The sequence below is a fragment of the Choloepus didactylus genome, chromosome 1, assembly GCF_015220235.1.
Source record: "Choloepus didactylus isolate mChoDid1 chromosome 1, mChoDid1.pri, whole genome shotgun sequence".
Taxonomy (NCBI): domain Eukaryota; kingdom Metazoa; phylum Chordata; class Mammalia; order Pilosa; family Megalonychidae; genus Choloepus; species Choloepus didactylus.
Window position 1 is genome coordinate 89,704,400 of NC_051307.1, and position 144,179 is coordinate 89,848,578.

The window sequence follows — 144,179 nt, forward strand, 5'->3', positions numbered from 1 at the left end:
CCTTTTCACTTATGACTGATGAACAGTACACCTTCGAATAAAAGGGACATTGTAAGAGCTAAGTTAGTATTTTATATTTTCTTGAACATTTATTCACACTTTGTAGGAGAAATGTTTTCATGAACTTTTTTTAACCACTTTATTGAGTTATACATGATGTTCAATAAGCTGCATATATTTAAAATGTACAATCTGATGTTTTGTACACACCCATGCAGCCATCACAACCATCAATATAGTAAACAACTTATCACCCCTTTACTATCCCTCCCCCATCCATATCCCATCCCCAGCAATTGCTGTCTGCCTTCTGTCTCTATAGATCAGTTTTCATTTTCTAGAATTGTATATAAATGTACAGTATGTACTCTTCTTTTTTTCCAATCACTTTGATAATTTTTTTAATGATAAACAGGATATTCATATTCACCTCACATGGAAGCTCAATACACTTGTCCGACTCAGACAACAGATGTGCAAATGGAAATGCAAAACAATCCCTGGAGGTGCGTGTCCCCTGGTCTCCCACAATATGTGTTTGTTCCTCTGGCTGTGACGTGGTTCATGCCCTCATAGCTCACGCAGTTCTGCAAGTGACTGATTCTGTTTCAAAACATAGTTTTGTTCCCTTGGCTACTGATTGTGTATCACGTAGGTCCCTTTGTGATTCTGCATCTGCAGAGGTGTAAGCTTTGATAAGGATAAGATACAGATTAATTTTTTTTAAAAAAGTTTACAAATAAACAGGAAAGCATAATGACTGGAAGGGAAACCCGTACTTTTCTTAGTGTGGGAGGTAAAATTAAACAAAACCTTTAGATTCTGTTATAGATTGTTTCTTGCTGCATCTTGCAAAAAATGCACAAATCAGGCCAGTTTAAGGCAAGTTCCCAAAGAGGGGAGCTGTTTCCTTTCTGGTATAATTTTAAGCTCTGTGCCAAGGTTTGTTCCTATTTTATCACTTGGGGCATGGGTAGAGAAACAAACAGAAGTGAAATCCAAAAATCAAACCAGCTTTTGTCATTTGGGATATTCCTCTCTGCGTCAGTGTTTTCAAAACCTGTCTCCTACTGTCACCTGTAATCAAAGCACAAAGAGTTGCCTCCTCATTATTATAGCCAACTTCTATATATTTTTGTTCATTCCTAACAGACATTGTGGATTCTTCTGTAAATAATACACTTAACAGCAATCATTAATACATGCTTTGCAAATACTGAAATTACTAGTGTCCTAACACTGTTTCTTTTTTTCCCACTGTTAATTTTCTCTTAATTTTTCTCCTTCTACTAACAAATAACATTCATCCTAAACCCCCACTCTCTGAAATTGTGCTTTATATTTAATAATTGTCAAAATTAAAATATCTCTATAATGTTTTATATTCATAATAATCATAATTATATTTCAATCCCAAATAAAATTTTAAAACTTAGATTTTATGGTCACAGGGACTTCTAAAAAATTAGAATTACAATTCATACATGTAATTCAGTTGCAGAGAAAAATGACAGAAGACTTTCAAGCTCTTGTATGGATCATCTCACTGAATCTTTATGACAACTCTATGAAGTGGGCACAATTACTATCATCCTCATTTTACTGACAAGAAAGTGACACAGATCAAAAGTGGTGGGTTCTCTACCTGATGTGCTCAAATGACCAATTCCTGAGACACTGGAGTTTCAAAGAGAGAAAGAGTTTATTGCTGACAGCGAAGCAGAAGAGCAGATGACCTATGGACCCAAAGATCCATTTCCCCAAACTGTAGTAAGTCTGATAGTTTTATGGTATCAAAAGATGGGCAGGTTTTAGGATAATAAGCACAACAGTAAGATGACAAGATTAGAGATAATCTAATTGTGGAACAGGCACAGATTGATTACATGCTTAGTTACAGAACATATGTAAAAAAATGGTGGCCTTAATATAATGATGGGTGTGATTTTTATATTATAATGAGGTATAGGTCACTTGTGGGTTAAAGTTTAAGCTGCTGTGCATGTCAGGTGGGCCCATTTTGGTTAGATACAACTCTGTCTAGCAAGATAGTTTTGGAATTAGGGTGCGCTAGTTCTGGGCTGACTCAAGGCCCTTCATTAATAAATATTAGGGGCTATCTTTAGTGATCATAAGACTCTAAAGTTGAAAAACAGGATAAGGGGGTACAAGTAGGGGTCAATCACAAGGTTTTTAAAATCACAAGATACAGGCTATATAATTACACAATCATTATCAGAGATCACGGCAGCTGAATTACAGTTCAGAAATTTCAGGTATTTCCCTTTGGCTAATCTAATATACTAGAAAGTAAAAAGAATTATCTATAAAATAATTCAGTAATCATAATCATTTCATTTCTTTTTTTTTTTTTTTGCTTATGAGCTAGTTTATTGTCCTTTTTTTAAACATTAATAAACATCCACTTTTATTTATGATTTACATTCCTTCAGCAAATTGAGTACCAATTATATGGCAGACACATAACTGTATAACTAAGTTATTTTCCAAAACAAAATGGATTATACTTCTTTGTAACAGAGAAACATATATGGACACTGAGATTTTTCATATTTGTAAAAATGTGACATAATTTTAATTTATAGGAATAGTTATATGACACCAAATAATTATACAATAAGTGTCTTTATTTTCAGCAGTGAGTGGTAAAGGAACAACACACCAAGAACCATGAGAAGTGCCTTGGAAACCAATAGAGAAATAGATCTTAACTTCATAAACATATTCCCTTGTGAACAAGAGATTTATTTTTGCAGACACTTTTCCATAATTTCTTTGAGTTTTGTGTACTGTTGACAGTTTGCATATATAAGTCTATACATTAGGATATCTTACAGTAATACCACACTTTATTTTAGAAAAAGGTAACACTCCACACTTGATGTATCATTTTACAAATGACACTTTTTCCTGACTAGTTGAAAACTAGTGTATGACTAGTTGAAACATACATGGTTTAGAAACATACACAGAAACTGAAACTATATTTTCATATAGCTTATGGCATGATTTGGCATTTTTAAAAGTAAATTTCCATATATTATTTGAAATTGCATGAAAGAAAAATAAAGAAAACATCAGTCATATTTTGGAGTCAGCAGAGTGTAAATCTGAATAACCATGTCAAAGCTAATTTCATTTGTTCTTTGTATAATAAGTGTAGAATGGCATTCCAGCTATTGTACAATATGTAAATACTATAAATAAAAACAATAACTGAATTGTTTGTTATAATTAATTGTCTTCAAGGTGATTCTTTACTTCCTCTGTAGTAAGTTCATTGTTGGGAATCCCTGATCTACAAATCAACTGAGATCATCACACTAACAGAATGTTACAGAATATATAAGGTATAAATAATGAAATTTAAAAGGCTAAAAATTCCTGTAAGGGACAATTAAATTAGTTTTTTTTTTTAACAGTAGAGGCTGTTGCATAGCAGTGACAAGATTTCTTAAGATAGGCTCAGATAGGACCTGATCTGGTAGTGAATATTCCAAATAAGCTTGCATCCTTAAATTTCCCTTGATTTTGTAATTACGAAAACACAAAACTAAGAGACCACAAAACTTCTAAGTGGTCCCATATTTTCACAGGTAGATATATTTTAAACTCATCTGACTGGATCCAATTTTAAAAGGTTAACTTGAATTCAGCAAAGCAATGAGTTTCTATGGTCATATGATTTTTTTTTTTTCTTCCCCCATTTTTCTACTCATCCATCCATAAACCAGACATAGGGGAGTGTGGTCCATATGGCTTTCCCAATCACATTCATAATCATTTCTTAAATCTTGACCTCTTGGTTACAAAAGTGAAGTACAGAGAAGCTAAGTTACTTGTCCAAGATAATGCAACCAAGAGATAGTAGACTGGCCCATGCTCTTAATTATTATGTTATTCTTGCCCTAGTAGCCAAAAACATGCCAACAGATCCCAGAAGTTATGGCCCTAATCTAGCAAAGAAAAATTTCAATGTAAAATTTTTATTTAATGTAAAAAATTTTAATTTAATGAGGTTAAATGAAAGCTTCCATATTAAAATTTTTTTAAATCACAAGTTAAAAAAAGAACAAAAGACTTCCAAGTGAAAAAATAAATTACATTAGGATAAGATTCTGTGGGGGAAGTGGAATAATATACAAGTTCAAGCGGTAAAAGGAACTATGTAAATTTTTCAATTGTTAAAGAAGAGTTGTTCCTGTATTTTTGTAAAAGCTTTGCTTTGTGAGATTCTATTGGCTTCATTTAAAAGAAGTTTTATTTTTAAATGGCAGTATTTACAATATGCCAGAAATTATATCCTCTGCAGCTCTTTAAAACTAGGATGAAAAATTTTAGATGTTAACATAAAAAAAAAAAAAAATTGGGAACGGGTGCCTAAATTTTTCAAAATTCTTTCAGAAAGTATGTGGTGATATGTAATTATAATAATTATAATAATACCACTGCTCTCTACCACATTACCTCACACTAAAGAACTAGCAGGTCCACACATGGCACTTCCTGGGTTCTGGGCCCGCTCCTCCGATGAGGGAGGTAGGATGCTCAGCGAACTGGATTTGCCTCAGCACACGCACTACTTCATCCTGGATGTGGCCCCATCAGGCCAACACAGACTTCTTGTACTAGTCTTTTCCCTGAAGGAGAATGTAAAGGTAAAGATCATAAGCCAAGCCAATTTAAAATCTCCTCGGCAGGGTATCTGGTAGAGGGAGAAGTTTGAAAGGAACATGGGCCAGGAGAGTGAGTTCTAAACCATGCCCATGGATGTCCGTGAAATTTGTGCTCAGTGGTTACGAGTCACTTCCAGCCACCTTGAGAAGTCAGTGATATGTACTGGGTATGTGGGCTGGAGCCCAGAGAGTGGCCAGCTATTATTTCTAAGTCTATTTCTCTATCTCGCAATCTCTCTCTACCCACCCCCCACCCCCACTCTCTCTCAGTCAGCCCTCTCCCTCTCCCTCTCTCCTCCTCGTTCTCTCTTTGCCTCTAAGTTTTTCTTCATTCTCCAGCCCAAATCCCACAGGGAGCTGGTCTGATTGGCTTAGCTGATTACTCTCTGGGCCTTTGGGCAGAGCACTTTAAGTCAGTGTTAAAACAAAGAAAAATAGAGCTGCTATACCTAAGAGATTTGAAACAAGTTGGGAGGTCATTCTGGAAGTTACTCTTATGCAAATCTCAACCAGATATCACAAACTGCTACAGTATACAAAGCCTCAACCCACAACATTCTCAAAACCCTAAGGACCTCTGGACACCAGAAGTAATCCACAACAAAAAGGACTCAGTAAACTAGTCTGAAAAACAATTAGAATACCCCAAATATCCACTAATCACAAACAACTTGTGTAACTTTGCCAGGAAATGCCAAGATGGGACAGAATGTGGACTGCTACCTCAACCTGTGCTCCCTGAATTGCAGTTCTAAGACCCCAAATAAATACCTTTTTGGCCTTGCAGCTTAGTTTATTTTTTGTTGACATCAAGCAATCCAGCCTCAGGCAGCCAAACAGTGGCCATTCTTGTGCAGACACGAAACATTACATGTCTAGTGGGAGGGATTTGGTCCTGGGAGGAGGGTCTGTGCCAGAGATTCCTTAATATTGGCCTTGACGGGTCCTGGTGAGAGTACATATGGTTCTATGGGATTAAGATGGAAGTTGGATTTTCCCAATACTTGTTTGTCCCAGCCCCCCTCCACAAACCAAGTAGAAATAAAGGCCTTTATATCACCATTTAGGATCATATTCCCATAAGGACATTAAAGTGAAGATCAAGGAAACAAGGAACATTTTAAGTCCAAAAAGACACCCTAAGCTGCAAGAAGGACTCTGCTCTTTACTAGATTAAAAGTGTTAAAAATGGAGGGTCAGAAGGGAGCCAGGGAGGAATTCCAGGAACCTAGAGCCTTTTCCAAACTCCTGAAATAAGGTGTCAACCGAGAAATAACGAACTAAGCTGCAGGGCAACAAAGGTGTTTGTTTGGGGTCTTAGAATTGCAATTTGCAAAGCACAGATTCAGGTAGCAAACATTATGACCCTTCTTGGCACGTCCAGGCAAGGATTTTTAAAGAAAAAGAAAAAGAAAAAGATTAAATTGGTTTTGATTGGTGGATATTCTAGTTGCTCCAAATGTCCCTCATAGGTTACCAAGATCCTTATCTCATGGCTTGTTTATGGTGTCTGGATGTCTTTAGGATTTTGAGGAGCATTGTTGCTTGAGGCTTTGCACACTGTGGCAGTTTGTGATGTCTGGCTGAGATTTGCATAAGAGTCACCTCCAGAATGACCTCCCAACTCCATTTTAAATCTCTCAGCCATAGTAACCCTATCTTCTTTTATTTCTTTTTACAAAGGAAAGGATGGGAGGAAGGGGGGATCGTAATGTCCCAGGCAGCTGTCTGCTTCATTTGATGTAGAGGACTTTGGGAATATCATTGCCCAAGATGTCTGTCCCGCCTGCCACTTATAGTGGCTGAAATCCCCAGCTTCTCTTAGTTCTTTGAGACTAGTCCTCAAAAGCCTTTATTATTGCAACTGAGAAATTAAGAATTAACAAATGATTATGAATACTGAATCACTATATAGATATTTGCTTTCTATATTGTAGAATAAAAAGAAGGTAATACCTGAAATTATTGAAACTCAACTAGTCTCAACCCTGTTGATACTTTCGTGATGGTTATTCTATCCTAGCCTCACCCTTGTTTATACTTAATATTGTGATGGTTGTTATAGCCTAATCTCAGCCCTGTTTACAGTTACTATTGTAATGGGCTGTTATAGCCTAGTCTCAACCTTGTGTATACTTACTGTTGTAATGGTAACAACTCCATCTCCCCTCGTTTGAATTCATAAAAACCCTGAACTCCTTAGACTCAGGGAGACAGACTTTTGGGCCAATAGACCATCTGAGCTCCTGCTTCCCACTTAGCAATAAACTCCTTCTGTCTTTGAAACCCTGGTGTCATAGATCAGCTGTTAGGCACATAAGGCAGAGAACCCACCCCTTTCATTCAGTATCAATTTGGTGATCCCAGAAGGGACAAATAATCCTAAGAAGCAAAGAGTCTGACTGCCCAAAGTACTGAAGCCCCAGGAGGACAAGTAAATGTGGTAATTGATCTTTTTTGACTGCTGGACTCTTGTAGTATAGAGGCTCAGCAACCAGGTTTTTCTCTGCTCTGCTGGCACTCCAGACCACTGGCACCTTAAAAAGCTTCAAAGAGAGAAACAGTTTGCAATTCCAAGTCCATACATCTGACTGGATGAATGCATTGTCAAGGTAGAAGTGGATCGGGAAGTTAGTACTATGGTTCAAGTCCCCTGGACCTGGATTTGAGGCCCTGGGTCCCCCTTCTAGAATGATCCCCCTTTCCTCTGACCTCAACACCTGTCTGTTTTCTAGGTACCATTCTGCATGGGGGTCAAGACCCTGACCTGTTTGTCTGTACAGGTTCGTGATCTTGGCCTGTGTTTATTCAGGGTTCGAAACCCGGAACTGAGTTTGTCTGTTGAGTATACTCCTGGAAAATAAGTAATCCAACAATTAATTGGCATTTAATGAAATTAAGTGTATGATGCCTGTTTAACTGTTAATTGGTATGTTACTTAGATATAGTGTTTAATGCCTGTTTAATCATTGGTGTGTTCAGTCTAGTTATTAATTGGCATGTTACTTAAATGTATAGTAATTGTTAATTATCTGTTTAAATTTTTTAGTTGGTGTGTTACTACATTTTATTGTTCAGGTGTTCCTAATTGGTAACAGATTATGGAAATTCTTTAAAATGGGAAAATCTAATTCTAATAGTGTTCCTAAAGATAGACCTTTTGGCTATATTTTGAAAAATTGGGAAAATTTTAATTATGAGTCATAAAAAAATATTTTACTTCTGTAATACAGTTGGGCCTCAATATGATTTAGAATCAAGAGATAAATGGCCTGAGAATGACTCTGTAGAGAAGAGCACTGTGTGAAAGTTAGAGTTGCTCTACAAGAGAGAGCAGAAATGGGATGAGATAATGTATAAGTCCTTTAATTGTCTCTCCTAGTAATCAATGTTGATGAGCAAATGTAAAATTTTACCTGTAAAGATTAGTGAAGAAAAGAAAACCATCCTCCCTGATTTAAATCGGGAGGATCTAATAGAAACTTTACTAACTCTGTCATCAGCTCCACCTGCACCCTATAGCCGAGGGGCCAATAGATCAGGAAAGAAGGAAGTTCCCCAAGCTCCTCCTGATCCTCCTTAGTATCCCTCTTTATCGGTGGTAAAGGACCCTGGGATGGAAATGGTCTCCCCCTCCAGGGTACTCCCACCAGAGTACTCGATTTGACGAGGGCTGCTCCCTAAAACCAGCAGCAGAGCCACTGGCAAAACTTCCACCCCCCTGACAAGTGCCTGTAGGAGGAGACAAACCAGGAGGCCTGAGAGGATTTGTTTATATGCATATCCCATTCTCCACATTGGATTTAGATAATGGGAAAATAATACCCCACTCTATAGCAAAGGCCCAGAGAAAATAGAAAGTTTAGTTCAGACTGTAACCCAAATTGGGCTAATATTCAAGCATACCAGAAAAGGATGAAAAAGTAGGGTTCAAATTAGTGAGTTTTATGTTTTTATGTTTCGGGGTATTTGGGGGTTTCAAACTTTCTATTTGTGTCTATGCAATGTATTTTTTCCTACCTCCAGATGGCAATACCAAATTGGCAAATGAAAATTCTTAAAAGAGCTCTATTTGAATTGCTTAAGGATAAATAAGTGCATATATATGCTCCTGGAGTCCCCCCTCTTCCCCCCCAAAAAAAGAAAGAAAGAAAAAATCCTCTAGGCACCAGGTTTCAAAGCCGTAGTACCTGTAATTACTATAAACAAACCTGGAAATTAGAAAGAAATCATCTTCTGAAATTTCCCAATTTAGGTGAAATAGATCTAATAATTGGAGGCAATTAAAAGAGGGCATAGGCACTCCCATCAATACAAAGACCTCCTTAGCGGTCTTAAATGCCACCACCCTCATTTAAAACTTTTAAAACCAGGCCTCATTCTCTGTCTCACCTATCACTGCATCCAGGTACAAACCAGCCAAGGCAGCTATTGGGGAAGGGTTGGGTGTGGAAAGAAGGGGGAGGGGTGGAATGTGCCCCTTTGAATGTATTCTGTCCCCCAGAAAAGGCCATATTCTTTGATGCAGTCTTGTGGGGCAGATATATTGGTGGGGATTAGGTTCAAACATTTGGATTAGGGTATTTCCATGAAGATGCACCCCACCCAGCTGTGGGTGATGACTCTGATTGGATAACTTCCATGGAGGTGTTACCCCGCCCATTCAGGGTGGGTCTAAATTTAATCACTGGAGCCATACAAATGAGCTGACAAACAGAAGGAACTCAGTGCAGCTGAGAGTGACATTTTGAAGAGGAGCTACAGCCAAGAGGGACACTTTGAAGAATGCACAGGAGCTGAGAGAGTAGCTGCAGATGACAGACAGTTTGAAGACAGCTGTTGAAAGCAGACTTTTGCTCCAGAGAAGCTAAGAGATGACAAACACCCCAAAAGCAACTGAGACTGTCATTTTTGAGGAACTGCAGCCTAGAGAACAACATCCTGGGAGAAAGCCATTTAGAAACCAGAACTTTGGAGCAGACACCAACCACATGACTTCCCAGCCAACAGAGGTTTTCTGGACACCTTTGGCCATCCTCCAGTGAAGGTACCCCATTGCTGATGTGTTACCTCAGACACTTTTATGGCTTTAAGACTGTAACTGTGTAACCAAATAAACCCCCTTTTATAAAAGCCAATCCAACTCTGGTGTTTTGCATTCTGGCAGCATTAGCAAACTAGAACACTTGGCTTAGAATTTTTCTACTGGGCCTGGAGATTGGAAATGGTAGGCACAGAGAAAATTTGTGAAATAGGCCATGTTTGTTTTGAGAGAATTCCCCAATTAAAAATTTTTCCAGTAATACCTTTGCAACACTAATCACAATAAACAAATCATTATTGAAATATAAATAGTCTTGGGATGGGATAATTGAGTGAGATATAATTGCCAAATATCAGTAAGAGAAAATGTCCTTGAGAGTTATGGAAAAGTTTTCCTGGATTTGTGTTTGGGACAAATAAAACAATTACTGTATGTTTTCCAGAGTTTGATGCTTTTGAGGTTGTTTATAATTTTAGGATATTAAGAAATCAAAGAGATTTTTTTTAACCTCCTATAGAAAAAAGAGCATAATATCTATTAGATCTTTAAGACGGTGAAAAAAGTATAAGTTTGTGTTTAATGAAATTAAATTATTACTTTGGCAAACTATTTTAAAAATAAATATGCTTTGTAGGAGGTGTAAAGACAGTACTGAAGATCTTTTTGGTAACTTAAGTTATGTGGATATGTAAAGTCTACAGGATGTGCTTTGTTAGAGAGAGGAGTACAGTTTATTCTTGAGAATGTATAGGACAAAGCCTGGGTGAATATGATAAGTTGTGGAAGTTTGTGGAAGTAAATTTCATTTGTTGTAGTCAACACTGACTAAAATTCAATAAGCTTGTCATGCTGGTTTGAATCTGTTATGTACCCCATAAAAGACAATGTTCTTTTAATCCACTCTTGTGGGGGCAGACTTAATGTGGGTGGAATCCTTTGATTAGGTTGTTTCCATGGAGATGTGACCATACCCATTCAAGGTGGGTCTTTTTAGTTTACTGGAGTCCTTAAGAAAGCTTAGGGAGAGAGAAAAAGAGCTCAGAGCTGACATAGACCCAGACACTTGGAAATGCATACAGAAAGACATTTGGAGATGCTAAGAGATGAAATCCAGACTTTTGCCCCAGGAGAAGCTAAGAGAGAATCTGAGAGAGACAATTTGCTGAGAAGCTGTTCCACTTTGCTAATGCTGCCATTATGCAAAATACCAGAAATGGATTGGTTTTTATAAAGGAGATTTATTGGGTTACAAGTCTATAGTTCTAAGGCTATAAAAGTGTCCAAACTAAGGCTTCAACAAGAGGATACCTTCAAAGAAGAAAGGCCGATGCCATCCAGAAAACCTCTGTTAACTGGGAAGGCACATGGCTGGCGTCTGCTGATTCTTCACTTCTGGGTTCTGGTTTCAAGTGGCTTTCTCAAAAATGTCTCCAGGCTTGTCTTTCTTAGCTTCTTCAGCTCCAGTGCATCTAAAGTGTCTTGGGGCGGGGGTTGGGGGGTCCTCTCTTAGCTTTTCTTCAGCTCCTGTGCATTCTTGCTTGTTCTCCCAGGGCATTTCTCTCTAAGCTTCAGGGGGTCCTCTTTTAGTTTCTGCAGAGCAAACTCTGGGCTAGCATCTCCAAATGTTGCCAAGCATGTCTAAGCATCAGCAAGCATCAGCATCGGCTCTGGAGCTCTCTTAAGTAGTCCAGCGAACTAATCAAGACCCACTCTGAATGGACGGGGTCCACACCTCCATGGGAATAATTCAGTCAGAGCTTCCACCTTAATCAACAGACTAATCAGTCTGCTCCAACAAGATTGCATTAAAGAATATGGCTTTTCTGGGGGACATAACATATTCAAACTGGCACAGAAACTAAGATTTGTAATCCAAAGTTTGCCCCCAGGAGAAGCTAAGACAGAAGCCCAGAGACACTTAGAGACAGAAGGGCAGAGACATTTTGTAGAAAGTCATGGAAACCAGAAGCTAAACCTGGGAGAGGACCAGCAGACATCACCATATGACTTCCATGTGACAGAGGAGCCCCAAATGCCAGCAGCCTTTCCTCAGAGAAGGTACATTACTCTGGATACCTTAATTTGGACATTTTCATGGCCTTAGAACTGTAAATTTGCAACCTAATAAATCCCCATTGAAAAAATCCAGCCGTGTCTGGTATATTGCATTTTGGCAGCTTTAGCAAACTGCAACACTTGTCTAAGGGAGTGTAGTCTTGTAAATGGCTAGTTTTAATATCTAAGACAAGACCTGAATGGATATGGAAAATTGTAGAGGGGTTGTGAAAGTGAATTCTGTTTGTCATAGTCAATGCTGACCAAAAATTTGATAGTTTGTTTATAATATTTTGTAAGAGATTCTGTGTCAAACTGTGTATTCATACAAAATTGAAGTTTAGTTTTATCTCTGTTAAAACAAAGCAGATTTTGGTCTGGTCTTAATTAAAGGTTATAAAAAGTTTTTCTTAACCATCTAAGTGTTCTTTGTAAAAGAAAAAGATTTTATGTCGTATCAGTATAATATCCTTAGTGATGTTTATATTGATCTTTTCATCCTTTATTTTAGAAGACTTTTTGTTGTTACTTTGGTTAAATAAGAAATAAAATATTGTTTCACAGTAACCAATTTTCCTGCTTAGCATAGTGTTCAAGCCTAACAACTTTTGACATTTTGTCCCCCAAAAATCAAACCCTAAAGGATGTCTTTTATTTCAAACTGTTGCAAAGGCTTTGTTCTTTTACTTTGTACATGGGAAGTGTTTAGGAAGTATTACAGTAAGTAAAAGGGATTTCCTATCCTTCTGTTAGCTAAATTTGTATGGGTGAAATGTTATTCATATATTTAGAGACTGTATAAAATTCTTAAAGACTTGACAATGTTCTCACCGTCCATGTTATATCCTGATACTGATGCAGATCATAGAAACAACCAAATTCACTTGTCAGTTACACTACCTTGCTCTAATGCTTCTCTAAAAGTACATGTGGTCAACAAAAAGGGACTTTAAAAGAGAAGCAAGGCAAGTTTGTAAATTATGTTTTACCTGTTAATTAACATAACCCTGGTAATGTGTAAAGGTGAGACAGGACAAAACATCTGCTATGGTTTGTGGTTAATGATCCCAATAAAAGTCAATTGTCAAATGTTTTTATTTCTGGAAATAGCTTTATTTAGAAAATGCTTATAAGAAAATTAGGGCCTACCTCCCCCCTACATGGGACCCGACTCCCAGGGGTGTAAATCTCCCTGGCAACACAGGATATGACTCCCAGGGATGAATCTGGACCCAGCATCGTGGGATTGAGAATATCTTCTTGACCAAAAGGGGGATGCAAAATGAGACAAAATAGTTTCAGTGGCTGAGAGATTTCCAATGGAGTCAAGAGGTCACTCTGGTGGACATTCTTATGCACTATATAGATAACACCTCTTAGGTTTTAATGTATTGGAATAGCTAGAAGTAAATACCTGAAACTATGAAACTCCAACCCAGTAGTCTGGACTCCTGAAGACAACTGTATAATACTGTAGGTTACAAGGGGTGACAGTGTGATTGTGAAAACCTTGTGGATCACACTCCCTTTATCTAGTGTATGGATGGATGAGTAGAAAAATGGGGACAAAAACTAAGTGAAAAATAGGGTGGGATGGGGGGGGATGATTTGGGTGTTCTTTTTTACTTTTATTTTTTATTCTTATTCTGATTCTTTCTGATGTAAGGAAAATGTTCAGAAATAGATTGTGGTGATGAATGCTTAACTGTATGATCGTACTGTGAACAGTTGATTGTATACCATGGATGATTGTATGATATGTGAATATATTTCAATAAAACTGAATTTAATTAAAAAAATTAGGGCCTAGATTGTGAGATCTTACAGCAGTCACACTTATTCCTGTGCTGTAACTGTTATTTCTAAATTCTGAGATGCTTTGTTGTTTGTATATAACCTGGTAGCTCCCCGGAATTTTGGTTCTCTGTGTGATACCTGAGACTCAGATTCAGAGTTCTCTAGCTCTAAAAGTACTGAAGAAGAAACATTACCCCATACATCAACTGTTAAAGAAGCTGAAAAGGATTAGACTTCAGTTAGGGTTGTTAATGAGGCTGATGTGTTTGGGACTAAAGTAAATCAGAATACAGGGTAAAAGATGATATTATCTGCATTTTAAAACTTTAATTTCTGTGTGAGACCACAGGAGGAGAAATTTATTTTGTCCAAAATTTGCATTTTCTGTGGCACACTATATAATTTAACCTGTCTGACCAATTTATTTAAGCAACCTAATTCGGCTTTATGTGGCATGGAACCCAGAATAGGTAATGAGATCTTAGTATTCTGTACAAGTTGATGTCATATCCTGATGTATTTCAGAGTGTTTGGCATAAAATGAGAAAGTATTTGCAAGGTCCCTTGAGAGACTGGGAAAAGAAAGCATGGGACAATTAAACTTCCCCACCTGGGGAATTCAAGCAATGGGGGCTCCTAATTTACTCTAAAATATATGAGCCCTGCTTGATATGACATAATACCTAAGTGTCACTCCCCCAAAATCTCCATGTTGCTCAAATGTGGAGCCTTTCTCCCTCTCTCTCCTTCTTTCTGTCTCTCTCTCTGTCTCCCCCAAACCCTGCAAATAAACTCACTACCTTCCCCCCTATGTGGGACATGACTTCCAGGGATAAATTTCCCTGACACTTTGGGATTAGCAATGGATTTGTGATCTAAAGGGGGAAAAGAAATAAATTTCAATGGTTATGAGATTTCAAACAGAGTCAGGAAATCATTCTGGAGGTTACTCATACATGTCTCAGCCAGATATTCCCCAACACTATTCTTGAAAACCCTAAGGAACACCCTGGGTTCTACCTAGAATCTATAAAAAGTTATTTTCCCAATGTAACATGGCTATAAATCTCCTAATTATAATCCTTCTACTCCTTTTATTTAAATCTATAATTCCAATTTACTTATTAAGTTTATTTATCAGAGACTTAAAGTCTCCAGATTGTTCCTAAGCCAGTTAAGCCCTGAAACCCAGAGGTACCAGTCTCTCCAAGAATGACAACCAGTTCATTCCTCTACCCCATAATGTTGACAGCCCCTTTCAGCATGAAGAATTTAGAACTGTCATCACCCAGATATCCCCCAAGATTGAGGAGTGAACAAAAACAAAAGGGAAGAATTGTAACTGAGAAATTAAGAATTAACAAATGATTGTGATTACTGAATCATTACATAGATGTTTTCTTTCTATATTGTAGAATAGGTAGAAGGTAGTACCTGAAATTACTGGAACTCAACTAGTCTCAGCCCTGTTGATACTCTAGCCTAGTCTCATATTTGTTTATACTTACTATTGTAATGGTTGTTATAGCCTAGTCTCAACCTTGTGTACACTTACCGTTGTAATGTAAATCAACTCCATCCCCCTTGTTTGAATCCATAAAAACCCTGAATTCCTTAGACTTGGGGAGACATATTTTGGGGCCAATAGGCCATCTGAGCTCCTGCTTCAGGGTGCACAGTATTAAATCCTTTCTCTCTTTGAAACCCCAGTGTCATAGATTGGCTGTTCTGTGCATCGGCAGAGACCCCACCCCTTTTGTTCAGTATCATTATAACACACTGTCAGCCAGTCACATTTAAGCTAGAATTGGCTTATCAATACAGTATTTTAGAGAACAGGAATCCAGGTAACCCAGGATATCAGGACAGACTAGGTTTCATGACCAATGAAGAACAGATGTGGTGGGACCTTCAAGGAGGATCCGAGCGATGGTCATGAGGGTAAGAAAGGAGCTCCTCGGAGGCAGAGGGACACTGATGTCACCTTGGCTGACTTGCCTGTTTCCTCCAGAGTGAGCCCTGCCACTAAAACTGGAGAATCACCTCTGAAAGAGAGAGACAGATGAACTAGAAGGTGTAATATGATAAAATACATTGGACAAGCTGTCAACATTTTAAATGTATACACTCTGGGTAATTCTGCTTTTACAAATTCATTCAGCACATATAGTTGCACACATACGCACAGATGGATAAGGATAGTCTTTGCAACATTTTAATAAAAGATTGAAAACATCCTAAAAGTCCGTCATTAGGGGTCTGGTTAAATAAACTATGGTGCAACCATTAGAAAAAACAAAAGACAGATATGGAACACTTTCTGGGATATATGACATGTATGTTAAGTGAAAAAAGCTGGGGCAGAACAGCATGTATAGATGGGTTTATATGTTACACAGAATACACACTTGGGCAAATATTAAAATCAATATTCAGTTAAAATTGAGGCCAAAGCTGAATAACCCCATCACAGAATGAAACTTCTGGATGCAAGAATAAATCTGAAATTTTATTCCAAAGAATGTAATTATTATTATAATTTTATAAATAAAATTGTTAATGGTCAAGTTTTTAGTTTGATATTATAATGCAAGAATGGTCATTTCTCAGCACGGTAGGCTGGAAGATGTTTCCTGCGGTCGTTTCACTGCAGTTTTGTGACATTGAACAGATGCTCACTTTCAACTGAGAAATAGTAGAGAAGCCAGATATTTTTTGGAGCATTTTCCAGCACTTTCTTCTTTTCTCCACTCTCTTTATATTCTTTATTATGCTTGGATTAAGGTGATTTATTGTGGATATTGTACATGATTTGGTACTTTTTTTCTGCTTGTGAAATGTTGAAGTGGAAAAGCTGACTTTTTAAAAATTCATTTTCATAGGATGTCATTTCCCAAATAGAATTTATTCTTGAAAGACTCATAAACTAAATGAAATTAAATACCAAAAATTAAGCATAATTCTTAAAGTTTATTTTGTGTAAAATAATGAGTGCTAGATAGACACCAAAGCAGTTGTCAAAGATTAGAATTATGATGTAATCAAACCTCTATTATTCTGCCTTGTATTATTTGAAGTTATTTAACATTTGTTGACTCACAAAGAAGACGATGTTCTTTCTAAAGTAACCTAGCTAACATCCTCTCTCAATATTCTTTTTAATGCTCAGTCTTTTTTCATATTTATTTACTATTTGAAAATTTTGTGTTTTTTTACATAAAATTATCCGCTTTTACAATCATCATTTATTATTGTGGCATTTTACTCTTTCAATATTTAATATACATTATATTTCAACTGACTGATAAAATTTTAACATATAATGCATAAAAGATTTTTTCTTCAAGATTCATCTAGGTATTCGACAGCGAGGATCACATATTAACAACAGACATTCCTTATATACATTATTAATGTTGATGTGCTGATTAGATATAACAGTAACTGCTGCAGCCTCATGCCCTTGTACCAGACACAAGGTCAGGTATTATAATTGAAGCTGAAGCAGGCATTCAGTTATTTAGACTTCCAAAAGCTGAGGCTGAAGGCCAGTTCGCATATTTCCGACTGAATATCAGGGCCAAAGCCACACTTCAGTGTGTTTTATATACATGCGTAACTATACACAGATGGGTGTGTATCTGCTCTCTACCTCTCTCTGCCTCAGGGAAGGGCAACTCAGGACCTAACGACCAGGAATGGGAGACTCACCTTTCGCTGTATATCCTTTTATAACGTTTGATTTTTTTTTATCCCATGCATATATTCCTTTTAAATATCTGCTATGCTCATTAAAGAGATTAATTAAAATACTATATATTGAACAAAAGTGAACTCACATTCAGAGAAGGAAATACTGCAGTCAAGGCTGCATTGGGCTGAGAGATCCGTGAGCCATGAGCAGATGCTTACAGTCAGTGCCCCTGGGAATCCAGTAAGGGAGCTTGACCTGGGTGGTGGCAGTGGGTCCTCTGTGCTTGAGAATGCTCAACACTGGCAGAGCTGATTAGGAATGTCCCAAGTATGGTGGTGATCTGTGTCCCTCAAGCCCCTGGATATTGGGTGCAGTGCTAGGGAAAACATCTCCCTTTTGGGGTATTTGGGAAGACCTTACAGTGCAGGCTTGAGCCCCATTGCAATCACATGCAGTCAACACAGCCACTTGATTAGAGGCACAGCCTCCCAACGACCCAGTGAGTGTCCTGTTAGCAGCCCAGGAAGAGGAGAGAAGCTTTGCTGGGGTTGGCCTGCAGGGGTTCTCTAGTGAATCATCAGCAGTGACCAACTAGGGGCTGCAGAGTGGCCGGAGCACAGGGCCAGGCTGGGACAGAAGCAACTGTGCCCTCTGAGGAGCCCCAGGGATGCAAGGAGCCCAGGGCAGGTTGACCTCCACCTGAGACTGCTTCCCGGGGACTGTACCAGATCTCAGGAATTCGTGGCCCTCTGGACCAAGGCAAGTGTCTCATTGTTTGGCATTCATGGTTGGTCATCTCCTGTCTTCCAGAAGCCCCCCTTTTGGAATGTTGCAGTTTGGGGAGACGATGCTTGTCCAGTTGGGGATCCAAAGAAGATGTTTTCCCAGTTTCCTGGGTGAGGATGGTGGGTTCAGGATGTCTAACTGCCCCCAAAGATGACCCAGCCCTGAGATGTCATAAGTGGCAGAGAAAGGCCCAGGCCAGAACAACACCAGAGCTCTTGGCTCCAAGGGCAGTCAAAGAGGGAGACATGCCAGGTATGAATTGTCTCCTAAAAATCAGGGGATCACAGAACTTAGACCGATCCACCGGAGCTGGCAGGGATTCCAGGCCTACCCCTGTCTTTACACAGCCCAGAAAACTGAAACCCAAAGAGGGGAATGGAATTTGCCTGAGGTCACATGGCTGGTGAGTGGGAAAAGCCTGGGCTAGACTCTGGCCTCCTGACTGTCCAGTATCCATTCTCCCACACAATAAACATTCAGAACAGGTACTATAGGAATAAATGCCTGTCCACTGCCAACTGCCAATGCAAGTTTTGGCTACTATCCCCTGTCACAAAAGGAAACATAAAAGTCACATAAATTTTTAACTTTGAGAAATGAGGACTTGAATTGTGCCTTATGATTTTGGAACAGGAACAGGACTTCGGAAGCCAGTTTCCATACAGAGAGGTCCTGGTCCCCCACTCCCATGTGTACCACCTCCCCAGCCATGTGGGGAGGTGATCTCTTTGCATCATCAATGGGCTCTGTGCTGGTTTGAAACTATTATGTACCCCACAAAAGCCATATTCTTTTAAACAAATCTTGTGGGTGCAGACTTAATGTGGGTGGAATCTTGTGATTATGTTGTTTCCATGGAGATGTGACCCTGTCCATTCAAGGTGAGTCTTGATTAGTTTACTGGTGTCCTCTATGAGAAGACTAAGAGGCAGAGACATTTTGAAGAGAGCTTAGAGACACTTAGAGAGAAAACACCCAGAGACATTTTGGAGACAGCTGTTGAAACCTGAACCAGGAGAGAAGCTAAGAGATGAAAGTTTGCCCCAGAGAAGCTAAGAGGAAACCCCCAGATGCTAAGAGAGAAATGCCCTGGGAGAAACAAGCAAGGACACACAGGCCGTGTGAGAGACAAGCTAAGACAGAAACCCAGAGACATTTTGGAGTAAGCAACAGAAACTGGAAATTAACCCTGGGAGAGGACCAGCAGACCCCAGCCATGTGCCTGCCCATGTGACAGGGGAACCCCAGATGCCATTGGCCTTTTCTTCAGGGAAGGTATCCTCTTGTTGATGCCTTAGTTTGGACATTTTCATGGCCTTAGAACTGTAAGTTCGTGAACTATTAAACCCCCGTTGTAAAAGCCAATCCGTTTCTGGTATTTTTCATAAAGGCAGTTCAGCAAACCGGAACAGGCTCTTACCCTTGATATTTGGGACTCTGGTTTCCCCAGCTGTGAGTCAAGGGCACCCTGTATGCTGGAGTCAATTAACTGTCCATCACCAGGGCCTGTCTCTGGCTCCAGAAAGAGGAGCCCTGTCTTTTATTTCTCCTCTATACCTCACTTGCCCTGACAGGAAGAAGGGGACCCGTTGATATTTCCTTCTCCTGCAGAAAGAGCCTCTCAATCCACACCCTGTTCTTTTTCTCACTCTTGGGCATCCTCCTTCCTCCAGAGAGTACAAAGACGTGAGTCCCCATAAGTCAAATCCCAGTCTGACAAGCCCCAGCCTGGACCTGCCTTTACTTGTTTGGGGTAACAATAAGCAGAAGAAAAGAAACTGTCCCTCAAAATTTCCACCCCTGAGGTTACGGTGGACAGAGAGAAGCCTCATTACCACATGATCACTCATCAAAAGCAGGACAATTTTCATTAAACAAACAAACAATAGATCTGACTATGTAAAAAATTCGAACATCTGCATACTAACACAGACATAGGATCGATTATGAAAATATTTGTCTCTTTGACCAAGGGTTAATATCTTTTGTATACAAGAGCTCCTGTAAAGCTATATAGAAAAGATAAGAGACCCTAAGAGAAAAGATGCAGAATATCCTCTTAAAAAGAAGAAAGGCAAATGGCCAATATGTATATGGGGAAAGTGATTGTTTACTATTTAAACGTGAAAATTTGAACAATTTCATATTTAAAAAAAAAACTGTCACATTGTTAAGAAGCATATAGAGTACCTGGGTTGAAATTTTAGCTTTCTCACTAACTATGTGACCTTCAGAGAGTTATTTAAATTCCCCAAACCTCAGTTTTCTCATTCATAAACTGGGCATGCTAATAATACCTTCCTCTTACAGTTGTTCAGAGAACAGAATAAGATAATCAATACTTAGCACTGGCATGAGTGCTTGTGGGTAATAAGTATTCATCAGCGTTGGCTATTAAGGTTAGTAATAATATGAGAATATTATTGAGCCATAATAATAGCTCAGATAATAATATGAGAATAATATGAGAAGACTGCTGGTTGGAGTGTAAACTGATATCAGTCTCTTAAGGCCAAAATGTTAAAAAAGCCCTCACTTTTGGAAATTTATCCTAAGGCTATATGTAGTCAGAGATAGATATTAAGAGGTCCATACTAGTATTCTTTGGAAAGGAAAATTTTAAAACAAATGATAATGACTTAAATAAATTACGATAACTTTACATAATATAATGAGAAATTTACAGACTAGAAAAAATGTTTGTGATAGAATAAACTTATGTAACATAAATAGAATTTATACAATAGAATGTTTTATGTCAGGATTGTCCATGTTCTTGCAAACTTTTCCAAAGTAAATCTTCCTGAGTGGTAGAAACAAATGAAATATATAAAAAACTGGACTTTCTGTGTTTAGGGGGCTACAGGGGGCAATGTTACCAGACGCTCTGGGCCAACAGGACCTCTCCCCTCCCCGACCCACTTCTTGGACAACCGCTGAAAGGGTCCTGAGGCTCACTGAAGAGTTTTTAACAATGTGGGAAAATAATGATATCATGTTAAGTGTTAAAATAAGAATTAAGCCCATACACATAGTATGTGTTGATTTTATAAAACGCTCTCACACACAGCCATAGAAAAATGCCTGGAAGAAGACGTACTAAAATGATGGTGGTTGCCCCCTAGTTGGACTTGAGGACATTTGAATTTTCTTTTCTACTTTTCCAAAATTTCTTTAATGAACATGCATCATGGCTATAATTAGGAAAAAATTACTTAAAAGAGGTTTTTATTCTTTTCTCTTCCAATATTCACCCCAATATTCAGTTGTCACTAAAAGCTCATGCCTTGAATCTCTGGTGATGTCTCTCCCATGATTAACAAAAAAAAAACCACGTCTATATTAAAAGTTATGACCAAATCCATTACAGTTTTAAAATTATTATGATGATAAAAATATGCTCATGGTTGAAACAAGTGGCAAGCAATGATTGCATTTTCTTTCTTGTATGCTTTTTTTGATTTCCTGGTGTTAAATTACCTCATTCTGGGAGGGAAGGGGCTGCGTCAGAGACGAGGCATAGACCCTTCTGGGGCGGCTGACAAAACTCTATTTTTTTATTTGGGCGGTTGTTACAATGTTGCCTGCCCTATATTCACTAAGCTACACTTTTGTGTGTATAGTTTTTCTGTATCTATGTGTTTTCTTCTTATAAAAGTTTTTTAAATTATGCAATAAGTAGAAGAAAATATCTGAAACTGTTGAACTGCAATCCAGTAGCCTTGATTCTTGAAGACAATTGTATGACTATATAGCTTACACAGTGTGACTATGTAATTGTGAAAGCCTTGTGGCTCACACTCCCTTTAGCCAGTGTATGGACAGATGGGTAGAAAAAGGACAAAAATTAAATGAATAATAGGGAGGCATGGGGGGATGGGATGTTTTGATTGTTTTTTTCACTTTTATTTTTATTCTTATATTTATCAATTATTTTTTGAGTAATGAATGTGTTCAAGGGCTGATTGTGGTGATGAATGCACAATTAACTATATGATGATACTGTGGACAATTGATTGTACATGGTGGATGACTGGTATATGAATATATCGCAATAAAATTGCAAGGGGAAAAAGCCTCAAAAAAAAAGATGATCTTCCTTGACATCTTTTTTAACCCTATGTGCCAGTTTGAATATATTGTGTCCCCCAAACGCCATTATCTTTGATGTAATCTTGTGTGGGCAGATGTTATCAGTGTTAATTAGATTGGAATTCTTTGAGTGTTTCCATGGAGATGTGCCCCACCCAACTGTGGGTGATAACTATGATTGCATATTTCCATGGAGGTGGCCCCACTCAGGGTGGGCCTCGATCAGTGGAGCCATATAAATGAGCTGCTGGGCAGGGGGAACTCAGTGCAGCTGTGAGTGATGTTTTGAAGAGGAGCTACAGCCAAGAGGGACACTTTGAAGAAAGCACAGGAGCTGCAGATGAGAGACAGTTTGAAAATGGCCGTTGAAAGCAGACTCTTGCTCCGGAGAAGCTGAGAGAGGACAAATATTCCAAGTGCAACTAAGAGTGACATTTTTGAGGAACTGCAGCCTAGAGAGGAACGTCCTGGGAGAAAGCCATTTTGAAACCAGAACTTTGGAGCAGATGCCAGCCACGTGCCTTCCCAGCTAACAGAGGTTTTCCAGACACCATTGGCCATCCTCCAGTGAAGGTACCTGACTGCTGATGTGTTACCTTGGACACTTTATGGCCTTAAGGATGTAACTGTGTAACCAAATAAACCCCCTTTTATAAAAGCCAATCCATTTCTGGTGTTTTGCATTCCAGCAGCATTAGCAAACTAGAATTCACAATTAAACATTATATTAACTTCAGAATTTTGAGGACATATTCCCATTGTACCCTAGTTTCAAATCTTGTTGTAAGAGATTTGATGCCATTCATAGTCCTCATTTTTTTTCTGTTGTTGGAGTATTCAAGTCTTGTATTTTGAAATGCCACAACTATGTGCCACAGTGTAGATATTTTTCATGCATGGTGCTAGATATTAGGTGGACCCTTTTATCCGAAGACCCAGTCTTTTTGTTTTGGCAAATGTTCCAGTATTCTTTTTTCTTTGATTATTTTCTCCTCTGAGTTTATTAATGAGCTATTGGACCCCCTGGATTAATCCTTAATTTGCGTATTTTTTTCTCTCATTTTCCATCTCTTCGTCCTATTGTTCAATTTTCTGGAAAATCTCCTTGACTTTATCTTTTGATGATTCTACTAATGTTTTATGTTGTCATATTTTTAATTTTTTTTTAAGAAATTGTCCTTTTTTATTGCATTCTGTTCTTATTTCAGGAATGCAACATCTTCACCTATCTCTGAAGAATGGTGGTGTCTTTGAAGTGTTCTTCTCTTTATATTACCTCTGTTGTCAGTGAGTTCCTCTTTATCTGTTGATTTGTTTTGTCTCTCTTTTATGCTGGACCTCCCACTCACCCATCCCATGTCTGTAACCCTTGGCTTTTTCCATTCATATTTTAGAGTGAATCACTAAACAACTGATTGCATGCTCTATGCACATAGGTGGTTAGTGAGCATGCTTCACTGCGGGACTTGTCCATGGGTGGCCAGCTGGCTTATTCTTTCAGAATCCAAAGTTCTTTTTCCTGGGTTGTTTTTGTTACTTTGAAGAATCATCTTCCAGTATCTTGCCTGGAGGAGTCGAAGCCTGGTTGCTAGGCTCTTGGAATTAGCTGGAAAAGGCAACTGGTGAATCCCACTGCTAATCATATAGATTAGCCTCTCACCACACACTTTCCTTAGTGTCCAGTATCCTGAAGTCCAAGGTCTCTCTGGTCCAGTGTCTCAAAGGAATATACTTATTGCCCAATGTGGGGGTGGAGGAAGGGATGCCTGGCTATAAGGGTTGAGACTGAAGAGGACTTTAGGTCTTAGCTGAAGTTTATACACAACTGTTTTTTTTCCTCTTCTTTTCAGCCCCTGCCTTAATCTCACTTTCCCTGACCCCTGATTCCTCCAATTTCCTATTCTTTCTGAAGTTGCTTTTAGCAGTTGTGCCCTAGGGGGGTGCTTAGGTGTGACTCACATCCACTCCACTGTTCTTAATGCATTGTAGCTTGAGATTACAGATACATCCTAGTTTTATTGAAAATTGTGATAAAGCTTTCACTTTTTGTTGTTTTTGCTTTTGGAGTGATTTTGAGGGAAGGGAACAGAAGTGTCTTCATGCCATCATTTTAAAACCAGAAATCTCTGCCTTGGCTTTTAAAATAACTTTGATTCTATTTTTGGTCTCCTGTATCATCTAAATTTCTGAAATGAACCTGTATTACTTTAATAATAAATTTCACACACCATACACATACACAAACACAATAAAAGTTATTTAAAAACAAGGGGCCCTAGAAGGCCTGGAGCAGCCCAACCCTGTATCTCCCTCCCTCTCTCACTGAGCTAGCTGGGCTCACAAAGACGCTCCCTCACCCTTCCTTCCTTGGCTCCCTGATAACACGCACCATCCACGGAGCCCCAAGCACATGCCAGACAACACCACGGCCTCCTCATCAGGGAGGTTCATTCCTGAGTTCCTCATTTCCAAGCCAGGGATGGTTATCAAGTAGCTTTTGCCAACTATGCCAGCTCATCTCTATGCGGTATGGATCCCCTCACGCCATTCCAAATGACCCCGCCGCCACAGGTTTTTATGAGAATTCAGGGCGTGTGTGTGTGTGTGTGTGTGTGTGTGTGTGTGTGTGTGTGTCTGCTGCAGTGTGCAAAGGGTTTCCATTCCCACAGCCAACATTCCAGTTACTACGAGGTGGCCATTATCTGGGAAACCTCCATGACTATTTCCTACAGACATGTCCAGCCCCTCCACTTGGACATTCATGAGTGTCCCTTCTGAAGCAGGCATCCTGGGCTCTGGAACTTTTTGAACTTCATAGGCTCTACCAGATCCACGGGAATCTGAGACCCCAGGATCTAACATGTCCCCACAACCCCACAAGCTCCCAACTAGTAGGGCTGACAGTTACCCAGTCAGGAATCCCAAAGCTGCAGAAATGCATGTATGCTTCCTGAGCCTGAGTATCTGAGCCCTTTTTGATTGGGCTCCAACTTAGCCTAAGGACACCGTTTCAGTTGTCCTGGGTGAGCACCAAGGATTCCAGCACTTGGAATCCAGAAATGTTTTCTTCCTCCTCCCTTTCATGCACCTTCAAGCTCCGAGCACTCACTCCTCTTCCACTGCCCAAGATTTTTTGCCTTGTCTATCACTAGGGTTGCTGGCTTTTACAGGCTGACTACAATTAGATTTTGCTGGAAATCCTATGAGAGTTGATCCAGCCAATTAAGTCAGGAAATTGCTCTCTAAATTTAACACGTCCATCAATTCCATCCAAAATGGTAGCATTGATCAGATGGCCTGAGTCTTTGAGATTGTTTTTTTTTTAAATCCAGAATAAACCACATCGGGCTTCCCCCCACCTAACAGGCTTATTCATTTCTCTGTCGATTTTGTTTTTATTAACTTAGTATTGTAAATATCTCATAGAATAACTCTCACTGATACTCCCCTGCTAGACTCACACATGGACTGTTTCCACTCTGGAATGGGAGCTGTTACCTGGAAGGGCTGCTAAAGGCACAGGCAGAAATCTCTCCTGTTGCACTGCTTTCTGTGCATCTTGTGTCTCTACTTGTAAATTTGTATATCCCAAACTCTTCCAAAAAAGGGTATAGGGCAATGTGTGTGTGTGTGTGTACATACACCCACAAAGGGACAGGCAGCCTCTATTAAAGTCGAACTCTACTTGGGTCATTTCCTCCACCCCAGCAAAACCATCTGCTACTCCCGTGCGCTGCTCTGATTGAATACACCATGCCAAGAGGAGCCTACACTCACATGCACAAAGACAAAGTTACATTTGGAGAATGGATATCATCTTTAATTAATAATGCCACAGCCCAGCTCCTTTTTTGTGCTGTAGCAGATTCTGACTGTGTGTGTGTATGTTCCTGAACAGATGAGGGGCCAGCAGAGACTCCCAAGCATGTCTCAGCCAACAACTGTGTAGAGCAGCAACTGGAAGGCAGTCTCCAGAGAAGCATGGATACCGGACTCCTGCCTCCTAGAGTTTTGAGCTTCCCTTTCTCCTGGGCCATCTTTCGTGCATTCTGAAGAGGGTAAGACTGATGCTGATGTGAGCCCAGATTAAAGACCTTCTCAGCAGAGATCAGCTGCCAGTGCTCATTCCCTCTGACTGGAGGGATGTCCCTGGGCAAAGTGCAGACTGCTTGGCAGGAGTGGACAACCTGGGGCCGACCTTGATCCCCGACGTCACACTGGGGCAGCACCACAATGGCCCAGCCCTGGGCAGAGAATCCAGAGCAACTGGGACCATTTGATTGGTTCCCTTCACAGAGATAATCAGGATGTAGCCCAGGCCCTTCCTGGGGCCAGCCAGAAAGCTGCGGACTTGGCTTGTGGTGGCCACAGGAAGTCATTTCCAACTCCAACCTCAAGAGCCTGCCCTCCTGCCAGCTCCACTCTCCAATTCCCCACATGCCTAGGAGGTGTGCAGCCCAGACATGGCAGGGGAGTAGGTTTGCATGATGGTGGGTCACAGGAGGCCATGAGAGACCTGGGCTGAGCTGGAGCTGCAACTTGGTGCCAGCCTGGAGCCAGCCCTCTCCCCCATGGTCACCACCAGCTGGGGCTCTTTGAAGCCAGATGGGACCCCCATAAGGTAAGGCAGCAAGTTTTTGGCCTAGTGCGGAGGGAAAAAAAACCAAACTGGCTCCACTGTCCCATCTCCAACTGCTCTGTGCCTTGGGAAGGCAATGAGCTCAAGTCCCCAGGATGGTGGTATCAGCTGTTGGGGAAACACCGTTGTCCAGGTGAGGGCTCGGGCCGGAAGCTGTGTTTGTTCAGTGGGCTGGGGTAGTAGGTGGTCGTGTACACGTTGGTCTGCTGCAGTGGGTAGAAGCTGGCTCTGTCATCGGGGATCAGGTTATTCTTGTTCAGGGTCTGTGGGAGAAGGAAGGAACCAGAGAGGAAGGAGTGAGGGAAGTGATGGGGGAAAGGGACAGGTCAGGGCAAGGAGTCCAGCAGCCAGTCAGCAAAGAACATTCTGACAGCTGATTCAGTGCTCCGCTCACACCACCCCTGCTCCCTTCCAAATGCCCAACTATGCCCAACTTAGGGCCAGAAGCATTGTCCGCTTCGCCCTGCCCTTCTGCCCACCCTTTGCTTCTAGGCCAGAAGAGGGCTCCCACCTTAAACTCCATGGGTGTGTACTTCTCGTTCTTGGGGGTGCCCCCGCCCTTATAGAGCAGGTGGTTGGGGGTTGCAGGATGGACGAGTGTGGACTCCTGGGACTGGCGCTGGCAGTGCTGGCAGGATAGGTACACCACCAAGGTCAGGAGCCCAGAGCCCAGGAAGCAGGAGACACCCGTGGCCACCAGGTGGATGATAGTGAACCCTGGGAGATGGAGAGGCAGGGGGTGAGAAAAGGGTCCCTGCAGGGAGGTGCTCCCTGGGGGCTTTCAGGACAGAAGAAGCAAGAACAATAGGAGCCTCTGAGACATAAGGGAAAAGGCTTTGAAGCCAGAACCAAAGGAAATAAGGAGGCTGGGTAGCCTGTCATGGGGCAGAGGCTCTCTCACAGGACAGTCCATAGCTCAAGCCAGAGGAGGAAACCTGAGGGTCTAGAGTCAGATGACTTCCTTGGATTGGGGGGCATGGATGGAACTGCCTAGACCCCCGACATCCTCAGCCTCAAAGCAGTGGGGGGATCCCCACAAGGCTTGGCTGCCTAGAGCAGGATGTGGGAAGAATCCAGATTTCAGGGTGGGGAGGTGTAACAGTTAGGTTCATGCATCAACATGGCCAGGTGATGGTGTCCAGGTGTCCGGTCAAGCAAGCACTGGCCTGACCATTACTGCAAGGACATTTGTGGCTGGTTAGTAAACCGGAAGGCTGGTTTATTAAATCATCAGTCAATTGGCTGCACCTGTGATTGAGTACATCATCAAAGGGTGTGTCTTCTGCAATGAGAGAATTCAATCAGCTGGACTTAACCCAATCAGTTGAAGACTTTTAAGGGAGAAAGAGAGAGGACCTTCACTTCTTCAGCTAGCCAGCGAAGCATTTCCTGAGTTCACTGAACACCTTCATCGGAGTTGCCAGTTCGCTGCCTACCCTATGGAATTTGGACTCGTGTATCCCACAGTTGCGTGAGGCACTTTTATAAAATCTTATATTTGCAGATATCTCTTCTTAGTTCTGTTCCCCTAGAGAGCCCTAACCAATACAGGAGGGTATCCTCCCTGAGTAGGAGAGGTAGAAGGAAGGTGTGACAAGGCAGGGTCCGGTTCCTTTTACCTCCACAGGTAGTGGCATCCTCCATGCTGGAGGCAGGCAGGATCACTGCAAGAAGACAAGCCAGGAGGGGTTAAGGCGAGAGGAGAGGAGAGGGGTCCCTTCAGGCCTCTGGGAGGACCCCTGCATCAGCACTGAGCTGTAGGACTGGACCTGGGGCTTTCATTTCCCTTTCTCTCTACCCGAACCCCACCTCTAGAAACGGTTAACCCCTCTACTTGAAGAGGAGTTGCAGAGGCCCAAGTGTGTGTGGTGAGGCGAGGCGGGGAGTTCTCTCCTGGAGACTCCTGCCCTGGTGTTTCATCCTGCCCGCCAACCCCCGGATATGTGTTTCAGCAGGGAAGGGACGATGGGGGCTCAGGGTGCGAAGGGTTGCTGGCAGGAGGACCTACCCGGAATCTCACTGTAGGGGCAGGCGCGGCTCTGGCTGCTGTTTCCCAGACAGGAGCTGGGCCCTGGGACGAGCTCCTCACAGTGCCGGCTGCGGCTCTGGGCTCCGTCCTCGGTGCACACACTCCACTCAGACCATGGCGACCAGCCTTCTGTGGGTTGTGGGGTGGGAAGAGATTAACTACCCTGGGACTCCATCAGAGGGCTTCACGGTGCTCCCGGGCCCGTCCCCAGTGGAATGCACTCATTACCTGGGCAGGCGTGGGTGGCGCACAGAGCCTCCTCCGTGTGCAGCCCCAGGCAGATGTCCTCGCCAGGGGAGGGTGCCGGGCTGGTGCAGGAGCGTGTGCGTTGATAGTGGCCCCCACCACAGGACGCAGAGCACAGGGACCATGGGGTCCAGCAGGACCAAGCACCGCGCACTGCAAGGGGGTGGGCTGTGTGCGTGGGGTGCAGGCAGGGCCCACGACAGTCTTCTACCTCAACCCAGGGCAGGCCACTCTGCTGTGGGCCACAATGACCTCAACACCCTCCCCCTCCCCCACTGTTAGGGAGTGTACCCCACCCTCGGGGCAGCAGGGGAAATGCAAGCAGCAACCCAGGTCCCAGGAGGTAAGAAGTCAACTCCACCTAAAAGTCAAGTTCTTTATCTGGCTAACCCATTAAAGGAGGAAAAAAAAAAATGAGAACATAAGGCAAGTCCCTATTCTAAAGGAACAGCCACCTGTGCCCACGGTTGGGGCAGAAAATTGAGGCGAGGCCCCATCTGTAGAGCTGGCGGGGAGAAAAGGCCAACTGGGCAAGGGGGTTCCCTGGGCTGAGAGTGGCCTGCGGAGGCCTGGGGGTCTCCTAGATGGGTTTTTCCTGGGCTGGGGTTTCCCTGGACCAAGCATTCCTTAACCCAACAGGTTACCTGGGCAAGTCTGGGGGTTGCAGTCCTGGTACTCGGCGACGTCGCCCACGCAGGGCAGGCCCCCATTGCGGGGCTCCGGGTTCGTGCAGGTTCTCTTGCGGACACGGAAGCCCAGCTCGCAGTCCCGAGAGCAGGACGACCACGGGCCCCAGGCGGCCCAGCCCCCGCTCACTGTGTGCGGGGAGGCGCTCCCGCTGCGCAGGAGATCCTCCACCAGGCCTGGGGAGGGGAGCGGCCTCAGCCACCACTGCGCCCGGAGCCCAACTGCTCCGCCCCCCAGGACGGGCGCGATCTTCCAAATCACGAGTTTCCCGCCCCTCCCGAGTCCCCGCTCCCGGCCAACCTCACCTCCGGAGCCTGGGAGGGTGGAGGGCGGGGAGGTTGCGGGGCTGTACCATCGGTATCGCAGGCTCCTGAGCCGTCCGCGGGGCAGGTTCTCGTCTCCGACCTCCTCCTGCCAAACTGCAGGCCGTGGGGGTCGGGCAGGGGCGCGCGGCAGGTGAATCGGAAGCGCTGCTCCTGCCGAGCCCCGCCCTGCGTCACGTTCACGGGCAGCCACGGGGTCCACGGCGTGTTGCGCCGCACTTCGGGGCAGCTGTCGGGGTTGCACGTCTTGAACTCCTTCGGGGTGGAAGTAGGTGGTACTTTAGAAGCTCCGCAGGCACCAGACCCACGCTGCGCCCCGCCCCGCCTCTGTCAGCCCTGCACTTGGCCCAGGGTCCGAGTCCCACCCGCGCTCCCCACGCCCTAGGGGATCCTCACCACGCCGCAGCCCGGGCAGGAGTTGCCGTTCTCGCAGGCCCGACGCCGCGATTGCACGCCGCCCCCACAGTTGTTGCTGCATTTGCTCCAGGAGCCCCAGGATGCCCAGAAGATGGGCACTGGGCAAGGAGTGTTTTCGTTGCAGAACCTGAAGGGGATGATAGGGGGATAGTGGGTACCCCCTTCCCTAACTGGAGTCCACTAACTTCCCTAACTCCAGTTCACTGGAGATGGGAAGGACGAGTCCAGTGGATCACCTGGAGAATCCGCGATCTCAGGACGAGCCTGTCCTCGGCAACCCCCTGGGGCCACGCCCTAGCTTACCGCTCCTCGCGGCTCTTGCCCACGCAGATGCGGCCCCCGTGGCGGGGAGCAGGGTTGCTGCAACTTCGCTGGCGGACCTGGAAGCCGATCCCACAGGACGTGCTGCACAGGGCCCACGACGACCACGGGGTCCATGCCCCGTTTCTGGTGGGGTCGAGGAAGGGACAGACAGGTGACCTTCTGAGCCCTAGCCTCTTAGATCTAGTCTAGTTGTGGGCAGATGGGTTTTGTTTTGTCGAAAGTGCCAGACAGTGACACAGAAAATACTGGTTTCTAACGGTACCATCTTAGGCTAACCCATTCATTCGTTTGTTTTTTCATTCATTCCTCAAACATGTAGTGAGAGGCTTCCATATATCAAGCTATGCTCAGTGCCAAGGGCACAGGGATAGGACACGGCCACCCATCACAGGGGGCAAAAGGACACATTCTCTAGAGAAGAAGGTTCCCAGTCACCTGATCAATCTCAACTGGACCAATCCTTGCACCCCAAACCCGCACTTCTCTCCCCTGCTCTACCACTGCACCTACTCTCCTCCAACCTCAGACACTACTCCTTCTTGTCTGCTTTGACCCCAGTTTCAAATTGTAGCTCTACCAGTTACTGGCTGAATAACCCTGAAAAAGTCAGAGAAACCTTCTGTGCCTCACAGTACATTCACCTGCAAAGTGGGGATAGTGATTGTATTCCTACTTCCCATGATGTGGTTGCGAGGATTAAATTAATAAGTATACATCAAAAAGGTTATATAAGCGTTAGTTGCACTATAACCACTGTTTATTGAGATCATGTGTTCCAGGGAGTGTGCACACACTTTACATACATCATCTTATTTAACCCTGCAAGGAACCTTCTCAGGTAAGTACTATTACTCTCACTTAGAGAGACTCAGAGTGGTTGGTTGCCTTGGCTAGGGTTGAGCCTTCAGACAGGAGCAAGCCAGGACTGGCAACAGGTCCCATGCTATTTGGAGGACAGCAAGGCTTATTGCGACTGAGGTCTGTCTGGGAGTTGATTCCCATGCCTGCCCAGCCTTCCTCTTTGCATTAAGAGCTCCCACAGGGCAGAAACTTCTCTCTTCCCACTAGAGTGGAAACTTACCCAGGACTCATGTTTCTTGCCTCACACATTAGCTACCTGCCCAATCCCCTTCCAGGCCCTGAAGTGTTTTCCAATTCTCAGTGCAAACACCTGGGGATGTCCCATTTCCCCAACCCCCATCTGAAGCAGCCGCTGTGCAAGCCCTGTATCCTTGCATACCTGGAGCAGTTGGCGATGTGGATGGCTGGTCCCAGGCAGTCGCGGCCCCCACAGCGGGGTTGGGGGGAGTCACAGGCTCGAGCCCGACACAGGCAAGAGCCTGAGTTGTCCCCATCTAAGTGCTCACATGGTTGCCATGGTGACCATGGGCCAAACCCTCCATCTCGTGTCATATTCCGTACCTGCAGACATGCATGGAGGGCAGGACCCCCATCACAGAAGGGCCAGAGGACTCTGAGGATCAGCTGATGGGGAGTCACAGCCTGAATTGGGGGTGGAGGCTGAGGGGAGAGGCAAGAAAGGGTTCTCACAGGACACACTGTGATGTTCTGGGTCCAGAGGCTCATGTTGGAGCTGTCCTCGAGCGTGCTGCAACGTTGCTGCTTCCCATCCCAGCCGCAGTAGGGGTCCCGTGCCCCCAGGCATGCCCTGCCAGATAGAGGTCCTGAGGTCCAAGCCCACCAGCCTCCCAGCCTCCCCTGCATCCCAAGAACACACTGGCCACTCCCCTTTGGATGCCTCTATCCCCATCCACATGCCCTCAATAATAGTAATAACTAAGTAAATCGAGCACCTACTGTATGCCAGGCATCATTTTAAGCACTTTACAAGCATGAGTTAATACAACAACCCAACGAAGCGGCTATGGTTATCATCGCCATGTTATACATGAAGAAACTCAGAGAACTGACAATGGATTCAAACTCTCACCCTCCAGAGCCTACACACTTAACCAAGAGAGTGTCCTGCCTTCCCCAAATCTGGGTACCCCCACTCCTCTAGGGTCACAGAAGCTGATACAGTTAATGGAAACCCACATGGGGGAATGCCTTCCTGTCAGTCATAAAATGTCAGACACGGAAAAGACCTTGAAGATCATCTGTCCCAGCAGTTTTCAACCCTAGCTGCGTGTTAGAAATCACCCAAGGAGCTTCTTAAAAATACTGGTACTTGGGCCCACCCAGGCAAGGATCTCTGGGGGGTGGTGAATGGCTTTCAGAAGCTCCCTGGGTGATTCTAATGGGAACCGGATTGAGAATCTCTGGGATCCTCCGTAACATTGCACAACAGAGGAAAGAAAGAGGAGAAAAAAGAGGTTTCCCCAAGATCACACAAATGGTATAAGGCAGAGCTGGGGCCAGACTCTAGGATTCCCTACACCCAGAAAGGGCTTTTGCCCTCACACACCTGCCACCCAGGAGGCTGGCTCTGGCTTTACACGCTGAGCAAATGGGGGCCCATCCCTAAAAACACAGGTGCCAGGTCGGGGCCACCTGGTCAGTCACCTGGTTCATCCACACGGCTTGTGCTGCTCAGTGGCAGGAACTGCAGCCCAGAGATTTAGCATCATGAGAATGAGCTCAGGCTGAGGGGGTCATATCCCAAGTTTCATTTCCTCAGCTCTCAGGGCTGGTCCCTCTGCAATGACCCAGAAAGGGTGACAGTTCACACAGTAATGCATGTCCCAGTGCCTTCACCTCTCATGTTCTAGTTCCTCTCTTCCCTTTTTCTTTCTGATTTATTCATTGTATCCTTTACTTTTTTTTTTTTAACACAAATTTAAATCTCTACTAATTGGACTTCAAGGGAGAGAAGTAGCATCTACTGGAAATTATCTAATCAGGATTTGCTGTCCAAAGCTAAGTAAAGAGAGCATCAGATCCTAGGGCCTGAAGGAGGGCTCCTTTAGCACCCAAAGAGTCCATTGCCAGTCCTAGGGGTTGCCCTGGATCCCTTCTGCCCAATTTCCCTAATCCCTGGGCCAGGCCCTGGCTTCTCTGCTGCAGCAGGCCAGCTAGAGAAGGTCTAGAGAGCAGTGAGGGCAGGGGCTTACAGACTGGAGGTTAGAAAGCAGAAGCAGCTTCGGATGAGGGAGGGGCTGAACTGTAAGGAGGGTGGGAGAGGCTGCAGTGGGGAGTGTGTGTGTGTGTGGGGGGGGGGTGGCTGGGGGAACTCCACACCATTATGTCAGTTTGCAGAATAAAGTTCCATTGGCTAAAGAGGATCTCCAGCACATACTGGAGGATGCTGAGGACTAAAGGGACACACAAAAGAGCCAGGGGATTACAGCATTTGGTGTCTCCAGGAAAGAATTTTTCTTTTAAAGTTTCAAGGAGAGAGTCACTTGCCATGTGAGTTCTATATTTTTCAATGAGTTTAGCAGGCTATGTCAGACCCCAGAGAGAAAATAGGTTGTCTTTCATAAAACCTACAAAGAAAAGGATACGGCTCCCCTTATCTCTGGAAGAAATTGATGAAGACAGTGTTTTTTTCTACCCATGGTCGACCATGACTCCTTACAAGGGAGGTGATGCTTGGAGCTGCAGTGAGTGAGGTCCTCACTAACTGACCCCAGTAAACACACTCTGGCAAAACTGGGAATCCATATTTCCACCTGGGATCAATGGTTTGATTTGGGGGTGTTTCACTGACAAAATCCATCAAACTGGACATCTTGGGAATAAATACAGTATGTGCACAAAAATAGTCCTAGCAACCTGGGGTTTTGAGGCTCTGCTCACTGGCTGACATTTGGACCAAACGGACTGCTAGCAAATTCAACCAATCAGAGTTTATTTCTGCTCTGGAGTTTATTTCTTTTGGCTTTCAGACTCTACATGCAGTTGATGTGGAACCTTATGAGCAACATAAATCAACGGGAAAAAAAAAAGAATTAGCCATTACCAGTGATTAATACTAATCATAAATAAGATTCTATCCATCAAAAACTTATGTCTGCCAGCAAAGAAAATGAATAAAAGGAGAAAATTTGCATCAGCTTATACAACAAGACAAAAGCAGAAGATTCTGGAGGACGCCGTTTGTCTCATGCTACTTTTTTCATCTGGGGCCTAGCCAGTTCTGGAGCAGTAGCTCCCAATTCTGATGGCATATTAGAATCTCCTGGAGATTTTTTTTAAAAGTCCAAACAAGCAAAATGAAAACTCTGCCTATATATCCAGGCCTTTCTGTCCTGCCCTGCCCACCCCAGGGGGTCTGCCGAGACTACCAAGGGGCCAGTGCCTGAGCTCTCTTCTCGTGCACAGCTAACGGGGACAACTGGACATCCCAGCCCAGGTGGAGCCATGTTTGCTGCTTTTGACTAAAGGCCACTCCAAAGCCTACAGAGCAGGGAATATTCTTAAGAAAATTAAAGCTCCAGACAGAGGAGGTGCCTTTAGGAACGGGTGGCATTTTAGAGTCCTTTTCATAATTGGTCCTTCAGACCTATAATATATCGCTATGTCTTTTTCACTGCAGCCATTACAAAAGGGAACAAACAGGTTTGTGCCGTGGGCTCAGAGGCAGGACAGTGATGGATGGCAGAAGTTATAAGCAGGCAGATTCCAGCACCGTGTAGCAATAGCCTTTCAATGAGAGCTCTGGCCATTACTTAGAGGGAAGGACCCTGCCAGGGAGGGTGTCGGGAGGGAATACCCTCTGAGCCACCTCCCAAGGTTCCGAAAGAGAATGAACCTTCCCTGCACTCAAGGGAGGATTGGTGAGTGAGCTGCGTTAGAGCATCATGCTATCCCCCACTCCCACCCCCCACACCACTGCCAGCCTGCCAAGGGCAGCATGAAAGGCATGCTAGAAGGAAGGGGCAGCTCATGCATAAAACACCTGCTTTGTAGAGCCAGCTCAGTGACCCATTCCCTCAGCTCCTTCCGCGTGAGCCCTGGTCTCTCTCTGGGCAGGCCAGGGGCCTGGTGGTGCCCTGTGGGGCTGAGATTCACCTGAGTGGAAGGAGGGGGTTGGAGACATGCCCCTGGCTCCTGGCCAGAGGAGGGGGCCTCTGCTTAACCACCCGCATCCTGCCAGCTTTGGAAAGAATGTGTAAAAAATCATGAAATGCTTCTGCTGGGACACAACAAAACCCTGTGACAATACACCCCACAAAAAACACAAGTTCTGATGCAATGTGATTGGCAGTTGCTCCCAAACTCCCAGAGCTCACTGTTTGATGGCTGCCTGGCAATAATGTGACCCTACATTTCATAAACAGCTTTATGACAGGGCTTTACTGTACATATCAAGTGCTCCTATCCCAAACTCAGGAAGCCAAATAGGGCTAATGTATCAGTCCCCAAACTGTCTGTCTTTCCACCTTGCTGCTTTGCCTGGCTCCAGGGTAGAGGTGCAATGGCCACTCAATGCAACCTTCCGGTCCCCTCTCTGCAGAACCATGTGAGTGGGGAAATTTCCCAGGCATCTTTCCTTCCTCACATCCCACTGCAGACCTCATTACTTCAAATCTGGCCTAAAGCCACACCAGTTCACCCCACCTTCACCATCGGTCTGCCCCACCATGATCCTGCTCACCAGTGGGACTGATCTTTGTAACGTGCCCTTTTCATCCTTTGTATGCTGCCTGTCACTCCACTCCCCTGCTCAGAAACCACCCAGTGTCTGCAGCTCAAGATTCAAGTCGAAAGCCTCTCTTTACATTCTGAGCTGGCCTCAAGCCAACTCCCGTCCCATTCCCCCTTCCTCCCCTGCATCCTCCTCCTCCCAGTCCAAATGATCAGTCAACTGAAGGATCAATCATATGCAGAAGGTCATTATGGGCCTTGGTCTGGGCATGGCTCTTGGGGGGAGTATAGAAAAGACAGGGACACTGTTGTGTTTGCCTTCAAGGATTTGCAATCTCTTGGAGAACAAGGCACTTGTGAAAAGTGTAATAATAACACAAGAGATAAAGAAAATATGGGGTAAATGCTGTCAGCAGGTAGCCTGTGATTCATTGCCAAGCAGAGCTGTCTGCATCCAATGTGGCAGATTCTGAGATTCTGGAGAGTCCAGGAGGCTGGGCTGGGGAGCTTCTAAACGCATTTGTGGAAATAAAAAAGGAATAAGGATACCAGTTACCATTTATGATCTGTGGGGCTAGGCACTTTATGAATATCATTCCCAGTTCTTACAAGGATTGTGCCTAAATTGAATAGAATTTGCTCCATCCCAATTTCTCCATTTTCCTCATGAGAAAGCCCAAGCTCAATGGTTAAGTAACTTGCTCAAGACCATACAGCTAGCAGATGGTGGAGCTGAGATGGAAACCCAGATGTGTCCGATTCTACCACTGAAGCCGTCCTGCTTCACTCCCTATCTCTTCCCACATGTCCGTCATAGGCCAAGGTTTCTTTCCCCAACCAGACATCAAAAGCCCCGAAGGAAATGACGGTGCTTCTATTGCATCTTCCCTCCTCTCACACCAAGAGCCCTGCAGCGCGCCCTGAATGTGGTAGGACTTAGTCCATGTTTGGTGTTTGGATGATGGAACCACGTGTTGGAGCCGAGGGAAGCCTGAGTGTCTGCCCACTGCCCTCCCCTCCACAGCTGCCACATCGTGACCTCCTGCCTCCTCTCTTGCCCTCCAGACCTCTGTCTGGCCCCCAGCACACCCCTCAGAGGCAGGAGAGCAACCCCTTGGCAGCAGTAACATTTGTCAACCAGATTTGAGGACAGATGGACACAGCCAGGAGGACTCGGCCTTGCAAAGCATGGGAAGCCATGTGGCTGTGGCTATGCTAGCCAAAGCCAGCTTTTGCTTATTGCACAGATGAAGGGGGTGCAGCCTGGGAACCTCAAATGGCAGGTTATATTTCCATTAGCTTTGAAATAGACTTTTGTCTCCCTGCTCCTTTTAAATACTGGTGTCACTGATGCCAAACTGTGGATCCATAAAGCTACAGTATCAAGAGCTGATCCCAGAAGCAGCTGGGAAGCGAGTGCAACTATTCCTCACCCTGCACTCCACCCTCCCAAGCCCTCTCTGCCTCTTCCAAGGAAGGAAAGAAGAGGAGCAAAATTTGGGGGCTGACTTAAGCATCATCCTCCATCTGCCCCCACATCTGGGTAATAAGGGTGTCTGTTTCAAAAATAAGGGCTCTTTGAACTGAAGGGACTTGGAATAAATCAAGTGGGCTAGGGAGGGCAGACAGGCCCTAACTTGACAGGATTGACAACAGGAATAAGAGTGGCCACCACCATTTACTAAGCACATCCTCCTCCCAGGAGCTGAAAATTAACCCTCACCAAAACCCTGCAAGATATTTCACCCGGAGGAAACAAAGGTTCAGAGAGGTTAAGTGACTTGCCCAAAGTCACACAATTGGAGACTGCCAGGATGTTACCCCAGGTCTGCATGACTCCAAAGTCCATGTCTTAAGCGCCACCTCGCACCTCCAAAGCGTGGCTGGTGGGGACAAGTCTCCAGGGGAGGCTGGGGAGGCCCACCCACCCGCCAACCCCAGCAGCGGCCTGGCCCCTGCTTACCCCTGGCTGCGGTAGGCCGTGCATCTCTCGAGTGGCACCCTCAGCACCCCGTCGCTTAGGCCCACGAAGAGCGCGCGGGCGCTGTGCAGGATCCGCAGGCTGCGCAGGGGCTCATGGCGCCCGGGGGGCAGGACATGCAGCTCCTCCAAGTAGCAGCCGCGCAGGCTGCGGCTCGTCGTGGACAGTGCCTTCAGAATGGTGCCCGATTCTGGAAGGGTCAGACGGAGTGGCCTAAAGGCCCTGGAACCTCGCAGCCCAGCCCCCGCCCCTCCACCTCCTCCTCACCCGGAGCCCAGGGAGAAGGGGGGAGGCGGGTGCTCACCGGTGCCGATGTAGAGCACGTGGTACAGCGTATCCTTGGCCTGCACGAGGTCCACCACGAGGTGTGAGAAGCGCACGCTGTCCTGGGTGACGCAGGGCTCGGGTGTCACCGGCTGCACGGCCTCGCTCATCAGGAACAGGCGCTGTGCATCCTGCAGGCTGCGCTCCGTCAGGTTCAGGTTCTCCTTGGGGCCCACCTCGGGCAGGGTGCCACACTGCAGTGGGGAGGAGTGCCCAGTTGCCCGGGCTGCCGTGGTCCCTACCGCTCTCCTTCCTTACTGGAACCCAGGTGGCCACAGGCAAACTCTCCAACTCCCTTTCCCCCTACTGGAAACATCCCTGCTGGATCGTCTGTACCCCTTCCCAGGGAGAGATGCCTCTTCTTTGAGAATTATAGGAGAATGAAGGTGGGAAGATGGGGGAGGAGGAGCCTGCCAGGGCAGGGGGAAGAGGAGGAGGTGCAAAGGGGTGTTTGTGTGTGGGTGGAGTATTTAAATTCAGATAAATGGATCACTTGAGTGCGGATAACTGTGTCCTGCAAATTTATGCTGTTGCCTAAGTGCCACTCCCCCACGTTGGGCCCACCCCTGACTTCCATCTCCTGTGCCCCTTCCAGATCAGAAGTTCTTATGCTTTCTCCTAAACCAAAGCTGGAAGGGAGCCACCGTTTACTGAGCACCTACTACATTCCAAGCATGGTGTCAGGTGCACATCAACCAACCCTTGCACAAATCTGTGAGGTGGCTGATATTCTCCCTGTGTTCCAAGTAAGGAAAAAGAGACTCAAAGAGGTTGGGTGACTTGCCCAAGAGCCAGATGTGAGTCAGGATTGTTGGACTGCAAAGCCTGAGGTTTTTCCTGGCTCCACACTGCCCCCTGGGCTGGAAGTTAGATGCATGCAGAAGTCAACTGGTCAGTAGCATCCTCTGTCCCGTTGTCCTTTCCCTTTCTCCATCACAGGACTGGGGATGCTCCACCACCTATGACTGGGCCCTGGCCATTCCTGGCATTTACAGATCCTCTAGGCACTAGTACCCATGCTGTGCAGACTGTGAGCAAACTAGTTAAAATCTCTGAATTCTTGTGCATGTTTTCTTGACTCCTTATATTGTGTAGAGCTGAGGTCCTATCTCCCTGCTTCCCTTGAGGTATAGAGTCACCCTTAGAGATTGTTCAGTGCTTGCTCCCCTGCTCTGCTCCCACCCACTCTGCCCTTCTCACTCCACGGTCTTAGATGTTACCACCCTCTTAGGGAACCATCACAGACCCCTGAGTTGGGCATAGGCCAGCAGGGACTGGCTTGATGTTTGTCTTCTCTAAGAAGTTGGGAATCAGCTTGTGGCCGGTAGACTTGGGGGTGGGCTGAGGCAGGGGTTGGGGGGCAGTTGGCGTGTAAGGAAAAGGGAAGTGGAGGAGAAGCTGTACCTGGAAATTGGGGATGGGGTTGGCGATGGGGAGCCAGGCAGCCCTGGGGTTCTCCTGGTAGCGAAAAGCGCCGTTAAAAGCCTGGGAGATGGCACTGAGGTTGAAGGCGCAGACGGCAGAAGCAGCGATGCTGTTTCTGAAAGGCAAGAGAAGGTGGGATGCTGCCCTCCCTGTAACCCGTGGCGCCCTCCTCGTAGACCCCACAGCCAGAGGTCCTGCCATGCAGGGCACGGCTCTGAGGCTTATTAAGCACCTATGATGAGCCTGGTGCCCTCTGCATCACGGGATAGTCACAGAAGGAAGAGACATGGTCCTCACACTCTGGAAATGAGACACACTGGTGGGTCCTTCCGTGCTACTCCCTTATCAAGTGGGTGGCTGGAATAAAGTCAGTGTTTTCAAATATTTTGGACCCAGAGTAAGAAAAATATTTTATGTCACAACTCAGCATTATATATATGTGTGTTTGTATGTGTGTGTGTATATCTCCAATGAATTTTCATGAAACACTACTTACCCTTACTAAGTATATATTATACTCTGATTTGTTTATTCCCTTCTATTCTGTTTAATTTTATTAAAAAAAAAAAGCCGGTTGCCACACCACTGATTTATTCTGTAGCCCACAACACCCTGAGCCAGTGACCTCTAAGGGCCATTCCAGCCACAGAATCACACATTTCTGTGAGTCTGATGTGAACAATTTGCAGAGCTCATACCACCACACCCAGTGTTTCCAGTTCTGTTCTTTGCATTTAATCCCGCCTTTGAATGTGTCCCCCCCTCCGCCGAGTCTCAGGCCCCATCCTGGTCTCCCACCCAGATGCTGCACTGTCCTGGCTGGTCTCCCTGCAGCCATCTCGTCCCTTCTAATCCATTCTCCACACAGAGCGATCATTGCAGCATGTACATGCAAGCTGGTCCCTGCTCCAAACCCTTCAATAACTTCCTCTCGCTCTTAGGATCAAAACCCTTGACTCAGTCTACAAGGACCTCATAAACATTGCCTGCCCACCCGGTCCCTTCAAGCCTGCACTCCTATCTTTCTTCTCCTCACCCGTGAGGCTCCTGCCACAGTGGTCTCTGCTCAGTTCCCCAAACTTTGCCTGGGCTGGAATGCTTTTCTCTCCCAGTTAATTCCTACTCATGCTGTAGATGCCACTTCCTATAGGAAGTCTTCCCGGATCACCAGCCCCTCCATACTGTTATTGGCTTCCCTGTATGCTGCCCTTCTGCTTTATAGAATTTATCACAATTAAAATTGTTGTTTAGTATCCATTACCCTCTCTAGGATGTAAGCTCCTTGAGGGCAGGGCCACTCTGTTTTTGCCCACTGGTATCTCCTCATCCTCCACCCAGCACCTGGCATGGAGAAGGCACTCAATAAATACTTGCTTAATAAACTTTTTACAGTGTGCACTGAGGTCATCATTTTTCATGGATGACGCTGCCTCTCCAGCTGTTCCTGCCCTTTGCTCATGGCCATCCTGTGGTGTTGACCGCTGTGCGGACTTAATCCTGGTCAACCCAACTTTCAGCTCGTGGCCTGTGTGGGCTGTGCTGCATGTGCTGCCTGCTTGCATGGTCTCCTGCCTCTGTTTCCTGGCTTTACTCTCATCCCTGTCCATCCCCTTGGGCTGTCCTTCCTATAGCTATCCTGGGCTTCATCCAGTGCTGGTACCTGGAGTCCAAGCTAAGCAAACACCACTCTACGTCTCATATACTTCTGATGTGCTTACAAAGAACCCTACACAATGGCACATCCTCTACTACAAATGCTCTCCTTGGTCTCTGCTGCCCATCCATTGTTCCCTGTACTAACCTGATCGGGTTGGCCTTTACACGGAAGGAGGCAGTGGAAGGAGGTCTACCCTTCCTCACGTCCAGGAAGCACAAGGAGGTCTAACTCCAACCTTCCCCAGTGCAGTCAAGGACCCTGAGATGACAGCAGGTAAGAGCAGCATTGCCGAAGACTCTGCTGGTTAGATTTCGCAGAATCATGGAATCCTGAGTTTGGAAGGGACCTTGGAAGTCAATCTTCCTCTAAGCATCCCTAGTGGATGCTGCTGGACCTTCCTAAGGCTGCCAAGCCCTCAACCAAAGGCAGGCTACTTCACTGTCATCACCAGCAAGTTCTTCCTTCATGAAGCCATCCGTCATCCATCCCCTTTAAATTTCCTCATATCTAGCCCTGGCCTTCCCTTCCCAGTGACCCAGAACAAGGGCTTACTACTCCAAAGGCAGTTTAAGTTGCAAAATCCTCAGACAACCCGTGCAGTAAGCATGGCAGCCCCACTTTACAGATGAAGAAACAAGGGCTCGGAGGTTGGCTTGCCGACATGCTCAGCCAGGACCGCGCGAGTCCCTGCATCGTGGGCACGGGGTTGGCGGAGGGCCGGGGACTCACACGTTGGTGGTGAAGACCCCATAGATGAGGTCCTGCTCAGGCAGGTGAAAGGCGCTCTGCAGCTCGTTGTAGTAGAAAGGGACCTCGCCTGGGCGGGAGCAGTTGAGCCGGGCCTTCATGAACGTGGTCCACGTGTCCTCCAGCAGGAAGCGTCCCCCCACGTCGTTCTTGCACACGCGGGCCACTCGAGAATACACGGTCCGTCCGCAGTCATGCTCCACCGCGTTCTCCCGCAGGAAGAAGTACGCAAACAGCCCAATGTCGTAGGCTGCCACGAAGTTTGGCTCTAGGGGGCAGAAGAGGAACAAGAGGAGGGTCAGTCTAGCTGGGAGAAAGGGAAGAGTCAGCAGTCGATTGCTTTGGTTTTCCCAGATGGGCATCCTGACATCCTTCGCTGGCTTGCTGGCCTGAGGGCTCTAACTACCCCTGCTCTTGTTTCTACAATGCCCAGTACTGTTATAATAATAAATATGTATTATTGAGGACTCACTGTGTCCCAGATACTATTACAAGCACTTTGTTTGGACTGATCCATTTGATCTGCCCAACAACCTAAGAGGACAGTACTATTATTATCTCCATATTACAGATGAGACTATTGTGGCACAGAGAGGTTAAGTAACTTTTACAAGGTCACATAGCTTATCAGTGAAGCAGGGATTCAACCCCGAAACTCTCATACTACCCTCCCCCGATCCCTTCTTTCCCATAATCTTTTTTTCCTAATCAATCCTTAACTCTTTCTTTCCCCTCACAGCTTGCCCTCCATCTGTTCTGGGTCCTCAGGAAATATGAATGGGAGCCAGGTCATTTGTGTTCTGCCACCCCCACCCCCACCCTGTCCATTTCCAACATGCTATGGTCCTTGAGCAAACATCTGCCCTCCTCTGGGCCTTTTTCTCTATCATGCAAGTGTGAGCCCCTCCAGAGGTCAGGCAGGCAGGAAGGAGGACAGACAGGGGGTCAGGGTGGGCTGGCTGGGTCAGAACCAGGGGAGCCCTCAACCCAGGACTGGAGCTGTCTTACCATTGAGCCACTTGGAGTTATACTGGGCAGTGCGAAGCGGCGGCCCACTGCCCAGGCTACGGTAGATGGCGGGGTCCCGACCTGAGAAGTCAATGATCGTGGCTGCATAGAGCTCCCCCTGGGAGGAGATGACAGCTGTGGAGTTGTGACGTGGGTCATAGGGGCAGCGGGCCACGCCATTGATCTTCTCGATGATCCGGCTGAGGTTCCCCACCTGGGAATGAGGGAGAGAAGAGGGTGCTTTTCCCACAGGCCCTAAGGCTTTCCAAACCAGTGTTATGTTTCCTCCCAGCCCCCAGTCTCTCTGGGCCTCTCCCCACCTCCAGCCTCCTCCGCACTGCCCACCCCACAATCCCTCCGTGGAGCACCCAGCATCATGGGAGGAGCTACTGCCAGGAGCACCATCTGCCTCTGGCCCCTGTCCCTCAGTCAGGACCCTGTAAATTAGGGAGCATACTGTTTTAGTGTAAGTATATCCCAAATATTGCATGGGACATACTTATGCTAAAATAGTAGTTCTTGTTTATCTGAAATTCAACTCTTATTAGGCATCCTGTATTTTTTCCCCTAAATCTGGCAACCCTACTCCAAGGCTGTGCCTGGGGAGAGGACCTCTTGGTGCCTCCTTCCACCTGCCCCCACCCTGACAGCCCCCACCTGTCTGCTGGAGCACACTGGGGAAAAGGCATTGGTCCCACATATGAACACCTTCCGGCCAGCGACAATCAGGACTCGCACGTAGTTCTGACACTCCTCCTGAGGTAGGAAGAGAAAGTAACAGAGGGGACGCGGCTCTTGAATGCAGTGCTAGGGGGCTTCTGCCCACACCACTGTGCCACAGTGGCCCACAAATATCCTAAATCACTCCCCTCTACCCCACACCCGCCCTGCTCCCAAGGCAGCAGCTTGGTGGAGTTCGGGTGGCACCTGTGAGGGCTCTGAGGGTGCTGGGGGCACCAACCACCACCTCCTACCCAGGCCCTCTCCCCCAGCATCACCTCCCACTTAGGTGCTAGGAACCAACTTCAGGGCTGCACCCCCACCCTGCACGAAGAGCCCCAGCAGGCGACCTGCCTACACTGCCCTCCTCTCCCTACACCCACCCGCCTCCTGCCAGCTCCACGCAGGCCCCAGGGACCACCAGGCCACCTACCTCAGTCTTCCCTTTGCTTTGGCAGGAGCGGCGCGTGTCCTCGCTGGAGGCCCACTCCGTGGCCTGTGGGAGGAACACACAGGTGTCACGTGGCGGTGCCACCCTCCGCCAGGGCAGGCAGCAGCCGTGTCTGGAGGGACAGGAAGCTGCAAAAGGGTCGGGGGCAACCTGCGGGGCAAGGGTCCTCTCACTGCATCCGCATGGGCTTGAGGGGGCCACCAGATCTCCATACCTGGAGACTTTTAATGAGTGGACGTCCCTCATCCCTGGCACCGTCCCCACCCACTTGGGTCAAAGGCCTGGAATGACAGCTGCCTGATGCTTCATCAAGCCCTGAAGCTCTGTCCTAGGACCCATCAGTCCTTCCTTCCCCAGGTCGGCCAGGGAGCAGGAAGCAGGCCAGAAGGACCCGAGATCCCACTCCAGGCCCTGGGCGGGAGGCAGGAAATGTGTGTTTGTTATGTGCCAGATGTCGCTCAAATGAGGGGCAACTAGGGGGGGGCGGGTAGGTAAGGCTGGATTCTGCAAACCCTAGATACAGGAGATCTATTAAATTCTCCCACTAAAACCCTACAAAGTGTTTTTGTTTTGTTTTGTATTTTAACAGATGCAGAAACCGAGGTTCTGTGTAATTTGCCTGTGGTCCCACCACCGGTATGTGTTAGACCAAGAAATGGAAACGCGTTCCTCTGATTCCAAAGGCGATGCGTGTTTTTTCCTCTTTTTCCCACTGTGTCAGGGGCCTAGGACCAGGGCTTCCCCTTTCCTTATTGCCGCCCCCCACCCCACCCCAATTCTGTGCTACTCTTCTTGTTTCTCTTGTAGCGCCGCTCACGCCCTGCTACAGCGCACTGTGCTTGGGGACACAGCCTTCGCTGAGGAATCCAGAGGACAGCACCACGTCATCGAGTCCCCCGGCATTAGGGGAGGGCTGTGCCCGAGCCAGGGGCCCCTCTCTCCCTCCACCTGCTCTGTCTCTCCTCTCTGACATCCCAGCCGAAGGGAGGAGTAATAGATCCTTTTCATGTCCAGGCAAGGTCAACAGCCCTGGTGGGTGGCTCATTACATATTTCTGGGTCACATGTATAAACATGAACTGCCTACCTGTTCTGGGAGAGGAGGCCCTGAGCAAGCAGCTCTCCCATCCAAACGGGAAGGGAAAAAAAACAAAAACAAAACACCTGCTTTTAATTTCTAACAAATCACTTCCTAGCTGTGGAGTCACTGCTGGCAGAGCTTCAGGGCCTGGGGGTGGAGGGGAGGACGGGGCCGGAGAGGCAGCGGCAGGCTGCTGTCTGCTCCCCACACTGCAGCCCTCCCGCAGCCCCGAGGTGGCTGATTTGTGGGGCAGGAGGACTGAGTCCTGCAGGTCCTGGATTCGGGAGCCAGCTGACCACTTGGTCATCCTTCTGGTCATTCAGACCCGTGAGCAGGCTGGGTGCATCCCACGATGCTGGGCCTGGAGCTCAAGGCTCTGCTTCTCCCACATCTGGGAGAAGGACAAATGACCCCTGGCTTCCGGCCACGGAAGTTCTCTGGTTAATCTGGGCAGAAACAATGGCATGATCGTCATACTCGGGACTCCATCAGCTCCCCGGGTGAGCCTGACTTGAGAGGAGAGAGGGACATAAAAAAGAAACCTCGGGGCCTCTGGGGGCCAAAAAGAGCAATGATCCACATACACTGCAGATGTCCCGGCCTATCTCTGTCGTAGTAGGAGGCTCTGGGGGGACTGTGTGTGCAAAGGGAGCTTGCTGGGACCTTGGGGCTGGTGAGCACAGGGCTTGTGGAGGTGGGTGTGGCCCATTCCTATGGGGTGGGACTCACATTGGGAGGGGGGCAGGTTATACAATACAAAGGAGTAAGATACAATTACACTGGGTGCAACAGTGTGACAGGCACTGTGCCAGGGACTTGACACACTTTCTCTCTTTGAAATGCACAATAGCTGGTGAACTAGGTATAGCCTTTTGCTCATTTTACAGGTGAGGATACTGAAGCCCAGAGAGGTTAAGCAATTTGCCCAGGGTCACACAGATACCAAGCAACAGATCCAAGAAGCAAACCCAGACACTGCTCCAGAGCTAAGCTCTTTCTGCTATATCCTGCAGCTTCTTGCAGTGAATAGATTTCGCAAATCAAAAATTAGAGCATATGGCCTGAAAAGAATATGTATATTTATAATGAAAACGGCACAGAACAAGTCTTTTGAGTCATTTTATTTTTCATTTATTTTAAAAATTTAGTTTACCAAAGTAATGGTGCACATAATTTAAAAGTTAGATAGCATGGAAAAAAAAAAAACTTACTAAAAAGGAACCCACTCCTTCCTTACCCTAATCCAAGGACAACCAACCACTTTTAACTCTTATCTATTTCTGTTTTATTTTGTTTTGATAGCCAGTTTCTCAAAAAGACTTCATCTTTTGACTTCCTGTAGGGAGTTGAAGATTGTTCTCATTAACCCATCCCCATTGTTCCCCAACCCGAAACACACATATACTTCCCCTCTTCCCCTCTCCTCCCACTGTAATTATTTCATACTTTTAATTAACATCAACATCAGTATTTACATTATTATAAATATGTAAAAATTATTCACTGCCACCAGGATTCCACTAAATATAAGATTCCATCAATTGTATTATGAACCTCTAAGAAAGAAAATATGCTGCCAAACTCTGACACAATGCTCTCTTATTTACATTTTTAATATAAATTTATTGAGGGTACACTATAGACTTATTTGTAAGTATTTTTATTATGCATCAATCTTGTGCATACAAAAAAGAAAAATGTAAGTGAAATTAATTGGTTAAATATCCTTAAAACTTCTTTGAATTCAGAGTTCATCTATTCCGAATTACTTTCCTAGCAGTTGTCAGTGTCCATTATTTTTTATTTTTTAATTTTTTACAGAACCACTCTTGGAACACCTAGGATGTCAGTGATGCATCAATTCTTAAAGAGCACTCCACTCTGGTCCCCAGGATTTTCTTCAAACTATTGAACCCATTCTGCAAGTTTGGATGTCAGCACTTTCTTGATCTTAACAGAAGGTGTCCACACAAGGTTTCAGACAAACCAGGACTTATATTTCTTCCTCCTATGACCTTAAATTGGTCTTTGACTAAAATTCAAGACGCTGCTGCTGTCTGGGCAGGTCACCAGGAGCACTGACCAACGTCACGCCTGTGCGGACAATGACAACTACGTCGTCACAACTGCAGTCTGGCTGATAATGACCATAGACTGACTGGAAAAACGTGAAAATGTGCGTCTGAGAAGCAATGAAATATGTGTATTCTGATGAGGTTTCCTTTCTTGACTTCTTTTTTCATTCTGCCTGGACTGAATAATTGTCTTGATTTTTTTCAGTTACTTGTTTTGTAATGTACCAATCATTAATTTTTTCCAAATGCCCAACAAGTTTTACAAATCCCTCCCAATATCATTTTCTAAGTACACACTCAAATGAATCACATGATTAGTTAGTTCCCATCCTCTTCCTCCTGCCCCAGGATGGACTAGTTACTCCACTCTACTATTGACCTGGGACTTTCTTTCGCTCTTTTCTTGTTTTCTGAACCCCATGTCTTCTCCTTTCTTGATTTACTTGCTTATTTTGGTAAAACACATCTCCATTATCTTCCTAAGAAAAAAGAACACTGTAGATCAATTTTTTTAAAAAATCTTTGCATGTCTGATTTATTCTGTCTTCATACTTGATTGATACTCTTGATGTAGAATTGTACGTTGAAAATCTTTCACTCCTAATTTTAAAGGCATTTTTTCCTTCATTGTCTTTTAGATCCCAGAGTTGCTGTTGAGAGGTCAGATGTGATTCTTATTCCCCATATTTTGTAGTGACCATTTCTTTTTCTTTTTTCTTTAGCCTCTAGAAATCTCAGGATCTTCTCTCTAACAACAGAGTCCTGAATTTCACAATGATATGCCTTATTATGTGTCTCTGTGGGGGACTCAGCCAGCCATTTCAGGTTGGAGACTTGTCCTCTGTTATGACAAATTTTCTTACCAATTTCCAGTCAATTTCTTCCTCACCTTTTCTTCTGCTCTCTTCTTTGGAACTTTTATTAATTCAACCCAGTATTGGCTCTTGTGGATTGATACCCCAGTTTTCTGATATTTTCTCTCTTCCTTTTCAAATCTTGTTTTTTTATTGTTGTTCTAATTTCTGGAAGATTTTTCTTCAACTTTGTTTTCTGATCCTTCAATTCAATTTTTTATTTTCCCAATCATTTTGAATTTATTGTTTTATAAATAAAAATATTTTAATATCTATGAATACACTAGTTTTTTCCTAATTAATTCTTTTAAGATTTTCTTCTATTTCTTGTAATGTCACTTTCTTACAGCTTCCTTCATTCTGTTTGCCTGTTTGTTTTGGTCTTTCTCTTTCACTTTGAAGGTTTTTCTCAAATGTCTGGCAATTTATTCATATTTTAAAAGCATCACTAACCATTTCCCATTGAGAAGAGCCAGGGTTTCTTGGAGAAATGCTGATTCCAGGTCTGGAGCAGGGAATGTGCAAGGTGAGTCTGAAACATCTTGTCACACTAGATAGTAAGTGTTCTGGTTTGCTAATGCTACCATTATGCAAAATACCAGAAATGGATTAGCTTTTATAAAGGGGTTTTATTTGGTTACAAAGTTATAGTCCTCAGGCCGTAAAAGTGTCCAAACAAAGGCATCAACAAAAGGGTACCTTCACTGGAGGATGGCCAATGGTGTCCGGAAAACCTCTGTCAGCGGGAAGGCGCATGGCTGGCATCTGCTCCGGGATTCTGGTTTCAAAATGGTTTTCTCCCAGGACGTTTCTCTCTAGGCATCTGGGGGTGTTCTCTTAGTTTCTCCCAGGCAAACTCCGGGCTAGCAAAAGTCTACTTTCAACGGCCGTCTCCAAAATGTCTCTCTAAGCTGCAGTTGTTCTCCAAAATGTCACTCTCAGCTGCTCTCTGGTCCTTCTGCTTGTGTGTTCAATCTCCTTTCACTGATATCTCCTCTTTTGTTCTCTCTGTCATTGTGACTCTGTACCTTTCTCATTTCTTGCTGTCCTGTCAGTGGGGTCTTGAGGAGCGGAGATAGACATGGATGAGCAATCTGCTATACAGAATACCTTAACATAGGCCTGTCCCAGCAAGTCCAGGACCATAGTCCTAGTAACACTGTGACTGCATAGCCATGTGCTATGGGAGAGAGTAGGTGAGTCACCAGGAACCAGGAGGATTTCCTTGCAGGCTCACCAACTCCCCTAGACACCTGTGAGCCAGAAACGATGGCTCAACATTAAAACATCTTGTGAGCAGAGTTTAAATCTTAAACAACCCTAAGGCAGCCAGATTCTAGCATGGAAGATGTGGGGGTAAGCTGGAAGAGAGCTCAGGAACCAGCCTCAATGTCTGTCCAGCCCCCAACAAAGCCCCACTATGCATCCTCATGCATGTGTGTGGAATAGTCCCCACTTCTGCACTTGCAGGCCATCTGGCAACCCAAGATCGTAAATCCATGGCAATTAGCCCCCCTGGAACTGTCCTAGCAAAGGTAGCTCATGAGCTCCTAGTTGCCAAATCCAAGTTGGTTCTCTTTTGCTTATCATGCTGGCCCTCTGAGCAGCCCCTGACACTGTTGACCATTTGTCTCCTTTTCTTTCCCAAGACCGGTTTACTAAATTACACTGATAAATAACCATCACAGCTGACCTGATTTGGTCTCCCCTACCCTTTCCTCAGGCCCCCCTCCCACATGTGCACACGCACATGCACACGCGCGCACACACACACACACACACACACACACACTGCCTCCTGGCTAAAGCTGCTTCTCTCCTCCCTTCAATGCTTGGAGAATTGGAGTTTTGATTTTCCTTAAGGAATAGTAGTTTACATAAATAGTTTAATAGGGGTGAGGTGCTTAGACATTGCTTTAATGGACTCTGGTTTGCATAAACTGTTTGCATTTGTATTTTTCTTTAAGGAATGTTAATTATTTAAATTATCAATAAAGCTGTTGAGTTTTAAGTTCAGTTAAATTATACCCTGGGGCTGAGCGAGAGGATCTGCTGGCTCTGTAAAGAAGCAAAGCGTTACAACCCACGTGTATCTGCAGAGTGGGGAGTAAAGGAAGCTGGGCTGGGGGCCTTGTCCCTGCCTCCCCGACACAAAGTGGTGCAGCTCCTGTTTAGCACTTGGTTGTCATGAGCCACTTCTGATAGGGGATGCTGAGGACTGAAAGCTTATAAGTGAGGACCAGGAGTCCCAGACAGGGAGATGGTGAGGCCCTCGCTGGAGTCGGGCTTTTACAGTCAAAAGTCAGGACTTCCTACCAGGCCAGATGGCAACCAGACCAGGGGGCAGGCCCTGAGCACCTGCCACCAGCTTCATCTTCTCTCTCTTTTTCTCTCCCCTTTGTGGCCAGGTGGTACCCACTAGTGGAAATGTGAACACAAAATATTTTTATTTCTCACCTTAGTTCTGTCATGGAGAATTCCATCTAAATTCCTGACGTCTAGCCCCTAAGAGACACATGAGGAACATGGCAAAACCAATTCCTGGTGCTCCTGTGGCTGGTTTGCAGGACCCTTCAGAGACCCTCCTGAAGCTGAGCCCCTGCCCCAACCACGAGTTATGGGCTTGGTATAAGGTGTAAGACCAGGGCTTAGACCATGTCGGCACCAAGCTGGAGGAACCAAATCTCAGGCCTTGTTCATCAAGCAAGAGTCCTAACGTCTGATAAGGTGGTGACCTGTGACCTGTGGGCCAGCTGTCAAGGGGCCCTGGGGAGGCCAAACCAGCCAGGCAGCATCAGCCTGAAATCTCTACAGACAAGGCCTTCCTGACATCCTAGAGTTGTCATTCTTAAATTTGGCTGCACACTGGAATCACCTGGGGGCTTTTAAAAATCCCTGGGCCCAGGCTATACCCCAGAACAACTAAATCAGAATCTCAGAGAGGGGACCCAGACAGCAGTGTGTTTTAAAGCTCCCCTGGTGATTCTAGTGGGCAGCCAAGGAAGACTCAGTGGCCTAATGAATGGGTGACTCCATTCCCCATCTAAATTTACGGTACTCAGCTGTGCAAGCCAGTGACCTAGATGTCATCACTTAGGCCCAAGCATTTGCTAAGTCCCACAGGGCTGCCAACACCCTATCTCCAAGAAGACCATAGAGCTGTGTGACGCTGGATGAGCCTGCCACCTTAAGATCCCTTCCCTCTGTTCTCCATCTGCACTGCTGCTGCCTTAGTTCAATCCTCCCCGTCACTGGCCTGGACTACAGCAATTGTCTTCTAATTGGCTCCTCCACTAATCAATTCTCCACACTGGGCCAGGTGATCTAAACACCAAATCCATTCATGCCACTTCTCGCTTACAGCCATTGGATGGGTTCCCATTGTCTTCAAAATAAAATGTGGACCCCTCCACTCAGCTAGCAAGATCCTCTGTAATGTGGCCTCTCGCTCGCTTCCTGGGCCTCACCTTTCACCCTAATCCCACTCACATCCCCTAATCCAGTCACACAGAACCCCTTGGTGCTCCCTGCCATTTTGCACCTCTGTGTCTCCTCCTCAGCTGCCTGGCAAACCCAGCCTTCAAGCCCCAGCTCAAGGGCAGCTCCTCTGGGAAGCCTCTGCAGACCACACTGAGCCCAGAGGTTTCCTTGCACCTCGGGGACACCACTGCAGCCAGCACGCACCCTCTCTGCACACCTCTCACAGCACTGCCATTATTTATTTGTGCATCTATTCTTCTTCATTCCTTCTGCTACTTAACTGCTCCCAGACAACCTTCATTTTCAGACCATGGGAACCTAATAAAAAGCCAGCTGCCTGGAGCTCAGGGCACAGGATCCATTCCCCCCACCCACTTCAAGCCTCCTCTGCACAGGTTTCCCCCAAGGCCTGATGTGTAGGATTTGACAACCTGGCTTCATCTTCTGTGGATGCCAGTTGGAAACAAGGCTCTGGACTGGCTGCTGATGACGAGCTGTCAGGCCACAGGAGCTTGCCTCTGGGAACTTTCCCTGCCTTGCTCTGCCCAAGCCCCAGGACATGCCACATGGGCCTCATCCAGGAAAAGAACTCAGATGGGATCTCTTACATGCATGCTACCTGAGGTGAGGGACTGGGCCTGATTCACTTTTTGGCTTAAGGCAGGACCTGGGCTTTAGTAGGTATTCAGTAAATGTTTATTGGGTGGGTGGATGGATGGATGGATGGATGGGTGGATGGTGGGTTGGCTAATAAGGGTATGGAGAAAAGGATAGACAGATGACTCGATGAACAGTGTTTCCTTTCAACTTGCCCAGGCTCCCCCTGGCCCTTCCCTTCCAATGTGTACACCTTTCCTGCTCCCTTACCTCTCACATCCGACGACCACCCAGAGCTGCAGTGCCTCTTGGGGATTGCCTCGGGTGCAGTGGGAAGAAATGAGAGCAGCTCGCTGAGGAGGTCTCCCCTTCCCTGGCTGCCCATTGGAGTTAAACTATTCCAAACATTCAAGCACTTGAGGAACTCTATACCACTCAATAATTAGGTTGCATGTGCCATTCATTATCTTTTTCTGACTGTACTGTGAGCCCTACAGGTCAGAGAATTTGCCCAATACCTCCCTCAGCCCCCAGCTCAGTTCTGGTATCCAGAAAGTGCTCAATGAATACTGGATCATTGGGAGAACAATAAGCCTCCCAGACGTGACAGGCTCTGAAGCTCTTCCCTCATTTTAGGATGATGAAGATGGCCTTCCTTTCTCTAGAATGTTCAGCCTCTGCAGGGATGCTTTGGCATCTGTTTCTCAATCTGGGATAAATGTTCTGGATCAAGGAATCTCATTAAAATGCCTCCCAGAGCACTTAGGGAATTACGCTTGGGGAGTCCTTCTTGGCAGCACATAATAAATCAACCACAGCTCAATGAAAATCCTGAGCTAGATTGGGATCACTCAGGTCAGCCTGAGAAAAGATGCAAGGGACACATTTTCCCTTGAGGCCCAACCTGAGACCCCCCTGTGGATTTAGGCTCTGAACTTAGAATGACCAACCTTCCCAGTTTGCACACTACTGTCCCAGTTTTAGCGCTGAAAGTTCAGCATCCTGGTAAGTCTTCAATCCCAGACACACAGGGACTGCTGGTCATCCTATCTCTGGTTTTCCTTTCTTGCTTTCCTCATCAATACCTCCTGTGGATGATACAGAAGCCCTCAGTGTGCTTACAGGTACATGTAGCTGCAGTCCCCCCTCTCAAATATCTTTCCAGCAGTTACCTTGATAGCCAGTGTCTGAGTCAGTGAGTCGATCAACAAAAAGAGGAAGTTTTTAACCCTAGGGACTGAATTCTGGATTTCAATCCTTGTACTGACCTGCCTCTGGATCCCAAACACCAGGAAAATTACAGGTTGGGGAGAGGAGGAAAAGCAAATGTACCTGAAGGAGGGAGACATTGGCAAGGCTGAGTCTGAAGAGGTAGTTCCTGTGAAAACAGAAGTGGAAATCACATGTCAAGAGGGTTCTGCAGGCAGAAACTGCCTCCCAGCTCAGGCCTCATGGGTCCGACCCCCAGGGAGGACTCTACGTCCATTAGCTGATTTAATCTTTACTGCAAATCTGGGAGTAGATGTAGAAAACTGCATTTTGGAGATGAAGAAACAGGCACCCAGAGGCTGGCTAATTGACCCAAGTTGCAGAGACAGTAAGGGAAGGAGCTGAGATTAAAACCCAGTCACGTCTAACTCCCCAAAGCCCTTGCTGTCTCCACTCCCCAGTCATTCCAGCAGGTCCAGAGAGGAACCCCTCAGCCCCACACCTCCCAAGCCATCGAGCCTGCTCTTGGTAACTGTGGAGCCTCAGTGAGCTCTTTCAGAAGCCCAGTTAGACCATCCCCCACTTCCCTCATTTATCGCCCCGACCCACTTCCTCTCTCCTTCCAGCCCTCCTGGCTCCACTCTTGGGCCTCTGAAGTCCTGTTTGCCTCTCATCTCCTGCCATCCCTCCAGCATCAGGAACTCTGGACCTGCCTTCTCTCCTGGTTTGGACCTTTCCATGGTCACCTCCTTGGTCTACCTAGTCTCCTCTTGCCCAAATTAGCCCATTCACCACCCCATATTCTCTTTTCCCCATTCTAGCCTGCAGGGGCTGCCAGATTAATCTTTCTCCAACACAGTTTTCATCATATGAGACTGCAGCTCAAACATCTTAAATAATAATGATAATGATAATGATAATAATAGCAGATACTTGTTGAGCACTCCTAAGTGTCAGGCACTGCTGAAATTGCTTTGCATGGACCCTGGAGCCAGAAGGCCACTTTGCATAGACTCAGGAGCTATGACGGGACAGAACCACTCAACTCATCTGTCACAGGGAAGTGATTTCAGGTTCACAGAGTAGATTTTGCAGCAGAGACAGTGAGAACTCCAACACAGCTGTTTGCTGGGGGGCCTTCTGAGAGCCTCAGTTTTTTCATCTATAAAGTGGATAAACTAATGCCTGTCAATTCACAGGATGGTGGGAAGAAGAAATGGCTCAATGCACATTAAAAGGCTGTATGAATACCAAGCAGATATAAAGTTTTGGTTTTCCCCAAAGAATTTTCCTCCCTCCCTCCATTCCTTCCTTTTTTTCTTTCTTTCCTTCTTTCTCTCCTTTTGGCTGTGTCTCCATGGATTCCTTTAATTTTTAGGAATAATACTTTAGAAAGTTCTGGCCTACCTCAGCTGTGCTGGGAAGAGAAATGAGGGAAAATGTCGTGGAGAGGCCCAAAAAGAAAAGGAGGGGCCCTCCTGAACAAATCCAGGAGCCTGAAGGAGAGGCCGCCGACTGGGAGACTTCTCTTCTCCAGCTCTGGCTCCAGGCCCAGGCCCCACTGAGCTTCCTTGCTGTCTTGGGGCTGGGATGGCCTCACGCCGTGACCTTGGCCCCAGGCCTCTGCTGTCCCTCCTCAGCCCCTCCTTTGGTCCTTAGGAGAACTTCCCCTGACCCCAACCTCCTGGCCTGGGGACAAATGGGCTTCGGCTTATGGCTCTGCCCCAGCTGTGTGCTCAGGTAACACAGGCATCTACTCACAGCTTTAAAAAATTAGGGGAAACATTGCATCACTTAATTCATTTTTACCCCATCAAAAATCATTTATCACATCACAGTCTGTTCTTCTGGGAGATGAGAACAGAAAGAAATATCTTTAGCCTGACCCACCCTAAATCCCCTATGGAACACAATGGGGTATAAATGAATAAAACATTTCCCTAGCCTGAATTCCAGAGGCCCAAGGGGGTTGAATCAGGAAATAAATTCCAGGCAGAAGAGGAGGAAGGAAAGTGACCTAGAGAAAGGGGGAGAAGGAAGAAGCTACTCTATTCACCAAGCATGAATGACCAAATGACTGATTTTTCCCCCCGGTTAGCAGAGAGCATAGCCAGGTTCAGACTCCCAGGAAAAGGTGAGCCTCCTCTCTTGTGGCAGGAAGCTTCCAGACATAGAAAGTAATAACCACAGCTGACATTCGGTGAAGGGAAAGCCCCAGGAGGATCAGGGAGAGCAGAGTGATCAGAAGCAAGTGACTTAACCCTTCTGAGCCAGTTTCCTGGTCTATAAAATGGAGATAACCATGGAACCCACTTCCTGGGGTTATCATGAAGGTTAGATGATTTACTACACGGATGAGATGATTTACTTCATGCATGGTGCAAAAACTAGTGCCCAGCACACGGCAGGCATAGAATGAACACTGGCCACCATTCACAGATTTCAAAATGCTTTCAGCCCTAGGTTCACAACAGCCCTGTGGGCTTAACAGCACAGAGACTAGAATCCAGATTTTACAGATAAGGAAACTAAGGCTCAAAGTCATGATCACCCAAGATAAGAACCCAGCTCATGTGATCCTAGTCCAGAGCTTTCTCCTTGACTTGCTTCCTTTTCACACAGCAAATGAGGGACGAGACATGGAAGAAAGCCCAGAAGTCAAGGATGGCCCAGAAGTGCCGCCCTTGGTGGCCACCATCCCCTAACCCCAGACCAGCTGAATCAGAACCTCTGGGGGCTGGAGAGCTTCAGTGCAGCCAGAGTCAATAACATGGATGTAAAAGAAAGAACTCTAGCCCAGGATTGGGAGACCCGTATTCTAGTCCTATACTCTTGTCATCTTAGTGTGTGATCTTGGGAAGGGCACCTCTCAGGATCTCCATTTCTTCATGCTTTAAATGAGGGCAATGGGCTAGACATCCATTCTCAAACTTGAATGTGCATCACCACCTAGAGGGTGTGTTGAATGAAACATAGATTGTTGGGTCCCATCCCAGTTTCTGATTCAGTAGGTCTGAAGCAGAGCCTGAGAATGTGTATTTCTAACAAATTTCCAGGTGATGCAGCTCCAGGGACCACATTTTGAGAACTACTGGCATAGACCATCTCTAAGCTCCCTACCCTGTTGGAGCTGACGGTCTATGATTTTGAGAGGAATTACCTCCTCCTACTCTACCTCATAAGGTTGTACCTAGAGAGTATTATCTGTTCAATACAGGATCTGGACAGTGTTTCTAAACAAGATCAGGCAACAGGGAAGTGAGGTCCTTCATAAAAGGAGTGTCAGCCTGGCCTGGCCTGCCCCGGTGCAGGTGCCCAGCCGGCCAGCAGGGGGTTCCCAGGCCCCTTCTCCCAGAGCTCCCTGGGAGGACACCCATAGCAGGTCCTGGCAGCAGGGCAGGGGCAGGGGCAGGGGGCGGGAGATGGCCAGCAGGTGACCCTGCTCTCAACAACTGCAACCATTGAGATATGAGGCTTGTTGAGATCAGGAGGTCCAGGGGTCATGTCCCCCACCCATCAACTCCCACCCAGTGTCCTCATTCTTCTTCTGTCGGGGGTGGGGGACAGACACTCACACAGAGAGGGCCTAACAGAGACAAACACGGGCCCAGGTTGCAGGCCTGCCCACCAGCAGGCTTACCCCAAATAATATTCCCTCCACCCAATTCTAAAGCAACCCCTGCCCTCCTGGCACCTCATTACCTGGCTCCCACGATGAGCTGGTTCCTGGAGGGATCTAGAGCGAGCTGGGAGAAATCTCGGGCTCCAGGGTAGGTGAAGTTAGAGACCCACGGCTTTAGATCTGGTGGGTGGAGAGGCAACCATGGGTTACTGTCGACCAGGGGCTCCCCACCACACCAGCATGAGACCAGAGCATAGGGGTGAATTCAGGGTGAAGTGGGGCAGGAGGCACCCAAGAGGCCTGGTGTCCAGCCCACCTGTGCCAGTAGCCACTGTGTGACCAGGTAGGGACAGGGTGGGGGAGCACTGTTCTGGTGATGGTCCCTAGCTCAGAAAAGGGCTCTTCCTTCCCCCAGCCATCCCAAGGGAAACCTGTAATTGCCCTTGACTCCTCCCAGAAACTCACCTGCTATATTGAACATACCAGCAAATCCTGTCTGTTCTACCTCCAAACTGTCTCTCAAATCCATTCACTTCTTTCCTTCTCCACACACACACACACACACACACACACACACACAAACCCTGATCCAAGCCACTATCATGGCTTGCAGGGACTGGTGCCAACAGCCTCCTTACTGGTCTCTGTCTTCCTCTCCTGCCCCATCCAGTCCATTTCCCACAAGGCAACCAGAGAAGAATTTCTAAAATGCAAATCTGGTTATGTCATTCTCCTGCTTCAATTGCTCCTAGTTGCTCCCAGGGAAACGCCCAACTCCTTGTGGTTTCCAAGGCCTTCAGGTTCTGGCTCCACGTTCCTCCTAAGTCAAATGCCTGGTACACGTATGATGCTTACTTAATTATTTACAAATTAACTGGAAAAAAATGGGTGCTTCATCTTTTACATTCTCCCTCAAACGCTCCACCCCAGCCACACTAAACTTGAACACTGTGCACTTCTCAAGTCCATCCCACAGGAGCCTCCAAACCTGTGCACTTCGTTCTCCCCCATCCCCACGGCGGCCGTCTCCAACAAGCCTTCCCAGATGGGAGGTGAGGGCTCCGTTAGCCCTCTGCTTTACCACCATCATAGCCCCCATCATGCTGTGTCTACAGCTGGTGGCTTGCCCTCAGAAGCTTGAAAAAACTTGCTCCTTGGATCCCCAGGCCCAGCCCAGCACCCAATAGTGCGTGAATGAATGGAATGAATAATCCTCAACTCCCTTCTACACGAGGAGAATCAGGTTTCCAAACAAGGCACTTCAGAGATGGGAGGTTGGGAGGGTGGGTGGTCAGTGTCCATCTCTGTCTCCAAGAAAGACTCTTCCCAGCTAAGGCCAAAGCCTCATGGGCATTGGGTGGGGCAAAGAGCGCACCCCCACAGCCCCCTGGACGTGTGGGGGAGGAGTGGCCCGGACCCAGAGAACAGAGCCCAGCTGATTTTCCCCTTTTCTGTCCAGCTGGAGACCCACCTCTCCCATCTTTACCCACAGCCCCTTAATAGCATTCACTCAGCCCCCTACTCACGGAGGGGAGGGAATTGGCACTAGAAACAAGACAGCCATGGGGGAGAGGAACTTTCATGCCAATGGGGGTAGAGATGAAGGGGAAATGAGAGGCACTATACCTTCTCCCCATGGTGCATTAGCGACCCTCTCACAGAAGGCCCAGAGGAGAGTGTGTATGTGTGTGTGTGTGTGTGTATGTGCACGCATGTAATCCAAGGGAAATAAATCATCGCTCATTATCCCTCCACTACAGAGTAAAAGCAGCCCTTCATTTCTGCACGACAGGCAAACACTTAATCGCTCCCTGGAGAACTGGAGGTTTTGTGGAGTTGGATGTTTTTCAGATGCTCGATTAAAAAAAGAAAAGAAGACATTCTGCAGCAAAACGAAGCACACCCCTTGGGCTTGCCTCTGCCCCAGCAGGTGACTAGGGGTTGGCAATAATTGTCACATAGCCTCAATGGTATTTGGGGAACATTGGCAGTAAGGAGAGGATCTGGAGTCAGGGGTGGGAAGGGTTTTTAACTGACCTCAGAGCCACACTCAGAAATTCTGGTGGAATATTATGCAACCTTTAAGACTAAATCAGGGGTCCTCCTTCTCCAGGAAGTCTTCCTTGATTATAACTTCACCCTGATCATTATTTTGTTCTGCATTCTCTCTACCCTATATGTTCCATTCATACCATATGTTATTGTTACTCTGTGCTCAAGTCTGGTTTCTGTGTGTGTGTGTGTGTGTGTCTTGAGAGAGAGAGAGAGAGAGAGAAAGGGGGGTGGGGGTGAGGGGCTTGCCTGCCTCCATCAGACTGGGTGCTCCTCAACAACAGCAACTGGGTATCCCTCCTTCCCTTCCGACATGGGTATTCCAAATGTGGGCAGCTGAATGGGGAAAGAGGTGGCATGACAATCTGCAGCAAATACTGGGAGAAACACCATCTAGGAACTTTGCTGCTCAGTCTTTATTCAGGGCATTTCTTGGGAAGGAGGAGACTGGGAAAGGAAACAAGGCAGGAGCTGGGATGACGTGGGGGTGATGGAGACAGGGAAGTGGAGAAGGGGGAGTGAAGGGTGGTGGCCCCCTTCTAGTTGTTGCCCCATTCCCCTTTCCCCGGAAGGACCAACAGTGGCAAAGGGGATTGGGCAAGGCGGAATAGACACGGTCAGGCGCGGAACCGTGATCCCGGGGAAGCTGTCTTGGGAAGGGAGCCAACTTCCTTTTATTAAATAGGCAACAGGGACCGGAGGGAAGGCTGTCTTTAAAACACCAAGCACGTTTTGAGCTCCTTGTGCAGCGAAGGCTTTGGACGGTGACTTTAAGAGAAAAGTGACATTCTCCATGATGCTCCTGTGATTTTAATTATAGTCAATTCAATTACCCACTTTGTGGGTTAACCACTGCCAGTGTTTAACTCCAGGCTGGCTTCTCCCTGCTGCCTAGACGGGTAACTGTGTGCCAAATGGAATAACAGGCTGGCCAAAGACAAAACACAGGTGGGCCCCTCTTAAAGGAAACCCACAGGAGAAAATTTAACCTTACAACACAGAAAAACATCTGCTAGATTCTGCAACTGGCAGCTCCTCCAGGGTGTTTAGGGTTTATTCACAGATCAGCCAGGAGTCAGGGGAGAGGGTGACTCACAGCGACCTTGGTCAGAAGACGACAGGTCAGATCAGTTAGAAATAAAGTGGAGCATCCAGGGGAACTGGGAGGCTGGGGATGGTGCTGTGCTGGATTTGTGGCAGCTTCTTGAAATACAGCATCCCCCAGAGTACAATTATCCAAGGTGAACTGAAGCCCTACTGTGTGCTCCGCGGTGCTAAGGCTTGTGGGGAGCCAAGAGAACCAGTCCAAGTCCAGGACCAGCTGTGCTGGGGAGTGACCAAAGGAAGTCACGGGGACATTTAACAAACCACAAAATAACTGAGTGCTCAAAGGAAACCCTTGCTCACCTCTGAGGCCCCACAGAGTGGCACTAAGCAGGACCCAAAACAATTTTGGTGAATAGATAGGAAAACCCAAAGCAGTTGGAACCAGGAAGAGGGGAAGGTGGGGGTGGGGGGAGGCCAGGAGGTGCAGGGGTGGGGGTCAAAGGCAGAGATGATGTGACTGCCTAGGGCTGTCCGTCTAGGATGCCCGACTCCCGGTTTGCCTGGGACTGAGGGCGTTCCCGGTACGCGGGGCTTTCAGTGCTAAAACCCAGAAGTCCCAAGTCCATCTCACTCAAGTAGTTCATGTCTGAAGATCACAAATGACCTCAAGGAACCCAGGCATGGGGATAGCGAGCCAGGGGGCCAAGAGGGATCTGCCCCCAGCAAAGCCCCTGAGAGGAAACGTTCATTAGGAGCTGCCCCAGGGGCCCCCAAGGTGAGGGAGACAGCCCTAAGAAAACCCCTCCTTCCACACCCTACCCCCTTGGTCCTGCCCCTCCGTGAGAGCCATCAGGAGTCTGAGGGTGTTCATGCATTTTGTAGGCTTAAGGACACTGCTAATTTACTTTAATCCACTTAAGCCTTCAAAGCCCCGGATCCCAGCTCAAATAAGACAGCACTGAGAAGACAGCTGGAAATCTTCCTCCCAGAACCCACCTCCAGCTTGGGATCCCACCCTTCCAGAACGCCCCTAGCCTTCCCACCGAGCAGCCCCCGGACCCTTATCCATACCGCTGTTACACTCCACCCCCCCAAATCCCACCCCAGCCTTGGACTCGTTGATCTATTTCTCCATCTTTCCCCACGCCACTGGCTGTGGATAATCGCACACCTCCCGCCTCAGGCGCCCGAGGGTGGAGGAGCTGACTAGGGGCACTTGGTGGCTCTGCCATGGGCAGTGGAGAGAGCACGGATCCTGCCAGGGAACCCCAAACTCTCTGCCTCAGTCTTCCTGTTTGTAAAGGGAGGTGATGGACTGGTCCTGCCTACCTCACAGGGTCATTATGAGGAGGAAATAAGGCAGTGTTTGTCAGACTTAAGAACCTGGGGGCCCTGAGACTTCTGCAGACCCCAGTGTGAGCTGCTATTTCAGTGATGGAGCCTGAGATATCTGTGTGGTCATAACACAACCAGGGATGCCACAACTGGTCAACAGGCAATGGGCAGAATCGTCCAGATGCTCTATATTTGTGTTTTGTTTGGGGCTTCTAATGCCCCTCCTTGACAAACATTAGGAGCATTAGTCACTAGGGCCCCTATCCCTGGGAGTTCCCAGGACCCCAAAAAGGGTCATTCCCGCAGTGGTCTCAGAGCAGAAGGCAGCTTTCCAGAGAGCTCCAAGAATGTCCTAATGGGTGAGTCACTTTCATTCTTCCCTCCAGGGAAGCCAAGAAATGGAGCCCACGCTTCCAGAGGAGCGAGAGTTGAGACTGCCAACCAGCTCCTGTCCCCCTCAGCCAGGGCTTCCACGACTTCATTCTCTAGCAAAGGAATCCCAGACAAAGACCACTTTTTCCCTCCATGGATACATCACTTGAGGACTAAATTCAGACCTCCCTGGCCCATCACTGCCCATCCTTCTTAAAACATCTGCTCCAGAGGAAAAGCTTGCATACCCAACAGGATTTCCAGCAGTCAGAAAGACCCTGCTGAGGTCGACGAAAGCCCTTGAGGACACAGTCAGTGCAGAAAGGACCGAGGGGGCAGTGGCTCTCACCTGCAAAGGCCACGACGGGGCGCTCCCTCAGGGTGCATAGCTGCTGCTCACTGCTGGGCTCGCTGGATGCGTCCTGGGAGCTGGAGAGGTGTAACGCCAGCAGGGTGAGGCTGGGCAGCAACAGGGTAAAAGTTGGGGGTCCTGGGACCACCATGGCGGGCCCCTCCGCAGTCCTAGCTCCCGGAGGCAGGCTGGGGAGAAGACCTGCAATGCAACACTCAGTCTCACCAAGTGCTCCCGCTATCGAGGGCCACTTCTCACAATTACCTCGTGGTGGTCAGCGGCCCCACAGTGCTTTGGGTTTTTTTAAAATATAAATTCATATTTTATTTATGTTACTTGGAGTTTACTCTGCTCTAGTAATGCAAAGTTATAGATCATATCTTGAAAGCTAATTTTCCTTGTAATGGTATTGTGGACAAAACTGACAAATTACAGAGCCTTTGTTATTATGATACCAAATGGTTTAAAATTGGTTTTAAGGATAAAGGTGGTATCTTAGGGGTAAAGATGGATGTTTTAATAAATTGTGCTGAAACAACTGGGTAGCCATTTGTAAAAAGATAAAGTTGGATTCATAACTTTCCCTACACTAGGAAAAGTTTCAAATGAACAAAAGATTTAAATGTTAAGAATAAAACCACAAAAATACTAGAAGAAAATGTGGGCAAATCCTTTATACCTGGGAGTGGAAAACCATGACTCAAAATCTAGAACCCATAAAATGAAAGATTGACAAATTTGACTATATAAAAATTTCAAACTTCCACATTCTCCAACCCCCAAACAAAACATAATTGAAGCAAAATTAAAAGATAAATGACAAACTGGAAAAAATGTTTGCAATTCGTATCATAGATGATGAGCTAATATTCCCAATATAGGGAACTCCTATGAATCAAGAAGAAAAAGACCAATAATCCAATGAAAAATGGCTAAAGACTATAAATACAAACAGGGTTTAAAAATATGACGACTGGATTTCCACATGCAAAAGAATGAAGTTAGACCCCTACCTCATGCCATATACAAAAATGAACTCAAAATGGACCAAAAGCTTAAATTTAACAGCTAAAACTATGAAACTCTTAGAAGAAAACATAGGGATAAATTTTATGACCTTGGATTAGGCAGTGGTTTCTTAACTATGACACCAAAAGCACAAGCAAAATAAGTAAAAATAGATAAATTGGATTTCATCAAAATTTAAAACTGTTGTGTATAAAAAGACAATAATAATAAAATGAAAAGACAACCCACAGAACGGGAGAAAATATTTGCAAATCATGTATCTGATAAGGATCTAGCATCCAGAATATATAGTCTTGTATCTAGACTATATGAAGAACTCTTACAACTCAACAACAAAAAGACAAACAACCAAATTCAAAATGTGCAAAGGACTTGAATAGACATTTCTCCGAAAAAGATTATACAAGTGGCAAACAAGCACATAAAAAGATGTTCAACTTCATTATCATTAGGGACATGCATATCAAAACTGCAGTGAGGCACCTCATCATATCCATTAGGATGACTAAAATAAAAAAGATGGATAAGTGTTGGTAAGGATGTGGAGACACTGGAACCATCACACGCTGCTGTTGGGAATTTTAAAATGGTGCAGCCACTGTGGAAAACCGTTTGGCAGTTCCTCGGGAAGTTAAACATAGAATTACCATATGACCCAGCAATTCCATTCCCAGGTATACATTCCAAAAGAATTGAAAACAAGTGTTCAAACAAAAATCTGCATATGAATAGCAGCTCTATTCACAATAACCAATAACTTAAATGTCCATCAACCGACAATGGATAAACCAAAGTGGGACATCCATACAATGGAACATCATTTGGTCATAAAGAGGAATGAAGTACTGAAAACATCATGCTAAATGAAAGAAGCCAGACACAAAAGGCCACATATTGTATGATTCACTTTATATAAAATATCCAGAAGAAGCAAATCCATTGATAGAAAGCAGATTAGAGGTTGCCTGGGGCTGGTGGGTAGGAAAGAATGGGGAGTGACCAATGGAACAGAGTTTCCTTTTAAGGTGATGAAAATGTTCTGGAAGTAGATAATGGTGATGGTTGCACAACATTGTGGATTTATTAAATGCCAGTGAATTGTATAGTTTAAAATAGTTAAAATGGTGAATTTTGCATTTTGTGAATTTTACCACAATTTTAAAAAAGTATGAATGATGTTTATTCTCACTCATAGCAAGAGCAAAGAAAATTAAAACTTTCACTGATGTACCTCTTCTCACCTATCAGTTTAGCACAAATCCAAATTAGCTGACACACCCTTGGTGATGCTCTGGGGAAATGGGCACTCTGATGTATTGCAGGTGGGTGTGCAAAATGGTAGAACCCCACGTGGAGAGAAATCTGGCTATATCTAGCAAAATGACAGATGAATTTACCCTTTGACCTAGCAATCTAATTCCTGGGAGAACAGACCAGCACTTCTCAAAGTGTGGTCCACAGACCAGTGTTGATCCCCAAACTCTACCACTTCTGTGGTAAGTGTAGAAATTTGAGAGTAGATGTTTAAAAACTTTTACAGTAAGTTGACAGAGGAATTTTATCTCTATTGACTCAAATAATAAAATATTGGGGCTTGTATTTTGCATGTTTTTTTCCCCAATTCATTTCTCTAGTGATTCACTTGTATTGAATTTTACATAAGTATCCATCTGCAACACATTGTAAATTGAAAGGAAATAAAACAAACCTAATCCTCTGACACAGATAGCTGGGGCAGTAATAGGCTACGGAGGCACTTGCACTTGCACAAAGTGACTTATGGGCAAGATTATTTTCACTGGGGCACTTTTTGAAACGACTGCAGACAGAAAACAACCAAATACCCAGTAACAGGATTATTAAATAAACTATGGTCTAGCTTAGCAATGGATTGCTATGCAGTACAGAAAAGAATGAAGAATTTCTCTAAGTTTCGATATGGAGAGATCGCCAGGGTATATTAAATGATAAACCCAGATGGAGAACAATTTATACGGTATGCTACCTTTTGTGTAAAAAACAAGGCGGAAATAAGAATATGTATTTATATTTGCTTGTATTTGCATTAACATACACTGGGGAAATAAACCAAAGCTAATAAATTAAGGTTACCCATAAGCAGCAAAGTGGTGCTCGAGACTTCTCAATATATACCTTTCTATATTATTTTCATTTTGAATTCATTTTATTCAATAAATTTTTAAAACCCTTTAAAAAGCTAGTCTTCATTCACTAAAACTTCTCATGTGGTGCGGCCCAGTGGTTTCCTGGAGGCCTGACTTGGATCCTCTGAACTGCATGCCACCTCCCTTTTTCCAAGCCCTTCCAAGGCATCACCAAGACCTGTTGGCTCCAGACCCCTCACTGTTCCCCAGCCTGCTGGGCAACCTCCTTGGTGTCATTTTTCTCATCAGTAAACTAGATCAGGAATTCCAGGCCCAGGGTGGGGGCAAATCAGAACCACTTCCACTGGGGGTGGGAGCTAAGGGCTCCTGGGGTAACTTGCAGCTCTAAGACCCTTTGCTCCTAACCCTTCCTCTCTTTTCCCTTCCCATTGCCACTACCTTATTTCAGGTTCTGGAAAATTACAGTAAGATTCTTTTCTTCCTGCCTAGGTTTTCTCATATATGTGTAAAATGGGATAATACCAATCAATGAATTGCTGTGAGGCTTTAGGAAATAACCAAGTGAGGTAAATGGCCCCTGCACCCAGTAGACCACTCCTTCTCCCCAACCTCACACCATCCTGTGCCCCGCCAGGAATTAGTCTCCCAGAGTACCTCTATGATCCTCTCAAACTCAGGCTCAAACAGGTACATTCTCTGCCCCTCCCTTTTAGCGGAGACCCTCCACGAGAGTTTTGGTCCAAACGTCCACCCTGGAGCTATTTCTCATACTGTCATTCATGGTGAGTTTTACCTCAGCACTAAGCTGAGTTCTTCCCTGCATGGAGGCTTGGTCTTCTGACAGGACCACTGTCTCTTTTTCCTGGCATGGACTCCCAGCCTCTTAAACAGGGCCACAGAGGCAGGGGAGAGAGGGAAAATCAGCGGCAGGGCCAACTCTCTGGAGCTGGACACCCGAGTTCAAACCCCAGGTCTGTTCCTAACTAGCTGTGTGACTCTAGGAAAAGTACTCAACCTCTCTGTACCTTAGTTTTTCTATCTGCCTAATTGAGAATGATAATAACAATATCAACTTCCTCAGAAAATTGTGAGGATTAAATCAATTAATACAGTTAAAAGAACTAGAATAGTGTGCCTGGCAGACAGAAAGTGTTCAATTAATGTGAGCTATTCTAGTGCCCTAGGGGAAAGGGGGCAGGAACTGGGGAATTTTCCTTTTGCCCTTCTTCGCTTGTGCTTATGTCTCCTATTTGTCCTTCCAGATCCCTTCTCCATCCTTCTCCCTGTTCTGTGCCCTGGAGGCTCATGTGTATGGCCACACAGACTGTTTCCCTTCCTTCTGTTTGGATTTGGCCAATGGGAGGCCCTAGCAGAAGATGGGAGGGAGGCAGGCAGCAGCAGCCGAGTGGCGGGCTGCATCATTGGACAGAAGGGCATATCTCTTGTCATGTGGCTCTTTCTGCCTCCAGGTTTCAGAACTCGCTGCCCACCCCCTTCAGGCCCAGAGGTGGTATTGCCCACTCTGTTACCAGCCCTGGGGTACTGCACTAGGCACTAGCCCATATGGTTCTCAAACCCCCTTCCCACACCTTTGTAAACAATTCCTTTATTAAACTGTCCTCACATTTCCCAGTTTGAGTGTACCATCTGTTTCCTATGGGGACCCTGACTAATATAACACCTAATTAGTGATATTCAATGCATGTGCAAATATCATCTTTTTAGACCTTAGCTGGAGCTTCTCCCATCAGCACCTAAGGCATCAAAGGGGGCAATAAAATGATCCTCCCCTCCTTGCTCCCAAACCTCCCCCTGTTCCCAGGTGCCCTTCCCAGGCCTCCTGCCTCCCCCAGACCTGACCACCACCCCAGACACCCCTCGAGGCTTGGCCAGATCGTGCACTTCAGGGCCCTGAATTCAGCACATCCTGGGCTCCCTCCCCTCCCCTGAGGCCTCAGGACCTGCAGTACCTGAGTCCTGCTGTGGAAGTTCCACTCTCACGGTTTTCATGAAAACAGGTCCTCCAAGGCCCCCTGAATCAATAACTGCTGGATGACTATCACCTGACCAGCCAGTGCAGGTAGCCATGCAAATTTCAGCAGAACAGGGGGTGGTGCAGTGGTCGAGCCCCACATCACTGAGAGGGTTATAGCTCTAACTTTTTGAGCAGAGTGAGTTCTAGACATTTGGGGCAGGGGGGTCTTCCCAAATCCCAGAATGAGCTCTTGAAGAGAAGGGAAGGGGGAACGGGATGTGATCTGGGTGGGGAAAGGGGGAAGGCAGGCCCTGGATCCTGGATCCCCTAGATTCGGTTACCTTCCCTCCAGGAGAGGGAGGAGCGGGGGAGGGACAGCCAGGACAGCAGATGGACATGCACGCAGCACACAGAGCAGAGCGCCACACAGAGCCAGAGGGACTGAGCCCCAGCGAGCTGAGCACCAGTCAGGGAGGTGGCAGGAGGGGCCTTTATTCAGACCCAGGTTCCCGTTCTTGGGGTTGCAAGGATGGGCCAAGGCGCCGATGGCGGGGACCCCACAGGGGCTCCTGCTTAGGCCTGTTTTGCCATCATTGTCAGGTCCTCCCTTGGCAACCAGAGCCTATAGGCCCTAAAAGGGAAGCGAAGAAGGGATAGAAGGAGCAGGGCGGGCCAGGGAATGGGGCTGGAGTGGGGTGGGGGTGGTGCTGACAGGCAGAGCTCAGGGAGCCAGTGTAGGTAGCCTTGCAAATTTCAGCAGAACAGGGGGTGCTGCAGTGGTCAAGCTCTGCATCACTGAGAGCATTATAGCTCTAACTTTTTGAGCAGAGTGAGTTCCAGACATTTGGGGCAGGGAGGGTCTTCCCAAATCCAACACTTCCATGTCTTCGGAAACCATTTTTCCTCATCCCCAGGTGGAAGGATTAGCCCCCAGCAGCCACGCGATCCCCACCCACCATAGCTGCTTGGCTAGGGGTAGACACGTGACCAAAACAGACCAAGACGCTTTCCCATGGCACCTTGGGTGTGTGGCACGCAAGGTCAAGCCAGTCTCTGTAAAGGAACCTGTAGCATGAAATGTCGGCCCTGGAGGGTGGCCATCTTCCCCCTGCCATGTGGGTGGAGGAGAGGGGCCGAGCCCATCTGGAGACAGAGACCAGAAGACAGAGAGCAAAGATGGGCAGGGACATGGACAGCCTTCCAGTCACCAATTCCAGCCCTTTTTCTGAGGTCTGACTGCATTAGCCACCCCCTCCCAGATCCTTGTAATAAAATTTCCCCTTTTATAGCTTCAGCCAGTTGGCATTGTTAGACCACTACTTGCCTGCTTGGAGTCCATTCTCGCCTTCCCCTTTCTAGCAATGATGCCTCTGTATCATTGGGGTGGGGGAAGGGTGACGTGTGCTGCTCAAAACCTTTCCTAGACTTCCTTGCAGGGGCGGCCAGTGAGATGCACGCAGGAGTGGTCAGAAGGGGCTTGCAGGGAAGTGCTCTAAGAGGGCTCTCCTTCTTCCTGCCTGGTACAGACTGGATGGCCGGGCGGGGTTACATTAGCCACCTGCAGCCACTGAAGTGACCTTTAGTCACTTGCTAAGGATGGTGGTGCAGAGACGGGTGGAACCTGGGATGTGATGCCAGACAGAATCATCTCTGGACCCGACCTCCAGACTTCTTTCATGTCTGACCTCAGGCCAGTTAATTCACATTTGTGTGACTATTTCTGCTTGTCTAAAAGATAGGGAGAATAAAAACACCTATCTCATTGATTGTTACAATGATTAAATACATTTTTATGTATAATGGGATAATAACAGCTCCTGCTACAAAGTAAACACTGTGTAAGCGTTGGCTATCATTACGGAATTTATTATTATAATTAGAGTATAATAATACTCTTAATTTATTTAAATCTTTTTTCAGGCTTCAGTTATCATTAGCCCAACACCATTCCTATCCCATATAGTTTTGTTTCTCTTACAACCAAATACTCCTAAGACAAACATCTATTCCTGATATGTTTGTCTGATCTGATGTTAAAACAATGGCAGAATTTTTCCATCTGCAGTGTGCAGGCCATCTGATTTTCCTGAGAAAGTATGATACCATGGAAAGCCCTGAGCTTGGGAGGCTGCCATTCCTGGATCCAAATCTTGGTTTCATCACCTATAAAATAGGTTAATACTTCCTTGCCTTAGAGAGAATGCTTTAAAAGCACCCAAAACTTAGTCTGGCACATTGTAGGTCCTTTATGAAGCCCACTAGTGTATGTTTATTGGAATACATCAAACATTCATTCAACTGTTTACCTAAGTGTCTGTTCTGGATTCATCCATTCATTCATTTTTACAATATTTTACTGATTATTTACTGAATACCTACTGTGCACCAGGCCCTGTATAGATGGGAGAAATGGGTGGGGGGAGGCCAAGATGACAAAAGCACGGTCCCTGCCTACAAGGAGCTTACAGCCTAATAAGTGGAGAGGAGTCAGGTCCCCAAGGAGCCACATAACACAAAGCAGAGGCAGCGGCCGGGAGGCTGGGGTCTGCATGGGGAGCAGTGCACAGAAAGCCTGTGCTTCAGCTTGTCTTGGTGCCACTCGTCCCTGGCCCTGCTGTGTGGGGCATGGGAGAGCCGTGGCAGGGTGCTCTGCGGGTGGGGGAAGTGCGGCACAGCACCAGCTGACTCCTGCTATTTTGGGAAACCCTCAGTGACACGGAAAGCATTTTTCCAAAGCATCGGCCAGAGCTTCTACTGCCTTCTCTCATGCCGCTGCCCCAATTCCCTTGGGGTCCTCAAGATGGGGGTCACTCTAATGGTGCGTGGAGGCATGTGAATGTATGTGCATGTATGTGAGCATGCCCACCCACACAGGCACCCCCTTGAGGCCCCTTGCCTTCTATGGGACTTCTCCAGGGCTCATTTTCCCAGCACAGATGGCAGCAGGAGGAGACACTAGGAGTAGTCGAAAGCGTGGGGGTGGATGGAATCACTGAGCAATAGTGAAGGACGGCAAGGGAAGGGCACAGGGCAGGGCAGAGCTGTTGGAAGGCCCCGGTTAGAGAGGGGCCACATCGGCTTGCTGCCCTTCACTCTGGGGCAAGGGATGAGGAGACCCAGTGGTGGAGAATGAGTGCCTAAGAGCTGAACCCCCCCAACAGAGCCCACCCTGGCCCCCCAAAAGGCTCCCCCTGCACAACTGTGCCCTACCCTGCTTGCCAGGGAGCCAAATGTCCCAGGGCACCCTACGGTGGGTAGAAGCTGAGTTGCTGCCCTGAGAACTATCAATTCCATTCAGCAAAGGGGATGAATAAATAAGGGGGTCCTAGTTCTCCTGAGTTGGCAAAGCTGCAAAGGTGACTGAAGCAGCATGCATAGATCAACAGGAAGCAGATTGTGAGGGTGTCTTAAGAGAGGCACAGATGCCCTGGGAAAGCGGAAGCAAGAAGAATGCCAGTGGGGTAGGGGTCGAGGAAGGCCGCATGGAGAAGGCAGAACTCAACTAGAACTTTGAAAGAGAGAAGGGTTGAACTTCCCTGGCACTCAGTGGGGCCAAGAGCATTCCAGACTGGGGGGATGGCCCTCGCAAAGACTTGGCCTTGGACCTTGCTCAGATAATGCAGAGAGGCTAGAGGAACGGGCTGCGGGAGAAGGGTCTGGAAAGGAAGACTAAGGCCAAATCATATTGCAACTTGAGCACAAATCTAAAGCATCGGGATTTGTTTTCCTGCAGAAAAGGAGGGTGCATTGATTGTTTGGGGCAGTGCACGGATGTGGTTGGAGCTGTGTTTTGGGAAGTTAGGTGGCTGCAGTCAGTGGATGGATGGATTTGAGTGGGATACCCATCCACAGGGCATCGCAGTAAGAAATGGAAGCAGGTGCCCCTTCCTGCAAGGAACCCGGCCCCTCGCCATGGAGAACAACTAGGTCTCAGCCCCTACATGTCCCCGTGGCTGGGCACCCTTGTGGAGGGCACACGGGCCCAATCGCATGGGGCAGCCCTGGATAGAAGCAGGGGAGAGTGGAGGACTCTTAGGGGGTCATGGGGTTCATAGACAGGTTGAGCAGAGACCACCCAAATTACTGCTGATGGGGGTGGGGACCCTCTCCAGAGCCTCCAGGGACCTTTTCACTTTTGATTGAAAATTTTGGTGTAACCAAAAAGGAAAAAGACAATTATGACCTTAAAAAATGAGGGTTTGAATTAAAATGCAGCATTTTGAGAATGCACAGGTCACTGTGCTAAGTTCTTTCCCTGCAAGATTTCATGGCAACCTCACAAAAAAAGCTGTGAGATGCCCACGTTATCATTCTCAGCTTACAGGGAGGAAACTTAGGCTAATGAGGCTTAGGAACTTGCCCAATCTCCCAGCGCCAGTTAATAATGGGGTCAGGGTTTGAACCCAAGACTGTCAGCTACAAAAGGCTGAACTCTGGACCACTCACTACAAACACCATCCTCTCCCGAGGAAAAGCTGGTGGCCTCTTGTTGGCACTTTCCATGGTTCCATGCACTCTCCAAGCAGTTTAATTTGGTTTCCTGAGTTGGCTTCCTTACCGGGGAGAGCGCTTTCTGGCTATAAATTATTAAGCTGACTTCCCGCTGCAAATCAGTCTCCTGTGAGTTTGGGCTGTTTTGAGCGGCTCTGGAGAAACAAATTCCAGAGGTTCCAGATGGACAGGGCAGAGCCTGGAGCCTACTGTGCTGACAGCCACCTGGCAGGGCCCTCACCCTCCCCAGCCCAGGTCGGAGAGCGGGGCCAGGGTGCATGGGAGAGAAGGAGCTGCTTCCTGCCGTCCCCACCTCGAGCTCAGACCCCTGAGGGCCTTCGGGGAGCTAGGGCTCCCCACCTCACCCCCCACCTCCTCCATTCAAAGTCTTCCCTTGGCTGACTGCCTGGGAAGGGGGGGTGGGGTGAAGAAAAGGAAAGGAAATAAGGGGAAACCCAGAGCAGGAAAGAACGTGTTCTGTCTAAGGTTTGGTGCAGGGAAAGGCAGGGAGGGTGGCACCCCCTCACCCCTCTTCACCTCCCCACCCCATACCCTGAAGGGAATGGCCTGTCCCAGCTGTGGGCTTCTCCGAGGAGGCTGTGATGGCATCTTCCCTCCCACCCATCACTCACCACTTGGGGGGCAAAGCTTAGCCAAGCTCTGCACAAAGATAAGATTGAAATGCAGATTCCTTCCCCATTGCTCTGAATAGAACAGATTGGACACGGATTTTCCTCTTTCTTCCCATTTAGACCATCTGGATGACAGGGTCTGAGAGGGAAGGTTGGGACCAGGTGGGGGAGGGGGCAGAGGCTCAGAGAGCTTTCCCAGCACTTTTCAGCTCAGGAACCTGGGGGTGAAGGTGTGGGGATATCTCCCTCAACCCCTCTTTCCTAGGAGCAAGTTCATTCCCTGCCTTTGCATTTGGCTTGCCCGGTTGGCCTGGTTGGGTTCTTGTCTCCCCCATCTATTCCCAGAAATCCCCAAACTGTGCATTGTTCCCATTAGTCCTTCCCACAGTCCCAAACGCATTCCTTGTGGTAGATTGAATCATGTCTCCCATAAAGACATGCAAACCCCAACCCCTGGACCTGAAGCTGTGAAGTCATTTGTAAAAGGGACCTTCCTAGATTAAGAAGACGCCAAATTGAAGCAGGGTGGATGTTAATCCTGTGTGACTGGAGTCCTTAGAAGCAAAGAAAATTTGGATTTGGTAGTAGAACCATAGAAATGAGGAGACAAGGGGACAGATGGCCATGTGACAGAAGCAGGGACTGATTTACAGGTTGCCGGCAAGCCACCACCTGGGTGACACAGACTTCCTCTGATGCCTGGCCTGCTGAAACTGTGGTTTTGGCCTTCCTGCCTTCCATACTGTGAGACAATAAATCCCTGTTGTTCAAGCCAACCAGTCTATAGTATTTGTTATAACAGCCCTGGCAAACTAAGACATCCCTCCAACCGCAATTAAACCCAAGGGGAAGATAATAAGGAAAAATGTGATCATAGACATTTTAACAAGAAGGGCTCTTAAAGATCACTGGTTCAATCCTGTATTTTACAGATGAAGAAACTGAGGCTTTGGGGAAGAGAATCTAGTTGAAGATTGGGCAGGGAGCTAGTGCAGAACCGAGATCAACAACGATACTATCGTGTATCAGGCAGTGTCTATGCTCTTTATAGTGCCATTTAATGCATGCTGGACTCTGTGAGGCAGGTACTATTATCATCCCCATTTCACAGAAAGAGAATCCAAGTCACAAACAGGTTAAGTAACTCACTTAACACCAAACGGCTAGAAGCCAGATCTAACTCAGGTAGTCCAGCTCCAAATCCCGGGACCTTGTGGGTCTCAGCGTACCACACAGGGCTCAGCCGTTTAGAAAACAGTGTTAGATGACAGCCTTGTGAGCAGAGCCCAGGCCTCCAGGCCTTCTCACCAGGGCCCAGTCCATTCCAGCCATCTTTTCTTTGCAATGTAGTCCCACAACCATTCTGTATTTGTGATCATGGAGACTGGGCTTCCTCTCTATAAAGAGTATGTTAACACAACGTAAGAGGTGAAAGCAAGACATAAAGGGACTGTTTTCATCACTTGGGAAAACTATTATGCATGTCATGATGATGACAGCATCTTTGCAGCAGACAGGCGTGTGGAAGTAGAGTGGACAAACGCATGGAGAGGACCCTGCCTTAGAAGAGACAGCTGTGGGTTAGAACCAGGCTCTGCCAGGTTGTTCGGCAAGCAAGTCATTCCTCCTTTTAAGCCTGTGTTTTCTTCATTTTTAAAATGACTGTGATATCTGTCCCATAGAGTTGCTGTGAGGCTTAAATGAAATAAAGTTTATAACATGTTTGGCTCATGCCTGGCACCGATTCGTATTATGAACGGTGGTGATTGCATTAAGGTGGTAAGATGAGGGGTAGGATTTTTTTTTTCTGTTTCCCAAACATTCTGTAATATTACACTGTGTTTGCAAGGCAAAAGAAAACAGAGGAGAGTTGGTTACTTTAACTGCTAGAATTAAATGCAAAGGATGCTGCCAAACACAAATCAAGCTTATCTATTTCATTAGAGCAGCCTCCTTTCTCTCTTCCCTCTGGGCAGGCTCTCTCCAAGGAAACAATTTGCTATCAGATATTTCGTTGATTTTTAAAATGAAAATGGCATTTTTAAAACATGGCTACAGCTGAAAGACAGACAGCAAATCATGCTAAAGGCCTGGGCTTTCTCAGGTTTCCAATCATAGGTTCACTTGCTCACTGTCAACCTTCGGGGGGGAAGGTCCTTTTCTATTCGGTCTCCCGTTGGGTTCCCTCAACACCCAGAGGGCTAGTCCTCCTGTAATTCAAAGAGCTCCTCAATCACATCCCCAGTCCTGCTGTGTTCTGGACCGTAGGACCACAGGCCCCAGGAGGTGTGCTGTGGACCCTCAAAAACAACAGGGCCTTGTTTCCACTCTGCCCCTAGCCTGGCACCCACTGCAGCCCCTCAGGACACACCCCTGACCGGTGAGCTAAGTGAGCCCCCCACTCTCTGTCTGCACCCTTTAGGTGGCTCAGGGACAATGGGGGGTGGGGGTGGGGGACCAGCCGGGGACTAGCTGAAACCACTCAGTGAAGAGGGATGATTTCCAGTGAGTCCATAGAGACCTGATGAACTAACGAGGCAGAAGAGATAGGTACAGAGCTCAACTCCCCAATGGAGGCCCACTGTACTAGTTTCCTATTGTTACTGTAATAAATTACCACGAACTTAGTGGCTTAAAACAGCAGAGATTCATAATCACCTTGTTCTGTAGGTGAGAAATCCAGCACAGAGCTCAATGAGCTAAAATCAAGGCATTGCCAGGGCTGCATTCTTTTCTGGAGACTCTGGGGCAGAAACTGTTTGCTTGCATTTTCCAACTTCTAGAGGCCACATACATGCCATCTTTAATAAAAGCTACCAATATTGCATCCCTTTATTCTTTCACAGTGCAGCTCCCTCTGACCACAGGTGGGAAGGGGTCTCTACTTTTAAAGACCCACATGATTCCATTGGCCCATCTGGATAACACAGGATACTCTTCTCACCTCAAGGTTCTTAATTTAATCACATCTGCAAAATCCCTTTTGCCATGTGAGGTACATATTTGCAGGTTCCGGGCATTAGGACACAGACACCTTTGGGGACCATTATTCTCCCACCACACCTGCCACATGTACTCCCACCCAGTTGTTCACGTGACAAACACGTTTCTGGCATCTGGAGACCCATTCGTGCCTGAATTCCTGAAGAAGGAGGAGTTGCCCTTAAGTTGGTCCCCAGTAAGTTGGGGTCACATAGTCTCGGGAGGGAAAAGAGGTGGCTGCTGAGGGAATGTCATGGAGCGTGGATGTGAGAGCCCCAGGCGGGTGGGAAGAGAGGACCAGAGATGCGATGACAGGCTCTGGGAAGGGTCACGGGAGCTGTTCCACAGAAAGGGAATGGCCACAAAATGCAAAGAGGAAATTGTTGGAAGACCTGATAGGTGAACCACGCTTCAAACAAAAAGAAATCCATGATCCCTGGTGCAAAAGAGTGATTATTCACTTCCCAGAAGGATTTTCCAAAGCCTTCTTCAAGTAATGACTTCCACTGGGTTCTTAAAATAGGATTTACACCCAGATTTTCAGTAACACATAAAGGGATGCTTATAAATCTATCGAAATGAAGTGAGACCAGCAACATCTGCCACCTTCTGTGCTGGTGGTGCCACAGGGAGGAGGAAGGAGCCACTGAGGTGGGGGGGGGGGGGCTGGAGGGGCTCAGGCTCCATCAGGGCCCCTTGTGAAAGTCCAGATACCCGGGAGGATTGTAGAACCAGTGACAGAAACGGGGAAGAGGGAAAGGGCAGGTTAAGGGAGATAATACCAGGGAGATTCTACCAAGATTAGTCTTCATGGCAACCTTATCCCTGGCTCACAGATCTAGAAATTCAGACTAGAGAGGGAGGGGAAAGCCACAAGGCAAGCAGTGCTCTGGAGCTGCCCCAGGGCTTTCTGCCTACAAAGCTCTGTCCCTCGGCCTCTCCACAGACAGGAGGGATGCCAGGGTGGCAATGAGTCGTGCGTCTGTGCCAGTAAGAGAAGCTGTATCCCTCTTAATTGCACACAGAGGTCTTGAACCCACAGCTCTCAAGGCCATGGCTTACCTAGCAGGGTATTTCACGAGGGACACTGCAACTCTTTCAATTAGGTACAAAGACTTTCATTCTAAAATGAAAGCGAAGACTTCAAACGGCCTGAAAGAGGTAAAATGCCTTGATGTAAACAGTTGATTTCTCATCTCTGATAGGACCCGGAGGGAGACAGAGAGAACGCGAGGGCACCAGAAGGAACAAGGACTTCAGCCACCCTCAATTCCGATGGCCACATGGCTTTCTCAAAATACCCCTTAGGCTTCAAAACAGGTACTATGGAGGCAGGTGCCATAAAAATATTGGCCCCTAAATCTATTTCTCTGTCATTGCACTGTGCAGACTCCTTCCAATCACTCATCTTGGTTGGCCCTAAATTTCCGTTCTGGCTCTTCCTCCCAAATATGTGGTTCCCCATGGTTCTGTTCTCAGTTCCCTCCTCTCTGACTACGAGCACTGCCAGTGGTCTTAGTCCTGATCCCCTACCCCCACCCTCCCTCCCTGCTCTGCCAGTTCCCAGATCTCCAGCCCCTCTCTTCTGAACTGCAGACCACACAGCCATCTCCATCTCAATGTCGCCCAGGCATCCCTACTACAGCCCATCCCTGAATGAATGTCATCACTTTCCTTCAACCTTCTCCTCCCATGTTCCCCATCCCTGTTGCTGGTACTACAATCCTCCCAGCATCCTGACTCACATCTCAGCTTTCTCTAGGAATTCCCTCTCTCTCACTTTTCACATCCAATCTATTGTCAAGTCCTGGCGCTGTGCCTTTACAGTAGATCCCTCACCTAGGTGTCTTTAGAGCTGGTAGGTGACAGATGAGCTAAGTGGATGGGGAGGGGACAGAGACTGACGGGAGAACACACACCCCTTCTGGACAGCGCAGCTGCTCCTCAGCTCCCCTCATCTCCAGCTGACTGCTGCCTTGTGAGGATGTGGGCCCAGAGCTGCCTGTTTTTAAGGAAAAACTATACATTTGGATCTATGTGAAATTCCCTTATTTTTGAATATTGGCAATTACTTCCACATTTAGAAATCCTAATGTGCGCCAAACAAAGCATGTCTGCTGTGACCTGTAGGCTTCAGGCTCTCTCCCCCATCCATTCTCTCCGTTCCCATTGCCAATATGCCAGTATGTCCAGGCCTCCATCCTGGAGGAAGGAGCTGCCTCCTCGTGGATCTCCCTGGTCTGCTTTCTCCTTCTCTCCTCAGCTGCTCTCAGGCCCCACTGAAGAAATGTCGAGCTCTTCAGCCTTATATTCAAGGCCCTCAGGAAGGAAAGAGAATGGTGAGGGGAAGGAGACAGAGAAAAGGAGACTGATGCCACACAGGGTGACAGAGTCATTAGTTAACAGAGTTAAATATCTGGTGTTTAATTAACACCCTCCTCTCTCATTTTCCTCCCATTTCCCTTTCCCAGAGGGACTACATGGTAGGTGAAACCGAAGCAGAAACCAGGAGAGCAGACACGTGACATGAGATGGAGGTCCCTGCTAGAGTCTGGGGAAGGAGAGGGGTCTGATTATTGTCCCCATGTGCTGAAGGGTGAGTGGACAGGAGCCTCTGAGCTACCGCAGCTCTGTAGCCTCTGAAGACAGGCTGATGTCTCAGCAGGAGGGACTCAGATTGGACCAGAAGTTTCTCAGGCCAGAGTTGGAGGAGAAGTTCAGAGTCTGGCATTGGTACAAGGAAGTCTGTGACTGTCCTCGTGGCTAACCCCATTGGCTGCTCCCTAAAGAGGCCCCCATCGTTCTTGGTAACAAACCCTCATGTTGTACAAAATGGCAATGAGCCTATGGTGAGAAGCAAGCAGAAGTCTGCTACAGACTCAGAAGGCTTTTGCTTTCCTTATAAGAGCCACTGTTTCATATATGGGAATAATAATATTAGCTGTCTCATCGTGTCATTTTGAGAATCAAATCTGGTGGCACCAACCCCTTCCCTCCCCCCACCTTCCTGCCTGGCATACGCGTGGTAGCTTAAGCGACAGCAGCCATTTTTAAACTATGAGACAAGAGGCATGAGAGAAAAGCCAAGAGGATAACAGAAATACTTAACCTGATGCTTTTAGTCAGTGAGCAAAGACCAGCAGCTACTGACACTTCTAAGCCTCCTGATTAAATAAATCCCAAGTTTTAAAGTTACTGTCAAAGGTGTTCTCTGTTACTTGCAGCCAAAAGCACTCCTAAGGGATATACACCCTCCCCTAAAATCTCAGCAGAAACTCCTTTCTCTGGAGATAGGGAAATAACTAATGGACCACTTGTTTCCTGGAAGTTGATTCTTTGAGTCCCTCAGGTGCCACTCAGAGGATTTCCCAGCCAGGATTGCCCAGGACCTGTGATTAGGGACAGGAAAGCTGGTGGCAGTGTGGGCCAGCGTGGGCTGAACTGATGGTGTGCTCCAAGGAAAGCCCTCTCCTCTCTGTCTCTTCAGTATGAAGCATAGAGCCAGCCGGGCACTGGGAGCACAGCAGACAGGTGTTTGTATGAACAGCTCCATGAATGGATGGATGAAGCACACATTCTCTTCTAGGCACAGGTGTCCCAGTGACAACCAGCTGGCAAGGAGGGACTCTAGTAGCTAGATTGTAGCTGATTCAAGACCCAACCTTCTCAGAAGGCCAGCCTAGAACACCCCTCCCCTTCAGGTCTCCTCACCCCCTTTCTGGTTCCTAGGTGCCCATCTTCCCTCTCATTTGGCCCTTAATCAAATCACCCCGTTTCTTACATATCTGGTCTCTGGCTAAGCTGTAAACCCCTCGAGGCAGACACCATAATCCTTTTCAAGCCTCCTCCTCTCCCCCCCCTGCCTACCACAATGTCTTGAACACTGAAGACATTTGATAAATATTTTCATTTAAGGTTGATGCTTTGAATGGGGTACTGAGAGGTTGACAATTTAGAGTAGCTCAGAAAAGAGTTCCCCTAAAAAAAGCAGTTCCCATATGTCTGTAGTACTGCCTGAAATTTGACCATTAGGCATTGACTACTTTAGCCAGCTGAGTCACCTTAGGTAAAACACTTAACCACTCTGAGCCACAGTTTCATAATGGGAATAATAATAATACCTGTTTTACAGTGCTATTGTGAGAATCAAATCAGCAGAAAAGTTCACTATAAAAATGTTTGTTATAATAAGCCTTTAAATGTGATTAGTCTTGGGAATTATCCTGGTAATCATTCACTTCTGAGTGCAGTTTTGTAGACCTCAGGGTGGGGAAGGACCTTAGATCTCCCCCTCTCCAACCACCCCGCAAATGACCTCAATGCCATCTTCAGAAGCACTTGAGGAATATATTGAATTTAGTTAACGCAGAGTTTCATAGAAGAGAAAGAAGAGAAAGAGGAGAGAATAAATTTGGGGGTGGAACAGCCCCGTAGCAGATGCTGTTTGTGCCCCGTTGCTGGGCTGGTGCACCCACCCCCAGCTGCTGCGAGTGGAGGCTTTTAGTGGCTCACACCTGCGGCCAACTCCAGAGCCCGGGCTTATCCCAGGGCAGTCTCCTCACCCAGGTAAGCCTCATCCCCACTCCATAGTTAGTGGTCAGCCACTGACTGATGCTGGAGTATAAAAGCCCTGCTCCTTTGTCTCAAGGTGTACCAAATTCTTGGTGTGATTCACGCTCCAGAGCTCCCCATGGTATCGGGCTGAAGCTAGACGTCCCCTGATCCGGCATCCTTGCCCGGCTTCCTCCTCTGCCTTGTTCTGCTTCCCTCACTCACTCATGGGTTCCTCACGAGGGGACTCCCCAGTCAGTTACAGGAATCCCAGCCTCCTGCTCTGCTTCTAGGGAACCTGACTTAGACAAGCCCCGAGGGGGGCCTTTGCAGAGGAAGACTGAGAAGGAAGTAGGGGAAGAAGGGGGCTTGTGTCCGAGGCCAAACTCTGCACCCTTGTAATTCAGCCCAGGGCTCTGCCCCCTCGCCGGCCAGTATGCAAGAGACAATGCAGACCAGGGCCCAGGTCCTCAAGGGCAGAAGCCTGGACCAGAGCTGGTGTCTGCCCCTTCATCCTCCCGGCTCTCCTGGCCTCCCCCACCCCTTGTTTCTCTCCAAGAAAATGCGTAAATCCTCTCCAAGGCCCTAAAACATTTTCCTGGAAAGCTGTAAATCCAAAAATCAATTGGTCTCCATGTCACCAGCTTACAAGAGTTGGTGGCCCTCTCCTCACCCTCCCCCAGAACATCTAGGCGCACAGACGCACAGTTTTATGTGGCAAGGGCCTTGGGAAATGTGACGCTCCTTTTACAGTTTAATTTGGACTATATTCTGTATCGCAGCCTCTCCCCTCTCATTATAATTGTGATAATTATGGCCTGTTTTATTCTCCTCTAAACTATTTCCATAGCTGGGCAGTCAGAAATGGGAGCTGCATGGAGGCTCTCCCTGGCCCCAGGCCCCTCTCTCAGGGCTGGTCACCCCAGAGGCAATAGACTGGAGTCAGGGGCGATGGTGGTCCTGGGGGAGACCCTGCCAGGTCTGCTGGTGAAAACGCCTAGTTTCTGTCCTCTCATAATTATAATGACATCTAAGCTTTATTGTGTTCTCTGCTCTGTGACAGACCCTATGCTAATTGCTTTACAAACACTACCTAATTTTATCCTCAGCATATACCCATAACGCAGGCATCATCCCCTTCTTTATACATGAGAATACTGAGGCTTAGAAAGGTTGGGTGGTTTGCTCAGGGTCACACAGTAAGTAGCAGAGGCAGGATCTGACCTCAGGGCTGATGCCAGAGCCGGTGCCCTTAGCCAGCCTGTTTCCCACCTCCTTCCAGAGCTGCTGCCGAGATGGGCTCACCTAGATAGGAAGACAAGGGAGCTTGGTGATCGCTCCAGACTGCAGGATACAGAGAAAGGACATTGCCCACACCTCCACCTCATGTCCCATATCCAAGGCTGAGTCCAGGTCCATTCTTCTCCGACCACCCAGAGCTTCCACTCTCTAAACCATCCCACCTGGGTTCTGGATCTCTTTTCCTCACCTCTCCTGGTCAGCATGCCTGCTTCTGATCAGAACCTTGGATCACAATTCTCCACCCCAGCCGCATCAATGAGAGCTCCCAGTTCTGCTCCCATCCTGCTTTACTCCGCAACATCAGCTCTTGGGTCCTCCCAGCCTTCCTGGAGTCCACAGGTATTTATATTTCTAGGGTAAGTGAGCTGCTCACTGCTGTGGGACCTGGAGTCACTGGCTCCTTCTGCTTCTCGATGTCAGCAGCCACGGAGAAAGTCACAGCTCATCAGCTGTGCCAACGGCGGGGGTGGCAGAAAGCAGCGAGGCAGATAATCCAAGGTGGTGGGGAATGTAGAAATCATCTCTATTTGGCTGTGGAAGGTATTTTTGGACTTACAGTTGAATGTGGGTGTGTATGATGTGCTGGGAATTCACAACACTTCAAACCAAATGCTGAAGCTAAACCAGCAGGACTTGACTCCTGGTTTTGGGAATTAGAAAATGGTCCACCCTGTTCCATTTCCTGCTGTGCCTGGTAGCTCAGTGTCTCAGCCTGATGCTCAGGAAAAGGTGAGGCAGAGCTGTCGCCTCTATGGAGTCAGATGCACACCTTCCCCTGACTTAGAGCCCAGGCTGCAAACTCCTATACCAACAGGGGCCAGGTCATGAAGGAAGTGACGCCAGCTCATATAACACAAAAGGGAGAGCAAAGTGAAGGCTGGAAGCACCTTCAGAAGGGCACGGCCACCCCTCAGGGGCAGTGGCTGCTCAGCTCCAGCTGATGGCAGGGGCCAAAAAAAATACATCTGGGAAAGAATTTGGCCCACTAGCAATGGGCTTGCAATCTCTACCCCAGTGGTTCCCAAACTACAGCTTGTATCCCAACCATTGGAGGTCTTGTTAAAATGGATTGTTGGGCTCTACGTCCAGATTTATTTCCAGTAAGTTCCCAGATGATGCTGACATTGATGGTCCAAGGTCCACACTTTGAGAACCACTGCTATAGCTGAATAGCTATAATTGGGGTAATTTTGACCTTAAAAGGTTTGTTGCCAGGGAGGGGACCTCATACTTCCTAACCTTTTAATACATGGTAGCTGTTGAGTAATAAAGAATTTGACTGGTCTTTGTCCCATGTTCCCAGAACTTCCCATGATAGTAGTCTTTGTTATTTATGGTGGGAGTTTATGGTAATGAGATGGCTTAGGGTGGGGCACCACACAGGTAGTATGTACCCCTTCACCATGGAAGGGGGTGGCCATACCAGTGAGGGGTGCTGGCCACTCCAGAAAGACCAACCACGTGATTATGGGTTTGGGGCTTTGGGCCAGTCATTTCAGTGTGAGATGGAGCTCAACCAGGTGGGCACTGCTTTAGTCAACCATGCCTGTGAATGGAAACCCCAATAAGAACTCTGGACACCAAAGCTCAGGAGGGCTTCCCTGGTTGGTAACACACATCAGTGTGCTGGGAGGATGACCCGTCCGTGGGGAGAGGACATGGAGGCTTGGTGGGACCCTCCCAGACCTCACTTTATGTCTCTCTTCTTATTTGTATCCTTTTCACCCTGAAAAGAGTCCTTCCCTGAGTTCTGTCAGTCATTCTAGTGAATTATTGACCCTGGGGGGGGGGGTGATAGGAAACCCTGAATTTGTAGCCAGTTGGGCAGACATGCAGGTGGCCTGGGAACCCCGGAACCTGTGGCCGGTGTCTGAAGTCAGGGCAGTTTGTGGAGACTGTGCCCTTGCCCTGTGGAGTCTGACCTCACTCCAGGTGGTTTGAGTCAGAAGTTACTGCAGTGGTGTCAGAAGTTATTACATTTGCCTTTTTCATTGTCAACTCATGAGGTCATTATGCCTTTAAGAAGCTGAAAGTCATATGTACTCTGAAGAAAGGATGGCCACTCACATTTATTAAATATGGAATATGTATCGGAAGCTTTCAGACAAGATATTGTCTAATCATCACGACATTCCTGCAAGGCAGGCATTATTGCCCCCATTTTACAGCTGAGGACCTAAGGCATAGAGAAGTTCCTTGGCTTACCCAAGGTCACACAGCTAGTGAGAGTCCTGGGACTGAAATCCATATCAACCTGTCTCCAATGCCCATGTTTTTCCCAAGCCATCACACTTCCCAGAAACACAGGGCCCCTCTTCAAAATCTGCCCTCTTGCTGGGGGTTGAACAGAATGGCCTAGTCTTCAGGGCCCTCTAAGTCTGTCCATTAGGGGCAACTCTCATAGGAGGAGTTGGGTCAAGTGTCAGGAGACCTGGAAAGGGGAGAGTTACAGGTGTCTTTGCTTCCATATAAGACCTAGTCCCTAGGCCCTGTCCGATGGCCTGTAATCCCCAGAAGACAGTCTGGGCTGATTCCAGGGATGGCATGGGGCCCTTGGAACACAATGCCTGAGGAAGCTGCCCCCGAACAAAGTGCCTTAGTCTTGGGGAATACATCAGAGCAGGATGGGGGCATTATCCGGTAAATGTCTGTGAACAACTAAGGGCAAGAACCATGTCTGTTTTGCACAGTGCTACATCCCTTGCCCCTAACACAATACCTAACCTGTAGCTGACACTGAATTATTTGTTGAGAGAATGACTGAATGGTGGAACAAACGGTAGTGAATCTTTGCTCTTAGCCAAAGGGACTTTGGATAATGTGCCCACTCACAGTTGAAAGTTTAGACATCGTAAAGCATCCAGCCTTGAGAAGGAAGATAAGGCAGGTGATAATTCTGCTCAAGGTAACTAATTGGAAATGTTTTCTGAATCCATCATGGGCCAAAAAACAAAAATATCAGCAGGTCTGCCAAGAGTTGGCAGGAATAAGATCTTATTCACCTCTGGATCCCTGGCCCCTGTGTTTGTTGAATGAATGAATGTGAGCCTCCCACCCCAAAGGCCCGCTGGGAAGGTGGTCACACACACCTGCAGCCCGGGCTGCGTGGCGGCAGTGTGGCTCTGCAGAGGAAGGCTTCCCCGAGCCTTTCAAGAGGGAGCCTGGGTCGGGTGGGAAGAGCGAGGACTCTGAGTGGGAAGACCCGGTGCCAGCCCTGCTGCACCCCCAAACTAGTCAACAAACACAATCCCTATGGGAACAGCATTTTTTTTTAAATTGTGATTACATATAAAACATAGAACTTGTCATTATAACCATTTTTAAATGTATAATTCAGTGGCATTAATTCCTTTTACAGCACTGTACTTCCATCACCACCTTCCACTACTAAAACTTTTTCATCACCCAAAACAGAAATTCTGCAAACATTAAGCACTGACTCCCTGTTCCCCACCCTACCCCATCCCCAGCTCCTGGTAACCTCTAATCTACTTTTTGTCACTTTGAATTTGCTTATTCTAGATATTTCATATAAGGGGAATCATAATGTTTTCAAGGTTCATCCATGTTGTCACATGTTATCAGAACTTCATTCCTTTTTGTAGCTGAATAATATTCTGCTGGGTGGATATACCACCTTTTGTTTACGTATTCAGTGTCGATGGACATTTGGGTTGTTTCCACCTTTTGGCTGGTGTGAATAATGCTGCCGTGAACATCAGGGTACAAAAGCCTGTCGAGTCCCTGTTTTCAATTCATTTGGGTATATACCTAAGAGCGGAATTGCTGGGTCGTATGGTATTTCTAAGTTTGACTTTTTGAAGAACTGCCAAACTGTTTCCACAGTGGTTGCACCATTTTACATTCCCATCGGCAGTACAGGAAAGTTCCAATTTCTCCACATCCTCGCAAACACTTACTTTCCTTTTTTAACAATAGCCATCCTGATCTTTGGGCCCTGCTGTCTCCCTTCCCTGAGCCCAGCTTCCTTGTCTTTAAAAGAGGGATAATAACAATATTGATAACCATGACAACGTAGCAACTACCATTCCCAGACTGGTTGTGAAGATGAAATGCTGGTGAAAGTGGCTACACGGTGAGTCAAGTAACTGCTCAACAAATGCTGTTGACTGAGTGAATTCACTGATAGCACCACCATGCCTTGGCCACTTCTCTACCCTGGATAGGTTTGAGAAGAGTTCCTCCATTGTCTAACCTGCCTTCCTCCTACTGCAACTTAAACCCTGTTACTCCACTGTCCATGGTGACAGGGAAGAGGTCAGCAGTTGGGGGAATCTTTCTCTAATTCTGGTTCTCCCCTGTGTTGCTGCAATGAGCAGTAATAGACTTTTTGGAGTAATCATGCATTTATGTTGTGGAGAGCATGTGTTGGTTTAACTTGTGCTAAGTCCGTATCAACATAACTCCAAGCTGCACAGGAACATATGTGGTTCTCTGCCCACGTGAGCAGCATGCCAGCCCTTTTGCCTGCCACCCAGCACACTGTGGATCTGTTCCCTTCATCCAGTGTGTGTGTTCAGAACACAGCCTGGACCAGTTATTCCCAGAATTTGAATCAACTAAAAAATGTTCTTGGATTATATACTGTTTTTCATTATCTGAGCCATAGTGTACCTTATTCTTGTGGATATCTGAGAATTAACTCTTTATTTAACCCACTAGCTCCAGATGATCCCACTGATACTATTTGGTAAACAGGTCCAGCACTGGGGAGAGAGGGAGGCCCATGTGGGTTGTTGAGAGTGGTTAGGATGCTGGGCAGGGTGCAGCAGAGGTGACTCGACAGAAGGGTTAGCGTCAGGGATCGGGCATAACCCCTCCCTCTGACAGGCCCTTTCTGCTTGTAACAACCAGGATCCCATCAGATCCCCCTGTGAAGTCCACAGGCAGCTTGCCTCTCCTCCCATTTAACAGGTGAGAAGACAGAGGCTATGAGAGGTTAAATGGCTCGACTAAATCCCAGATCAGGTGCTTGAAGTTAACCCAGATCTGCTCCCTCCCCCTGCACCCTCTCCTGTCCCTGGACACCCCCTTATTTCCCTCAGGCAGGCCTAGGCGGGGAGCCCAGGCCCACAATGGACAAGGCCCTGAGCAGCTTGACACTGAGGGACCTCAGCTGATCAATGATAGGTAATTCAGTGTCTACATACCTTTGGAAATCTGGGAGTTACCAATGACTGGATCCCAAGGTTCCCAGGAAAATCATTCTTAATACCCTCCTTGGGGAGTGAGCAGTATCCAGGCTGGGGCCAGAAAGAGAGACACTGCGTTCTCGCCCCATTCAGGGTCCCTGGTTTCCCTGTCTCCAGCCTGTGTTCAGGCCACGTTCACGTCCATCCCAGCTTCCTAGTTGGGGGCGCCAAGCAGGCACCTGAGATGGGCCAGCCAACGAGATGCGACCAGCAACCTCGACTCACCTGCACTCACCTTGACACCAAGGTGAGTAGGGCAGAGCTTAGCAGCCTGTGGAAGGTGCTGCCCCTTTCCCTTTTGGGAGAGGAAAAAAGAAAAGGAATGGGGAGTGAATAGCAGAGGAGGAGGGAAGGGATGTGATATGGGAAAGGACTGGAAGAAAACAAAGAAAAGTGAAAAAGTTCATCTGTTCAGGTTGTGAAATGCAGGAAGGTTTTTTTTTCCCTTTTGGTTTATGTTGTTGCTGTCTGTTGGTGTTGGTGCAGTAAATAAAACAGTGATTGGGTAAGTGTCTGGAGTCTGTGCTGGAGCTGGGTGATGCTGCAAGCTCGGAGGGTGGCAGATTCCCAGGCAGGCTAGACAGTGTGGAGCCCAAAATAGAAAGGCAGAGGGGTATGGTGAGTGGGGGCTGGGAGGAGAAGGTGAGGAGGGGGCTGCAGAAGTGCAGGAAGCATGTTCTCCCTTTTCTGAATTCCCTCCAGGGTTTCCTTCTGGAGGGTGGCGAGTTTTCTTCACCAGTCTCAGTTCCTGGTGATCGAGTCCTGCCAGCTCAGATTCCTGAACTTCCAGAACGTGGTTGTGTCCCAACCGGTGGGGGCAAGGCCCTGGGCTGGCTGGGCACAGGCCGCCACCCCCTGCACATACCCTATCAGCACTCAGCTCCATCTGGAGACCAAATGGTCAGCTGAGGGAAGCCGGGGGAAAAAGCTCAGCACACCAGCCCCCACCTGCTCCCGACACACGCTGCAGCCCAAGAGGGAGATGCCCGTGAGGAGGGGAGGCTGGGAGAAAGGACCAGGCCCAAAACAGCCATGCAGTCCAGCCCGGCAAGAAGCCTTTCCTAGACCTTCCCCTGCCAGGAGAGTCCCCTCTCTCCTCCCCAGCCTGGCCATAGATGAGCATGAGTGAAGGCCAGGCCTGGGGCTGGTTCCTCAAGGCTGTACCTCTCCCCCACGGCCTCAAACACATCCTCCAAACAAGCAAATGAGCACATGGCACAGGCATCGAGGTGCACTCACGAGCTCTCAGACACCTGAGGTCCTTCTCCTGCAGGTGTCATGACACAGCCTCCCTGCTGCCCCAGCCCCTGGCATCTTCTGGTTTGGGTGTATGGGGAGGGGCAGATCCTGGGTGCAACGACTCTCAGGTGGACAGTGTCTAGGAGGTGGGCAGGCCATGGTGGGAGGCAGAACGGAGAGCTTCAGCCCTGAGCCAGGGGATGGGAGGAGAAGAGGGGGTCTTTAAGAGAAGTACAGTGAGCTCTTTCTGATCCTGTATAAAAGCAGGCTTTCTTAGAGACAGAAAGTTGGTCAAGATCTGACAAAGCCCTTCCAGTGCTTAATGAATGTCTCTCTTTAAACCTGCCCATTGGTGCCAAAGCCCCTTCAGCTTTGCATTCATGGAGCCCAGTTATAATAAAAATAACAGTAACAGGCTTAGTCTTTGCAGGCATTTTTCTATAAGCACTTTATTACTCACCCTTTGGGCCCTGTCCATCCCTCTGACACTCCCCTCCCCAGCTGCTCTCCTTTTCCCTAATGGAACAGCCTGGGTATAGAATGGCTGTGGAAGGGACCATTAGAGGAGCCTCTGAAATGCAGTAATCTGGGGAGGGTGCCTGGAAGTGTCCTCTGCTCAGGCCTCAAGGACAGCAGGGACACGGAAGGAAATGGGAAGCAATGTCATTTTTCTCCTAGAAGCTTTAGTCAAGTGCCTGCAGGTGTGGCCTGCAGACAGTTGTGAGGACTGCTGGGTGAGGACAGACTGGAGAGCGGGCACTGGGCCTGGGGTGGGGGTGGGGGGAGGCACAGCTGAGCCCTGGCCTGGTGGGGACAGAGAGTGATGGAGGCTCCAGCCCAGCTGCGCCTCTCTTGGCTCAGGCCACAGCCTCGGCAGGGGAAGGACGATGAGCCCCTGAGCCAGGGGAAGCCAAAGTCAGCCTAAGAAAGTGGAGACCAAGGCCAGGAGAGACCTACCAGCTTCTCCTCCCCACAGAATCCACCATTCCTGCCTGGTGAGCCTCTGAGCACTCACCCAAGACGAACAGATCTGGGTTCAAATCCCAGCCTGGGCATTCCTTAGGCTCTCTGAGTCAGTTTCGTCACCCGTAAGACCACGTGGGGGCAGTTGCGAGGATGAAAAAAGATCATGTTTGCAAAAGCACGTAGCACTGTCTGGCACTTAGGAAGCATTCAATACATGTCAGCCGTTATTTTACCATCATTATCCGCCTTATCATGCAGGCCCTCCACATCTCCCACTCCAGACGCTCACAATAGCCTCCCAAGTGCGCGTCCTATCTTTCATCTCTTCTCTCCAAACCAACCTACACAGAGTTGCTGGAACAACAGTCTACGGCAAAGATTTAGCCACATTATTCGGCTGCTAAAAAACCTGTGCCAGCTCCCCACTGCCTGCCTGCTCAAATCCAAACACCCCGCACAGCAAAGCCCTTTCCATCGGGCACCAACTTTCTTTCCTGCCTCCTCTTTGGTCACCCCCCACCCCACCCCCACCTCCTCATCACATCCCCAGTCTAACTTCCCACCGTGCACCGTGCACTTCTCCACCTCTGTGCCTTTGCTTCCACTATTCCCTCCACGTAGAATGACCTCTCCTCCAGTGGAAACCTTCCCATCCTTCAAGGCTCAGACAAATGCCAGCTCCTCTGTGAAGCCTATTCTGACCCTTCCGCAGCTAATGCTTCCTCTGCCGACAGACACGATGCATGGTTTATACTGCCCTCAGCCCTCACCTACCCCATGTTGGGCTGTGTGTGTGCAGGCAGTGCTTCTCAACAGATGGGCCTAGGACCAGTAGCAACGGCAAAATTCTCAGCCCCCATCCCAGACCTACTGTGGTTTAACCAGCCCTCCTGGCACCTTGGTGCACACTCGAGTTTGAGAACCTCTGGTGCAGAGCGCAGCCTCTGGCTGCGCAGACTGACACCTGGGCATCACCTGCAGAAATTGTGATTTAATTAGTCTGGAGTGGGACCTACTCCAAGTTTTTTCCCTCTCAGCATATTATGAATATTTTCAAACATACAGAGCAATTAAAAGACCATACAGTGAATGCCCATATATCCACCACCTAGATTCTATTGTTAACTTTTTGCAATATTTGCTTTATCACGTATCTATCCATCTATCATCTTGCTACCCATGCATTCATCCATCTTATTTTTCGGTACATTTCAAAATAAGTTGCAGGCATTGTACACATCACCCTGAACACAGAGGGTTTTTAAGACCCCCCAGGTGTTCCACTGTGCATCCAGGTCTGCTCTGATCCCAGCTGGGAACTCAGCCTCACGAGCCTGAGCTCCTGCTGTGAAATGGGGATGATGACAATCCCCTCCTCACAAGGATAGAATGGGGTCACGCACGAAGCAGCCCTTTGTAAGGGAGCCCCACAATTAACAAGAAACAATTCCTGACTCCAGGCTGGAGACAGAAGTGTCCAGAGCTGGCATAGGGTTGCCAGCTGAAACACAGGATACCCAGTTAGATTTGAATTTCAGATAAGCAATAAAAGTTTTAAAATATATTCATTTACTTGTTTGTTTATTGTTTGTCTGCCCCCAACAGATGTGTCTTCATGAAGAAAAGACTTGGCTGTATCCTCAAGACTTAGAATGGTGCCTAGCAAGTAATAGACAATAAATATTTCTGTGTAAATGAATGAATGAGCCCTTTCTTTTTCTCTCTGAGTTACCAATTCAACATATAAGATATTAATTTTCACCAGCAAGGCCAGCCCCGTGGAGAAATAATGAAGACAAAGCTACTACCCTTCCTACCATCCCAGACTTGGTGTACTGTAGCAAAGAACTTGGCTGGTTTTTGTCCCCAGTTCCTGGGAGGTAACCTCTATACCTTTTCTGAATTTATTTTTTTAATTCAATTTTATTGAGATATATTCACATACCATGCAGTCATACAAAGCGTACAATTGTTCACAGTACTATTATATAGTTGTGCGTTCATCACCAAAATTAATTTTTGAACATTTTCATTACCACACACACAAAAGTAATAAGAATAAAAATTAAAGTGAAAAAGAACAATTGAAGTGAAAAAAAAACACTGGGTACCTTTTTTTTTTTTTGCCCCCATTTTTCTACTCATCCATCCATACACTGGACAAAGGGGAGTGTGGTCCATATGGCTTTCCCAATCACATTGTCACCCCTCATAAGCTACATTTTATACAATCGTCTTCAAGATTCAAGGGTTCTGGGTTGTAGTTTGATAGTTTCAGGTATTTACTGCTAGCTATTCCAATTCATTAGAACCTAAAAAGGGTTATTCATTTAATTTTTATTATTCATTTAATTATTAATTATTCATTTAATTTTTGTTCCCATTTTTCTACTCATCTGTCCATACACTGGATAAAGGGAGTGTGAGCCACAAGGTTTTCACAATTACATGGTCACAACGTGTAAGGTACATAGTCATGCAGTCATCTTCAAGAATCAAGGCTACTGGGTTGCAGTTTGACAGTTCCAGGTATTTCCTTCTAGCTGTTCCAATACACTAAAAACTAAAAAGGGGTATCTATATAGCGCATAAGAATGCCCTCCAGAGTGACCTCTCAACTCCATTTGAAGTCTCTCAGTCATTGAAACTTTATTTTGTTTAATTTCTCTTCTGCCCTTTGGGTCCAAGAAGGCTTTCTCAATCCCACAATGCTGGGTCCAGGCTCATTCCTGGGAGTCATGTCCCACGTTGCCACGTAAGGGGGAGGGAACCCTGCATTTTTATTTGCTAAATCTGAACACCTTAGGGGTTCAGCCTGTCCCATGGAGGGCAGCAGGGTTGGGGCCCTTGGCCCAGAGAAGAGCCAGGGCTGGGCAGCAGGGACTGCTGCTCTGCCTGGCCAACCTCCCTGGCTTGCATGACACCTGCCCAGGTACGATGGCAGGGCCTTGCACACAGTGAGCTAGGGAGTCCCAAATATTAGGACCCAAAAGCATCACTTGGGGGAGCCAGTTAAAAGGCAGATTCCCAGGTTCCAGCCCTGATTCTAATGTGTTAGGTCTGGCATGGTGCCCAGGAGCCAGCATTTTAATCATCACTCCAGATGGTCCCAATCTGAGGGCTCCATGGGCTCGCTGTGGGAAGCACTGAAGTCAGAACTTAATAAGTATTTGCCGACTAAAAGGATGTTGAAGGCAAGACTATGTGTGCAGAAAGGCGTCCATGGCAGGGCCAGGCCACCCCTGCCAAGACTGAGTCCTGGGAGTTCTGGGGGGAGAGGGACTAATGGCAAATAGGGAAAAAAAACAACTAGTCCATGCCTCAGGCAGGGATGGACAGCAGTGTTTGCAGCAGACCCAGGACACCGAGCTGCAGGCAGAGGGGAAGACTTGTGACCACACCTAGCACTAACCAAAAGGGTGAACCCCTGACCATAGGGTGCCCCACCACCACCCCTCAGACCCAGGTGCCCCTGCTCCCTCTTCCAGGCCCCAGCGTGCCCCTCTCTGTCCTGTGTGAGTCGGGGGACGAGCTCAGCCTCCCACAGATGAGATCATGGCTCAGGAATCTGTGTGCAGTCAGTTGCCCCTGAAAAGAACTGCTCACTCAGCTGGGAAGGCAGAAGCTGAGTGTTCACAGGCAGGCTGGGGAGGCGGGGCGCAGGGCTGTCAGGGCCTGCACGGCATCCCAAACACCTGCCAGCAAGGGTTGCTTCCTTTTCTCCAGAAAGGAAGAAAATCAATAAAGGACAGTAGACACCCATTATGACACAGCTTGTTTTTTAATGGACTCCTGCATACCATGGATCAAAGTTATGGACCTGAACACCTAGCAGCTAAGTAGGCAGAAGCCTGAGAGTGGAGGACTGAGGCCAGAAAGAGAAGCTCGTGGTTGGTTAGCCCTGTGCCCTCCCACCAGCATGTGAAACCATCTCAGCAGGATGTAGGGTGGGGGAGTGGAGGCCTCAGCCAGGCGGCCCAGGGCAGGAGCTCTGCAAGGGCTTCTTCGGGGGCAGAGGCAAGGAGAGCAGACTTTGCAAGACTCACTCATCCTTAGTGGAGTCAGTAGGTGCTCAATGATTGTGTGCTCAGTTGGACCAGGCAAAATGGGAGGAGAGGAGGCTGGGCTGATCCTTCTTGCAGGCCCCTTGGGCCCTGGGTCGTGCAGCTCTGGCTGCTCCATGTCTGCCCCTTCTGTGTGACCTCAAACACCACCGTGCTCCTACAACCCAGCCTCCTGCCCAGGTCCCATTTGGCTTTCTTCAGCCAGCCCTGGGATTGCACAGCAGGTGGGAAGGGGGTTCAGAGAGGGAGACGTGGGGTGCAAAGACTGACTCAAAAGGAAAGGATAAAGGACTGGGGCTCTACAGCCTGGAAGACAAACAAGAATACAAATGGAGATGGGAAGTGGCGGGTAAGAATCAAAATGTTCAGGTCTCTAAACGGCTATTACCCAGAGAGGATGAAAGAGATGCCCAGAGAGCCAGACAAAGTGACCATGAACTGTGCAGGAACACACTGAAGGGAAAATCAGAACCAAACTATGGAGCGGACCCAGCCCACCTGTCTCTGGGAGCACTCGGGGGCTCTCCAGGAGGACATGCTGCTCCATCTGACATGACCGCAGAAGCCAGCTCACATCCCCACCTCCCCTGACCACCACTGTGGCCTGTCGCCCGTGATTGTTTCCTTTCCCTGAGTCTATTCCTATGTTTACCTTATGCCACCCCTGGGGGTTACAAGGTCCAGATGAATTTACTACCTGCTGTGTAAACAGCACTCACTTTCATTTGGGCCAAAGCTGCCTCTTGCCAGCTTCAGGGGCTGCCTCTCCCTCACTCTGATCTCAGGAACTTGGAGACCAAATGCACACGTCACCCCCATCACAGCCCTCACAATCGGGATGCCCCCTTCCCTTTGCCTTCCTGCACTGGAGTCCTGGTAGATGTTTAGCCTCGCCTCATAAAGACAATCCCTTCAAGAAGGAACAATGGCCATAAATCTGCTTTTGCAGAGATCAGAATCAAATGCCATGTTGTTTTCAACACCCTCACGTAACACCTGCTGTCTGGCTGGCCCTTTAGGCCAAGCGAGCACATGGGCCAAAGCCCTCGGAGTAACACTTCCAACAGCTCCTTGGACAGATTTGCCGGGTTATGTCAGACCATTGGCAACTCCCAACTTATAGCTATGATTTAACTTATTTTTCCCAAAATGTATGGTCTTATATATTCAGGGTAAAGTGAAGCTGTCACTTTCTGGGCCATACACAACAGTCGGCCTGACATTTCCTCACTTGAGAACTTTGCTGACTTTCCCCATCCCAAGAAGTATCATTTCCCTTCTGTTTAGTTTTTAAACAATCCCTCGTGTCCCAGAATCAGTCCTTATTGGAAAGACCCAGAAATCTCTTCCTGTCCCTAGGGGTGTGGGATACTGGAAGGGCAGTGATGGATGCATCTCTGCTTCCCTGGAGAGCTTCAAGACCAGGGGCAAGCAGGGCTCTTCCCAGAGGCAGGGCAATGGCCCAAATGATTTTTTTTAAGGATTGTCAACAGGCAGCACTTTGAGGACATGGCAAAGAAAGAATGGATGCAGTTAATGGAGGGGCACCCATTGTGGATGTGAGCATACACTCGACTCTTGCAGACCTGTGCATGCACACACTCCTCCTTAAGGCCTTGACGAATCCCAGATGGCTGCCCTCCCTCCTTTAGAAACACTTCTCCATCCTCTCTGTGCATAAGATGCCTGATCAACAAGGTGGGTCCCAGGCCCCATGGGGATTCCTACTGAGCCTCATGCAACAGGTGATTCGGAGGCAGGCACCGTGCACCACACTTTGGGATCCATGTGGTCATACGGGCGGCTCCAGTTACAAGAAAAAGACATATCCCAAGCATTGGCTGCAAAGTGTTGAGGGGAGCCTGCATTTGACAACTTCTCATGAAAACCAACTGGCAAGGGCCCAGTTGGGAAATGATATCACCACACTCCCAAGGGGACGCCTGTCCTATGAGAGTCCTCTAACTTCCTACACCTTTTGCAGGGGAGGTCCCCACTCTTCTCTACTCAGCTCACCCCTGGACAGCGCACACCAAGGGCAAGGCTGTGTGCTAGGCTGTGCATGGAGCAGAGACGAAGTAAAACGTCCCCTGGGCATGTTGAGCCAGAAGGAGAAAAGAACACCCATTGCTGTTCCACAAGGCAGAGCTTGACCTGAACTGGGAGGGAGGTACCTGGTGCCACTGGTTTTCTGAGAAGGGGAGAGTACTTTGGGAGCAGGGAAGTCTTCCCAGAGAGGTGGCACTTGAGGTCAACAGAACTCTGAAGAGTAGATTCAGGAGAAGCAGCAGGACTCACATACCAGAAACAGAGGAGGCGAGGAGAGTGAGGTATGGGTTTGGGGGGCAACCAGCATGCAGTGCGATGGGGATGGATGGGGATGGATGGCGAGGCGCAGAATCAGAATTCTTGGTACAATTCCGAGCGTTTTGCATTGAGCCATGTGACCATGGCAGGTCAGCAGCAGGAGCACATGGCAGGGGCAATGGGAGCCGGGACCACACCGTGGATGGCTTAGAATGCCCCCAATTCAGGGAGAAGCTGGGAGCCATTAAGTATTTTAAAGCAGAGCCTCACAGTCCCCTTCTAGCCACAGGCTGGGCGTGGGGGGTATCTCCTGCCCCTCTGCCCCTCCCAGGAGCAGTGGCTGGCCAGCCTGACACCTCCAATCCCTTCTTCTTTTCTCCCTTCAGGGATTTCCTCCGCTGAGTGCATAATCCCTGGAAAAGGGTTTCCTCTGGCTCCCGGGAGGGCTAGCAGTCTCCTCCCAGCACCTGTTCACAAAATCGGGAAATGTGAACTCTAAATAATTTATAAACATGTTAAATAAGACTTGGTTCTAGCCTTGATCCCCGGGGAGCACGCTGTTAATACTTCCCTCATTTAAAATCAGCCTGAGCCAGACATCATTAGGAAGGGAAATCTCCTTCTCTCTCTTTTAAAAATCATGTAGCTTAAACGGTTTGGGATTGTTTGCTGCTTTGAATCACTCCTGCCACTGCTCCTCCCATGATGAGGATAATTAAGAATTGACTATGGTTGGCAAAAAGCGTTCGACGGCCAACTTTTTATTTGGTTTTTCAAGTGCCCCAGCCTTCCCCGGCCGCCCAGCCTTCCCTTTCTTGTCACTGAAGCAGTGCGGCACAGGTCCCCCAGGGCTCCCCCCACCCGGGGCTGCTGCCTGTAAACACACTTGGGGGCCCATGGAAACCACACACTGAATGGGGGAAAGCAGGGAGGCCATTCACTTTCCTCTCATTCCACTGCCCCATTTCCTCCAGGCACTTTGCCTGCAGTCCCTTGGGCGCAGGGCCAGAGGGTGTTTGCCGGGCTGCCCTGGTCACCCGGGAATGGGCTGGGCTCAGGTCCCGGGCCTGTCCACCAGCTGGTCATTTTCTTTCGAGAGTCACTCTCCTGGACAGGCTGAGGCAGGATTAGGGGCTTTAGGAGGATGAATGTGCCTCTTATCCTGGAAGAAGGGGCACTGTGGTGGGTTGCAGCTATATGTACCCCCGAAAAACATGTTCTTAAACTCAAACCATTCCTGTGGGTGTCAACCCACTGTAAGCGGGATCTTTTAGGCTGCTTCAGTTAAGGTGTGGACCAACCCAATCAAGATGGGTCCTAATTCTATTACTGGAGTTCTTTATAAGCAGAATGAAATTCAAACACACAGAGAGAAAGCTTTGGGAAACAAGAAGCTGAAGGTCAACAGAACCCTGAAAGAGGAGAGGCCAGGAGAGGCCGCCATGTGCATTGCCATGTGACAGAGGATCCCAGGACCAAGGATCACTGGCAGCCAGCCCCAGAAAGCCAGTCTTTGGGAAGAAAGCATCGCCTTGATGACACCTTGATTTGGACATTTTCCCAGCCTCAAACCATGAGCTAATAAGTGCCCATTGTTTAAGCCAACTTATTGCATGGTATTTGCTAGAGCAGCTGAGGAATCTAAAACAGGCACAAAAGGGGACAGGCCTCCTAGGCTGGCCGGTCAGGACTGCTATGAGATGTGGTGATTTCTAGCCCCCATCTACCTGCCACAGGGGATCCTCAATCTCCAGTCAGCCTCATCTTTGAGGGCAGCCCCCTCAGGCCACTGATCTTTAAGGGCAGTCTCATTTACTTCCCAGCCTCCACCAGAACACATCTGAAGTCAGTTCAAGAATATGCTGTTGTGTTGTTTTTCTGTCTCCAGAATACTGGTTTCTAGTATTCTTCCTACTGCCTAAGTTAAATCTTCTCTGCAGCCGGTTTGATGCCCAGGTTTTTCTGGGCTGAGGAAGCTGAAGCCACAACTCCTCCCTATAATGAATCATCAGAGGGTTAAAAGAATCAGTGAATTTGCGTCGTCATTCAGGTCCCCTTCCCTACAGGGCACATCTTCGGGGTTATCCACCTCACCTTCTTCAGCATCTCCTCCAGGGTTAGATGGTTAGACAAATCCCTGGCACACCTGTCTCAAAGGACGCTTTCACGCAAAGGTGCTGCTGGAGCGCTTAAAGGGACGGAGAGCTGGGACTTCCTCAAGTTACCAGGACAGCTTGTGTGACTGTTTTGTGCTCACTTACTAATAAATATCTGTAAAGGACAGAATTTGACCTGAAATTGCCTTTGTGGTGAGGTGGGAAGAAGGTCTATGGTCCTCAACTACCCCTAAAGGTTGGAGGCCACTGATATTTACCAAAAAAGAAGCAAAAAATCAGGCAGGACCAGGTCGGCCAGGATCAGTTCACCACAGCCTAGCACATAGTAACTGCTCAACAAACGTCAGCTGTTACAACTCTCTCCATCACTGCTGCTGTGAAGGGGGAGGGAAGGTAAGGGGCAGGGAACATTGTAGCCTAGGCAGGGAAAAGAGGAAGGAGGAGGGAATAGTAAGGGCGGGTAATCCCCAGAATTTGTCTTTTATTAAGAAATTAATTCATCAGCCTCCTAATTGGCCCTGCTGCAAAGAGGGACAAATAAACAAACAGCTGGCAAGGCTGACAGAGGCACCCTTCACCTGCCTACAATTTTTTCTAGAGAAAATAATCCTCCCAACAGCCTTTCCTCGGCTCCTACTCCCTGCCACCTTCCCCCCACCCCCCAAGTGGCTCCCCATAGGCTCATTCACACAGGGTCACCCCAGGGACTAGAAGCTACAGATGTGGACCCAAAAGCCCAGGTTGGCCTTCAGGTCTGTCTGCCCAACTCCCCCAATACCCCCACAGCTAACGAAGATGCTCAGCGAAGTGCTTGGAGATCCCCCCAAAGACTGTTACACCTGCTATGGCTAAGGGGGCTAGACACAACGTCAGGAGAGAGTCTGGGTTTGCCACTAAAGTCCTCTCTCTTATGTCACTTCATTGGCTGGGGCTGCCAGTCTGTCCACATCTCTTTATGTCTGTCTTCAGGCTTCGGTTTGGGTCTCTCCCTCTCTGACACTCTCGGTCTCTGATGCTCCAACCAGAAGCCACGATAGAATACTGGGCACATCATAAGTGCTTTTCTTTAAGGATAATGCTAAAGGAAGCTACAGACGAGGAAAGAGGAAGGTAGATTTTATTCTAAATTTGTCCAACACAGGAGATTCCCCAGGGACAAGACTGACAATGTGAAGGCCCAGGGAAAAACACAAAGGGAAAAAATATTTTCCCCCCTCTTTTGGGTCCCGTTCTAGTTTGCTAATGCTGCCAGAATGCAAAACACCAGAGATGGATTGGCTTTTATAAAAGGGGGTTTATTTGGTTACACAGTTACAGTCTTAAGGCCACAAAGTGTCCAAGGTAACACATCAACAATCAGGTACCTTCACTGGAGGATGGCCGATGGTGTCCGGAAAACCTCTGTTAGCTGGGAAGGCCCATGGCTGGCGTGTGCTCCAAAGTTCTGGTTTCAAAATGGCTTTCTCCCAGGACGTTCCTCTCTAGGCTGCAGTTCCTCAAAAATGTCACTCTTAGTTGCACTTGGGATATTTGTCCTCTCAGCTTCTATGGGGCAAGAGTCTGCTTTCAACGGCTGTTTTCAAACTGTCTCTCATCTGCAGATCCAGTACTTTCTTCAAAGTGTCCCTCTTGGCTGTAGCTCCTCTTCAAAAGTTCACTCTCAGCTGCACTGAGTTCCTTCCGTTATGTCAGCTCATTTATATGGCTCCACTGACCAACTTAGACCCACCCCGAATGGGCAGAGCAACACCTCCATGGAAATTACCCCATCAGAGTCATCACCCACAGCTGGGTGGGGTGCATTCCAAAGAAACACTCAAAGAAATCTAATCAAAACTGATAGTCTGCCCACACAAGATTACATCAAATACAATGGTATCTGGGGGACACAATATATATTCAAACTGGCACAGGTCCCAAGGACTTTTTTGAAATATAGGATTCATTTCTGAATTCTGAAACTTTCTAGAATGAATAAAGTGTTTAGGATAGGGTGTTTTCATGCTCCCAAACTGTTTTTTAAAATTATTCGATATGGCATTACGTTAAACAAACCACATCAATCTTTTCATCTGCAGATAATGGTGCACCTTGTTTGACATTCCTTTCTAAATGATCTACAGAAAAATCAATCGTTCTTGGGAATCCAAGTACATTTCTACTTGTAAGTACAGAGGAAAGTAAAATAAATTACTTTCATGAAAAATGGGAAAAATTTTACCCTCAATAATACAAGCTTTTATGAAAGTCCTAGATCTGGGATGCAGTGGCAGATCTGTGGACTGATGAGAGTTGAATGGCCACAGCATTTGACAGACGACCCCTCAAAATTCCCCCAAAATAAAATATGCCCAGCTGCTCAGGACATGGAAGGTCCTAGGGTCTTTCAGATGTTGCCAACAATCAGGCATCTTTGGGGGATTGGGACTGGAGGGGGGGGGTCTCCCACCAAATCTCATCCCAACATAGTAGCTGTGCCATGTATGGCTCCCGTTTGTCCCCTCCGTCTCCTGAGGCAAGTGAAGGAAATGGAGCTATATTTGAAAAAACAAGGCACAAATCATGAAATAAATTAACATGTGAAAAGGGAGAGAAGCTTGTCTCAATCTAAGCAAATCTTGTGTTTTCAGGACTCTGGGAAGTTGATAAAAATGAAGTGTTAGAAGAATCAAAAATGACTTTAGGTGATGGCTCAGAGAATGAGGCTGATTAGATAAAGTTCTGTGGAGCAAATTGCATTCAATGAGATTTAAAGGTTTCCCTCTCCTTTCTTTCCAGAATTTCTTTTCTGAAAATAAGTGCTTTTCTGTTTCTCGCCAACACCAAGTCCAGAAAACACAATACTATCCTTTGTGTTACTCTAAGTGTACTGTAGATGGATCCTTCTGTTCGAGGGTTTGCTTACTTCTTAAAAGCTGTCAAAAGCAATTATATAATAATGTAGATTACAAGGGGTGACAGTGTGATTATGAAGACCTTGTGGATCACACCCCCTTTATCTAGTGTGTGGATGAGTAGAAAAATGGGGATAAAAACTAAAGAACAAATGGGGTGGGATGGGGGGATGATTTGGGTATTCTTTTTTCACTTTTATTTTTTATTCTTGTTCTGGTTCTTTCTGATGTAAGGAAAATGTTCAGAGATAGATTGTGGTGATGAACGCATAACTATGTTATCATATTGTGGACAGTGGATTGTATACCATGGATGATTGTATGGTGTGTGAATGTTATTTCAATAAAACTGAATTTAAGAAAAGAAAAGTATATTAAAGCCCTCTTAAAAAAAAAACTGTCAAAAGGAGGGATGCTAGACTTCTGAAAGTGCAGGCACTTTTGTTATGGGAAACATGGAATTATTAGCAGAGGAGGTGAAACATGCAATCTGATATACAAACAAGCTAATTTTATTTCAAAACATCAATGACAGACAACCATTTTGACATTTCAAAAAAAGGGCATGGGAAATCTTGTGAAAATCACACACACTCACCCAAAAAAGCTTTACACGTATTTCGTTTTCCTTCTAATATTTGAAAGCACTCACAAACCCATTTTCCTTATGCCTCCCAAATTTCTGGGAATGTTTAAATCCAGGATAAGACACCCCTGGTGCTTCCCAGAAGGCAGAAGGAGAGGCAGGATGGGGCACTGGAAGGTGAGGCAGGCTCCAGACCCATGTGTGTGCATGGGTGTGCGTGGGTGTGTCTGCAGCATGTGTGATGACTTCCCTCCCCAGAACTCACCACTGAGTACAAATGGAGGGTAGAATAGAAACGAGAAACACGTACACACATGCACATGCCCCCCACCCCCCCCACACACATTAGAAGAGGTATCCACCCAGCCCAGGAAAAAACTCTCAGTTGAGGTTAACCCCATAACCCTGCATTTCCTCCACCCTCTTCAAAAGATGTCTGAAATACTTTCCCAAACTTTGCTGCACTTTCCGTGAGAATGGGGATGTTCCTGCATAAAACATGAGTTTGGGAGGGCAGCGAGGGAGCAGAATAGGGTGGGAGCTGCAGGCTTAGGGAAGCCTCGGGGAGTTGGGGGAAGTGAGCAAGGAGAACAGAGAGTTGGGGGAAGGGAAGGGAGGCTGTTTTCTCAGGCTGCATTTCTTGCAAGCTCCTTGGAGACCGGAGAAAAGCCGGGAAAGGTCTCAGCTGGGGCCGGCCCCTCACAGAACTGTGGAAAGCAGGAAGCTGAACCTGACCCAATTGAGCCAGATCAGCTGGGGTTTCAGGACCTCCAGGAAACCGATGCCAGCCTTCTGCAAGGAAGGAAGGAGACAGGGTTTGGGAGAGCGAAAAGGCATGGACGGGAAGAAAAGCAGGAGGAGGGAGGACTGCTGACAGCAGCTAAAATATACTTTGCCATTCATTTGTTCAACTCTGAACAAACGTTTGGGGTCCCCATCATGCCCAGGCACTATCTCCCCACCTGGACACATGGGCTCACAGACGGCAGGGACAGCAGTTCTGTTTCTTTTGGTGACTTCCCGGAACACAGTCCAGCACTGGGCATTTTACGTGCTGTTATTGAGTGACTGCAGGTGGCCAGACAGAATTCTTAGCCTGTTATCAGCATCCCAGCGAGAAGGCTTTGGGGGTCTGCACAAGGTCTTCTCACCAGCAAACTGGTTATTAGTATTGCTTGAATTAACTCAGCAATGGGCTAAATGCCAGCCGCAGGAGAGAGATGTTAGAGCATTCTGCTTCTCTGGGGATAGCAGCATTAATAAAATCGCTGGGGCACTGCTCTCACCAGAGGCTCTGAAAGGGCAGGAGTGTTTATGCTGCTGGGGAGGGTGTGGGGTGGGTCGGACCCGGCAGCCTCCTGCAGGTCCAGCAGTGGTTTTGGGGGGTCTGTGGGGTGCACTCCAGATGCCGTATTGTTCACTAGATTGCACAGCCATCTCTGCAGTCTCCTCCCCTAAAGGGAGTGGGAGAAGAGAGTCATTTAAATTAAAGGGAATGTAAACCACCTTAAGTCCTTTCTAGAAAAAGCCAGGGTATAAATATATATGGGTTTTGTTTTGTTGTTGTTTTCTAATTTTGAGAATTTAACGATGCCCCTAAGATAACTGGTGGTGTTCCAGAGATGTGGTAAAACTTGGGCCAGGACTTGCTGGAATTTTCGCAAGTCACAAGTTCCTGGGAGTTGCAAAATGCTGAGACCAGCCGCAGAACTGCAGTTGGAAGGAGGCCCCAGAGACGCTCTAGATGACGATCCTCAAACTTGAGCAGCCTCGTAATCACCTTGAGCGACATCAGAATGACCTGCAGAGCATGTTAAAAACAGGTTGCCGGGCCCCAGTCTGAGAGTTTCTGATTCCCTGGTCCAGGGTGAGTTTTGAGAGTGTGCATTGCTAACAAGTCCCCAGGTGATGCTGATGTCACTGCTCTGGGTGATACTACTTTGAGAACCACTGCTCCAGACAAAACCTCTCATTTCATATATGGGGAAACTGAGGCAACTGGGCTTTAACAGTAGATCCAGGCACTAACAGCCCTTTTTCCTGGCCCCCTCCCAAGTGGAGCAGGAGAAGGTGCGGTGGGAGTGAGAACCAAAAGTGGCACAAAGGTCTGGCATGAAACCTTAGCATAGAGTTGAGTCCAAAGAGAGCCAGGGAAATCCCCGGCACCGTTAAAATGAAACACACAGTCCCTGAGGCCCCCATGGGTTACAGGAGGGTCTACAGAAACAACCACCAGAGTCCCACAGGACGGTCCCGGCGAGAAGCTGGGGAGGAAGTGATCAGTCCCAAAGTTGGGCAGGCAAACAGCAGCAGGAGGAGGAAAGGAAGGGCGAGATCCCGCAGACAGATTGTGGGAAGCTATTAGGCCAGTGTGGATCCTCGAGGGGCAGTGGGGAGCCTTCGGCCAGACTTGGAGGGCAGACATTTACGAGCCCCTCTAGGATTTGGCCGTTTGGGAGCGGCCCACTTCCAGCTGTGCCCTGCCCCATCCCTCAGTTGTCTCCAGAAGGCCTTGGGGAGGGGTCTGGGAAGCTCTGCTGGGGGAACAGCAGAAGAGCAATTAATCTCGACCTTGTCAGGGTCCCACAACAAGGTAAGAGGGCCTCGATTCCACCACACCTCGGTCAGTCCCAGCTCACCTGGCCCCTGCATCACGTTCCCCTCTAGGAGAGGGCATCACCAGGCACTGGACTGCCAGACACTCAATAAAAGGCAGATAAAGAAATGAATGCAGGGATGAATGCAGCCCTCCTGCCCCCACAGAAGTGGAGTTAGCCTTCAGCACACTTCCTCAGGAGCCATCCCGTCCTAAGCTTGCAGCATAACTCTCCCAGGGTGGGGATGGCCAGTGGGGCTCCTGTTTCTGATTGGCACAGTATGGGCAGAAGTCCCTCCTTTCCAAAATGCCCTCTCCACATCTCTCTCCTTGCTCTAGTAGGGGAAAAAAATCTTTTTGCATCTGACTAGCACATGGTCTGACACTCAACCCCACTACTCAGGAGGAATGGGCTTGGAATCTCTGACCCTCTGGGAAGCTCCTCTTTCCCTGTCTTGGTCCCTCCTGTCTCCAGGCTCAGAGTCCTTGCTGTTTCTCTGTGGTCACACAGAAGCCACCCATGAGCCAGAGAGTCCTGGGAGTTGGGGTCTGCTGTCTGCTGAGCAGTGGCAGAAGGTTTCCACTGGTAGAGCTGCCACGGGGCTTCTGAGGTTGTATCCTGGCTTCAGAATGCCCCGCTCCTCTGCCAACCCTGGACCCAGAGCTCTGGGGGTCTGGGGGGCTTCCTGGTTCTGTGCCTGATCTCGTGTATCCCTGCTTGCGCCCCCTGAGTGAGCACCTGTGGGCCTCTGTACCTCTGAAGGCTCTCTCTGTCCCTCCTCCCCTCTGGACAAGTCTCTCGTCAGTCATGGAAGGAATATGAGGCTGGGCCTGGCCCCGGCCACAGGCACCGTGCCCTGTGTGACCAGCCTAGAACAGAACAGGCCAGAACAGGCACTGGGTGGGTAGGGACCCAGCTCTGTCCTAGGGCCATGAAACCACAGACCACAGAGCATGACCACGGCACTCTAGGTTCCAAAGCCACAAAGCACAGAGCTGAGCATTCTCTCCCCTTCTCCAAGGTCCACCAAGCTTTTCATAGAAAACCATCTCCTTGAGGGAGAGGAGGGGAAGGTCAAAGACTTCCACATGGCTGCTGGAGGAAAATAGATTCTGTGTGGTCAGGTGGACACCCTGGAGATTCGGGGCCATAAGGCCGATGTGCTGTGGCTTACTGGGGGTGAAGGCGGATCCCAGGCAGGTCTGCCTGGCCCCCTCCCCATCCTTGCTCTTTAGATGCTGTTTGTTTAGGGATTGTAAACTTACCAGCCAGAATCGAGCATCATTAGGAGATAAAATCTGCTGCAAATGGATCATACAAGGCATTTCAAAGCCCAGCAGGCTGATTAGGAGATGATTTGCTGGTTTGTGCCACCTGGAGCACCGCTAGGCTCTATCCCACAAATCAGAATCTGGCCATAATTGCTCTGCACCATGGGGCTTCCTGTAAGTTCCTCCTTTGTGCTAAGGCTGGGAAGCCCGCTCTGAAAACAAGTTTTAGCCGAGTAGATGGGGAAAAGGGCTGGCAGCTGCCTACTTGAGAGTGGGGGTGGGGTGGGGGCATGCCTTGCCATCTTCCCTAACCCACCTCTCCAAACTCATAGTCAGGGTAAAGAAGATTCCTAGGGCCTCACAGCATGGACTCACACACGCACACTCTCTATGCCACCTCCCATCCACAACACTATAGGTTCTGAAACATCACCTCCTTCATGAAGCCCTCCTGGGTTGCTGAAGAGCAAAGACCACCATGACAAACAAGAAACTTAAGATGCTTCTTCTGTCCTTGTCTAGTGTCCTCAGAGACATGCTTCCTAAAAGGACAAGACTTAGTTCAAGGAAGGCACAGAAGCCTCTTGACTGGTTTATTTCTCTATTGGTGCATAACAGGATGTCTGTCTCACTGGAAGATCCCCAAGGCAGGGTTCACCTCCACATCAGGATTCAGAAAGCTGCAAGCAAGTACGTGTGTGTGTACATGCACACACACGGGTGTGCTCACACACGCCCCAGATGCCAAACCCATCCTGGCCCCAGCACCACTTCTGGCTTTTGGTCAAGTGTCAGGAGGGAACAGTAGGGCCCTGCCATGTGACTTTCCTTCCCAGACCTCACACTGCACAGATGGGGGAACCACACCAGCATCCCTGAACCTCACCACCACGTTTCCGCTAAGATCTGGAGGTTGAGGAGGACTAGGGTGATTCTCCTGCTTAGCCTGGGCGGGAACCTGAGCAAGATCACCTGGGCCCAGGGTTCTGCACTCCCAGGGAGGAGACAGCTCCCTTTCACTTAGCCGCCTGCAGACCTGATCCCACAAGGCCAGAGACCACACGAAGGCCAAAGGAGAGAAGGCAGTGGCAGCAGCGTTAACCTAAACCAGCAGTTCTCAACCAGGGGTAGTTTTGCCTCCGTGGGGACACTGGGCAATGTTTGGAGACATTTCTGGTTGTCACAAATGGGGTGTTGACATCTAGTGTGTAGAGATCAGGGATGCAGCTAAACATCCAACAATGCACAGGAGAGCCCCCTTCCCCTGTCCTCCTGCCCATCAAGAATTATTCAGCCCAAAATGTCAATTGTGCTGAGGTGGAGAAACCTGACCTAAACACTGCCACCCCTTCTATGTCATGATTACTGAATTGAAAAAACAGAATTCTCAAATGAGTCAGAATCATGGTCTTCCAGCTCTGTCTTGGATTTCAGACAGGCCCCAAAGGATCAGGATATAATTGGAGGAGGGAGGTGCAGAGCTGTCCCCCACAACAATCCCCTGGAAAGCTGGAGATGTTCCCCAAAGGGATCTCAGAGGTCATCTGGTGCAAACACACTCACTGTATGAAACTTAAGGAGAAACAAAGACTGGATTACCCCAAGGGAGCAGGAGACACGGTCACAGGTGTGGTTGGAACGCTAAAAAGAGAGCCTCCCCGTGAAATCAGAAGCAATCAGTTGCGGGCACACATAAGAATATGGGAAGCACAACTTCACTCAGCATGTAGCAACCCACAACCTCCTGATTCCCAGAGACATCCAAGCTGAAAACAACTGTAAGCACTGAGGACAAGGGTGTAGGTGGGGAGGCAGGGGATAGACTGTAAGATGCGGTTCCTATACCCCAAGAGCTGCCCCTCTCCAGCCTCATTGTTGTCTCATTTTGTGCACATTTGAAATACGGACCTACCGCTGCTGGCCAGAAAAAAAAAAAAAGTGGGGCAACATCTCATTTGTTCCGATGCCCTTTCTGGGCAGTGCCAGTAGCAACCTGGCCCTCAGCTCAGCAGCCCAGGGGTCTCCAAAGAAGCAAGCCGTTCAGTGGCCCCTGGGTAGTGATGTCAGGGTGGGCAGGCATTTTGGGGCCACCCTCCCTCCACACTCTCTGGCACACATCTTTTCCCAACCAGGGGATGGAGAGGAGAGGGAAGCAGTGGAGGATGCGTTTCATTCCAGCACCCCCTTACTCCTGACAGAAAGGTCCACGGCTCTGGTTCCCTGATGCCCCACATCTTACCCAGGCTGGCCCCGCCCCCTGGACCTTCCTGCCCACTCAGATGGCATAGGGACAGGCACATTAACGACTAGTCTCCAAAACTAAAGCAGCAGAGATTGTCCGCCACCACGCACATGGGCATGGCCAGCAAACACAGGACAGGACTTCTGTCCAAGTACTCACCTGCCAGCGGCATTGCTGCCAGCACTCTAAGCCTGGGCCCCTTTGTGGGGAAATCAGATGGCAGGCAGGAAGCGTAGCAGTCCTGGGGAAGCCAGCATCAGAGCCCGGGCAAGCAGCAGATTCTCCCAATCCTCACTCCTTGCACCAGACCTCAGGACCCCAGCCCACTGCCAAGGAGCAGACCCGAGGGTCAGCACACACAGCCAGCTGCCAGGTTTCTGAAAGGGCAGCTCTTGAGCCCCGGCTAGCGTTTCTTGAGCCCCAGCTAGAGTTTAGGAAAGTCGGGACTGCTGCTACTGCTTTCAGAGAGAAAACATTTCCCTGTAAATTCAACCCAGGCTGCTGTGCTCAGGTGAGGATAACAAGAAAACATCTCCATCCTGCCTGGCAGCTCTGGGCGGCTTGGGCTGGCCGCAGGGACAGCGGGACACGAGGCAGCATCCTGCCCGAGAGCAGCTCTGATCGCCCCTTACACTGCCGAGATGGCTCCCAGCACCAGACAAAAGTGTTGGAAACAGCGCGCAGCCCCAGCCAACACGCCAATCACCGGTGCCCAGGCTGGCCTCCCGGCTGAGCCTGGCCACCCCACAGGGGCCGGCTGCCTCTCTCAAGTTTCCTCAAAGACGCTGAGGACGATTTGGGATGATGATCCCCAGGGAGTGGACTGCTCGTCCCAGAAATGCTTCAACTTTGGCTGGACCAGAGAGCAGGGGTGGAATGTCCAGGCTTAGAAAGAGAGAGATCCTGGGAGAGTTTGTGTGAGCAAGAAAGTGTGAGATGCAGTGTGTGTGTGTCTGTGTGAGCAAAAGAGTGTGAGAGGCCGTGTGTGAGAGAAGCACTGTGTGTTCACATGTGTGCAAGAAAGGGGTGTGAGAGACTGTGTGTGAGCAAAGAGGAGTGTGAGAGGCAGTGTGTGTGTGAGAGCAAGAGAGGGCATGTGAAAGGCAGTGCGTGTGAGAGAGGGAGCAAGAGTGTGGGAGGCAGTGTGTGAGTGTGTGTGAGCAAGAGAATGTGAGAGGCAGCCTGTGTGCATGAGAGAAGCAGTGCATGCAGGTGTGCAAGAGAGGGGTGTGAGAGACGTGTGAGCAAGACAGGAGTGAGGCAGTGTGCGTGTGAGAGAGAGCAAGAGTGTGAGAGGCAGTGTATATGAGAGAAGCAGTGTGTCTGTGCATGTGTGCAAGACAGGGGTGTGAGAGGCATGTGTAAGCAAGAGAGGAGTGTAAGGCTGCATATGTGAGAGAGAGCAAGAGTGTGAGGCAGAGCATATGAGAGAAGCAGTGTGTGTGCATGTGTGCAGGAGAGGGGTGTGAGGCAGCATGTGTGTGCATCTTCCCGGGCTGTCCCTACCTCTCCGATTTCCATCTGATCCTTCTCTCTCTTCCTGGGTTACGAGGCTCGGGGATGGGTGGTGAGAGATTCTCAGATCCCGAAGAGGCAGGAGACGCCACCATCGCCTCCTCCCCGCCCCCACTGCCACCCGCCCAGAGAGGGTGATAATGCCACCCCGCGCGCGCCTGCCTCCTCCACAGCTGCTGCTGTCAGCAGTCAGCTCCCTCTGCCTGTAACAACTTGGAAAAAAAGCATTCCACGAAGGCGACGGCAGCAAGGTCCTTCCTTCTTCCATCCCCCGTCCTCTCCTGCCCTGTTTTGGTCATGGCTCGCCCCCCAGCCCTGCCTCAACACCCATTCTCCAGAAGATGCAGAGCCCAGGAGCCTCTCCCCTAACTGCTCCCACCTCAGAGCCATACTCCCCTTCCTGCAGAAGGGGGTCCCGGGGCTTGGGGAGAGGAGCATGCCAGGACATGAGCTTCCCGTCAGCAGGAGCCTGCTGCTCAAAGGAAGGGGTGCTTGCCTCCACAGACTTCCTCTACCTTTCCCCCAGGCCCTCACCTGTGCCACCCATGAAAACATGCCACAGATGATCCAGAGGGAGCAGTGGCTCTAGGTTTTCCACACAATCATCCTGATAGAAACCAGGCCCGGAGAGTGTGACTATCCCACAGCCTCTCTTCCCCTGTTCTGTAAGAGAAACGACCTGTAGATCTGAATGTCTCCCTGTTCCACATCCTGAAAAGACCAGAGCTTCTTTGGTGTCTTTAACATTTTCCTCCTTGTTTGGAGACAATTGTGGCTCAACCTCAATCTGAGTCTTTCTTCATCTGTGAAACATGCGTGAGCCCTTGTCTCTCTTACATTTCCCTGCCTTGCTCAGTTTGTGCTGATGGGTTCATAGGGAGAAATGGGGCAGAAGGGAAACCAGGGCAAAGTATCTAGGATGGGGGTAAGTAATTTGGAGAAAGACGACCGCCAGACGGTGCTGCCACAACCTCAGGTTATTAGCTCGAGCAGGAGGCACCGAGGCAGCTGGCTGTCAGAGGAACTGATAAGGCTCACGGGTCGGGCAGAACCGGGGCTCAAACACTCGTTAACGTGTCAGCAGTGGGCTTTAGCAAGTTGCTAAATCTCTGAGATTTGGTTTCCCCATATAAAAAAATGGGAGCATTAATATCTACTTCATAGGATTGTTGTGAAGACTGAACAACAAAAAATACGTGAAGCCCCCCTAACCACCCACCCACAAGGCCTGGCACATATCAGGCCTGGGAAAAACTGGACCCTTTTTCCTTCTTCTATGAAATCCCTAGATACGGTGGCTCCTGCAATGGGAAGGAAGCCTCCAGATGGGCTGGTTGGAGAAGGAGAAGGGATCAGCTCTAAGAAGCTAAGAGGAATGTTCAGGAAGAGCAAAGCCAGGGGTTGTAAATCCATAGAGGAGAGGCTGAGGGGCAATGTGTTGGAAGCAAGTCCAGGAGAGGAGGCAGAATATAAAACGGCAAGCCGAGCTGGGAAACAGGAGTCTGGAGAGAGCTGGAGGAATCGTATGAGAGAAGCAGCAGGGCATGGAGTGGAGTATGGGGGGTGGAGAGAGCCCCTCACCCAGGAGAAAGGTTAGCCCAGGATTTTCTGGAACAGAATCCAGGGACCACAGCATAGGGTAGCCAAATCAGCACCATAGTCAAGAGCCAAAATGGACAAATGAGGCCTAAATAGAAGGGCCAAGTTTCTCCCAAAACCAAAAGGAAATCAAAGGAAATGGCCTGTGTTCTACCAGAAAACCCTCAATACCTACCAAGAGCCCGCTGGGATGTCCAGGTGGCCACAACCCAAGGGCCTGAGCCTGGAGACAGACCCTGAGCAGAAGAGGCTGTAATCCTGGAGACAACCATGGAGGTCCTGCTTCATACCTGAAATGGGGTTTGCCTGGGCCAGAAGTGGCTTATATTTTAAATCCCCACTGGCAGAGATAAAGCCGGCACCCAAGCTTGCAAGTGGGCCCAGTTCCACTGAGCAGTGTAGGGGGAGGGAGAGCACTGACGGGAAGAGAAGAGGGCTGACTGTGAATGCTCAGACCAGCAACTTCGTAAAGGGAGCCCAGTATCATGGAGAGATCCTGGCTGGGAGAGCCAGGGGCCTGGGTTCTAACCCCCACTCTGCCAACAGCTGGCTGGGCTGCTGGCCTTCTCTGCCCTCTTTGAAATGAGGCCAGATTTGTGGTCGTCAAACGTTCTTGCAGCAGCAGAAACCATTCTTCACATGAAATCTTACCTAGGACACTTATATACAGATCAGAAAGCAGCAGAGCTACTCGGGTGGGTGGGGGGCTGTATCCTGCACACGCAGCCTCCCTGCACAGCTCTCACGGAGGCCCAGAGGACCCCAGAGTTCCCCAGAACACAGTGTGAAAGTACCGTCTCCAAGGGCCTGTTCACCTCTCTGACTCCGAGGCTGTTTATCCCCAGGGAGAGTTAAGTAGACGCCAGTTTGATGGGGCACCAGCTGGAGGGCCCGGCCTGAGTCCAGGGGAGGGAGCAGGCCACCCCCTCTCTGCCCACCTCCCCCCCCAGCCCCTTCAGGGCACCTGTTGGGGCTGCAGGCCCTGTGGTAAAAGCTGCTGAAAGTAGGAGCTGCCCTCACCAGCTGCAGATGACAAAAGGCAGGCCAGCCAGGCCCCAGCTCCAGGGTGACAAATGTACTACATGGTGGGGCCAGATGGATGCCCCTGCCTTTGGCACTGTGGCTCCTGAGGAAACACTGGGCTGCCTTTCATACCCCGGATCCTTGCAGGCTCCCTCTCTCCCCAGCTCAGCCAAATCATAAATCTAGCCTGCCAGGGGAGCTGGCTGCCCTGACCCCGGCCCTGTGCCTCCTCCGCCCGGGCCTTGCTTCATGCCAAGATGGGGATCCAGGCACAAGCAGAAGCAGGAGGGACCATGGAGCTGGGCCCACGTGGACTGAGGGCCTGGTCTTGGTTCGGGGCTTTCTAGAATGTTCTTTACCCAGATTTTTCTCTTTTTGCCTTTCTAGTCCTTTCCTCCTCCTGCCCAGGATTCTGCCACGGGCTTTTACCAGCTCCTCAGGCCTTCTGGAATTTTAAGTCTGACAGAAATCGGGATGTTCCATGAGACCTTAAAGCCCGAGACCAACTGCCCTCCCCTTGCCCCGGGCCGCTGGCAAGGACGTGGCAGTAGGTTCTGCTTCCCCCAGTTCCACGAGGACCGTCCTCACCCAGGCAAAGGCTCCCCGGCTTGACCTGCAGGTGCAGCCTGGGCACAGCCAGTGCCTGGGTTCCCTGCCTCCCAGACAGAATGCAAGCAGCCACCGGGGCAGGATTTTATTTCTCCCTTGGCTCACCTTCAGTTATTTCTTTCCCACTCCCACACTCTCCTCTGGTCACATCCCTGGGGAAGGAAATGTTCAGAAAAGGATCTCCCCTGCTTCCCCACCCCCGCCCACCCCTGCTGCTTTTCTTGCCTCTTTTTGTTCTCCTTTTCTTGAGAATTTAACACATTATTCTGCATGGCATTTTATGGTTTATAAACTGCTCATCTACCCTTCACAACAACGAGGCGGGAACTACCGTCTGTTTCTCAGGTGTGCAGGCCGGAGCTCAGAGGGTCTTGCTGGCCCAAGGGCACAGGCATGGAGGTGGCAGGGTGGACAGCAGGGCGCCAAGCCCTGTGGGATTCTCGCTTCATCAGGGCCTTCTTCCCCTCACCTTTCTTCAGCTCCCCTCAGTTTTCTCTCTTTTCCTCTTTCCTCCTCTTTCTTGTATCTCCTTCCAACCCTTCCTCTGCTTCCCCACACCCCTACCCCACCTCCTGCCAAAAGCAACTCCTCCAGGCCCAGCTGAGGTCAGAGGAGGTGGGGGCCTCTGGATCCTCTCGCCCCATCCCCTGGCTTCCAGGTGAGGAGCTCGATGCCACCATGCCCGCTGGGACCCCAGCCTTCTCCCCACTCTCCACCAGAGCATGTGGGTGGCTGAGGGAGGCCGAGAGGGGTAATGGATTTCTTAAGCCATCCTGATTTTATTACTTGAAATATTTCTAGGGCAGGACCCAGAAGTGCTTGCTCCTCCCTCCCTCTGCTGCAAAGATACTGCATCTCTGCATAATGCTAGCATCCTGTTTCACCTAGAAGGGAAGGGTCAAAGTCTTGTGTCTCTGCAGCCAAAGGCACCGGCAGCTGGGCTTTGAGAAGTTCATCTGCTCCCAGGCCCTGCTTCCAGGCCAAGAGAACCTCCCCTCCCCAGACCACGCAGATTGGGTTTTTCTCCTTGCTGGGTCAATGTAATTGTTTGTTTCCCTGGGACAGAGATCCCCAGCCTCTCTGGATCACCCATTCCTTCCCTTCCCCCACCCCCTCTTAGGTCATTCCCTCTTGAGGTGCAACCTCAGTCAGTCAACAAACACGGGGCTCTGCCCAGCTTTCAGCTGCAAGGACACAGGCTGCCAAAGAAGGCCCTGGAAGCCTCATGGGGAGGAACTCCGGCCTCCCCCTTGTCCTTCTTACCAGGTGGGGTCTCTCCCACCCCAGCCAGATCTTTCCCACTCCCGGCTGCATCCCACAAAGCCATGTCCCACGGTGGCCTTGCCCACCCTCTCAGAGTGCTTTGAATGGGGAGGCCCGCTTCATCCCAGGGACAGCCACAGAAGCAGCTGGCAGAGGTGGCCTGCCTGAATGGAGGAGCTGCCGGGAAAAGGGCTTTGGGCTCCAGGAGTTTGGCGCCGACTCCTAATCTATCACTCACTAGCTCCGTGACCTTGGGCAAGTCACTCCTCTGAGGTTCCATTTCTCATCCCCAAAATGGGGAAGAGAAAGTTCCAGGCTTACCTATTTCACCGGTGCAAGAGGATTAAACAAGACAATGCCGGTGAATGTGTTTCAAAAATGGATGTCAGGCAGGATTCCAAACAGCCAGGTCTTCGCAGAGCTGCCAATATTCCCATTCAGCCACCCAGCTTCCAGCCTACCCTGCATTCTGACGTGTGCCCTTTCTCCAGACTCCTGGCTTCCTTTAGTCCCCAGGTAGTAGCCTGTGGCTCTTATGTTTCCTTTTTCCAGGGGCTCCATTAGGTGGAAACCCTCTCCAAGTCCCATCCACTCAACTCATTAGAAGTGGAAACATTTACTTCTGAGGCCTTCATTATCACTTAATTGTGTTACCACTAAAAACTCATTCATTAGCCATTCTAAAGCTGTCAGCACATTTAAATAGATTCATAGACTTACAGACTTTTAGAGTTGGAAGCGAACTTGAGCAAGTCCAACCTGTCCCACCCACTCATCACATAAATGAGGAAAGTGAGGCCCAGACTTCACCACGGTCATACAGCAGTTTAGCAATAGAATTGGGGATTGAAATCCAAGTCACCAGCCCAGAGGCTTTCCTTTCCACTATACCACTTTGCCTAAAGGAAAGCAATGTGATCCCTCACCTTCCAACATCCATCTATCATTTTCCCAAAGGAGTGACTTTAGATTGAGGCATGACTCCAGCTAGAAGAAGAAAATATAAATGTGGCATTTTAAGTACATTAAAAGTAACACACACACACACACACACACACACACACACACACACACACACAAAACCCTCTAAGGATGATGATATATATACTGGAGCCAGACAGTGACCAGGTGAAACACATGAATGGGCCTGTGCCTCCTGGCACAAAGGAGACATCTAGGCTGGATCAGTGGAGCTAGAAGCTGGCTCTGTGAAGATCACCAGCACCAGGTTAAAATGCAGATTCTTGGCCCCTACCTGGACTATCTGCAGTGGGGCCCAAGAATCCAGCTCAACTGAGCCTGATATGCACTAAACGCTGCGCACCATGAGCAAAAGGAGGTTCTAAAACACCAACAAACAACAACATACATTCACAACTATGGAGGTAGAGAGGAAGAGAAAATGGACTCCCAATGAACAGAACAGAGGAGCAGCTCTTCCCGAAGGATCGGACTGAGCCAGGACAAGAGAGAGAAGCTGGATGGGAAAAAAGTACCCACGAGGGCCTGTACCTGGAGTCAAGCTCCTCACCTCCGGGGCCCAGGGCCTTATTGATGAGGCAAGTGTCTGCCAGGACAGCAGTTTCAACTTGTGGCCAAAGGGTGGCTCTGGAAGCCTGGAAAGGAAGGGAACTTAAAAGGCATAATAATAAGATCTGCTGCCTCTACAGCACTTAATACGCACCAGACACTGACCCACACACTTTAAACATACAAACAAATCTAATCCTATTTAAAATCTGTGAAATGGGGGCACTGTTAGGATGCCCATGTCACAGAGAAGGAAACAGGCTAAGAAACTGAAGGCACAGAGCCAGTAAGTGGCAGAACAGGAACTCAAATGCACTGTCTGCATCCCACAGCTCCTTAGAGCATCAAAAACCCATCGTTGGGTCTGGGGTGTTTCTCTCAGGGGATGCCAGTGGTTACATTTGGAGGGAGGCACCTTCCCTTGTGCTGCAGGGAGTTGGCATCCCTGGCCTCTGACACCAAAGGACAACAGGGTTCCCATTATCTGATGTGCAGTTGGGGCAATGGAGGGAAACTTCCAACCTTTCTCTCTCTGTATTCGATATGCCAACCCCACTGCATCCAGCTCCTCTCTTCCCACCTCTCTCCCCTTCCAATTTCCCAGGAACCCAAGATCCAAAATGTACTTAAAATTGGCTGAAGAATGCATTCAGACCATATAAGCTAAGTTCACACCCACTCATTCCCTTAAAAACCCGAGCCTGCCGACTTTTGCATTCAGCCTCACAGTGAGTAGTGGGCAAGGCACTCAGCTGCAGATAATCCATAAAGCATAAAAGAGACAATGACATTCCTCAGATACTCATTGGGAAACTAACTCCCATAATAACTCTAACATTCTACACGATCAGGTAAATGCTAGATGCTGTGTATCAAAGAAGAGCAAAGTAAAACATAATCCTTGCCCTCCAGGAGACAAGAGACACACACAATGCCATTTTCAAAACAATGTCTAAATAAGTGTTATACACAATAGCTTCTAAGATATTTTGAAGTGGAGAGACCAGCTCCATTACTAACAGCACTGACATCGGAATGGGCTGTGCGGCCCGACGTGTCAAGCCATCATTAAAGAGGCTCTGGGGAGGCACAGGAACAGAGAAATCCAAGTGCAGAAAAATGCAATGGGGCAATGGGGAGCTTGGAAGAGGCAAACTGAGAGCATCGTTCTTGGGACAGGTATCATGGGCGGGGGGAGGGGGTTGCAGTTCATTTTTATTATTTTTTTTAATTTTTTAAAATGACTTTATCAAATTAAAAAAAATTTCCAAACAAAACAAAGCAAAGCAATGGGAAAAACAAATATCCTGAAATAACTTCATTCCTTCCAATATACTCCTACCATTCCAAAAGAAAATTAACAAGCCATAGTCATTTTTAACTATTCTGTGAACTCAGTGCACTGTATTGAGAAGGAGCCCTTCCCATTCTTGAGATGCACAGGAGAATGCATTCCCAGGGAAGGAGGCCCACTTCAGAGTCCTGCTGCTCCCCAATGCCTTTGTGTGGAAAACCATCACGAGACAAGCAAGAAACACCCAAGACTCACAGCACATTTTTAGCTACAAAACTTGAGAACACAGGGAGAGGCAAACTCCTGCTTCTCTTCCATTGGAGAGAACAACCCAATTTGAAGAATAAGCACCAATTAGTTAAATGAGAAGCTCAAGCTGTGAATCTTGAAGAGCTTTAGCTCATGGCAATTTGCAATTCTTCAGAGGGAGGGCGTCAATGGGAGACAGAAACAGCCTCCAGTCAGAGGCCTGAAGGCCCAACTTGCAAAGGCTGATCATTGTAAGTTATTTATGTATCTTGGGCAACAACGGAGCACTTGCATTTAAGAGAATTTCTAAGAAGAGGGGTTCTTTTTGAGCACAGGGTTATCTATTCCAAAAGAGTATTTTGGAAGACATTTCAAAATGAAATTTGTTAAGAACGAGTTATAAAACAAAACTTTATGTAAATCCTCTGACTCTTGGTTTTCTTACCTGTAAGCTGGCAAAGATCACTGCCCTACCCATTTCCTGAGATAAGGATGAGGTGGCACCTCATAAGCTGGAAAGCACTACACAGAAACTACTAACATCGATAGTTTGTGGTATGTCTTTTAAAATCCTAATAAACCTGATAGGAAAAGAGCAACAATTATGTATAATTGTCAATGAGGAGGGGAAAAAGCATACCGTGAATACATGTAGACTGCTGGATCTAAGTCAATTCAACAATTTTTTGAATGTCCAGTAAGTAAAAGGCACTGTGAAAAGTATTGGGAATAGAAAGATGAATGAGGAACCATCACTATCCACCTGGAAAGTCTCATGAAGAAATAAGCCCCCCCCCCCCACCGCCATCAAGGGATTGAGGAAGCTTTCTTAACCAAAAAGAAGAAAACAAATGAAACAAAATAAAGTTTCAGTGGCTGAGAGATTTCAAGTGGAGTGGAGAGGTCATTCTGGAAGTTATTCTTATGCAATATATGGATATTCCTTTTTAGTCTCTAGTGTGTTGGAATAGCTAGGGGGTAATGCCTGAATCTGTTAACTGTGGGCCAGTGGACTTGGTTCTTAATTATGGCTGTTGGCTGTACAGCTTTTGTCGTGGGACTGCGTGATGGTGGGGACCTTGTGGCTGAGCTCCCTTTGTCCAGGGTGTGGGCAGGTGACTAATAAAATAAAGACAAAGGGGGAGGCGGGGCAAGATGGCAGACTGGTGAGCTGTAAGTTTTAGTTACTCCTCCAGGAAAGTAGGTAAAAAGCCAGGAACTGCGTGGACTGGACACCACAGAGCAATCTGACTTTGGGCATACTTCATACAACACTCATGAAAACGTGGAACTGCTGAGATCAGCGAAATCTGTAAGTTTTTGCGGCCAGGGGACCCACGCCCCTCCCTGCCAGGCTCAGTCCCGGGGGAGGAGGGGCTGTCAGCTCCGGGAAGGAGAAGGGAGAACTGCAGTGGCTGCTCTTATGGGAAACTCATTCTACTGATTCAAACTCCAACCATAGATAGACCAGACACCAGAGACTCTGAGAGCAGCCAGCCCAGCAGAGAGGAGACAGGCTTAGAAAAAAAACAACACGAAAAACTCCAAAATAAAAGCGGAAGATTTTTGGAGTTCTGGTGAACATAGAAGGGGGAAGGGCAGAGCTCAAGCCCGAGCTCAGGCCCTGAGGCGCATATGCAAATCCCGAAGAAAAGCTGATCTCTCTGCCCTGTGGACCTTTCCTTAATGACCCTGGTTGCTTTGTCTATTAGCATTTCAATAACCCATTAGATCTCTGAGGAGGGCCGTTTTTTTTTTTTTTTTTTTTTTTTTAAATCCTTTTTGCTTCTTCTAAAACAATTACTCTAAGAAGCCCAATACAGAAAGCTTCAAAGAATTGCAATTTGGGCACGTCAAGTCAAGAGCAGAACTAAGAGAGCTCTGAGACAAAAGGCAATAATCCAGTGGCTGAGAAAATTCAATAAACAACACAACTTCCCAAGAAAAGGGGGGTGTCCGCTCACAGCCACCATCCTGGTGGACAGGAAACACTCCTGCCCATCGCCAGCCCCATAGCCCAGAGCTGCCCCAGACAACCCAGTGTGACGGAAGTGCTTCAAATAACAGGCACACACCACAAAACTGGGCGTGGACATTAGCCTTCCCTGCAACCTCAGCTGAATGTCCCAGAGCTGGGAAGGTGGAGCAGTGTGAATTAACAAAGCCCCATTCAGCCATCATTTGAGCAGACTGGGAGCCTCCCTACACAGCCCAGCAGCCCAGAACTGCCCTGGGGGGACGGCACTCACCTGTGACATAGCACAGTCATCCCTCAACAGAGGAACCGGGGTGCACAGCCTGGAAGAGGGGCCCACTTGCAAGTCTCAGGAGCCATACGCCAATACCAAAGACTTGTGGGTCAGTGGCAGAGACAAAATGTGGCAGGACTGAACTGAAGGATTAGACTATTGCAGCAGCTTTAAAATTCTAGGATCATCAGGGAGATTTGATTGTTAGGGCCACCCCCCCTCCCCGACTGCCCAGAAACACGCCCCACATACAGGGCAGGCAACACCAACTACACACGCAAGCTTGGTACACCAATTGGGCCCCACAAGACTCACTCCCCCACTCACCAAAAAGGCTAAGCAGGGGAGAACTGGCTTGTGGAGAACAGGTGGCTCGTGGACGCCACCTGCTGGTTAGTTAGAGAAAGTGTACTCCACGAAGCTGTAGATCTGATAAATTAGAGATAAGGACTTCAGTAGGTCTACAAACCCTAAAAGAACCCTATCAAGTTCAGCAAATGCCACGAGGCCAAAAACAACAGAAAATTATAAAGCATATGAAAAAACCAGACGATATGGATAACCCAAGCCCAAGCACCCAAATCAAAAGACCAGAAGAGACACAACACCTAGAGCAGCTACTCAAAGAACTAAAGATGAACAATGAGACCATAGTACGGGATATGAAGGAAATCAAGAAGACCCTAGAAGAGCATAAAGAAGACATTGCAAGACTAAATAAAAAAATGGATGATCTTATGGAAATTAAAGAAACTGTTGACCAAATTAAAAAGATTCTGGACACTCATAGTACAAGACTAGAGGAAGTTGAACAACGAATCAGTGACCTGGAAGATGACAGAATGGAAAATGAAAGCATAAAAGAAAGAATGGGGAAAAAAATTGAAAAAATCGAAATGGACCTCAGGGATATGATAGATAATATGAAACGTCCAAATATAAGACTCATTGGTGTCCCAGAAGGGGAAGAAAAGGGTAAAGGTCTAGGAAGAGTATTCAAAGAAATTGTTGGGGAAAACTTCCCAAATCTTCTAAACAACATAAATACACAAATCATAAATGCTCAGCGAACTCCAAATAGAATAAATCCAAAAAAACCCACTCCGAGACATATACTGATCACACTGTCAAACATAGAAGAGAAGGAGCAAGTTTTGAAAGCAGCAAGAGAAAAGCAATTCACCACATACAAAGGAAACAGCATAAGACTAAGTAGTGACTACTCAGCAGCCACCATGCAGGCAAGAAGGCAGTGGCACGATATATTTAAAATTCTGAGTGAGAGGAATTTCCAGCCAAGAATACTTTATCCAGCAAAGCTCTCCTTCAAATTCGAGGGAGAGCTTAAATTTTTCACAAACAAAGAAATGCTGAGAGAATTTGCTAACAAGAGACCTGCCCTACTGGAGATACTAAAGGGAGCCCTACAGACAGAGAAACAAAGACAGGACAGAGAGACTTGGAGAAAGGTTCAGTACTAAAGAGATTCGGTATGGGTACAATAAAGGATATTAATAGAGAGAGGGAAAAATATGGCAAACATAAACCAAAGGATAAGATGGCCGATTCAAGAAATGCCTTCACGGTTTTAACGTTGAATGTAAATGGATTAAACTCCCCAATTAAAAGATATAGATTCGCAGAATGGATCAAAAAAATGAACCATCAATATGTTGCATACAAGAGACTCATCTTAGACACAGGGACACAAAGAAACTGAAAGTGAAAGGATGGAAAAAATATTTCATGCAAGCTACAGCCAAAAGAAAGCAGGTGTAGCAATATTAATCTCAGATAAAATAGACTTCAAATGCAGGGATGTTTTGAGAGACAAAGAAGGCCACTACGTACTAATAAAAGGGGCAATTCAGCAAGAAGAAATAACAATCGTAAATGTCTATGCACCCAACCAAGGTGCCACAAAATACATGAGAGAAACACTGGCAAAACTAAAGGAAGCAATTGATGTTTCCACAATAATTGTGGGAGACTTCAACACATCACTCTCTCCTATAGATAGATCAACCAGACAGAAGACCAATAAGGAAATTGAAAACCTAAACAATCTGATAAATGAATTAGATTTAACAGACATCTACAGGACATTACATCCCAAATCACCAGGATACACATACTTTTCTAGTGCTCACGGAACTTTCTCCAGAATAGATCATATGCTGGGACATAAAACAAGCCTCAATAAATTTAAAAAGATTGAAATTATTCAAAGCACATTCTCTGACCACAATGGAATACAATTAGAAGTCAATAACCATCAGAGACTTAGAAAATTCACAAATACCTGGAGGTTAAACAACACACTCCTAAACAATCAGTGGCTTAAGGAAGAAATAGCAAGAGAAATTGCTAAATATATAGAGACGAATGAAAATGAGAACACAACATACCAAAACCTATGGGATGCAGCAAAAGCAGTGCTAAGGGGGAAATTTATAGCACTAAACGCATATATTAAAAAGGAAGAAAGAGCCAAAATCAAAGAACTAATGGATCAACTGAAGAAGCTAGAAAATGAACAGCAAACTAATCCCAAACCAAGTACAAGAAAAGAAATAACAAGGATTAAAGCAGAAATAAATGACATAGAGAACAAAAAAACAATAGAGAGGATAAATATCACCAAAAGTTGGTTCTTTGAGAAGATCAACAAGATTGACAAGCCCCTAGCTAGACTGACAAAATCAAAAAGAGAGAAGACCCATATAAACAAAATAATGAATGAAAAAGGTGACATAACTGCAGATCCTGAAGAAATTAAAAAAATTATAAGAGGATATTATGAACAACTGTATGGCAACAAACTGGATAACGTAGAAGAAATGGACAATTTCCTGGAAACATATGAACAACCTAGACTGACCAGAGAAGAAATAGAAGACCTCAACCAACCCATCACAAGCAAAGAGATCCAATCAGTCATCAAAAATCTTCCCACAAATAAATGCCCAGGGCCAGATGGCTTCACAGGGGAATTCTACCAAACTTTCCAGAAAGAACTGACACCAATCTTACTCAAACTCTTTCAAAACATTGAAAAAAATGGAACACTACCTAACTCATTTTATGAAGCTAACATCAATCTAATACCAAAACCAGGCAAAGATGCTACAAAAAAGGAAAACTACCGGCCAATCTCCCTAATGAATATAGATGCAAAAATCCTCAACAAAATACTTGCAAATCGAATCCAAAGACACATTAAAAAAATCATACACCATGACCAAGTGGGGTTCATTCCAGGCATGCAAGGATGGTTCAACATAAGAAAAACAATCAATGTATTACAACATATTAACAAGTCAAAAGGGAAAAATCAATTGCTCATCTCAATAGATGCTGAAAAAGCATTTGACAAAATCCAACATCCCTTTTTGATAAAAACACTTCAAAAGGTAGGAATTGAAGGAAACTTCCTCAACATGATAAAGAGCATATATGAAAAACCCACAGCCAGCATAGTACTCAATGGTGAGAGACTGAAAGCCTTCCCTCTAAGATCAGGAACAAGACAAGAATGCCCGCTGTCACCACTGTTATTCAACATTGTGCTGGAAGTGCTAGCCAGGGCAATCCGGCAAGACAAAGAAATAAAAGGCATCCAAATTGGAAAAGAAGAAGTAAAACTGTCATTGTTTGCAGATGATATGATCTTATATCTAGAAAACCCTGAGAAATCGACGATACAGCTACTAGAGCTAATAAACAAATTTAGCAAAGTAGCGGGATACAAGATTAATGCACATAAGTCAGTAATGTTTCTATATGCTAGAAATGAACAAACGGAAGTGACACTCAAGAAAAAGATACCATTTTCAATAGCAACTAAAAAAATCAAGTACCTAGGAATAAACTTAACCAAAGATGTAAAAGACCTATACAAAGAAAACTACATAACTCTACTAAAAGAAATAGAAGGGGACCTTAAAAGATGGAAAAATATTCCATGTTCATGGATAGGAAGGCTAAATGTCATTAAGATGTCAATTCTACCCAAACTCATCTACAGATTCAATGCAATCCCAATCAAAATTCCAACAACCTACTTTGCAGACTTGGAAAAGCTAGTTATCAAATTTATTTGGAAAGGGAAGATGCCTCGAATTGCTAAAAGACACTCTAAAAAAGAAAAACGAAGTGGGAGGACTTACACTCCCTGACTTTGAAGCTTATTATAAAGCCACTGTTGCCAAAACAGCATGGTACTGGCACAAAGATAGACATATAGATCAATGGAATCGAATTGAGAATTCAGAGATAGACCCTCAGATCTATGGCCGACTGATCTTTGATAAGGCCCCCAAAGTCACCGAACTGAGCCATAATGGTCTTTTCAACAAATGGGGCTGGGATAGTTGGATACCCATATACAAAAGAATGAAAGAGGACCCCTACCTCACCCCCTACACAAAAATTAACTCAAAATGGACCAAAGATCTCAATATAAAAGAAAGTACCATAAAACTCCTAGAAGATAATGTAGGAAAACATCTTCAAGACCTTGTATTAGGAGGCCACTTCCTAGACTTTACACCCAAAGCACAAGCAACAAAAGAGAAAATAGATAAATGGGAACTCCTCAAGCTTAGAAGTTTCTGCACCTCAAAGGAATTTCTCAAAAAGGTAAAGAGGCAGCCAACTCAATGGGAAAAAATTTTTGGAAACCATGTATCTGACAAAAGACTGATATCTTGCATATACAAAGAAATTCTACAACTCAATGACAATAGTACAGACAGTCCAATTATAAAATGGGCAAAAGATATGAAAAGACAGTTCTGTGTAGAGGAAATACAAATGGCCAAGAAACACATGAAAAAATGTTCAGCTTCACTAGCTATTAGAGAGATGCAAATTAAGACCACAATGAGATACCATCTAACACCGGTTAGAATGGCTGCCATTAAACAAACAGGAAACTACAAATGCTGGAGGGGATGTGGAGAAATTGGAACACTTATTCATTGTTGGTGGGACTGTATAATGGTTCAGCCACTCTGGAAGTCAGTCTGGCAGTTCCTTAGAAAACTAGATATAGAGCTACCATTCGATCCAGCGATTGCAATTCTCGGTATATACCCGGAAGATCGGAAAGCAGTGACACGAACAGATATCTGCACGCCAATGTTCATAGCAGCATTATTCACAATTGCCAAGAGATGGAAACAACCCAAATGTCCTTCAACAGATGAGTGGATAAATAAAATGTGGTATATACACACGATGGAATACTACGTGGCAGTAAGAAGGAACGATCTGGTGAAACATATGACAACATGGATGAACCTTGAAGACACAATGCTGAGCGAAATAAGCCAGGCACAAAAAGAGAAATATTATATGCTACCACTAATGTGAACTTTGAAAAATGTAAAACAAATGGTTTATAATGTAGAATGTAGGGGAACTAGTAGTAGAGAGCAATTAAGGAAAGGGGAACAATAATCCAAGAAGAACAGATAAGCTATTTAACGTTCTGGGGATGCCCAGAAATGACTGTGGTCTGTTGGTTTCTGATGGATGTAGTAGGAACAAGTTCACTGAAATGTTGCTATATTATGTAACTTTCTTGGGGTAAAGTAGGAACATGTTGGAAGTTAAGCAGTTATCTTAGGTTAGTTGTCTTTTTCTTACTCCCTTGTCATGGTCTCTTTGAAATGTTCTTTTATTGTATGTTTGTTTTCTTTTTAACTTTTTTTTTCATACAGTTGATGTAAAAAAGAAGGGAAAGTTAAAAAAAAAAAAAAAAAGTAAAAAGACAAACAAGGAAAAAAAAAAAAAAAGATGTAGTGCCCCCTTGAGGAGCCTGTGGAGAATGCAGGGGTATTCGCCTACCCCACCTCCATGGTTGCTAACATGACCACAGACATAGCGGACTGGTGGTTTGATGGGTTGAGCCCTCTACCATAAGTTTTACCCTTGGGAAGACGGTTGCTGCAAAGGAGAGGCTAGGCCTCCCTATATTTGTGCCTAAGAGTCTCCTCCTGAATGCCTCTTTGTTGCTCAGATGTGGCCCTCTCTCTCTGGCTAAGCCAACTTGAAAGGTGAAATCACTGCCCTCCCCCCTACGTGGGACCAGACACCCAGGGGAGTGAATCTCCCTGGCAACGTGGAATATGACTCCCGGAGAGGAATGTAGACCCGGCATCGTGGGATGGAGAACATCTTCTTGACCAAAAGGGGGATGTGAAAGGAAATGAAATAAGCTTCAGTGGCAGAGAGATTCCAAAACGAGCCGAGAGATCACTCTGGTGGGCACTCTTACGCACACTTTAGACAACCTTTTTTAGGTTCTAAAGAATTGGGGTAGCTGGTGGTGGATACCTGAAACTATTAAACTACAACCCAGAACCCATGAATCTCGAAGACAGTTGTATAAAAATGTAGCTTATGAGGGGTAACAATGGGATTGGGAAAGCCATAAGGACCAAACTCCACTTTGTCTAGTTTATGGATGGATGTGTAGAAAAGTAGGGGAAGGAAACAAACAGACAAAGGTACCCAGTGTTCTTTTTTACTTCAATTGCTCTTTTTCACTCTAATTATTATTCTTGTTATTTTTGTGTGTGTGCTAATGAAGGTGTCAGGGATTGATTTAGGTGATGAATGTACAACTATGTAATGGTACTGTAAACAATCGAAAGTACAATTTGTTTTGTATGACTGCGTGGTATGTGAATATATCTCAATAAAATGATGATTAAAAAAAAAAAAAAAGAAATGAAGCAGTGATACATACTACAACATGGTGAACCTTCAAAACATCATGCTAAGTGAAAGAAGCCAGTTACAAATGACTGCATATTGTATGATTTCATACATGAAATATCCAAAGTAGGCAAATCTATAAAGACAGAAAGCAGGCAGTGATTGCACAGGGCTGGGGGGTGGGAGTTCGGGGGAAAATGGGGAATGACTGCTATTGGGCATTAGTGTTTCTTTTTGGGGTGATGAAAATATTCTAAAATTGATTGTAGTGATGATTGCACATATATTAAAAAAACCATGGGATTGTATACTTTAAATGGGTGAATTATATATATAAATTATATATGCTCAATAAAGTCGTTATTAAAAACAAAAAAAAATGACAATATCAATAGAAAATTAAAAAAAATAAATAAATAAATAAAGACAAAGGAATATATGGATAATGGCGGGGGGGGTAAGGGATAGAGGGTGTGGGATGTTTTGGGTGTGTTCTTTTTTATTTTTATTTTTATGTTTTTCTTTGTTTTGGAGTAACGAAGGTGTTCTAGGATTGATTGCAGTGGTGAATGCACAGCTTGGCAATGACACTGTAGGCCACTGATCATGTACTTTGGATGGATTGTGTGGTATGTTAATATATCTCAATAAAATTGCATTAAAAAAAAAGAAAGAAGCTCCCACTTAAAAATCAAAACATGAAACCAAACTTCTGAGAAACCAGAAGAGAATAACAAAGTCCATGTACTATAAAGCTGTCAGGCCTCACCCAGAACCTGCTCGCTATTAATTCTTAATTCAATATTTATCTGCTGGTATACTTTTAGTTACAAGTAACCAAAAGAGCCAACTCAATTTAAAGAGCCATAAATAAAAGAAAATCTAGTCGTTCGCATGGGAGGAGGTTAGAGGTACATGGTTCTCTCCCTCTCCTCACTCTGCCGGCCTCTGTAATTCCACATCCCTCTACTCTGCCATCCCCAGGAGGCTTCTTCCCAAAGAAAGTTCTGGAAGTTAGGGCAATTGCGGCTGTCTGCTTCCTTATTTACATAAGCTGGAGAATGACTTCCTCTGTCTCTCTATTGCTAATGAGGAAGAACTTGCTCAGAAATCAGCTGGAAACACCTCCTCACATCCCATTGGTTACAACTGTGCCGTGTCCATTTATGACTCCACCACTGGCCAAGGGCTGAAGAGCTCACCCTTCAACCCATCAGACCCACCTCCTTAGGCTGAGGTCAATCCCAGATGTCACCACTGTTACTCAGGGAGTGCTATGGAATGGATGTTGGGAATATAACCAAAGTGCCCTACTCAGTGATAGGAGCTTTGCCCATTTTCTAAGCCCATACAACAAATGCAAATTATAAGTGAAGAACATTTTGCTTTAGGCAGGTATATTATGTCTAGCATGAAGGGACATCAGTCAGCAAGAAGCACAACTGGAAAAACCAGAGAGCAGGCACAGAAACTCAAAACCTCAGGGGGGCATTTGGTATAAGCAAATAGTCCCATAAGCTCCACTGAATTATAGCCCTGTACATTAATTAGGGTTCCTAACATACCTTTGGGACATCAAGAAAAGGTTACATTTATGCCTGTATTACTCTGTTTGAGAACGCAGAGATGCGTGTAATACATTTTTTAGAAAGGCATAAACAACAGTGGCTAACATCTGAAAAGTGTTGTTGCTTAAAGGCGCAAATCATTAGCTAGTTACAAAACTGAAATTTGGAATGACCCACCCCCAGCTTCTCTGCAGGGCTGGGATTTAGTGTGCAGACTGCAAATACAATATATACCAATATGTCTGTGCTGGCCTCCCCCCTAGGTTCCTCGCTCTGATGCAAATTGATTGCACCTCGTCTCCAATGCCAAACAAATTGTGGGTATATTTTTATTACCATGTTGCTCTACTAGAACATTCAGACTCCCAGGCCCACTTAGACCTATCAAGGCAGAATCTCCAGGAGTGGGACCCGTACCCTGTCCTTTCTTAAAGTTCCCCTAGTGAATCTGATGATCAGCCAGTCCAGACTTAACATCACCTCTCCTGAGAATCCAGAATACTCCACAGGAAAAGCCAGCTGAATGAGAGAGCAAAGGCCTCATGGAGCTTTAAGAGTCATCTCTTCTGGAAGGCCAGTGGGAAAGGACAGAGAAACAGCAGAAGTTCTGGGCACACACCCCCCTTCAAGGAACAAGCACAGTTTTGCCTGTACCTCCCCGGCCATAAGGGACAAGTACTGTCGGGACCACATGCATCAAGTACCACACCCAATCCCCCATCCAGACCCAACTGCTCCCAGACTCAATCTCTTCCTACCTATAGCTATCCCCTGCCCTCTGTGTCCCCCCGACCCTGACAGCAGCAGAGTCCTGGGGAGGTGGGGGGACAATGGTAGCTTTACAGCATGGTCTCTCCCCAGCCAGGAAGGACAGTCTTTGTTACCTATTAAATGATGCCACTCCCAGTTTCTATTCTACAAGTTACTTTTGTAATTGACTCCCAAGCATGCCCTGTCTCACTCTTCAAAGATGTTCTTTATTTTGTCTAACCCAATCCCTCTCACTGCAGCTGGCTGAGGGGCAGGTGGGTTGGAGTAAGGCGTGAAGGATTCAGGCCACCAAATGTCACTCTCAGGGTCCAAAGGGTGGTTGGTCCGAGGGGTGGACTTATACTCTTCACCTTTTTTCCAGGCAAGTGAGAGAACAACAGTGTCCTGACCCCTGAAACACTCCCACCAGGGAGACCTGGCTCCCAGAGCCCCACCCTGCGCTACAGAGGCCATCACATCCTGCTGGCCAGCCCCCAGCCTCTGACATTCTGCCTCCACTTCCCCAACTCCTATACCCTTCAGTCACCAGGCTCTGTGTGGCCATCACACAGAAGGCGCATCCAGTCCCGACTCCACCAAGTACCACCTGTGTGACCTTGGGGAGTCTCAGCTTCCTCTTCTGGGAAGGAAAATGCTTGTCTTGGCTTGTCTGCCCAATTCCCATGAGGCTCAAACAAACAACACATGTGGATGTGCTCCATCAACCAGAAAGTACTGTCCACTCATGAAGAATCAGGGTCCACTGGGCTCTGTGTATCTCCAGTCTGGAAAAGTGTCTCGTTCATCTTTGTGTCTCCAGTGTCTGGCACTGGTGAATGTCTCATGGGAGATGGCTGGTGGGTGGTACATGAACTGAGAGGAGAGGACAACGGAGGAGGATGGGGAACGACTGACAGGTCAGAGTGGTGGAAAAGAAGAAAGTCAGGGAGAGAAAAAGAAATGCCCCCCTTTCCTACCACCCTGCAATCTACAGGGACTACCAAGGTCCAGAAATACTGCCCCACTCGCAATGATTAGACAGGTAACTTTTAAAAGTCACTCCAGCTCCAAATAGAAAAGGATGCTATTAAAGCTTTTCCATGTCAATTTAAATAAAATATTGAACACATTCAACCTTTAAACTGAACAGGGAAATCCCTTGTTATTAACAGCTCTCTAAGGTGCTCGGCTTGGCTGGCACTGCACTGAATGTTGAGATTGCAAATTTAGAGATTTGGAAGCTTGGGGTGGGAGCTTGGAGGGTACCCCCTTCTCCTAACTCCATGTTGCTTTGGTTTCCTGGAGGATTAGGCACTCAGGGGCAGCGAGCAGGGATGGCAGTTGGGCATTTTCAAGCAGAGGGAAGTCTTGGTCCCCCATACTGAGCAGCCTCCGGGTCTGACACCTCACAGGACAACCCTTGCCCCATCTCCATTCAGTCCTACTGCACACACGTATCCCACCACTGCCACCACACTGCCTTTCTCAGAAACACGGGGCTTCGTAAGAGATGAAAAGGGCAGCTGCTTTTCACCACAAACTAGCCCTCCCACTACAATCCCAGGCACATTTTCACATATTTCCACCCCGCTTTGCATCCCTGGACCTAAACTGTAATGGAATCATTGGAATGAGATATAAAGCAGAACTTCCCACCCAGAAAAGCATGAGGAATCAGAGGGTGTACATCTTTAGACATAAAAAGAAAACTCCCACAATGTTCCTTTTGTCCTCTGAGCAAGGAGACAGATTGGGGAGCCAGCATCCTCTCTTGGGCGTGTTCCCCCAGCCCCGCACCCACACCCGCATCCACAGAGCTTGCTCTTGTTGTCCGCCGTCCTCTCCATTTCCCACTCTGAGGACAGATGGGGGCTCTGTAGACAGCCCCTGGGACTCTCTCTAACATGAACAGACCCCACTCCTAGGGTTCTGCCGCTCACGAGTAGAACACAGGGGGGTCAGAGCCAAGAGGACTTTCTTCGGTCCCCTCCACTCTCACTCTAGAGCTACATGACATCTGCTAAGCGCTTTTCAACCTGAAACCTTGATTCTTCCCGTTAGAGATACCAAGTCAAGCATGAACCCAATTCCACAAACATCTAGTCTATGCCAGGCAACAGACTAAGGAAAGATACACAAAATATTAAGACAAATTACAGTTTTCAAAATGCTCTCAAATATAGAATGAACATGTGTCAAAGATTTATTTAACTCATCAATGAGGGATAGTAATGCTGGTTCAAAGGAGAATTTGAAGAACAGAGTAGTTTATATAATCAGTCAGGTAAGGCATGCAGAAGTAAGTTTATCAAGTAGAGACAAATTGGTTAATGTTTTACAGGGAAATAAAACCATAACTTTGGGGGTTCTCTTTTTTTTTTTACTGAACAGAAATCATTTGCATCTCTACTGGGCAAAACTCACCTGCAACTTATCAATCTATATGTTGCTAACATCTAACTTCATACAGTCTGGCCCCTAATCAATAACAACAGAAAGTCAAACAAAATTACATTCCTCTAGGAAATTAAAGAATCTTTAGGTGGACCTGTTAGGCTTAAGTACAATATTTCCAGGCATGCAGGCATCCCTTTGCCTTATTTCCAAGTTTTAAAGACTTTTTCTTAACACCCGGTTCTTGCCCTCAAGGGGCTTCCAACACTTGGAGAGTCAAGACCCTCACACTCAGTAGATTTAAACAATTCCAGAAGAACAGTTAACTCTATTAGGCAGGAATGACAACAGAGTGGTGTTATGTACATAAAGCCTTATCCGTTGAGATGCATACTAAAGTGTCCATAGACACAATTTCATGATGACTGGAATTTGTTTTAAAATATGCCAGAATAAACACAAGTTGGGGAGAGAGCAGATGAAACAAGATGGGCAAAATACTGCTCACCGTTGAAGCAAAGGTAGAAGTACATGGGAATTCACATATTGTTCTCTCTATTTTAGGATATATATTCAAATTTTTTTCATGCTAAAAGTTAAAACAAAACGACATCCTACCACACATTAATTATCTTCTCCCATACTATATGACTTGCTTCTTTATTGTGTTTGCTTTTTTTTTTCTGTCCTCCTTATTAGAATATAAACTCCATGGGGGCAGAGTCTCTCCCAAGCACTAGAAGAGCCTGCAGCACATACAGGTACACAGATAGCATTTGTTAAAGGATTATTTGGAGGCCCTCCACCACTCAGGGCTCCTGAGGAAGGGCACTTCCTTCAGGCGTGGCTTGATCTGGCCTGAAGGATACATGGGATCAGAATAGAAGGGAAAGGGAGGGGAGCCGATGAAGGCCTTCCCGTGCCCAGGAAGAGGGCACCAGGAGGACAAGGTGTCGGGATGGGGCAGGAAGAAGCCCGCCAAGGAGAGGATGGTGGGGATTTGAGTAGTTGGAGGGTTTTTTGGCCATTTTAACCACTATATTATACAATTCAATGGCATTAATTACGTTCACATTGTTGGGTAGCCATCACCACTCTTCCCAAAATTCTTCATCACCTCAAACAGTATCTCCAAACCCATGAAGCAATAACCAGCCCCAAACCCCCCACCCCAGACCCTGGTTATCACTAATCTACTCTAATCTACTTTCTGTGTCAATGAAATTGCCTATCCTCGATATTTCCCATAAGTGGGATTGTATAATATCTGTCCTTTAGTGAAAGGAAGGAGAGGATTTGGAGAGGAGGCTGTCGACAGTGTCAAATTTGGGGGATGCCAGGGAGCCGAGCACTGAGAAACGTCCAGTGGCCTGGGTTGACTGAGAAGCCCTCAGAGAGAGCAGCTTGGAGCAGAGTATAAGGGACCAAGGTGGGCCTTGGGTGGGGGGGCTACACACACGCAGCAAGACACATTTGAATGAATACCTGGCAGTTATGGAAAAGAGAAAAAGCATAGACATTCCAGAGGGCAGTTCAGTTGGGTAAGTTTGGAGCGGGGGCTAAACCAGGCCTGTTTGGAGACGGGAGACAGGCCCAGCCATGCAAGGCAGCAGATATCTCCCCTGGGCCCTGGGTACAGGGGCCAGGGTGGGGGAGGAGGCTTCCAGCTGGAGTTGGAGGGACTGCAGCTGCCCAGGGCTGCAGATGGGTCACCGAGAGGCAGTGGCCCTGCCTGGGCTGCAGGTGGGCCTTTGATGTGGCTCAGGCTGCCGGGCAGAGGAAACCTGAGCGTCCCAGTGTGGCCTGCTCCATCAATGCCACCCAGTTTTCAATGAGGCTGCAGTCGGACATGGACCATGCAGGCCTGTGGCAGGGCAATTGTTTTGCGGACAGAGAGGCTGGCAGGAAATCAAGGCACAGCATTTCTGTCTAAGATGAAAGAGGTGTTTTACCCACACTCTTATCAATGCACCCACACTCCATCCTCCACTCTTTAGGGAGGGGTGCTTAGCAGGAGGGAGGCTAGAGACTTTTCCTACTTGCTTCATTTCCTCACCTCTCTCAGGGGAAGAGTACACAGCGAGGGTGTCTGTAAGGAGAGGGGCCTGTGGGTGAAGGGAAGAATCTGTGTTATTTCCACAGGCTTCAATTATCCAAGCTTCCCCGGTGGAATGAGGGAGGCATCTGTGAGCACATGAGGTATAAACACAGAGAGTACAAAATGCGTCCCCTCAACCCTTGTACATCACACCCCACCCCCACCATGCAGTTAAAGATGTACTGTCACCCTTCACATTTATGTACGTGCATGTGTGCGTGTGTGTGTGTGAGAGAGAGAGAAAGAGAGAGAGAGAGGGAATGAGAGAGAGAGAGTGCTGCTCTACTGCTGCCCCACAACACATCTTACCAGTATCCCCTTTATTTCCAGCCACTGAGGCTCCCCAAGTGACTTTGAAATTCTGCAGGGGTCAGGACCTCTACTTCTCACCCCACCCTAAAAATGCAAAATCGGGGACCCCGTCTTTGAGAACATGATCTAATCATAATTTGAAAGAGAGATACCAGCAGGGGAAAACAGGGGTGTTTTATGCTTTTAGCTTTCCCTTTATCTCCAACTCAACACACTTTTACTGAGTCCTCGGTGCAGGCATTGGGCTGGGCAAAGGGACGCAGAGATGAATGTGCCTGCCCTGGTGAAACAGCAGGGGCAGCACCAAGCCCTGAATGTGAGAGCAGCAGGAGGTGCTCCGGGGCTCTCTGCCCTGGCTGCCCCTGAGATTTTCAGACCCTGTGCTGGGCCAAATGAACCACTCTCTGATGGTGGGGCCTGGACTTCAGTATTTTTCAAAACCCCCAGATGATCCTAACAGGCTGCCAGGGATGAGAATGACTATGAAACCATGCATCGCCTTTGAAAATGGGCATGACATAGGAAGATAAGAGTTAGTCCCTGGACAAGGAACCAGGGATCCAGGAAAGTGCTGCCAGCTTGAATTCGTGCCTCCCCACCAAAGCAGTAGCACAGCAGGTGTGGGGGGACAGTAACATTTGCCCCACCATCCCAACTGCCACTCCCAACCCAAACTGAGAAAGGAGCAGCTTGGGCTCCTTTTTCCATGACCTTGAGGCTGGAACCCCGAAGCACCCATCTCTCTCTTTCTAAAACTCCTTGAGTCCTGTTCTTGCCTTTTTTAAACACTCCAGGGTACCAGAGAGGTAAAAAGGTACAGTACCCCAGCCGAGTGTCCAGGACACCAAGGGAAGGGAGAAGCCAGTGCTGGGGGATGGTGGGTACCCTTTGGCAGGGGGGGGGGTCTTCAAGCCCAACTTCAAACTGGTCTGGAGAGGGGAAGGCTTACCCTGGAGGACTGGAGCAGCTGAAGGGGAGATGCTGATGGTGTGGGGCAGGCAGAGTTGTCAGGAGGGTCCCACAGGATACTCATGCTGACAGCAGAGGCTGTCTGTGATGTGAGACGACAGAGCATGGAGCTTGGAATTGGAAGACCAGGGTTTGAAACTGTCTCTTATTAGATATGTGACCTTGGACGGGTTCTTTCTAGAGTTTCATCTCTCAAATAGGTATAACAGTACCAACCTCAGAACTGGCGTAAGAATTAAATGAGATAATGTATGTAAAGCACTAAGAATGGTGTCTGGCATGGAGTAAGTGTTCAGTACAGGGAAGGGGTGATTGTCAGGAGAAGTAAATGACAACAGTAAAGCGCTGCATAAGAAAACGGTTTTTGTCAATATCATCCTCATCATCATTTAGTCCAGAGCAGATGAAGGTGAATTACCTGGAACTAGAAGGAGCAGGTGAGCAACCCAGCCTCATTCCTAGGGATTTATCCCTGCAAGGACCTCAGCAGACTGCAGTGGGGCCAATCTGCTTCTTGCCCCTCCCAGAAACTGTTAGTTCCTTGAAGGAAGGAGCTGTGCTTTGTTCATCCCTGTCTCTCCAGCAACCGGCATAGTCCTGGAATATGGTAGTTGCTCAAGGCAGTATTTGCCAAATAAATTGAATAAAATGTGTGTACTGGACATTGGGTTAGTTGGAGGTGGGGGTTGGAGATGTTGACAGGGCAGGCCAGGAGGTCGAGTCTGAAGAACAAGTTGCTCGTGTGGAGCCCAGAGTTCCGAGCAGGGCACAGTGAGCAGGCAGCGCCCCGGCCGGGCACCAACGCCAGCGTCCCTGCTCCAGCTGCTGAGTGTGGACCCACATGCAGGGTGCTGGGCTGCAGGGCTCCTGACACAGAGATGCTGCAATTTCCTCACATCCCAACTGCCCCATCTGATGGAGGCCAAGATTCCTTGGTTTCTCACCTCTTGCTTTGAAATGCAACTATTCTCACAAGTGAGTGAGACTCACTGCTTGTCTCCAAAACCCCCAAGAACTGCCGACCTCCCCCCACCAGCAGGAACCCATCTTCCATCAATGTCTGCTGGCACTCAGCAAGGAGATCTAGCTCAGCCACGAAGCCAAATTCACGGTCCAGCGTGGCCCAAACTCGAGAAAGACTGCAACCTCCTTGTCCTATCTCCCTTTGTCTGCACTAGATGCTATCCGTGGTCCTTCCCAGCCCTGCAGTTCTCCAGTTCACTGCAAACATTTTTCACACCTAATGTAAACACTTTGCAAGGTTTTGAAATTAGAACCAGGCAGAATTTTGACACTCAAACAGGGGTGCATCAGAACCAGCTCAAACAGGAGAAATACCCAGTTTATTTGGTGCCCCAAAGGATGAATCATCAACGCACAATTGCCGCCCAGGAATCCAAATCCCAGCCTCCCACCCACTGACCTGCATGCCCTCATGAAGGGCATCAAGTTGTGTCAGGCCCATGAGACGGGTCTCCTTAACACAAATAGAATGATCTGAGGAGTTCTATTTCTATCTGTGTGATTTTGAGACATGAGCCTCTCCACATCCCCTCACCAGCATCACCACCCCAAATCTCTAAAACAAATAAGAGAATTGGCTGAACCTCTGGGCCATGCAGTCATGGGGCTCTGTCCCTGAAGACAGAGGATTCCCTAGAAGAGATGAGCTATCCCGGGAACGTTCTCTCCATGGACAGGCCCAGGGCCATTCTTGAAAGCACAGAGAGCGGGGGGTGGGGAAATTCTTAGAAAGCCCCTCGCATGGAGCTGCTGAATTCCTCCCTCCCTCAAGCTGCCATATCACCCCCATGCCAGGCTGGGTTACACCTGTCAAAGCCGGCAGGGAATAGATAGAGCCAGTGAGGTAGAGTGTGACCTGGGGCCAGTTACTTAACTACCAGAGCCTCAGTTTCCCCATTCATAAGATGCGGGAACAGCTCTTGCAGTGGCCTCCTGGGTATTAGGGAGGGTGTGTTCAGAGAGCAGATGCCCAGCACATGCAATGCCCAAGGCGTGGTTGCCCCATTCCAGCCTTCTTGTCCCCCAGACAAGGAAGCTCGGGTGATGCAGTTTCAGCATGGGGGCAGTGGGGCATCCAGGGCTCATCCTGGCCTTGACTTACCCAGATGACAGTGTGCATTTGGGAAGATATGAGATGGAATCTAGAGTTTTGTTAAAGAACCGGGGAGATCTTGAATCCATACCCAGCTGAGAGGTGGGACCTCTATAGGGCGATGGACTCTGCCCCAGGTCTCCATGCAATAAACCCACAGCCCCAACACACACGTGCATACAAAGCCTGTAATTCAAGGTGAGCTCTCCCATCCTGGAGGTTCAGAAAGAGCTCCCAGGGCACGGGTTCCTGACAGAAGTGTAGGGCTCAGAGCAGTCACTAGAGGGCTCAGGAAAGCATGGAGGCAACTGCCTCAGGAAGGCCACAGGAAAAGGAGGGACAACGTGGGACAACATGGGAACAGGCACCGGGCCGCTGAAGGAGAGAGAGGGGAAGAGAGAAGGCTGAAACCATGGCTGCACTGGCTGAGAACGCACTGCCGACGGCAGGTAGGTAAGGTGGCTCCCATAAAGCTCCCCACCACAGAAAGACCTCGAGAGACCCTCCCTGGGGCTCCCAGCCACCACAGCACTTCAGAGCAGCATCCCCATGGGAAAAAACACTGCATACCTGACGTGTGTGAACCCTCCTCCCCCTAGCTTCCAACCTCCCTTCTATCACCAAAGGCATCACCCTGTTCTACACGGCACAGCCCATCTACAGGAGCCTGCAAGGCGGCCTCCAGCCACTGGGAGAGCCCACTCTCCCAGGGGTGGAAACCGCATGAGCTTTGGGTTCACTCTGTCCTGGGTTCAGATCCTGCCTCTACCGCTACAGAGTTGTGTGATACTAAAGCAAGTTTCATGACCTCTCATACATGAGGGAGTCTTTTCCTCATGTGTAAATTGGGGGCTAATACCTCCCTTAGAGGAGTTTATTAGGACTTAAATGAGATTGGCACATAGTAGGTCCTCACATTTGAGAGTTATTATTTGAGAATTTGAGGTAGAGCCTCACCAGAACGATCCCTGGGCTTAGGGGCAGCCATCTACCCCCAGGGCCACCTGTGCCCCTTCCCTGCACTCCCCTCTGCTCCACTTCCCTTCCAACGGGCTGAATTCACAGCCGAAGGAGGTTTCCCCAGACCGATGGCCAGGGCAGGGAGAACGCACAGGTACAACCGCCACCCACCCCTGCTCCACCCCCTCCCTAGTCCCGCTTTCTCCAGGAGTTTCTGAAGTGGAAACCACTTCAGTCATTTAGCCCAGTGTGACAATCACCGAGGGATCTTCTCTCTCAGCAGGGCCGGGCTGTGAAGTGTAATTAAAGCCATGGGTTAACAGGAGCGGCCTCCATCTCGCCGAAAGGAGCGTCCGCCTCCGCTCACCGTGCATCCGCGGCCTTGGGTCTCTGAGGCGCCAAGGGGCAACTCACGCCACCGTCCCCACCACCTCCTCCTTCTCTGCTCTCAACCCCAATCCTAAAAATCTTCGGCTAAGTCACGCCAGAATTCCCTTCAGTTAGCTATTTTAACAGCTTTTGCAATTCGTACTCAGGAAGGTTTCTTTCCCCCTGTAGTCTAACTTAAATCCTTCCCTGTACAGATGGATGGAGGGAGTGGGGGGAGCTGAGAAGGAGGTGAGTTTGGGCTTCCAGAGGAAGGTGGCCCTGAGAGGTGTCCTTAGAGAACGAAGGAGATGGTGTGAGGACAGGTTTCAGTGCAAGGGTCTGTGGGTGAAGCCAAGGACAAGAGTATGACGGGTGAAGGCAAAGGGGGAACAGAAAAGCATGTCAGTCAGATAGAGAAGAAAGCTGGGAGGCCGCTGGCCTACACGGGTTGGAAGCCAGGCTCTGCAAGGGATTGGCTTCCTACTACCTAACACCTCCATGTCTCAGTCGCCCCATCTGTAAAACGGGGGCAGTAAAATTATACCTTCTCTTAAGGCTTGAATGACCCTTCTCAATGTAGGCTCTCGGTAAACTCTAGGAAATCCTCACAACACATCTTTCCTCATCTCTCTTAGATATGCTTCTTTTCTGCTTCTCACCCCACTTGCCTGGGCCCCGTCTGTGAGCCGGCCTCCACCCCACCCTCCACCTGCACCTCCCTCTCCCAGGACAGCAGGCTCCAGCTCCCCCATCCACTCTGCAAAAGGCCCAGGCACTTTCCCGTGTGACCTGCTTTATAAAAAGGTACTCATTCAATTCAATTCCCACAACAACCCTCTGACGTAGGTATTATGGCTATTTTACAGATGAGGAAACTGAGCCACAGAGAGGCGAAATTGCCCAGTCACCCAAGAATAAATGGCAGAGCCAGGATCGAAACCCAGACTGTGTGGCTCCAGGCTTTCCCTACCACTCCAGGCTGCCTTCCAAGCCAGACTCCTCAGTGCAGTGTCTGAGGACTTCAGCCTCTAGTGGCCTCCTCCTCTGTCCCCAACCCAGCCCGCTTCATGCGTTCCCTGGGCCCTGTTAATCCAGCACCACGAAGCACACATCTCACTTCATTTATGTGCTTACTCTACCTGCCATGCACGTGCATGCACACGCACGCACACACACACACACACACACACACACAAACACGAGTCACAGAGCAAGAATGAAAACGAGAGAAGGAAAGACTTTAGGAATGAGAGGCATTTGGGGAAAGGGAGGAGCTGGAGCAGGGGAAGGATGCTGGAAGGGGCCTAAGATGGCATCTGCAGCCTTAGGGGACTTATCTGGCAGAACCTCCAGCTGCTGTCTCCAGCTTGGCGTCTGTCTTCTCTGTCAGGGCCTGTGAGTCCATGGAAAGGAAAGAGTGAGAGGAGGTTCAGGCAGAGCAGGCCCAGGCCGGAGGCAGCTGAAAAGACCTCAGAAGCTCCAGCTGCTCTGAATGAGTTCAAGCCACTTGGCCCAGAGACACATCCCAGGGAACTGGGGGAACATGCAAATGAGGCCCAGGGACAGCTGTAGGGATCTTGGAGGAATCCTGAAAGGATTCTGGCAAGCAATAGGGCGGCTGGGAGACCTCAGACAGGCAACGCAGTCCTCACTTCCAGAAAGGGGCCTAAGCTGGGCTTTGCAAACCACAGAGAGCTAAACGTGATGAGCCGCCTGAGAAACTTTCCTTAAACTATAAATGATGGTCGGTGAGTGCTCAGTAAAGGCAGCTGCAATTTGAGGAGACAGCATGTTGTTCGGTTATAAAGTCCTGTCAGGAAAAGCTCATCTCTTATGTTGATAGGGTCACAGGCTGATAGACGAGGGAAATGGGGTTTGCCCGTGTTTGAAGAAAACATCTGACAAGCTCTTCATGAAATTCTTGTGTACAAGCTAGAGAGAGAAAGCTAGAAGCTGGGAGAATTAGTGGGATATATAGCTGGTTGCACAATTGTACCCCAGTGATACTTATCAACAGATTGAGGACCCTGGAAGGGAAGTTTCCTGGGCCATGCTACATGGTTCCAGGCCCATACTCCCCCCATTCAACATTTTATCAATTCCTTGAATCAATACGCAGGAAGCATTTGAAGCTGACAGGGACAGCAGATATATTGGATGACGGAGACATGATCCAAAATATTTAGATCAGCTGGAGAGATGGACTGAACTTAAATGACTTGAAATGAATTAGGGAAAAACCAAGTCCCAGCACAAGACCAAAAAGCTATAGCAAAACTGTGAAGATGAGGCTTAATAACAATTTGTGTTTAAAAGACCTGGGGGACAGGGGGTTGCAGTGCTGTGTGGCTATCAAAAATAGCCAGGTTAGAATTGAGGGAGGGTTATTAGAAGGTGTGGGACCTGGACTGATGAGGATGTGCTGAGCAGACCTCACCTGGAGGAACTGACTAGTCCTGGAGACCTCAGTATAAGACAAATGGAAGGATTTTCAGGGTCCCGTGACCAGAGACAAAGAGACAAGTCAGAGGATGAAATAAGTTATTATTAATATAAGCGGGAAAGAGGTGGGAAACAGATTGGCTTCACAGGTTTGAAAAGTTATGCCTGGAAGAGTGACTGGGTTTGCTTGGGACAGCCACATGGCAAAGAGATGGAGCCTTTAGGGAGAGAAACAGACTTGAGGAAATACAAGAACTTTCTATTAGACAATGTTGCCCAACAATTCAAATGGGCCACCTTGTGGGCAGATGACGCTGTCTGTCTCCGAGGAACGCAAGAGTCCAGCAGCTGACCATAGGACGCATAGAGGTGACAAACAGAAGCCCACTTGCACTCCCCCACCTGATTGGATGCCAGCAACTCAGGCTTCTTACCCATTTAAAGTTGGAGGCTATTATGAGACATTTTAGCCTAAGACCTTTAATTGATGGTTTTAGCAAATATAAATGCACAAGGAAGGGCAGGGGGTCTTGACTCTCAGACTCCCAAAGATCAAGTTTGGCCAGGCCCAGGTCCACTGGAGAGGTAAACACACTCACACGCACATGGACAGAGGGTGGAGGACAAAGGGGTGGAAAGGAAAGCCATTCTGGCTCTCCATTGTCCAGGAAGGGATGGAATGGGCAGCCCAAGAGTTAACTGACCCTTAACTTGGTGCCCCATGCTGGTGAGTACTGTGAGGGGTTACAGAGGCCCTACGCCCAGGCTTTTCTTTGGGTGGCTCAAGGGGAGCTCATTGGGAAGATGGCATTCTGTAGGAAAGGCACTCGATGCTATCGAGAAGATACCTCCCTGTTGACTCTGACACAGTGTGCATCTGCATGAGCTATACTACCTTAGTTAATCCTCCCTTAAAAAGGCCTTCCCTCATCTGACAGTTTTTTTTTTTTTTTAAAAAAGAGACTCCGAGAAAGAAAGGAACTTATATAAAACCCACAACCAAAAATCAGACAAGCTGGGTTGGAACTGAAGTCTGTCTCATCCGCAGGCATCTTCTCATTCCAGCAGCCCTTCTCCCATCAAGGGCTGCATGTTACGAGTTCCAAATTAGTGCCACAAGCATTCAGCAAAAAAAGAATGGCCACTGCTCTACAGCCAAGTCTCAAACTTGAGCATGCATGAGAATGACCCAGAGGGCTTGTTAGAACACTGATTGCTAGGCCCACCATGGGAGCTGCTGAGTTAGTAGGTCTGGGGTGCACCCCAGAATTTGAATTCCTAGCTAGTTCTGGGTGGTGGTAATTAATGCTGTTAGTCAGGGACCTCCCTTTGAGAGACACTGCTCTAGGGCAGTCAAGAAAAGAGGTGGATATTCAACCTCAGGGCCACAAAGATAGTGGGACTGGCCTGGTTGATCATTCTGCTGGGTCAAACATCTGTCTCTGGGGCAGAAATTCCCCAACATCCTCCCAGATGGCAGGACTGCCAGCCAAAGCTGAAACAGAGGAAGAAGTCTGTTTCACCGGAACCCATCTGGCTGGGAAGATGCTCTTTCTGAAAAAAATCCAGCTTTCTGTTCTTCTCACAGGGGTCTTCCAATTCTCCCAGGCTGACGAGGTGTGTTCTCTGCTTCTTCTGCAGTGAGTCATTGTAACCCACCTCTTCCCTCCCCAGGGTTTCCTTCTTCTCTAAACAGATGAGCTCCTTGCACCAGGCCTTATGTGATTGGGTTTCCCTAACTTCTCCCAACTCCAGTTGCCCTCCACTGAGCACACTTTAGTTGGTGAGTGTTCCCTTTGAAATTCATACCCAGATTTTTTCAAAAACTTAAACATACAATTACCATATGATCCAGCAATTCAACTCCTAGGTATATACCCCAAGAACTGAACACAGGGACTCAAACATATATTTGTACACCAATGTTCACAGCAGCATTAATTCACATTTGCCAAAAGATGGAAGCAACCCAAGTGTCCATCAGCAGATGAACAGATAAACAAAAGTGGCGTACACATACAATGGAATATGATTCAGCCATAAAAAGGAGTGAAATACTGATGCATGCTGCAACTTGGATGAACCTTGAAGACATCATGTTGAGTGAAATGAGCCAGAAACAAAAGTGCAAGTATCTTATAATTCCACTTACATGAAATATGTAGAATAGCCAAACACATAGAAACAGAAAGCAGGTTGAAGGTTACCAGAGGCTGGGGGAGGTGGGGAATGGGGAGTTACTGCTTCATGGGTACAGCATTTCTGTTTGGGGTGATGAAAAAATATGGAAGTAGATAATGGTGATGGTAGCACAATATTGTGAATGTAATGGATGCTACTGAATTGTACACTTAAAAATGGTCAAAATGGCAAATTTTTTGTCTATGCCCAGAAATGAGCACAGAATGACCAGGGAGAATGTAATCTGGACCCTGTGCTTCTCTCAGAGCCATTTAAAATGGTGGTGTTTTGAGCAACTCCATCATCCCCTATGAAGACTGTGCACAATTAAACCCCTCAGATCTTTTTCTGAGGATCTGCTGCCAAGTCAGATCTCCCCAGCCCTTGGCCTCTCTTGAACTTGAGGAAATAATTTCTGCAATCTAAATGTGACTTTCCATCTACCCCTGTGAAATTTCATCTTGTTGGTTTAAACACAGCATTCCAGGCTTTGAGATCATTTTGAATATTTATTCTTTTACAGGAGCCACCATTACAGCCTTGTCACCGACAAATTTGATAAGCCTGCTTACTCCAAGTTTCATCCCAGTCACAGATAAAAATGTAGAGCTGCAGTTTTCAGAATCTCACCTGCCACAAACCATCTTCCCTTTTGGGATCCCTAATTATGCAATCATACATCCCCAAATCAGCCTTCCTATGGCCTAGGGAAGGTCCCTGGGCATGGCTTTTCTTCCCTCGGCCATTACAAATGCCAGGCTGACTTGGTCTCTTTCATCTAAGCATTCCATCACAGCACCACCTAGTTCTTGGTCATGGTCAGAATCAAATCAGATGGACAGTTACGGTTGCCATTTCTCCACCTTCTGAGCAATGACAATGTTACAGAAGTGCATGGATGGATCTGACCTTCCACTTTAAGCAGTCTTGGATGTCCACCTGTAGTCAGGCTGCCTACCCCTCTCCCCATCATTACTGTAGCATGCCTTCCTGACAGCTTTATAATCTGTACTGGAAAAGTGGCATCCATGTGGCTGGGAAGCTGTAAAAGGGATTTCTCCTAATTTGGACTCAGCAGCGAGGCATTCTGGGATCTTGGGAGCTAGTCAGTGAGGAAGTGAGAAATGTTTTTTGGCATGGGTTATCTGGAGAAAGGGGGTAAGGGGAGAATCAAGGAAGTAAAAAGGAAAAGGGGGCATTGATGAACAGCATCCCTACTTTCCCACCCTTTTGCATGTGAGAACTGTACCTCTTCTGCTGGAGACAGAGTGCCCAGGGGATGCTGATGGAGCATTTGTGAATTTGTTGACACCATGAGCCAAGAGCCACCCAAGAGGATGGAGAAGAGTGTACATAGATGTAGTGGCTAAGTGTGGAGGCTGTGAAGACAGTCTGGGCTTAAATCTCAGCTCTACCATGTATTAGCTGTGCGACCTTGAGCAAATGCCTAATCTCTCCAGGTTTCAATTTCCTCATGTGGAAAGTGGAGACAATAATAATATTTGCATATAATGCACATGAGGAATAAAAGAGATGATGCATGTAAAAAAGTTTAGCACACCTTCTGGTGCATAACAACTGCTCAATAAACATTAGCGGTTATTGTCAAATGATAGCTTGAATTTACTGAGGGCTGATAGTTTAGGGGCTGGTGGTGTGAAAGAGGAAAGAGCTGAGAATGTGAAAGAAAAAACAAAAATGCTGGAGATTAGGGGCATTCAGTTACTCAGTTACTCTGAAGGGGCAAGGCAGCAATATGTGGAATTGACCTGGAGGTGAGGCCGAGGAACAGGGTCAAGTCAAGGACCTTCCATCAAGGTAGGGCAAAGCAGCCAGCTCAGGGCCTCAGAGAAGTTCAGTGAAAAGAGTTTGTTTTCTCAGCTCTGAATATGAGAACTTTTTATTGCTATAGGAAATCAGTTAAAAATGGCCTAAATTGTCCATGTAATAAAAGAAGCATAAATATTCCACTTCTAGTCATCTGTTCCAAGGAAATAATCAACAGGCACAAAGATTTATGTATAAGGATGTTCACGACAGCATTATTTATAACAGTGAAAAATTATTTACAATCTTAATGTCCAAGCACAAGGGTTCGTTAAATAAATTATGGCACATCCTTATGATGGAATACCAGGCAACCATTTAAAAAAGCCCATTCTAGAAGAATACTTAAGATATGGGGGAAATTAGCACAATATGTTGTTAAATGGAAAAAGCTGGTTACAAAACAACACAGATAGTATGATCACAGTTTGGTTACATGCATATCTAAAAGGAAATACATAAAGATGTTGAATGAATATGCATTATTTTATGAATGCTTCTTAAGAAAAAAAATTACCCAAAAGAAGCAGCACAAGAAAGGAATTCAATCAGTTTATAATAGAAAATCATTAAATTGAGAACATAAAATCAAAATAGTAGCTATGATTTGAATGCCAGGAGCTGTGGCTGATAATGATTAGAAAGGACCAGGCTGTTTTGAGGGGTTGAGGACTAAGAGATCCTGCATATCACTGACATGGGGCCAGGAAGAGCCTAGGAAGGAAAGTTAGAGTTAGGTCAGTGGCTCTCAACCATGGCGGCATATTAGAAGCCCCTGGGG

General features: G+C 47.4%; 1 protein-coding gene across 3 annotated transcripts; it reads right to left on the reverse strand.

Annotated features, from left to right (window-relative positions):
- Positions 1–25,963: 25,963 nt before the first annotated feature.
- On the reverse strand, positions 25,964–82,127 carry SEMA5B (semaphorin 5B). Of its 3 annotated transcripts, none has more exons than XM_037840624.1 (22): positions 82,047–82,127; positions 62,769–62,972; positions 57,694–57,793; positions 54,115–54,160; positions 44,679–44,741; positions 44,183–44,281; positions 43,526–43,739; positions 42,500–42,785; positions 40,093–40,228; positions 38,669–38,882; positions 38,347–38,554; positions 32,382–32,499; positions 32,071–32,252; positions 30,810–30,953; positions 30,486–30,633; positions 30,119–30,344; positions 29,724–29,942; positions 29,062–29,232; positions 28,813–28,959; positions 28,424–28,468; positions 27,316–27,521; positions 25,964–27,067 (listed from the first exon to the last, which is right to left on the reverse strand). In XM_037840624.1, the coding sequence occupies exons 1-22, from the start codon at positions 82,060–82,062 to the stop codon at positions 26,909–26,911; spliced, it is 3,351 nt and encodes a 1,116-aa protein (XP_037696552.1). In that variant the 5' UTR covers positions 82,063–82,127; the 3' UTR covers positions 25,964–26,908. The 3 variants fall into 3 exon arrangements, with proteins under 3 accessions (XP_037696552.1, XP_037696470.1, XP_037696619.1); XM_037840542.1 differs by having other exon boundaries at positions 28,813–28,962; XM_037840691.1 differs by lacking the exon at positions 28,424–28,468 and having other exon boundaries at positions 28,813–28,962.
- Between the last annotated feature and the right edge of the window lie 62,052 nt (positions 82,128–144,179).

Coding starts and splice junctions, on each gene's coding strand:
- SEMA5B (XM_037840542.1), bottom strand. Junction 57,794..62,768: donor CCCCGTCGTGGCCTTTGCAG/GTGAGAGCCACT, acceptor TCCACCCACCAG/ATCTAAAGCCGTGGGTCTCT. Junction 28,963..29,061: donor CGCCACCCACGCCTGCCCAG/GTAATGAGTGCA, acceptor CACAACCCACAG/AAGGCTGGTCGCCATGGTCT.